This window comes from Oryx dammah, unplaced genomic scaffold (genome assembly GCF_014754425.2).
Source record: "Oryx dammah isolate SB20612 unplaced genomic scaffold, SCBI_Odam_1.1 HiC_scaffold_16, whole genome shotgun sequence".
In the NCBI taxonomy this organism is placed as follows: Eukaryota; Metazoa; Chordata; class Mammalia; order Artiodactyla; family Bovidae; genus Oryx; species Oryx dammah.
The window spans coordinates 47,697,215-47,802,888 of NW_024070200.1; the positions used below are offsets into that span (position 1 = coordinate 47,697,215).

At 44.4% G+C, this 105,674-nt stretch overlaps 2 protein-coding genes across 2 annotated transcripts; both read left to right on the forward strand.

Annotated features, from left to right (window-relative positions):
- Positions 1-24,381: 24,381 nt before the first annotated feature.
- On the forward strand, positions 24,382-32,770 carry LOC120875627 (arpin). The gene is made up of 6 exons (XM_040257553.1): positions 24,382-24,590; positions 25,828-25,903; positions 29,235-29,367; positions 30,358-30,564; positions 30,993-31,156; positions 31,984-32,770. The coding sequence occupies exons 1-6, from the start codon at positions 24,499-24,501 to the stop codon at positions 31,990-31,992; spliced, it is 681 nt and encodes a 226-aa protein (XP_040113487.1). The 5' UTR covers positions 24,382-24,498; the 3' UTR covers positions 31,993-32,770.
- A 3,770-nt stretch (positions 32,771-36,540) lies between these two features.
- Positions 36,541-78,818, forward strand: LOC120875626 (AP-3 complex subunit sigma-2). Its single transcript, XM_040257552.1, has 6 exons — positions 36,541-36,693; positions 41,235-41,326; positions 42,017-42,128; positions 48,074-48,145; positions 75,402-75,509; positions 77,104-78,818. The coding sequence occupies exons 1-6, from the start codon at positions 36,625-36,627 to the stop codon at positions 77,230-77,232; spliced, it is 582 nt and encodes a 193-aa protein (XP_040113486.1). The 5' UTR covers positions 36,541-36,624; the 3' UTR covers positions 77,233-78,818.
- The last annotated feature ends 26,856 nt before the right edge of the window (positions 78,819-105,674 follow it).

A 105,674-nucleotide genomic window follows, 5' to 3' on the forward strand; every position in this document is an offset into this window, starting at 1 on the left:
TAGGTCCTTTCTAATGCTTGATTGCATCAACATTTTTGCTTTTGCCAATCAAATGTTTGTAAAAGAGTATCTCCTTGTGGTCTTGATTTGCATTTATTGGATTATTTGTAAAACTCTGTTCATATTTTGTTGATGTATGTGGTTCCCACATCTTTTGCCTATTTTTCAATCAGACTTTGTGTCCTTTTCATATTAATTAATTAAAGTTTTTTATCCATTTTTGAGCTGAATTCTTTGTCAATGTGCGCCTTTTATTTTCTTAAGTTTTCCTTTAAAAAAAAATTCTAAAGCTTAATGTAGTCAAATTGTCAATTGTCAATGTTTTTCATAGCTTGTTTGGGAAAATTTTCCCTCCTCCGTGTTCTAAAGGATAGGTCTTTAAGCTCTTTGCTAAAATTTTCCCATTTTGCTTTGGAATCTAAATTCTTAATTTTTTCTTTTTTTATGTCCTTTTTTTTGGCCACAGCACAGGGCATGGGGGATCTTGTTTCCCCAGCCAGGAATCCAACCCATGCCCCCTGCATTGGAAGCTCAGAATCTTAACCATTGGATCACCAGGGAAGTCCCTGAAGTCTTGATTTTTTGTAATTGAGTTCTACATATCATATGAGCAGGGGTTCAATTTTTCCCTACATAGATAACCATTTTTTTTCAGCTCCTTTTCCACTTACCTACCACATAAAACTATTCACTCTGTCTTTAGAAATGTCCTGGCTATCTTTGGACTTTTACTTTTCCGTGTACTTTTTGGAATAATCTTAACAAGTTCTATGGAAAACCATACTGAGATATTGATTGAAACTGCATCAACTATAGATCAATTTGGGGAAGACTGACATTTTAGAATAATATGCCTTTCTATCCATAAATGGGATATATCTATCTACTTATTTAGGTCTTTTAAAGCATGTTCTAATAAAGATTTATTATTTTATCTTAGAAGTCTTTTAATATTTTCTCTTTAATTACATTTTCTAGATGTTTACTGCTGGGGTATAAAAATGCAACTAACCTTTTGTGTATTAATCTTATATATTTCCATTTTGTTAAACTCTCCTATTGTTTCTAATGATTTATCTGTAGATTCTTTGGGGGCTTCTATATTATTATTTACAAATAATAAAAGCTTTATTTCTTTTTTCCAATCATTATGCCTTTAATTTATTTTTCTCATGTTATTACATTGACTAAAACCTCATATACAATATTGATTAAAAATAATGATAGTGGGCATTCTTATCTTATTTCTGAGTTTAAAGGGAATACTTTTAAAGTATCCCCTTAGAATCATATTTGCTCTGTTATTATTTTTTTTAATATTTATTTATTTGGCTGTGCTGGGTCTTAGTTTTGGCATGTGGGATCTTTAATGGCAGTGTGTGAACTCTTAGTTGCAGTACATTGGATCTAGTTCCTGACCAGGAATTGAACCAGGGACCCGGCATTGGGTGTGCAGAGTTTTAGCCACTGGACCACCAGGAAAGTCCCATTTTTTAAAATAGACATACTTAAGCAGATTTAGAAAGTTTCTTTCTATTTCTAATTTACTATGAGTTAAAAAATAATGTATGAATATTGAATTTTATCAAATAATTTTTCTGTATCTATTAAGAATTTACATGGATTTCTGAATCTTTTAACTTAGTAAATTACATTTGTAGATTTTCTAGTCATTCTTTCATTCTTTGGATAAATGCACCTTGGTCATTGTGTATTATATTTTTTATACACTTTGGGTTTGGTTTGATAATATTTTATTTAGAATTTTTACATCTATATTTATTGCCCTTTCTCACAATCTCAGTTTGTCTTTAGCATCAAAATTATGTTGGCTCTGTAAAGTGAGTGTGAAAGAGTTTGTATTAACTTGGGTTGATCTGTTCTTTGAAAATTTGATAGACTTTTCCTTTTTTTTTTTTGATAGATCTTTCCTTAAAAACTTTGGGCCTAAAAAAAATGAGAAAACCAAAACTGTGTGCCTGGGATTTACTTAATGGAAAGATTTCAACCACTGATTAATTTTAAAACGTTATAATGATGTTAGAAAGATAGCAATGAGTGGTCCCAGAGAGAGATCTTAGTTCCCTGCCCAGGAATTGAACCTGGATCAGTTCAGTTCAGTCGCTCAGTCGTGTCTCTCTGTGACCCCATGAACCGCAGCACGCCAGGCCTCCTTGTCCATCAACTCCTGAGTCCACCCAAACCCATGTCCATTGAGTCGGTGATGCCATCCAACCATCTCATCCTCTGTCATTCCCTTCTCCTCCTGCCCTCAATCTTTCCCAGCATCAGGCTCTTTTCAAATGACTCAGCTCTTCACATCAGGTGGCCAAAGTATTGGAGTTTCAGCTTCAACATCAGTCCTACCAATGAACACCCAGAACTGATCTCCTTTAGGATGGACTGGTTGGGTCTCCTTGCAGTCCAAGGTACTCTCAAGAGTCTTCTCCAACACCATAGTTCAAAAGCATCAATTCTTCAGCGCTCAGCTTTCTTTATAGTCTAACTCTCACATCCATACATGACAATTGGAAAAACCATAGCCTTGACTAGACAGACCTTTGTTGACAAAGTAATGTCTCTGCTTTTTAATATGCTGTCTAAGTTGATCATAAGTTTCCTTCCAAGGAGTAAGCATCTTTTAATTTCATGGCTGCAATCACCATCTGCAGTGATTTTGGAGCCCAGAAAAACATTGTCAGCCACTGTTTCCACTGTTTCCCCATCTATTTCCCATGAAATGGTGGGACCAGGTGCCATGATCTTCATTTTCTGAATGTTGAGCTTTAAGTCAACTTTTTCACTCTCCTCTTTCACTTTCATCAAGAGGCTCTTTAGTTCCTCTTCACTTTCTGCCATCAGGGTGGTATCATCTGCATATCCGAGGTTATTGATATTTCTCCCAGCAGTCTTGATTCCAGCTTGTGAACCTGGATAGCCTGGGTGAATACTAAGAGTCCTTGTCACTAGACCACCAGGGGCTAGCCAGGGGACTTTATCTCTGGATAAAGAGCAAAGTTCCCCTGGCTCTTGCCCCCACTGGAAACAAGAATGTTTCAAGGAGGCAAGAAGTATAAAAACAGGTACAAAGTGTATCTTCAGAGACAAAGCACAACATACCGGAGAGCACACAGAGAACCAGTTTGTTTATTTAAGACAGAAGCAGGGCTGAGATAACACACCCAGAGATAAGGGCATCCTCTCTAATGAGCAGGAGAACAGTAAAGAGGTGATGTACATCACTTATACAGGACAGTCCTTCAGGGTCTTGTTTACCTTCGGCCAATTACCTTTTTTCTTTTTTCACACCTGAATGGTCCCTAGGATACTCCCCAACATGTGTGTGAATCTTTTTGCTAAGATAGATCCCACCACAGAATGCTGTGGGTGCACGTCCACTCTTATGGGGTGCTGCCCTATTCCTTTTTGACCCGCAAGGAGTCTTCCTGCACATGTGCAGACAGGGAAGTCTTCCTTGACCTCAGGAGCAGTCACTTTATCTCTGCTTTAACAGAGCCCAGCTTCTGCCACCAGCTTTGTCCTTGGAGTGTCTGGGTAAGAACTGAGCTTCAGTTTTACTCCATTTGACAAACACCAGATGTCCAGCCCAGGGGTCCCTCTATCTCCTACCTAGAGTACAAGACTACTCTAATTTTTCATTTCTTCTTGAGTCAGTTATGATTAAATATATTTTTTTGAAAATCTGAATATTTTGTGCAAGTTCTGAAAATTGTTGGTGAATAGTTGTTAACCACAGCCTCTTGCCCTTTAAACCTGTACTTTATCTGTGATTATGTCTCTATTTACATTCACAGTACTTGTTTGCATCTTATCTGTATCTTTTCTCATGATCAATATTGCTAGAAGCTTGTCAATTTTATTTATTTTTTAATTCTTTTATTTATTCATTTTGTCAAGTTGGTTCGACATTTGGGATCTTAGTTCCCTGCCAGGGAGCGAACCTGGACCCCTTGCATGGAAGTGTGGAGTCTTAACCCCTGGAGTGCCAGGAAGTTCAGTTCAGTTCAGTTCAGTCGCTCAGTAGTGTCCGACTCTTTGCGACCCCATGAATCGCAGCACGCCAGGCCTCCCTGTCCATCACCAACTCCCGGAGTTCACTCAGACTCACGTCCATCGAGTCAGTGATGCCATCCAGCCATCTCATCCTCTGTCGTCCCCTTTTCCTCCTGCCCCCAATCCCTCCCAGCATCAAAGTCTTTTCCAATGAGTCAACTCTTCGCATGAGGTGGCCAAAGTACTGGAGCTTCAGCTTCACCATCATTCCCTCCAAAGAAATCCCAGGGTTGATCTCCTTCAGAATGGACTGGTTGGATCTCCCCGCAGTCCAAGGGACTCTCAAGACTCTTCTCCAACACCACAGTTCAAAAGCATCGATTCTTCAGCGCTCAGCCTTCTTCACAGTCCAACTCTCACATCCATACATGACCACAGAGAAAACCATAGCCTTGACTAGACGGACTTTTGTTGGCAAAGTAATGTCTCTGCTTTTGAATATACTATCTAGGTTGGTCATAACTTTTCTTCCAAGGAGTAAGCATCTTTTTATTTCATGGCAGCAATCACCATCTGCAGTGATTTTGGAGCCCCCAAAAATAAAGTCTGACACTGTTTCTACTGTTTCCCCATCTATTTCCCATGAAGTGATGGGACCGGATGCCATGATCTTCATTTTCTGAATGTTGAGCTTTAAGCCAACTTTTTCGCTCTCCTCTTTCACTTTCATCAAGAGGCTTTTTAGTTCCTCTTCACTTTCTGCCATAAGGGTGGTGTCATCTGCATATCTGAGGTTTTTGATATTTCTCCCGGCAATCTTGATTCCAGCTTGTGTTTCTTCCAGTCCAGCGTTTCTCATGATGTACTCTGCATAGAAGTTAAATAAGCAGGGTGACAATATACAGCCTTGACGTCCTCCTTTTCCTATTTGGAACCAGTCTGTTGTTCCATGTCCAGTTCTAACTGTTGCTTCCTGATCTGCATATAGGTTTCTCAAGAGGCAGGTCAGGTGGTCTGGTATTCCCATCTCTCTCAGAATTTTCCACAGTTTATTGTGATCCACACAGTCAAAGGCTTTGGCATAGTCAATAAAGCAGAAATAGATGTTTTTCTGGAACTCTCTTGCTTTTTCTATGATCCAGAGGATGTTGGCAATTTGATCTCTGGTTCCTCTGCCTTTTCTAAAACCAGCTTGAACATCAAGGAGTTCATGGTTCACATATTGCTGAAGCCTGGCTTGGAGAATTTAGAGCATTACTTTACTAGCATGTGAGATGAGTGCAATTGTGCGGTAGTTTGAGCATTCTTTGGCATTGCCTTTCTTTGGCATTGGAATGAAAACTGACCTTTTCCAGTCCTGTGGCCACTGCTGAGTTTTCCAAATTTGCTGGCATATTGAGTGCAGCACTTTCACAGCATCATCTTTCAAGATTTGAAACAGCTCAACTGGAATTCCATCACCTCCATTAGCTTTGTTCATAGTGATGCTTTCTAAGGCCCACTTGACTTCACATTCCAAGATGTCTGGCTCTAGATGAGTGATCACACCATTGTGATTATCTGGGTCGTGAAGATCTTTTTTGTACAGTTCTTCTGTGTATTCTTGCCACCTCTTAATATCTTCTGCTTCCAGGAAAGTCCTGTCAATTTTCTTCTTCTTTTATTGCTGTTTATTTATTTTGCCTGTACTTGGTGTTTGTTGCTATGTGTGCTTTTCTCTACTTGTGGTGAACGGGTGCTACTCTCTATTTGCCGTGCATGGGCTTCTCTTACTGTGGAGCACAGACTCTAGGCTGCACAGGCTTCCCTAGTTGCTGCGAGAGCACAGACTCAACAGCTGTGGTACATGGGCTTAGTTATTCTGGGGCATGTGGGATCTTTCCAGACCATGGATAGAACCTGTGTCTCCTGCATTGACAGGTGGATTCTTTACCACTGAGCCACCAGGGAATTCTAATTTTATCCTTTTTCAAAAAACCAATATTCACTTTTTTATCAACTCTGTTGAATCCTTTTTTTAAAAAAAATCTTTTATTGGTTTCTGCTTTTGTTATCTTTTTCATTTTATTTTGTTGTTCTAGTTCTAGTTTCTTAATGAGACCACTTAGCTCAGTAATTTTAAACTTTTCCTCTACTTCAATATAAATATTTAAACAACTTGAAGCAAAGATTTGCTGTGCCCCATGCAATTCAGTACAATATTTTCTATCATTCTGTTTTGGTTATTTTAAATTTCCATGATGACTAATTGTGTGTGTGTGTGTGTGTGTGTGTGTGTGAGTCTCTCAGTTGTGTCCAACTCTGTGTGACTCCATGGACTGCAGTCCACCAGGCTCCTCTCTCCATGGAATTCTCCAGACAAGAACACTGGAGTGGGTAGCCATTCCCTTCTCCAGGGAATCTTCCTGACCCAGGTCTCCTGCATTGCAGGCATATTCTTTACCACTGAGCCAGCAGGGAAGCCCAGATGACTAACTTTACACTTGCTATTTAGTAGTATGTTTAAAGGTTTCCAAGTAAGTAGGGATTTTTAACTTACCTTTTTGTAATTAACTTCTAACTTAATGAAATTTTACACAGAGATTAGGATCTACATAACACCAATGCATTGAAAAATTTGTTGAGATTTATCAATTTTTGTTAAGTGTTTTGGGTGACTGAAAAAAAGAAATTGCTTTCTCTCACTGTTAGATACAGGACACTCTCCATATTTATTATTATATCAAATTTGTTCATCATGTTCACATTTTCTATATCTTTGATAAATATTCTTCTGCTTGACCCATCAATATTCAAGAGAGATATGTTGAAATCTCCCACTTTGATGATACATTTATGAATTTCAGGAGTTCCCTGGTGGGCTAGTGGTTAGAATTTGGTGCTTTCGCTTCTGTGACCAGGGTTCAATCCTTGGTCAGGGAACTGAGATCTTGCCAGCTATACAGCACGGCCAAATAAAGAAAAAGAATTCTCCCCTATATCTTTATCCATTTTGTCTTATATACTTTATTACTTGCATACAAGCTTAAAGTTGCTATAACTTCTTAGAGAATTATGTGTCATCATATGGTGAACGTCTCCCTCTTAATAGCATTCTTTATCTTAAAGACCATTTCATCTAATAATATGATTACACCCATCTTTCTTTTAGTTTATATTTGCCTGATACGTCTTTATCCAACCTTTTACCTTTAACATTTGTGTGTTTTTATGTTTTTAGGGGCATTTTATGTGAGATTTTTGTTTGTTTGTTTTCTTTCGGCTTCACTGAGTCTCAGCTGGGGCATGCAGGATCTTTAGTTGTGGCATGTGGGATCTAGTTCCCTGACCAGGGGTTGAACCCGGGCCCCCTGCAGTAGGAGCACAGAGTTTTAACCACTGGACTGCCAGGGAAGTCCCTGTCCTGATTTTTTTAGCTCAAGTGTCCATCTTACTACTTCTGACTACAGGCAGCTGCCTCTGCTGTCCTCTCTTTGCCACAACAAGGGAAGAAAGCCGAGAACTCGTCTCCTATTCCTACTGTGATGCTTCAACAAATCATCTTCAAGCACCCCCGAGCTTTCTCCTATTTCCCGTACCTAACATTTCAGCTTAGGCCCTCTACAGCAATCTTCTCTTTCATGTGGTTGGTGTTGTGGTTTCCTCCTTCAGTATAGCCTCGTTCTCCTCTGTCTTCCAAGTAGTTCCTCATCAAGGCCAAAACACTCCTTGTTTTCCAGTGTTGCATAGTGTTCATGTGTGTACCCATACACACACACGTGAGCACATGCACACGTGTGTGTGTCTGCCTACCTCTTGTCTGATCCAACAACTGTGATGTATATTCATGAAAAGAATGCAAGCGTGCTCAGTCACTTCAGTCATGTCCGATTCTTTGCAACCCCATGGACCGTAACCGCCAGGCTCCTCTGTTCACGGGATTCTCCAGGCAAGAATACTGGAGTGGGTTGCCATGCCCTCCTCCAGGGGATCTTCCCAACCCAGGGACTGAGTCTGTGTCTCCCACACTGTAGGTGGATTCTTTACCCACTGAGCCACCTGAGAAGCTCTCATGAAAAGAATAATCAGTCTTATTTTTAAGTATCTAAACCTATTCTAGGACTTTATCTGAAGAAACAACAGAATAGTAGTCAGTTTTATTTCAAAGATTTCCTTTGTATCAGTACTTACATAATAGAATTAATACCTGAGAAAGTAGCAAATCATCTTTCCAAGTACACGCCTTTCTTTCTATTTGGCTTGAAGCATTCACCTGCCTAGAGATGGAAGAGGAGGTGTGAAAAGGAGAAACAGTACTAGTAAATTTCATTGTAATTCATAATTTCTAAGACTGACATGTCGGGATTTCCCTGGCAGTTAGTGGTTAAGACTGTACTTCCACTGCAAGGGGCATGGGTTTGATAACTGGTGGGAACTAAGATCCATGTGCCTCACAGTGCAGCCAGGGGTGGACGAGGAAAGACTTAATTTCTTTCTTTGAAATTTGGGTGTGTTCTACAATCAGTGTTGTCTGACAACAGTTGTTGGCTAGGCAACAGCCATAATGTGATCGTCATTGTCTGCACATACCCAAACTTGGTCTGGAAACCTATTGATATCTTCTACAAGCCTTTTTAGGGGGAGCTTCCTTGGTGGCTTAGATGGTAAAGAATCTGCCTGCAACGCAGGAGACTGTGGTTTGATCCCTGGGTCAAGAAGATCCCCTGCAGAAAGAAATGGCAATCCACTCCAGTATTCTTGCCTGGGAAATCCAATGGACAGAGGAGCCTGGTGGGCTATAGTTCATGGGGGTGCAAAGAGTTGGACACAAACTGAGTGACTGACACTACAAATCTTTTTAAAGACTGGAGAGGAGCAGCATACAAACTTGTAGGATTGGTGTCATCAGTTTGTAAGAAAATCCCAGAAGCCGTAGCAGATCTCTTAGCTCTGGGCTGAGACCCTGTGTCAACAACTCTTTTGATGCACAGACAACAACTGTGGAAAGACATGATCATCACTAACTCCGAGTTGAAAGGGATTCAGAAACATTCTCTGCATCAGCTTCTTCTGTAAAGAAGTTACAGGAATACTTCCCAATTTACTTTGCTTATATTTTTCTTTTTACCTATGCACAAGAGTGATCCATGATAAAAATGTATGTCTAAATAAGTCTAAAAAGAGCTTTTCCGATAAGTATAAACCAACATTCTAAATGATAAGAAGGCATTGTTCATAACATAATTAGCAGCTTGTTTTTCTTCCTTAGAAGTAGCTAAAATAACAGTGCATTTTACAACTGATGTCATTCATTTCAGTGAAATGCAAAATCGTGGATAGACTGAAGAGAGGAGAAATTAATATCCAGCTTCTGACATTCAACATAAAATTATGCAGCAAGATATTAGCCTTGCAAAATGAGTGTTTGTCTTAAGAGAAGATCTTCTAAATTCTTTTATTTTGATACTAGGCACATGAGCATTTCAACAGCCAAGCCCAAAGGTTTCAGCCTGTGGGGTCCTCTATCTCTAAGAGGAGAAGATAATCTTTCTGGCTCTGGAAGGCAGGCCAGGAGTCTTGCTGCCCCACCCTGAAGGGAGGTGAGGAAGAGCAGGGTGGAATGTCACCTGTCTCAGGCCCTGGGGAAAGTAGGAGATGAAAGCCATGAAGGAGAGGAGGAGAGCAAGACAGGCAGAAAGGAGACCCAAGTTTGGTAAGTCAATAACACAGTGACACCCATGATGAAGGGGGCTATGCCTCTCTTCTTGCTTGGAGCTCCTGATGGCGGCTTGCTCAAAGAAAGCCCTATGGGACTTCCCTGGTGGTCCAATGGTTAAGACTTGCCCTTCCAATTCAGGAAGTATGGGTTTGATCTCTGGTGGGGGAGCTAAGATCCCACATGCTTCATGGCCAAAAAACCAAAACATAAAATGGAAACAAATTCAATAAAAACTTATAAAAAATGGTCCACATCAAAAAGAAAGAAAGAAAGTCCTATGTCAATGTGATGCACAGTCACATCAAATTAAGGTGTAGTTTGGCAGGTAAAGGGGCCCAGCCATTAAAGCTCTCTGGGGTACTGCAGCACGCACCTGGGAGGATGGGCTCCTGACCTAGCTGAGAGGGTCTTGTGGGTTCCAGCATCCTCTTGTCAATGGTTGTTCAGGAGCTAGTTGTGATTTCAGCACTCTCGCAGGAGGAGATAGGCACAGGTCCTTCTACTTTGCCATCTTGATTTGATTTGAGAGTGCCTGGTGAAGTTGCCGGAGAGGATGATTGTGACGTGACATCCTCTACATTCAGAAGGGACCTGAGCCAATGACAGCGAAGGCCCCCAAGTCTCCCTTCCATCCCTGTCCTGGGGTCCCAGAAGCCACACCCCGTCCCCTTCTGCTCCTCAGTCACCATCTTGGACAGGAGTGGAAAACAGACCATTTTTCTTAGAAAGCCTGACCTTGCATGTAAAGTTAACTTTTTTTTTTCCTTAGAGGCTGGGAGGACATCAGCCAGGAAATAGGACTTAGGAAGACAGGGGAAAATGAAAGAGCTATATTTTTTCTTCACATATCAGCTAAGTCAAGACCCTGATACATTTATAAAAATAAAAGCTTCGAAGTGAAATATACTGCAATAGGAGAATGGTTTAATAAATTATTTCATAACCATTTTACATGGCTATGAAAATTATCTTTGTGGATTATTTTAATTATATAATAAGTTGATGTCATGGAATCAATGTGTATGTACTGAAAGATCTCAGTTATATATAAAAAACAGACTTAAAAAAATAAATAAATAAAATAAAAAATAAAAAACAGACTTGAAAAAAGTCATAAAAATGTTAACAATAGTTATTTTACTTTAAAAAATATTTATTTGTGAAATCTGTTTAGTTGCAACATGTGAAGTCTTGATTGTGGCATGTGGGATCTAGTTCAGGGATAGAACTCACCCCCCTGTGTTGGGAGCACAGAGGATTAGCCACTGGACCATCAGGGAAGTCCCAACAATAGTTATTTTGAAAGAAGTTATTTTCTATAATGACTGTATAGATCTGAAAAAAAAAATAATAGATAAAAATTTAAAACAAAATCTTACAGAGCAGTGTTACAAATGGATTTCTAAAGCCCCTTGCTCTTCTCAAATCAACATACCCCAGCTGGAACAGGATGTGGGTGACGTAGCTGTGGGAAATGGTCACTCTTCCCTGTTTCCCAATATCTAGTCCAAGGAGGACAGTTTGCAAGGAAAAATCAACAGGATATCTCTATAACACCATCCCTCAGAGCAGAAATATAACGTTTCTCAAAGATCATTGTCACACATTGTTGCTTAATACCACCCATTTCTTTATGAACAAATTAGTGAGCAATTTTCCAGTCAGATTGGCATGCATTCTGGCAGGTCTAGGGAAACCCCTGACTCTGGCATTATGACCCTCAGAGATAATTTACTTCTGCCTGGGGTACCTGCTTCTCTGGTGGCTCAGTCGATAAAGAATCTGCCTGCAATCCAGGAGACCTGGGTTCGATCCCTGTGTCGGGAAGATCACCTGCAGAAGGAAATGGCAACCCACTCCAGTGTTCTTGCCTGGGAAATCCCACAGACAGAGGAAGCTGGTGGTCTACAGTCACGGGGTCACAAGAGTCAGGCATGTCCTAGTGATTAAACCACCACCATCACCATGGGGTATCTAAGACAAATATTTAAATACAATCAAAATGTGACCAGATCCCCAAGCAGATAGCCTGAGAAGAATTACAAAAAGGAACTTGCCCTACTTGTTTTTGGAATACTTCATAGAACTACAAAAATTAAAACAGTATTGGTACTACACAGATCAGTGGACCAGAATAAAAAAGGCAAGAAATATTTACACACAGTTTTCACATTATGAAAAGAAAACTGGTATGACAAAGATGGTATTTCAAATAACCTCTCAGGGATGTATTTAGTTCTGAATCAGGAGAAGCTATTATAGATTTATAAGAATTAGCTCATATTTAATCACTGTGAAGTCAGGTGGGCCTTAGGAAGCATCACTACGAACAAAGCTAGTGGAGGTGATGGAATTCCAGTTGAGCTATTTCAAATTCTAAAAGATTATGTTGTGAAAGTGCCGCACTCAATATGCCAGCAAATCTGGAAAACTCAGCAGTGGCCACAGGACTGGAAAATGTCAGTTTTCATTCCAATCCCAAAGAAAGGCAATGCCAAAGAATGCTCAAACTACCATAAAATTGCACTCATCTCACATGCTAGTAAAGTAATGCTCTAAATTCTCCAAGCCAGGCTTCAGCAATATGTGAACCATGAAATTCCTGATGTTCAAGCTGGTTTTAGAAAAGGCAGAGGAACCAGAGATCAAATTGCCAACATCCGCTGGATCATGGAAAAAGCAAGAGAGTTCCAGAAAAACATCTATTTCTGCTTTATTGACTATGCCAAAGCCAGCCTTTGACTGTGTGGATTACAATAAACTGTGGAAAATTCTGAAAGAGATGGGAATACCAGACCACCTGACCTGCCTCTTGAGAAACCTGTATACAGGTCAGGAAGCAACAGTTAGAACTGGACATGGAACAACAGACTGGTTCCAAATAGGAAAAGGAGTACGTCAAGGCTGTATATTGTCACTCTGCTTATTTAACTTATATGCAGAGTACATCATGAGAAACACTGGGCTGGATGAAGCACAAGGTAGAATCAAGATTGCCGGGAGAAATATCAATAACCTCAGATACGCAGATACCACTCTTATGGCAGAAAGTGAAGAGGAACTAAAAAGCCTCTTGATGAAAGTGAAAGAGGAGAGTGAAAAAGTTGGCTTAAAGCTCAACATTCAGAAAACGAAGATCATGGCATCCGGTCCCATCACTTCATGGCAAATAGATGGAGAAACAGTGGAAACAGTGGCTGACTTTATTTTTGGGGGCTCCAAAAATCACAGCAGATGGTGGTTGCAGCCATGAAATTAAAAGACGCTTACTCCTTGGAAGGAAAGTTATGACCAACCTAGATAGCATATTAAAAAGCAGAGACATTACTTTGCCAACAAAGGTCCGTCTAGACAAGGCTATGGTTTTTCCAGTAGTCCCTTTGCCAGCAAGGAGATCAAACCAGTCAATTCTAAAGAAAATCAACCCTGAATATTCACTGGAAGGACTGATGCTGAAGCTGAAGCTCCAGTATTTTGGCCACCTGATGCCAAGAGCCAACTCATTGGAAAAGACCCTGATGCTGGGGAAGATTGAGGGCAGGAGGAGAAGAGGATGACAGAGGATGAGATGGTTGGATCACTGACTCAATGGACATGAATGTGAGAAACTCTGGGAGATAGTGGAGGACAGAGGAGCCTGATGTGTTGCAGTCCGTGGGGTTGCAAAGTGTTGGACATGACTTAGCGACTGAATAACAACACATTCTGCCTCTGATGCTCTGATAAATGGAACTGGACAAATGAATTCTCTATATAGGTAATAAATTGCATCCCTCCCTAAAATCAATACCAAAAAATCAACTCAATTTATTATGGACCTGAATGCGTGGAGTAAAACTTAAAAACATTTTTTAAAAATATAGGGAATATCTTTCTAATTTTAGAACAGGGAAAGATTTCTTAGACAAGATGCCAAAAAATTCTAACTCTGAAAGAAAAGATTTGTATGTTGCATTTAAATTGAGAGCACTTATTCATCAACAGACACTGTAAAAAATGAGAGGAAAAAAGGGAGAAAATATTTACAACATAAGTATCCAAACAAAGAACTGCTGCCAAGGATGCATAAAGAATGTCTTCAAATCTATCAAGAAAAAAATAAACAACTTTATCAGAATATGGGCAAAAGACACAAACAGGCATTTTACAAAAAAGAAAATACATATGGTCAATAAGTACATTAATTTCCATATTAATCAGGGAAATGCAAATCAAGACCACAATGAGATAACTTTTAACAACCATCACAAAAATTAAGAAATCTGACTATACCCAGTGTTGAAAAAGATATGGATTAATGTGACCTCATAAATGTTGCTCGTGAATGTATAAATTGATTTAACTACTTTGAAATAATCTGGAATTATTGTGTACATTTGAGCATTCTTAAATCCTCTGGCCCAGTGACTCCTAGGTGGATAGCTGAGAGGACTCTTATACACATGCACCAAGAGACACATAGGAAGTGTTCACACATGTATTGCGCAGTGTATTAAAAAACTAGAATTGATGCAATGCCCGTTGGTAGAAGAATGAATGAATAAACTTTGGTATATTTACACCATGGAATATTATACAGCTCTGAAAACAAATGAACAAATGAACTAGGTGTTAGACAATAGGTATGAAGCTGGACAGCATAATGATGAGGGGAAAGTACTTATCAGATGACCATATAGAATGCAATAGACATTTTATAAGACTTTACAACAAAGAAAACAATACACTATTTGAAAGTGAAAGTGGCTCAGTCGTGTCCGACTATTTGCAACCCCATAGACTATACAGTCCATGGAATTCTCCAGGCCAGAATACTGGAGTAGGTAGCCTTTCCCTTCTCCAGGGGATCTTCCCAACCCAGGGATTAAAGCCAGGTCTCCTGCACTGCAGGTGGATTCTTTACCAGCTAAGCCACAAGTAGGCAGCCATATATATGATAAAACCATTTTTAAAAAGCCAGGACTGTATGTATATGAAACCAGAAGCACAGATAACAACAAAAACCTACCCAATAAAACATGGGCAAAAGGGAATTGCCTGGAGGTCCAGTAGTTAGGTTAGTGGTTAGGACTCCATGCTTTCACTGCTGGGGCCTGGATTCAATCCCTGGTCAGGGAACTAGATCCCACATGCTGCAACTAAGACCTTGGCACAGCCAAATAAATAGTAAAGAAATAAATATTTTTAAAATGGTTAAGACATTACATTTTATGTGATATGTATTTTACCACAATTTTTTTTTTTAATGAAAAAAAGCAAAGCAATTGTAAGCATGAAATTCAGGACTGTGTGTACTTTTGGTTGTGGAAGGATGGGGATGGGAAAGGTGAGGAGCCAACTAGTTATTTGTAATATTCTAGCTCCATGGTGGATTCATGGGGGTTCATTATAGAAATGCCTACATAAACAAATCAAAGTAAATAAAATGAAAATGATCATGCATGGAGTAAACAATGATAGTGTGTTCTTATCTAAGAATTAAAATCTAAATACATGCATTTGAGGTCCAAAATATAAAAATCATCTTTAAAATGCACTTCAAGCAAAAAGAAGAGACTGTAAATCACTCTCTATTTACTACTGGAATATTTTTGCAGTCCTTCTATAATGTGTGTGTAGATACATACATATATTTGTGCTAACACTAGAAAACGGAACACTCTCTTTTGTACTTTTATTTTTCACCTAATGATAAATTGATAACATGTTTGCATGTCATTAAATATTTTAAGAGTATTTTAAATATAGTCATAAAATTCCATTGTATGGATATACCATAGTTTATTTAAATAAATGAATATTGTTAGAATTTAAATTGCTCCTAAAATTTCCCTATTAGTAACATGCTAGATTTAATATTCTGTTGGTTAATCTTTGTACCTATTTTTTCATTTGTTTTTTTGGATTTTTTTTTTTTTTCTTTTTGGCCATGCAAACTGGCTTGGGGCATTTTAGTTCCTCAGCCAGGGATTGAACCCAGGACACTACAGTGAAAGTGCTGAGTCCTAACCACTGAACTGACAGGGAATTCTCTTTGTACCTGTTCTTAACTCTTTCTTCTGGGGAAATTCATAGACATTAAATAGCTGAGGCAAAGATACAGGAAAAAATTTAAGGAGTTTGATATCAAAAAAAGTTCCATGATCCTTCGGAAAGGTTTACCAAGACTCACTCCCACCAATAAAATAAACAAACAGTACACAAGTCCATTTTCCCATATCCTCATTGACTCTGAGCTTTCTGAGTCTTTAAATCCTTTCTAAAAAGTCTTATTTCCATGAAGTTTTAATTTGCAATTCCTTGATTACAACTGACATTGAATATTAAGATGTTTATATAGCTTAAAAAATTACCTAGTTTTTAATTGAAAAAGTAATTCATGTACATGGTAAAAATATAGACCAGCATAAAAAGATACACTGTGAAACATAAATCTCCTTCCTACCTTGGAATGCAGTCCCCTCCCTGAGCAGCCATCATGACCAGTTTCTTGTTTCTTCTTCCCAAAATATAATGTGCAGAAGCAAGCACACAAGTAAGAAGAAATGCATTTATGTACAACCATATTCTCCTTTTTAAAAGCCAATGAGAGGGACTTCCCTGGTGGTCCAGTGGCTAAGATTCTATTCTTTCAATGCAGGAGGCCTCTGTTTGATCCCTGGTTGGGGAACTAGATGTCACAACTGGAAAGAGGCCAAGAGGCCCTTTCATCTATGTTTCATCACAGTCTGAACAGGGAGAGAAAGGAGGAAGAATTTGTCTGCCAGCTGCTGTTCCCCATTGGTCAAAGATTCTCTTCACAGTGTTCACCCCTCTGCACTTAAGGGTTATGCAAGCCCTGGTGCCCAGAGGGCCCTGGTGCCTCTTGCTTCAGCCTCAACAAGGATGCCCCAGGATAAGAGTGGGGACAAGTGACGCAGGAGCATCTGAGGCACTGTTGGGCTGTACCCACATGAAGTGAGTTGAAGCACTCGTGGTTTGTTGCTATAGCAACAGCTGGAACTGAACAAGAGGCCAAAGCCCCCAGAGACAGGTGGGGCCGAAGGTCCAACTGTAGCACGGACACTCAGATCTGCTTGGGCTGCCCCCCACCCACCTTGACTGCCATACTGCAACATGGGGTCTCCATTTTTGTTTTTCTTTTAGCCAAACCACGTGACATGTGGGATCTTAGTTTCCCGACCAGGGATTGAACCCATACTCCCTGCAGTGGAACTGCCCAGGAAAGTCCCAGACATGAGAAGATTCCTTAGTCTCAGAATGCCTTCAAGGTGGTAGCCAGCCACACTTCCATGAAAAGGCTTTTACCTGGGAGTCTAGTTTCCTGGTGGTGGCCATGTATCTACTCCCATCAACCCCACGGGGCCAGAAAGATACCGACTGGTGGCCGTGTTCTTCCTCAGTGTCCTTGGGCCTTCCTGGGCCTAGTCAGAGAGTGGGTTCTCAGTCTTACATAGTAAATTCCTTCTTACATTCTCCTCTCCCTGAGCTTTGTAATCACCTTGTCAATACTGTGTCTAGGAGGTTCTGGCATCTCCACCTCACTGTCATGTACAAGTTTTGTAGCCATCTTCACATACAATTAAGACCAGCTCCAGGGCTTCCCTGGTGCCTCAGTGGTAAAGAATCCGTCTGCCAATGCAGGAGACGTGAGTTCAGTCTCTGGGTTGGGAAGATCCCACATGCCAGGGAGCAACCAAGCCTGTGCTGTGGAGCCCATGTGCCCAACTACTGAAGAACGAGCCCATGTTCCACAACAAGAGAAGCCACCACAATGAGCGGCCCGCACACTGCAACTAGAGAGGAGCCCCTGCTCGCCACAACTAGAGAGGAGCCCACGCAGCAGCCAAGTCCTGCTACAGTCAAAAACAAACAAATAAATTATATATATATATAAAAAGACCAGCTCCAGGCATCTTCACTATAATATTGAAGGCCATCTCGCAGGCAAATACCACACGGCAATACATTCTCTCAAGACTTCCCTGGTAGTCCAGTGGTTAGGACTCCGCACTTCCAATGCAAGGGGGCATGGATTTGGTTCCTGGGAACTAAGATCCTGCATGCTGCATGGCGCAGCCAAAAGTACATACGTTCTCTCCAACCCAGCTGCATGTTTTACTCCCCCTGGTCGATCACCTCGGATCCACTGCCACACGGCTTCTCTTTGTTCCAGATGGTGCGTGTGGACCAGGATGATTCCTCGGGTGAGTCAGCTGAGCCTCTAGGAGGAGGGACTGTGTAAACTCCTTCTCAGGTTGTGGTGAGTCCTGATTCTCGTTATGGGCCTGGAGACAGTGAGTGGTGATGGAGGCAGATCGTAAGAAAAGCAAATGACATCTTGCAAGGCATCTGCTTTCAGTGAGGTCTGCACACTGTCTCCAGATTCCGGTGACAGGGGGCTGCTTCTGCTGGTCACGAACACTCCTGGGAATCTGTGGGATCAAGGTTTCCGTTCTCATCCCTGCAACACCCCCATCCGAGTCCCATGCTTTTCCAAGCGAAGCCTGATTTTGACAGATTTGTCAAAGCTACCCATTCAGTCTCCTTTGGCAGCACAGGCACCCTTACAATCAGCTGCTGAGCCTGACTTTTAGCAGTTGGCCCTGAAGCTGCAGAAGATGAGTCTCCTTAAAAACTGCCATAAAGCTCTAGTGGCTTTTACACAGTCTTAAGTTGGCTGTGAGCTACTCGAAGCCTATCATTTTCTTTTTTTTGCAAGGTTTCTTATGCTCTTACTAAAAGCCAGCCTATTTTACATTTCTTATAATTATCATTGCCGACATACAATCAAATACTGTGTCCTGTTCTCCAGCTCAATCTCACCTTCCACTTGCACCTCAACCCCGATTAACCCCAGACGAAAACCTTAGTCATTCTGATACCACTTCATGCCAAGGGTTATTACCACCACCCACTTAACTGTGATCAATATTGTCCCTATTGCAGTCAGAACAATAGGAAATCCAGTGTCACGATCCTATCCTTTTGTGGGATCTTAGTTCCCTATCCAGGAACCGAACCCTCATTGGCAGCACGGAACCCTAACCACGGACAACCAGGGAAGGCCTCACAGTCCTATCCTGAAAGTCTTCTTTTCAGGATCACCCTTAGGACCAACTGTCTTTGGGGGCAAGTGTGCAGTGCGGCCTTGAGATGACGTATGGGGCCTTGTTTCTGCGTGAAGTCAGTTGGAGCCCAGGTGGAGCTGGGTCACTACGGAAGGGCTAGGACAGGACAGGTCAAAGACACTGGAGGCTGAGAGGCTCTGATATGGCATTGAGAGATGTCTGCTACAAAGGCTCAGCATAGATTTTCTTTCCAAACTAGGTTTACCCTATTTGCATGTATTGATTCGATGTGATGGATAGGTTTAGTTCTCATTCTGGCATCCTGTTTGACGTTGCGCTTTCCTCTCTTGAGTGCTCCCTTTGTTTTGCATCCTTTGCTCTGTGGTGGTGTATATGTGTGTTTTCTTCGGGCTATTTCACTGCATTGGTGGTAATTTAGCACACTGTTTCTTCTGGAACCCCCAGACTTTGTCAGGACAAGATGTGTCAGATATGCTAAAATGTGATCTGAGACATAAAAGCCAAGAATCCACACACACTCCTCCTCCTGGTTTGTTTTACTGTTACATATTTGTGCCCAATGGAAATCTTGATAAATTCCATTTTTGCTTTCCATCAAAGGATGAAAAGAAATTTGGTGTGTTTATGATTACATGCACAGCTTTAGTGAGAATACTCCTGAAAGTGCTTCCATTTTGAGTAGGGTTTTTATTGTTGTTACTGCCATTGTTGTTTTTTCCTTTTTTTTTTCCCCCCTGGCCACTCTGCACAGCTTGTGGGATCTTAGTTCCTCGACCAGGAACTGAATTAAACCCACCAGGCCCTCGACAGAGAGAGCATGGAATCCTAACCACTGGACCACCAGGGAATTCCCTTAATTAGCGTAAATGAGAACCAAATCCTTTGCTTACAGTTTTACCTGTCTGCCAAGCGGAAGAATTTTCTTCGCAGCCGTTTCTGGCTCCTTAGTTTCACACTTTGTTCATTCTCTTGACACTCCCCACAGTCAGAGCATGTTTTCCTGTAATGGGACCCCTTGACCTTCTCCCCTGTGTCACCCACTCTGTGCCCTACACCAGGTGCATCATCACAGAGGGTGGCAGGGCACTCCTACACCAGCACAGCTGTCGAAAACTGAATTATGGGTGGGAAGGACTACAGTCCACATAAATTTACTCTGCAAAACCCAAACTAGATGCATCTCATGTCAGCTTTCACTCCATTATCTGACATAAGGCAAATAAAAATTTGGGCCAAAGGAGGTAGTGTTCTTAACTGACTACGCCAAAACTGCCTTCTTACCTATGAAAATTTTACAAAAGCAGATACCCAGGTGAACACCTTGTTAGGGACCTTCAAATCCTCCTTAAAAGAGACCATGGATCTAAGGAAGCTTAAACGATCTCCATGTTGTACCTTATGTGTGCTCAATTGTGTCCGACTGCTTTCGACCCCATGGACTGTAGCCTGCCAGGTGCCTCTGTCCACAGAATTATCCCTGCAAGAATACTGCAGTGGGTTGCCATTTCCTCCTCCAGGGGATCTTTCCAACCCAGGGATTGAACACGAGTCTCCTGAATTGGCAGGTGCATTCTTTACCACTGAGCCATCTCGGAATCCTTATGCTGTACCTCATGGTTTATAATTTAATATAGAGTCATTAATAACTCACAAATAGTTGTAAGAAAGTCCAGCAAAGCTCTGCTGTTTTTTTTTTTTTCCCCATGATTATTGATGCTTTTTTAGGAGAAGAATATCAGAACTTAAAAAAAATTTTTTTTCTTGTTCTTTTTGGTTCCCTGTCTTGCTGGTGCCTGGTCAGCTGACTGTGCTGATGAAGTCACAGAGCTCAATAAGCAGATTACCCTTCCTAAGAAAGGATTTCCAGCAGTGCAGTCTAATAGGACTTTCTGCAATGATGGAAAGGTTCTTATCAGAACTGTCCTACATGGTAGTCACTGATCACATGTTGCTAGCTTTTAAGCCCTTGAAATGTGGCTAGTGAGACTGAAGAATTGAACTTTACATTTTAATTAACTAAAAAATCCAGATGTTCAAGCTGGATTTAGAAGAGGCAGAGGAACCAGAGATCAAATTACCAACATCCATTGGAACATAGAAAAACCAAGAGAATTCCAGAAAAACATCTACTTTTGCTTTATTGACTATGCCAAAGCCTTTGACTGTGTAGATCACAACAAACTGTGGAAAATTCTTAAAGAGATAGGAAAACAAGACCACCTTACCTGCCTCCTCAGAAATCTGTATGCAGATCAAGAAGCAACAGTTAGACCTGGACATGGAACAACAGACTTGTTCCAAATTGGGAAAGGAGTGTGTCAAGGCTGTATGTTGTCACCTTGCTTATTTAACTTATATCCAGAGTACATCATGCGAAATGCTGGACTGCATGAAGCACAAGCTGGAGTCCAGATTGCTAGGAGAAATATCAATAACCTCAGATATGCAGATGATACCAGTGTTATGGCAGAAAGTGAAGAGGAACTAAAGAGCCTCTTGATGAAAATGAAAGAGGAGAGTGAAAAAGCTGGTTTAAAACTCAGCATTCAAAAAACTAAGATCATGGCATCTGGTCCCATTACTTCCGGGCAATAAGATGGGGAAACAATGGAAACAGTGAGAGACTTTCTTTTCTTGGGCTCCAAAATCATTGCAGATGGTGACTGCAGCCATGAAATTAAAAGATGCTTACTCCTTGGAAGAAAAGCTATGACCAACCTTGACAGCATATTAAAAAGCAGAGACAGTACTTTGCCAACAAAGGTCCATCTAGTCAAAGTTATGTATGGGTTTTTCCAGTAGCCATGTATGGATGTGAGAGTTGGATTATAAAGAAAGCTGAGCGCAGAAGAATTGATGTTTTTGAACTGTGGTGTTGGAGAAAACTCTTGAGAGTCCCTTGGACTACAAGGAGAGCCAACCAGTCCATCCTAAAGGAAATCAGTCCTGAATATCCATTGGAAGGACGGATGTTGAAGCTGAAACACCAATACTTTGGCCACCTGATGTGAAGAGCTGACTCATTTGAAAAGACCCTGATGGTGGGAAAGATTGAGGACAAGAGGAGAAGGGGAAGAGGATGAGATGGTTGGATGGCATCACCGATTCGATGGACATGAGTTTGAGCAGGCTCTGGGAGCTGGTGATGGACGGGGAAGCCTGGTGTGCTGCAGTCAATGAGGTTGCAAAGAGTCAGACACGATTGAGTGACTGAACTGAACTAAAATTTAAATTTAAATAGCCACATATAGCTAATGGCTGCCATAAAAGGCAGTGAAGATTTGGAGCCATTTAAGGAAAAAGATGATACAGAAAGGGGAAGGAGGTGGTGGGGGCGGTATTCTGGCCATGGGGCTGTGACCAACCTGAGAGTATTTTGGTTGGTTTGTTTTTTAAATCATTTTATTCAGGTTTCTTTGTTTGTTGCCCCTTGGTGCAGCATGTGGTATCTTAATTCCCTGATCAGGGATCAAACCTGAGTCCCTTGCATTGGAAGCACAGGGTCCTAACCACTGGACCACCAGGAAGTCCCCGGGTATGAGTGACATACAAAAAGTGTACATATTTAAGGTATACACTTCATGAGTTTGGAGATAAGTACACACTCATGAAACCATCACTACAAGCTATGCTGTAAACATATTGTCATCTCCAAGTTTCCTCAAGTCTTATTATTATTTTGTAGTGTGTGTGTGTTTGTGTGTGTGTGGAAGAACACTCATTGTGAGATCTACCCTCAGTTAATGTTTAAGTATATAATTTTGTTAACTACAGGCACTCCGTAGTTATAGATCTCCAGGTATTTTTCATCTTGTACACCTAAAACACTGTGCCCTTTGACTACTACCTGCCTGTTTCTCCCTCCCCCTTTCAGCCCCTGACAGCCTCTCCATTCTCTGCTTCTATGAGTCTGATTATTTTAGATTCCTCATGTAAATGAGATCACACACTACTTGTCTTTTTGTGCCTGGCTTCTTTCATTTCCAGGTTCATCCATGTTGCTGCAAATGGCAGGCTTTCCTTCTTTTTTTCAACCCAAATAATATTCCATAGTACACATATACCACATTTTCCTTTTCCATTCATCCACTGATGGACATTTAGGTTGCTTCAACTTTTTGGCTGTTGTGAAAGAAACACGGGAGTGTGGACATTCCTTTGATGTCTTGATTTCAGTTTCCTTGTGCATATACCCAGAAGTGAGATTGCTGGATCATTTGGTGGTTTTCTTTTTAATTTCATGAGAAACTTCCATAACGTCTTCCATAGTGGCTGTACCAATTTACATTCCCATCAATGCCATACAAGGGTTCCCTTTTCTTCATATCCTTGCTAACACTTATCTTTTGTTTTTTGATAATAGCCATTCTAACAGGTGTGAGGTGATACCTCATTGTGGTTTTGGTTTGCATTTCTCTGATCATTAGCCACTTTTCATACATCTTTTGTCCATCTGTATGTCTTCCTTGGAGAAATATCTATTTAGTTCATTGGCTTATTTTAAAAAATCATTTACCCTGCCTTTTCTATTGAGTTATGAGAGTTCCTTACATCAGCTTGGGGAGGTGTTTTTTTTTTGTTGTTGTTAGAAAACTGATTTTATTTACCAGCAATGTGATTTTGGTTTAGTGACTTTTTAAATTTTTATTGGAGTATAGTTGATTTAAATGTTGTGTTTCAGGTGTACAGCAAAGTGAATCAGTTCACATACACATATACCCACTCTTCTTTAGATTCTTTCTCCATATAGGTCATTACAGAGTATTGTCTAGAGTTCCCTCTGCTATACAGTAGGTCCTTGGTAGTTATCTATTTTATATACAGTAGCGCACAGCGTGCATGCTTAGTTGCTCAGTAGTGTCCGACACTTTGCGACCCCGTGCACTGTAGGACCCGCCAGGCTCCTCAGTCCATGGAATTCTCCAGGCCAGAATACTGGAATGTGTTGCCATTTCCTTCTCCAGAGGAACTTCCCAACCCAGGGATCGAATCTGCGTGTCCCAGGTTCTTTACCGGCCAGGGTTCTTTACCACTGAGCCATCAGGGAAGCCGTTAAACCCTTACAACCCCTCTGATTCGGACCCCGTTTTACAGAGTAAGAAGCTCAGAGAGGTTGAGGCACTTGCCCAAGCTCACACAGCGCGGATTCCAGCCTTAGTAGGTCAGTTGATCTGACACCCAAGCCCAGGCTCCTTCGTGACAGATCCAAAGAACTCCTTCCTCGGCCACTGTGAGACCTCACCCGGGCAAAAAGAGCAGCTCGGCACTTACCACCCAGCCGCCTCAGGGGCCGTTCTCTTTTTCCTATTCTTGCTCTCTGGAAACGCATACTATCAGAGCTGATCCTATGGGCTCTCTGAGCCTCGATTTCCCCTTTGTGCGTATAAGGAGTAGGGGTCCCGCACTAGTAACAAGGACCGGGGAGAGAAAAGAGAAGAGAGTGGCTCTCTCCCTCATCCCACCCCCACCTCCCGGAAGCCCACTTCCCACCAACCAGGGTCCTGCGGGCAGGAATGGGGCTCGGCCCCTTTAAATCCCGCGCGGGAACGCCCGGGGCCGGGCCGCGCAGTCCCTGCCCGGCCGCCGGGAATTGCCGGCCTCGGGCGTCCTCCGGAAGCTTCCCCTCGCGCTGCCCCCAGCCCCGCGTGCCCGCTCGGCTTGCCAGCCCTCTAGGGCGCCGCGGCCGTGGGGAGGATGAGCCGCATCTACCTCGACAGCGCCCTCCGCAACAAGGCGGTGCGGAGCGCGCGGCTGCCGGGGGCCTGGGACCCTGCCTCTCACCAGCGGTAGGCTCCGCCCGCGTCTCTCCACCGCCTCCCCGCCCGGCCTCCGTCGGCTCGCGAGCATCTGCTTTGAATCCAGGCTCCCTGATTGCGCGCGGGGGTTGGGGTGGGGGTGGGAGGAAAGGCGGGGCTCGCCGAAGACCTCCGGGGCCTCGGGATCGTCTCTCACAGTGTTCCCCTCGGAGCGCACCCCAGGGAGACCGATCGGCGTGAAGCTCTCGGACGGTCGGTCTCGACTCCTAAACGGGTCTCAAAAGGCGGTGCTTCCTCACCTCCACCTTTGTCTCTCCCCCTCCCCGGTGACTCCACGCGCCGCCACTTGCCCTTGCCTTGTCTTCAGGCCTTTGCACAGCTCCAGGACAGTGTTCGGCGGGGACGGGGATAGCGGGTGGGAGGCGGCCTGGAAGGGCTGGGGGAGCGCAAGGCCTGCCCGGTGGCCTGTTGGATCGGGAGGGCCCAGCCCTGCCACTATGGACCCGGAGGTTATGAGAACGAATGGGCCATTCCACTTGCAATGACAAAAACCTAAAGAAAGGAGTCTGAGCAAACTCCGGGAGACGGTGAAGGACAGGAAAGCCTGGCGCGCTGCAGTCCATGGGGTCGCCAAAGGTCGGACACGACTTTAGCTATTGAACAACCAACAACCACCACCAAAGAATGAAGGGCTTAACGGGGGTGGGTAGGGACGGGTAAGGTCCAGGGAGGTTTCATTTCATTCCCATCCCTTCAGTTGCCCCCACCCCTCTTCCATTTCCATAGTTCCGAAGGCGGAAGTCCCTAGGTTCTGCTTTTATGAAAACTGGAATTGGGAAGGGAGGGTCCAGTTCCTCTCAATGAGGGACCCTGTGACCTTGGGCTTCTCAGGAAACTTGAGTCTGGGTTTCTCCATTCTAAAAATGGATAAGAATGAGAACAGAAATATGAAAGTGCTTTAAAACAGGTGAAAAGGGAAGATACTTTATAGCAGCTTAGACCTTAGAACCCCACCCCCAAATTTGGTTACGTAAAAAAGTAAAGTTCTGTGTATTTTGTAAACGCTTAATAGTTTACAAAGCACCTTCAGGTAGGTAGTCGTATGTCACCCTCATAGAAGCAAGTGAGGTGGTTGTTACTCTCATTGGGCGGATGTGAAGACTGAGGCTCTGGTCATAGTGACGCCCTGCAGGTGGGGCCATTGCACTTGTGGTTCTTTCCTGAGGACGACAGAACCAGTGACGCCCTCATTCTCTCTCTTCCTCAGGGGAGATGGCGTCCTGCTGGAGGGAGAACTGCTCGATGTATCCCGGCACAGCATCTCGGATGGCCACGGCAGGAAGGTGAGGATGTTTCCCAGGGGGGCCCCTCAGGGCACTGGCTTCAGGGTTCCCACCCACCAGGGTATCTCCCTCTGCTTGACCCTGCCAGTGCCAAGACTTAGGGTCCAGCTCTTTCCTTGTGAGGCTCACAGGGCAGGTAGAGGGTTGGCTGGGAGACTGGCAACCAAAAGGGGCCACGGATGGAAGGGATCAGTAGGGCTGTGTTGGGTGGCAGACAGACCAGGGTGGGGGGTGGGGACTGGGTTCCTGATGAGAAGACAGACCAGGCCCTAAACCCAGGGGTGTGTTTGGGGCCAGGACTGGGAGGGCTGAGAGCAGAATGGGGTGAGGTCAGTGGTTCAGGACTCAAGCTGTGGGTTCTGAGTGGGCTGGAAAGCCCTCTGAAGAGGTCCTGTCTCCCGATGGAACAGAACTAGAAAGCCAGGAACTTCTCTGGGTAGGCAGGATGAGTGGCTCTGGGCTGAGGGCCTGGCCCCGCTCTGCTGGTCTGGTGGTTCCCACTGCTTCCGGACCTGATGAACAAGGTCAGAGCAAAGGTACCTGCCTGTATGGGTGCGAGATCAACAGTGGCCTTCCCCTTTGGGGTACCAGCTGTGTGGCTGGGGAATCATGTGTACCTTGAGCTGTTTGGAGTTGAATTACTTTAAATGTACTGTCGGAGTCTGCTTTCAGAAGGAGCCCTGAAGCAACTCCATCTGTAGAGGAGTGAATATCTTAGCAGGGCTTTCGCATTCTTTTTTTTTTTTGGTCCATATATAGCTCATTTTGCGGGGATCTTAGTTCCCGACCAGGGATCAAACCCGGGTTCCCTGCAGTGGAAGTATTCCCTTGCTCATCTTTTAATATCCCTGTGTGGCTGAGTGTTTTGGAATGCTGGATTTTTATAAAGCAGGTCACCAGTGTGGACCTGGACATTCGCGTGTGCATGAGGGTGGAACCCTGAGGTGGGAGGGTTGCTGTGTGTTCTGGGCCTTTGTTTCCAGCTTGACTGTGAAGTCTACCTTGCTGATACCACCCGAGGCTTCAGCTCCCACGTCCACGCCCTTCTCTTCTTGTCCTCTCAGCCTCCTAGTGGCACACCCTTTATCGCCCCCCATCTCAGACGTCCATGGACACACCTGGCCGGCATTCACCATCCCCTACTAGCAAGGGTTTCTTTCCTGAGCACGAGTTCTGAAAAGCTTTTTGAAAGAAAAGCTATGACAAACGTAGACAGCATATTAAAAAGCAGAGACGTCACTATGCCAACAAAGGTCCGCATCGTCAAAGCTATGGTTTTTCCAGTAGTCGTGTATGGATGTGAGAGGTGGATCTTAAAGAAGGCTGAGTGCTGAAGAATTGATGTTTTCAAATTGTGGTGCTAGAGAAGACTCTTGAAGGGTCCCTTGGACTGCAAGGAGATCAAACCAGTCAATCCTAAAGGAAATCAACCCTGAATATTCACTGGAAGGACTGACGTTCAAGCTGAAGCTCCATTACTTTGGCTACCTGATGCGAAGAGCTAACTCACTGGAAAAGACCCTACTCACTGGAAAAGACCCTGATGCTGGGAAATACTGAGGGCAGGAGTAGAGGTGGGTGACAGGATGAGATGATTAGATAGTATCACCGACTCAATGGACATGAGTTTGAGCAAACTCTGGGAGATGGTGAATGACAGGGAAGCCTGGTGTGTTGCAGTCCATGGGGTTGCAAAGAGTCAGACATAACTTAACAACTGAACAACAAGTTCTGAATCTGTACCCCCCCGCCTTCCAAATAACCCCAGATGTACTGACCAACTTATCTCCTTGATCTCTAGAACTGAGCTCAGCAAGTTCCAGAGGCCTGTGGCTACTTGGAGCCAGTTTCTCACCCACAACCCTTGTGAACCTCAGCTTCCAGCTCAGCACTAGTTTCAGGCCAGGAGATGCTTTGCTTTGCCCTCCCTTCCTTAGCACACGGGTCAGCAGAGTGAGCATCCCAGTCCGTAACCCCAGCCAGCCTGCCCAGCAGAGCCCAGCAGGAGCTGATGTGGGGCTGGACTGCCCCGGCTATCCTCTGCAGGCAGGGTGTTCTCCAGCCCCTCTCCAAACCTCCTCGTTCCTCCTCCTCGTTCCTAATAACAATCACTATATGCCCCCAACCACCAGCCTGCAAGCCTCCAGTCTCCTCCAGCCCTCCCCCAAGTGGATAATGCTTGGTCCTACAGGTTTCCTACCTTGACCATGTCACACCTCCCCTTCCATGTCCCCACATGGGCCCTTAGGAACTCAGCCTGTCCTGATTAAACCTTGCGCCCCCTCTCCTGCCTTCTGGCTGCACCCAGCGCCCATCCCTGCCCTGCAGCCTGCTGGTCTCCTGAAAGATATCTGTCATAGTCTAGGTGCTGTTTAGAAACCTTTCAGGATTCCCTCTGGTCTGCCATGTAATACCCAAACTCCAGATGTCAACTCAAGGCCTGTCTTACATCATCCCCCACGTGCTTCTGCAGCTCAGACTCCCATGAGGCTTCCAAGGCCCCTCTGCTGTTCAGACATCCACATGGGACCTTGACTTTTGTCTTATGAGCCTGTCCAGGCCTTTAAAATCCTTCCTACACCCTTACTCGCACAGTTGCAGGTTTCTCCACACTATGAGAACTTGCCTTCCCTGTTTGTCCCAGGTGGTGGTTTCCTCTTCTTCAGTCTCTAGTTTTTGTTTTGGATCATAGTGTTTATTTAAAATTTTCTTGATGTATAGTTGGTTTACAACGTTGTCGTCTCCTGTTTTGATTAGGACAGCTGGCAGACAGCATGTATTGCACACTTCATGTTTACACGGTGCTTGCTCCTTTGTTATCTCTTGAATCCTTACAACATGCCTGAACATAGACCTCACGTTGTCTCCAGGCAACAGGGGAAACTGAGGCTAAGCGTCACATGCTGCAGGACCCACATTTGTTGGAAGGGGAACAGTGGCAGCCCTCACTCAGAACTCCATCTCAGTGCCCTTTTTGTGGCATCTTGGCAACTACTACTCCTGCTTCGTGGTATCTGGGGTCTTTGCATTATGGTTTCCTATTCTTTCTGGCTCTGACCGTGTGGAGGCTGTGGGGTTGGGCTCTGAGCCTGCCCTCTCGCGGGCGTGTGGCCATGGTTCATCACGTGTGGCACACGCTCTACTCAACATATGAATGAATGAATGATTATTGGGAGTGGTGGCCCTCTGGGCAGCTTGAATATCTTTTGGAGCCAAGGTGGGATTCTAGGGTAGAGAGTGAGGCTGGGGGGCTGCAGCCGGAGCACGTGGGGAGTGTGTGCATTGTGGGGTGAAGGGAGTGAACAGCCCCTCACTCTCTGCTTGGCCCCAGGAGCGCTACTACGTGCTGTATATCCGGCCGAGTCGCATCCATCGCCGAAAGTTTGACCCCAAGGGAAATGAAATTGAGCCCAACTTCAGCGCCACCAGGAAGGTGAACACAGGCTTCCTCATGTCCTCTTACAGTAGGTACCCTCTGCCCTTCCTGCCCCGGGGCTGTCCTACACTGTGGCCTTCCTTTGCTTCCAGAGGTCTCTTAGGCGCCACAAAGTGTCTTCTCAGCATGATTGAAGTCCGTGTCTGGTCTGAGGGACAAATGGCTGGACTCTTCTTGCCCTCCGTTCACTCAGAGGGTCCCCAGTGCCCCGCTTCAGTGCTGAGGGCCTGCTGCCTTCCCAGCGCCTCTTGTCTCCTGCAGTCTGGTGGAATCATTCTCCCCACCCCCAAGCTGAGATCAGCAGATTTGGGATTTCCAGGGTAGGCAGTGAGAGGCTGTTGGAACCCTGGCTGAGCCCCTGTGCTCTGCCCAGGCCAGGATAAGCAGGCCAGTAGAGAATCTGAGGACCATCCAAATTTGCTGCTGGTTCCAGCAGACCCCATCCCAGCCAGGGGAGACCTCTGCCTGGTCCCTGGGAAGGCAGAATTGTGTGAAGGGCTTGAATTCTGCCTCCTCCGCCGACTAGCTGTGTAACCTTGGGCAAATCACTTAACCTCTCTAAGCCCTTTCTCTTTTGTAAATAGAGACAGTAAAAATACTGACACCTGCTGAGGGTTTGCTGTGTGCTGGGCCTCACGCTAAGCACTTTATGTACACTAGCTCTTTTACACCTCATGTCAGTCCCATCGGGTAGGTATCACGTTTCACCCTATTTGTCAGGCACAGAGAGGTTAAGTAACTTGCCTGTGGTCACACAGCATGTAAAGCAGATGTACACCAGGCAGCCTGGCTCCAGAGCCCTTACCCATAATCCTCTGCATGCGCTCCTTGATGAGCAGGGGCAGGATGGGAGCGCGGGTGTTTGTGAGCAGGTACAACAGTCAGCTCTCAGCTGGCTTCTAAAGAGCCCTCCCAGAGTGCTTGCTGGTACTCTGGTAATGACCACCTTGTGCTGGTGGAAGCCCACGGGGACAGCTGGCAGAGGGCATTTATTGCACACTTCACGTTTACACTGCAGAGGTGGAAGCCAAGGGTGACTCGGACAGACTGACGCCTGAGGCGCTGAAGGGGCTGGTGAATAAGCCGGAGCTGCTTGCGCTGACAGAGAGCCTCACCCCCGCTGAGACAGTGGCCTTCTGGATGCCTGAGTCAGAGATGGAAGCCATGGAGCTCGAGCTCGGGGCTGGGGTACGGCTGAAAACTCGAGGCGACGGCCCCTTCCTGGGTGAGCAGTGCAGCCCTCGCTGTGGCCTGATGTCCCTGTATGGCCTCGGGCGGGGGGGGCTCCTGGCTTCCTGTCTGAGGGCCCCCTACCCCTCCTGCTTAGGGCTCACGGAGCAGGTCAGGTCCGGCCTCCCTGCAGACATGACCCCTTGAGATTGATTTCTCAGTTCCCTGGACAAGTGGCCTGGGGGCAACAGCCTGGACGTTCTGGATCCTGGGGTGCTGCTCAATCCTCTGGTTCCTGTGGGTGACCTCTGCTATCTGGGGTCCCCTCCAGGGGCTCCCTGAGCACACTCAGGCCTAGAGGACCCCAGCAGAAGGGCTGGGCCCCACTAGGTTTCCACCATGTGGAGAGAGAGGCCAGACAGTGTGAGGGAATTCTGAGGGAAAGGAAGGGAGTCTGAGGGAATTGTGAACTTCTCCTTTCAGATTCCTTAGCCAAACTTGAGGCTGGAACAGTGACCAAGTGTAATTTCGCTGGCAATGGGAAGACGGGAGCATCCTGGACAGACAACATCATGGCCCAGAAGTCTTCGGAGGGGGCTGCAAGTGAGACCCGAGAGCAGGGGGATGGCGCGGCGGATGAGGAGTGGGTAGGTCCAGAGAGACGGCTGTGGGCCTGGCGTTGGTGTGCTTTCTCTCTTGGCGGGAGTTTTGTATGGACTGGTTGCGGTTGGGTGGTAGCAGAAAGAGACAGCAACGTAACTTTACTCCCAGCTTTGGTGGACTTCCTGAGTGTGAGCCTGATAAAAAGTCCCTCAAGACATGAAGGGACCTTTCTTCCTGGTGGGCCTGAACTGTGCCAATCAACAAGAGAGCCCCACAGATTTATAAAAGTAAAGGACAGGAAAAAGAGAGCGCAGAGGGGAAGCAAGGAGACTTAATGCCAGGAAGGCTCCAAACATTTCCGCTTCAAGTGAATACATTAGCCGTGTTGAGCCGCTGTATGAACATTTCCCCCAACTCTGTTCTGGGCTTCCTGCCCAGAGTGGCTGGAAAATGGCTGACTTGGACCTTAATAGTTTTTTTGGCTCCAAGGTCAGCCCTCTAGTTGATCCTCAACCAATTCACAGTTGATTTGGTTTTTTGAGCTGTATTTCACCCGAAGATTTGAATTGGTGTCAAGACTCCCAAATTGAACGTTTAAAACCAAGTCTCAAAAAAACGGGCTATCTAGCTGATGAAGTGAAGACATTAGCCAGAGAAAACAGGGGCAGATAGAGGAAATGGATTCCCTTTTGTCTTAATAAAGCGAGTCTTGGACTATAAAACAATGGGAATTGCCAGGCTGGCTCCCTGGGCCAATGCTAATGAGATGAGGCCAAGGGAGGCAGCCGAGGGCCCCACTCGAGCAAACCCTTGTTTGATGACAACAGAAGACGTTTATGAAATACACTCTGTTATCTCTCTTTACCTCTAGGACGACTGAGGTCAGGGAGAGATGGGGTACCTCCCGGACCCACCGGCATCATTGAGCATTTCTTCCATCAGCTTTCACTCTGGAGCTCAGGGGAGCAGATCCACCAAGCCTTACCTGGTTTTTCCCTGCGGCCGCCATGGAATATACTCTTCAAACAAGCTCTGCTAAAATCAAACCTAAGACCCTGATGTTAGCCGTGGGGCACCAGGCTGTGGCTCATGGAGGGTCACTCCCTGGCTGTGAGTCTAGCCTTCCCCAGACATTTTCATGGGGGCCCTTGCCCTGAGCGGCAGCCTTGTTTGTGGAGGCAGGCAGGGGGCAGCCCCCCCGGGGCAGTCAGAAGATCTGGACTGGCAGCAGAACTGGGGGCAATCCTTCATCTGTACGCAGAGTGGCTCCGAGAAGTTGGCCTCCTTCTGTCCTATCTCCTGCTTTCCTCTGCAGCTGTCCTCCTCTCCAGTACTCTGTTTTGGGGGCCTCTGCCCTCCTGCTCAAGCCTCCTCTTCCCTCGTGCCCTTCTCGGCCCCCAGAACTGCCAGTTCTTTTTCTTCCTCTGGTTCTCTGCTACCTTGGGGGTTCCTGTCTCCTGACCTCCCTTGGCTGTTTTCCTGAGGATGCTCTTTTTACGGAGGCTGAGCTCGTTCATAGGCATGGCTAGCTTGTCTCCTTCTCTCTGACTCCCTCCGCCAGGCCACACGCCACATTTTGGATAACACCGTTCTTTCTTGTTTTGTACCTTGAGAATTTTTTATGAATGAGTAAAATTTCAGGAAAGGATTCCTCTACACTGACTATTTTATTATTAGGTATAAATTGAGCTGCTGCTGCTAAGTTGCTTCAGTCGTGTCCGACTCTGTGCGACCCCATAGACGGCAGCCCACCAGGCTCCCCCGTCCCTGGGATTCTCCAGGCAAGAACACTGGAGTGGGTTGCCATGTCCTTCTCCAATGCATGAAAGTGAAAAGTGAAAGTGAAGTCGCTCAGTCGTGTCCGACTCTGTGCGACCCCATGGACTGTAGCCCCCCAGGCTCCTCCATCCATGGGATTTTCCAGGCAAGAGTACTGGAGTGGGGTGCCATTGCCTTCTCCGATAAACTGAGCAACCTCCCTATAAGAAGACAGCTATATCTTTTTTTTTTTTTTTTGGCTACACCACACAGCATGTGGGATCTTAGTGCCCCCACCAGGGATCGAACCCACATTCTCTGCATTGGGAGCTCAGAGTTTTAACCACTGGACCATCAGGGAAGTCCCCAAGCCATATGCTTTTGATCATGAACATTATCTTGCGGGGCAATATGCCCACATCCACATCAATGAAGAGATCAGGTGTTGAAATCTGCATATCCTAAGAACAGGTAGGGACTTAGAATGTAGATCCTGCTTGCCTCCGGGAAAAGGGGGTGATGGTAAACTAACAAAGTCCCCTAATGGGTCAAACACAACACTAGATGCTTTCTGTAATGATAATTATAGTCACTGACTGAGGAGGGCCTCTTGGTTCTAATACTTGTGCCAAGCACTTGCAGTGTTTTACTTGTTACAACCATCCCAAGAGGCACAGGTGATTATTATTTCCTTTTTTTTTTCATATGGTTTTCATGGTTGAGGTCCCAGCATGTATTATCATGGTTCAAACTGTCATTTGCCTCCCTGTATATTTGAGCCTGGACTCAACAATATGGCTGTGAGGCTTGGGATTAACACTTCACTTTGACTGAAGTTACAGGTGGCTGGAGCGCTCCTGAGTCTCTTCTGATCTTGCTGCCCTTGTCTCAGTTCACATCTTGTTCTCTCATTCCAGCTACTATAGAAGCTGCTTCCCTAGTGTCCTGTGCCTGAATGGGGCTGGCTCACCTTGAGCATGCTGGGACCTCAAGCATGTGGTGGCCAGGGAGGGCTTAAACAGGAGGAGGACTGGGGACACTGACTTGGGGAGAGGCACCCACGGGGGGCATCCTGCTGCCCAAAGGGTAGGGCAAGCTCTTGTGGGCAGGCCACCATCCTAAATAAGCAGGCATGGTGTGTCAATCGGGGAAGCCCGGGGCAACAGCTAGGTTCCAGGGTCTCAGCAGGTTGGGGACGGGCTCCTGGGAGGAAAAGGCCATCATGGCTGGAGCTCAGAGAGTAATGGGAGTGGAACTGCATTGGAGGAGAGGCTGGAGGTCAGGCATGGCATCTTCAGCATGTTAAGTGTTGATGTTTTAGGACATATCCTTAATATCTTGGAAGCCAGTAATCCCAGGGAGAATAATATGATCTGATTTGTATATTTCAAAGATTGCTTGACTGCAGAGAAACTGAAGGCAATGAGCCCAGATAGGAGACTGCTGCTGTGGCGGGGGTGAGAGCCTAGAGTGATCTGGTCTATAGCAGCGGCAGAGGAGATGGAAAGATATTCAGGCAGGCTGGTGGAAAGGGACTTTTCAGCAAGAGAAAAGGACCTACAAAGCCATGGAGATAGGGGAGTGGCCCAACATTGGAATATACAATTTCTGTACATGGTTACTGCAATATTACACCAACACATAAAATTTGATAATCCTTTTTCAACTGATTATATAACGGTTGTCTATATTGCTACATAGTCTTCATTCTGTTGTTTTTAAGATTGATTGCCTTAATGAAGGTTCCCCTGGAGGAGGTCATGGTAACCCACTCCAGTATTCTTGCCTGGAGAATCTTAGGGACAGAGGAGCCTGGACAGGACTGAAGCAACTAAGCAGCAGCAGCAGCCTTAATAGTTCTGTCATTTTCCAAAATTTGGGTAGTTAATTGATCCCTATTTGGAGTTGTGTAAAGAGCTATTTTAAGTTATATAGTTCTCTCACCCGCCTGCCCCTCCCCTTTGACTATATTTGGGGGTCATTTCCTTAGGGATGGATTCCCAGGAGTCAGATTACTGGAAATCTAGGGATTCTTTGTAAAGATCTTGTCATATTGCCAGGTTGCTTTACTAAATTATCTCACCAGCAAGGCAGAAAAGGACTATTTTCATGCTACTCTTGCCAGATTTGGATGTGATAATATTTTAAAAATTGATAAGGTGAAAATAATACTTTAATTTTAAAGTTAACACTTTAATTAGCCTTCTCCCCCATTAATAGTGAGCTTAAATATTTTTTTCATCTCTGTTTCCTAGATGTATATCCTTGTTTGTTATTCAGTTCCTTTGCCCATTTATTACTGAGGGGGAGGGTCTTTTGGGTTGGTCAGTTACATTTTAAATATAACCATTTTCCATATTTTAAAAACTTTTCCATTAAAAAATTGATTTACAAACATAAAAAATTTATATATTAGTAGCTATGCTGCTGCTGCTGTTTAGTTGCTAAGTCATGTCCGACTCTTTTCAACCTCATGGACTATAGCCCGCCAGGCTCCTCTGTCCGTGGAATTTTCCAGGCAAGAATACTGGAATGGATTGCCATTTTTCCCCCAGGGCATCTTCCTCACCCAGGGATCAAACCTGCCTCTCCTGCTTGGCAGGTGGATTCTTAACCACTGAGCCACCAGGCAAGACCTTTGGTGTATATACTTTTACAAAGTACAGTGTCCCTGTATATACTTCGTGTAATCTTTCCACTCACAGCTATGCCATGAACATTTCCCTAGACCATAAACCTTTCACAACATGATTTTTTGTAACGTTAACATTTCTCGTATGCACGTGGATCAATGCATTTAACCAATTTCTCATTTTGGAATAATGAGTTGTTGCTTCCCACTTCCCCCGAAATAAGACCACTGAGATGCACGTTCCTGAGGGTAAATCTTGTCACACATCCACAGTCGTTTTATTATAAATTCTAAACTGCAAATGCTGGGTCTAATGCTCAATATATTTTAAAGGCTTTTTTATACATATTGTCAACAGTCCTTTGGGCAGCTAATTCCCATTTGCAGCTCTATCTGCAATATAAGGACGTGCTCCATTCACCCCCCACTAAGGTATTAAAAGAAAATACAAACCCTACCAATTTGGGGTCGCAGGTACCTTTTAAAAGGAACTGCATTAAAGATCCCTTAATTCCACCATTCGCTATCTACCATGGAGAGACAGCCCTTTTGCACGAGGAGGCACATATGTAATTCACTACAGCACTGTTTGTAATACCAAAAAGTAAAGATGTTCCCTAATGTTCGGAACGTTCTGCAGTGTCAAGCGAAAGGCATGACCGTGCGTGTTATCGCAGACCCCGACAAAGGGAGGCGCCCGCTTCGTCTTCACCTGGGAGCGCGGCTGCTTTCGCGGTTTCTGCTTTTCCATCCCATCCTTTTCCGACGGGCTCGGCTTTGCGCAGGAGATTCTGCGTCAAGCAGTCACTCTAGACAAAGGGCAGAGAGCCGCGTTCGCGTCCTGGCCAGGCCCTGAGTGGGCAACCCACGCCGGCCAAGGTGACGGCCCTCCCCAGCCTCGGTGTACGCAGCAGTCTTTCGCCGCCATCCAGCCGCCCATCCTAGAGAGCCTTCCTCCAAGGCTTGCCGGAAAGCCGGACTCTTCGTGGTCAGGCCCCTGGGCGCCGGGACATGTTTCCGGGGACCACTCTCAGCAGCGCACCAGCCGGAAGCGTCCTTGTTGTGGCGGAAGGAGAGGCTCTCTGGAAGCAGCCGGTGGTGAAAGGAGCGTGGCGGGCAAAGATGATTCAGGCGATTCTGGTTTTCAATAACCACGGGAAGCCGCGGCTGGTCCGCTTCTACCAGCGTTTCGTGAGTGCGCAGCTTCGTCACGTCCTTTCAGGGCGCCTGCGCCCCCTTCCCTTTTTGGGGGCCGTACGGCGCTCGCGGGCGCCGCCCGCTGACCTCGGGGTCCGGCGACATGAGTGACCCCAGACTCAGCCTTCCGCGGACGGCAAGTCCCGGAAGGACTCTTCCAGTCTCAGGCCTTGGGTCCCACGCCCCGCCTCACCGGCTCTTTCCTCCCTCTTCCTGGACCCCGACGTTTCTGTGCCATTCTGGGACACTTCTCCCAGAGTCTCGGGGCACTTTCAATGGTGATGGGGGTGTGCCTCCTTGACAGCTTGAACGAAGTCTTATTAATCTTGTTGGTCGCTAAACGCAGTTTCCCGAGGAGGAAGAAATATACAGCTTTTTAATGGTTTTGCTTTAGCCAGAGGATTTGAAAAATGCTTTTTTGGAATTATTTTACTTCAGTGTAGGCTAGAAGTGCCCAGGGACTAGACATCTTTCGTTCTGTAGAATTGAAGAAAGTTTCAAAGTGGGAAATATTGAGAAATTATAAATGCTGCCGCGTGAGGGCTCAGTGAGTGATAATGCAAGTTCGAATTTTCCAAAGACGTTCCTCTGAAAAAACAAGCAACATCATTTGCCTCCTGCACCCCGACGTTTTATTTCTTCGTGGCTAGGTTTCAAAATGTTACGTACATAATTGGTGGACTGAGAAAACCATAAAGGGGAAAGTGTCAGAAAACTTACGTTCAGGCCTCAGCAACACCTTTTTTTTTTTTTTTACCCTTGTGTCAAGTTAACAAACCTCTTTCAGACTTTATTTCCTCTTGTTAAATAGAATGAATAGAAATGAAAGAAATTTTTTTGGGTACCTTTTAAATAGAATTTAATAGCTTGGTGCTTATTAAGTCATATTGATTTACATTAACATTCAGTAACTGTTCAGTTTGCATTTGTAGGTCAGTTTTTCTCAGGTTTTTAAAAGTGTTATTGTGATATGTTACATACCTACAGTTCACCTTTTAAAAATATACATGGAATGGTTTTTACTACTTTAAAAGTTATGCAACCGTCACCACAATTTTAGAATATTTTCATTATCCCCAAAAGGAATCCCTACCCATTAGCAATTATCCTGTATTTCCTCCTCAATTCCCCTAGTCTTAAGCAACCAATGATGTGTTTTCTCTCTCTCTAAATTTGCCTGTTCTGGACATTGAAAAATGGAATCATACAATATGTGGGCTTTTATTACTGACTTCTTTCTTTTAGTATGTTTTCAAGGTTCATCCATGTTGTAGTGTTACCAGTTCTTTATTCCTTTTTATTGCCAAGTTACATTCCATAGATAGGTTTCCCAGGTGGTGCTAGTGATAAAGAACCTGCCTGCCTATGCAGGAGACATAAGAGACCTGGGTTCAGTGACTGGGTGGGGAAGATCCCCTGGAGGAGGAAATGGCAACCCACTCCAGTATTCTTGCCTGGGAAATCCCATGGATGGTGGAACCTGGTGGGCTACTGTCCACACGGTTGTATTGAGACGCTAGTAAAGTGACTTGGCACATATCGCATTGAATGGATCTATCACATTTTGATTATCCATTCATCAGATGCTGTTTCTACCTCTGGCTCTTGTGAATAATTCTGCTATAAACATTCATGTACAAGCTTTTTGTGTGAGTGTGTATTTTCATTTCTCTTGGGTATGTGTCTCGGAGTAGAATTACTGAGTCACATAGTGACTTTGTAGTTGTCATTTGGATGAACTGCCAAACTGCTTTCTAAAGTGGCTATGCCATTTTACGTTCCTATCAACAATATATAAGAAGTACAGCTTGGGACTTCCCTGATGGTCCAGAGGTTGAGAATCCGCCTTCCAGTGGAGGGGACTCAGGTTGAATCCTTGATTGGGGATCTAAGATCCCATGTGCCCTGGGGCAACTAAGCCCATGCCACAACTACTGAGCCTGTATGCTGCAACTAAGACTCAACGCAGCCAAAAATAAATATTTTTTTAAATTCTAATTTTTCTACCTCTCTGTCAACATTTTCTATTATCGTTTTGATCAAAGACATTTTAGTAGGTGTTAAGTAGATTCTCCTTGTGGTTTTGGTTTTTTTCTAATGACTGATTTTTTTCGTCCCCTTACTGACATTTGTATGTCTTCTTTGGAGAGCATAGGATTTTTAAGAACTAAATTAGCTCCTCAGTGAAAATAACCTTGGAAACTGCAAAGTACTAAAAGATATGAAGGATTATGAAAATCACTGACAGCTGTAAACATTTGGTAATTTACTATTTTGTTGAATTAGAAATTAGGTAGCCTCACCATTTCATACTGCTTACCCACTGACTACCATCACTTCCCGGTACAGTCAGATAAAAGACTTTAGTTTTCAAGATTTTTTTTTGGCTTAAAAATGCTGGTGCTTAGCGTGTTTTGTATTTCTGGGTACACAGAGTTAAACATTTACAGCATCCTGGCATCTGTGAACTTTGTGAGTTCTTTTAAATGGAAACCAAAAAATAGTGATTGATTTACTTAAACTTACAGTGACCAGTTATTAGCAAGTTTTTATTATTCATCCATTCATTAAATATGGAGAGCCACTGTGTACCTGTGTAAGTCAAAGTTATGAAAAGTAATTGCTCCACAATGATGTTTCCTCATTTTTCTTCTGTTTCTTTTAAATAACCAACCACTTCTAGCCTAAATTCAGTGCTGTAGAGGGAAAGGGGTTAATGTTACTTGAGTTTATTTTCTGACTCCAAGGGTAAGTCCAGTCTGATGGTTTTCTTAAGCTTTGCTACTCAAAATGGTTCTCAGATCAGCAGCCTTCTTCTTACCTGGAAACTTGTTAGAACTGAAGTCTCAGGACCTACCCCAGACCTACTAAATTAGCCTGCATTTTAACAGTATTTCCAGGTGATTCATTATTCAAACTCACTGAGTAGTTGTTGTTGCTTTTTTTTGGCTGAGACACCTCGCTTGAGATATCTTAGTTCCCCTGCCAGAGACTGAACCTGTGTCCTTGGCAGTGAAAGCGCAGAGTCCTAACCATTGGACTGCTGGGAAAATCCCATTATACATTGAGATTTGAGAGCACTGGTCTAGAGCTTTTAATTTTGTCTTTTTTTTTTTTGGCCGAGAGACATGTGGGCCATAGTTCCCCAACTAGGAATTTGAATCCACACCCCTAGCAGTGGAAGTTCAGAGTCTTAACCACAAGACTGCCAGGGAAGTCCCTGTTTTTGTTTTAATAACTGATTTCTCCATATCCTTTTTTTTTTAACATACTTAATATGAACCTCATATGTATAAATAGAAATCAAATGTGGGTCATCAAGAGATCCCATCACATTTGAGCTTTCTGGTGTGTAGTAAGTGAATAGTAAGTGAAAAAAGCTGTTTATAGTTCTGCAGTTGTTCAAGATTCAAATCTCTCAATAGAATATTTTCTGCTTTCTCAGTAGTACTTTGTTGGTCACACAGCATCTTATATATAATGTCTGTATTACCGGTATTCAGTTCAGTTTAGTCGCTCAGTTGTTTCCAACTCTGCATCCCCATGGACTGCAGCATGCCAGGCTTCCCTGTCCATCACCAGCTCCCAGAGCTTGCTCAAATTCATGTCCATCAAGTCGTTGATGCCATCCAACCATCTCATCCTCTGTTGTCCCCTTCTCCTCCTGCCTTCAGTCTTTCCCAGCATCAGGCTCTTTGCCAGTGAGTCCGTTCTTCGCATCAGGTGGCCAAAGTATTGGAGTTTCAGCTTCAGCATCAGTCCTTCTAATGAATATTCAGGATTGATTTCTTTTAGGATTGACTGATTTGATCTCCTTGCGGTCCAAGGGACTCTCATGCAGGTTTTTAAAACATGTGCATGATTACATCTTGACTTCCTTACAGTGGTAGATCTATTGACATTTGTTATTTGTCCTGGCATAGATGTTTTCTCGGAGAAGGCAATGGCATCCCACTCCAGTACTCTTGCCTGGAAAATCCCATGGGTAGAGGAGCCTGGTGGGCTGCAGTCAATGGGGTCTCGAAGAGTCGGACACGACTGAGCAACTTCACTTTCACTTTTCACTTTCATGCATTGGAGAAGGAAATGGCAACCCACTCCAGTGTTCTTGCCTGGAGAATCCCAGGAACGGGGGGAGCCTGGTGGGCTGCCATCTATGGGGTCACACACAGTCGGACACGACTGAAGCGACTCAGCAGCAGATGTTTTCTAGAGTAATACAAAATGTTTCAGGACTGTGCCTTCTAGGTATTCTTTAACCTTGTATGAGAATTCTTTGACCTTGTATGAGAAATATCAGCTCACCTAGCAGGACAGTAATGGTTAGGGACTAGATATCTAGGTAAATATACCCTATTCTATTTCCTGTAATAGAGCCTTTTCCATTTTCTATAGCTTCTCCTTTTATTTTTCCTTTACTCATCATTTCTGTCTTTTCAGGAAGCTGGTACCAAATGTTCAGATCATTCCTGTTTGGAAGGGATATAGTTTTTCAGGCTTTTCCACTGACTCGCTTTATTTCTTTTATTCCATAGCCAGAAGAAATTCAGCAGCAGATTGTTCGAGAGACCTTTCATCTAGTTCTCAAGCGGGATGACAACATCTGTAACTTCTTGGAGGGTGGAAGGTAAATCATCAGTTTTCTCCCCATATATCCAGTTTCGGGTGGCCTTTATCATGCCATTATTGCTTCTTCAGGCAGTGCTTAAGTGTCTGGTGAGTATCTGATGCAGTTGAGCTGAGCTGATCATAGTCTGCTCAGGGAGAGACTCAGCTCTGTTTGGGAAGCTATTAAATGATTATGCTTCAGATATTTATATGTTTGGTTTCTGGGAGGATGCTGCTGTTAAGTCACTTCAGTTGTGTCCAACTCTGTGCGACCCCATAGACGGCAGCCCACCAGGCTCCCCGTCCCTGGGATTCTCCAGGCAAGAACACTGGAGTGGGTTGCCATTTCCTTCTCCAGTGCATGAAAGTGAAAAGTGAAAGTGAAGTCGTTCAGTCATGTCCGACTCTTCGAGACCCCAGGGATTGCAGCCTACCAGACTCCTCCATCCATGGGATTTTCCAGGCAAGAGTACTGGAGTGGGGTGCCATTACCTTCTCCATCCTGGGAGGATGGTTAGAAGAAAAAATGAAGTAAAATGGCTTTAGGCACCTCTGCCAAATTTGGTTGTCCTTCACCTGGTGGAGATGGCCTATTGTTTGGCCTACCCTCCTGCTTTCTTTTGGGCCCGTTTTCATTCCTTGGCACAGAGCTTCTCTTTGATATGTTCAATTCAAATACAAGCTTTTAAATGTTTCCCATCTTCCACAGTTTGATTGGTGGCTCTGACTACAAACTGATTTATCGGCATTATGCTACCCTCTACTTTGTATTTTGTGTGGATTCCTCAGAGAGTGAACTTGGGATCTTGGACCTCATCCAGGTATGTGTAGCAGGTAATGATGGTAGCCACTTCAGAAAGTTTGGTCTGGATTTTTAGTAGCTAAAAATCTGTAGTAGCTAAAAATTTTTGATCTGTATGTAGATCCTTAAGTCAGTCTCTTTATCGATACTGGGAAACATTGCTTCATGTCCACCAGGTGGTGCTGTGAGAAAGCTCCTTAGCAGCCCTCAACCATTCTTAGCGCTTTCAGGTTCTCTGCTTCTCCAGCTCTCACTGCCCTTGGCTTTCTTTTGAGTCTGACACCAACTCCTATATGTATACTCCCCCCACCCTGCACCTGAAGCAAGTAACTCAGTTCTCCATGGACACTCACCAGGGGTCCCCCAAATTTACTCAGTTCTGACACTTACCTACCTGAAGATGGACACCGACGTCAGGTTTGGGTTGTCTGTCGCCTGTGCATTTGACTGACAGCCTGTAGATCGACTTTGCCCAAGATTGCCTCCTCACGTGATTTCCTCCTCAGGTTCAGTTAATTTGCTAGAGTGGCTCACAGAACTTTATAGAGAAACGTTTTACTCTCTGCTAGCTTAACGTGAAAAGATATAACTTAGGAACAGTCAGATGGAAGAGATGCATAGCACAAGGCAGGGGAAGAAGGGCGTGGAGCTTCTGTGCCCTCTCGAGGCGTGTCACTCTCCTCAAATCTCCACGTTTACTAACATAGAAACTGTGAAACCTATACCTTTTGGGTTTTATGGAGGCCTCTTTACATAGGCAGGATTGATTGTATTATTGCCCATTGGTGATTGATTGAGTCTGCATCCCCTCTCCCCTCCCAGAGATCAGTAAGTGGGACTCAAAAGTTCCCAGTCATACAGTTGGTTCCCATGGCAACCAGCCCCTATTCTTTGATGCTTTCCAAAAGTTAACCTTATTAGCAGAACAAGGCAACCCTATCACTTTGGAAATTCCAAGGTTTTTAGGAGCCAGCAACAAGGATGAATACCAAATACTTGTCATTATAAATTATACTATCATGTCATGTTTTGAAAATTTTTTTCAAGTATCAAACTAAATGATATTTTAAAATACATACTTTATATTTTCACTTGTAATTCTAGCCTGAAACAAAGGAACTTGATGTTTTGTCTAATACGTATAGTCTTGACATAGGTAAACATGATTTTTTAAGGCTTTTTGAAAATTAGAAATGGCTTACAGATTTGTTTTCATTACTTTCATGGAAATTGAGGTATGTGGGACCCTATACTGGGAACCATTAATTAGGACAATTCCATTATTTGGTACATGATATTCTGGATAGACTTTGTGTGACTTCAACAAGTCACTTTAAGTTGAAAGCACTCAAAAAGAGCATGTGTAAAACCTAATAACACCAATTATAGAAAACTCTAGCTATAAAATATAAACTTTACTTCTTTACAACTATATTTTGTTAAGATAAAATTAAAGAAGCTAAAGGATAAAGAAATGGAAATTTTGAATGTGTATTTTTATTTTACATATACTATACTCTTCCAAAAAGTTATATTCTTAGATATAGCAACTTTTCATTTTATTTATATATTTTACCCATTCACATTCAGAAAATGATTTAGTATTAGTTTAAAAAGTTCATGTATCATATTCACTTATCATATATAAAAGTATAAGTAAATACTGGAAATAGCCAAAAGGGACTCATCTCTGTGGTAATTTTAAATGCTTTCTTAACACCCGAGTCAAATTGGGTATTGAGAGTCAATGTGGCGTAACAGAAAGAGTTCAAGATGTAGAATCAGAAAACCTGGGTGTGAGTCATTGATCCCCCATCTGGTATAGAAATCTTAGGTTGTAAAGATGGAAACAACTTGCAGAGAACAAATGGATGTTTGTCAGGGATGGAGCATGGAGGTGGAGGGCAGCACAGGCAACGAGGACTGAGAGTGCAGACCTCTGGGTGTCAAACAGATGAGCTGGGGATATAGTATACAACTTAAGGAATGTGGCCCATAATATTGCAATAACTGTGTTTGGAAACAGATGGTTACTAGTCTTATTGTGTTGATTGTATCATAATATATGCAAATGTCAAATCACTATGTAGTATATCTGAAGCTAACATCATGTTGTATGTCAACTATATTTCAACTAAAAAAATCCAAAATACTGTGTCATAGAATTCAATTGTGACAATATGTTAAGTATTTTACACTATAGAATGCTATAGGAATGTGCATGTAACACATGTATTAGAAAATAAATGAAATATAGTGATAATATATTTTTTAAATTGACATGCAGTTTTTGGAGGAGATGCGCTTCAGATATCTATGTTAACAAGACAAAGAGAAATGTAACTTTATAATATTATGGACATTTATTAAATACTTAGGGTGTATTGGATTTGGGAAGATAGATAAAAAGTGAAAATAATAGGAAGTAAGAGGTTTGATCTTTTAAAAGAATAAAATCAATAGTTATCCTAATAAAAAGAGAATAAAAGTCAGAAAAAGAAACCATCAAAATGTTTTTAGAGGTTGAAATACATAGTTATAATGTCAATGTATTTGATATAACTGACTCCAAAAAATAAATATCCAAAGTAGGTCCACAGAAAGACCTTGAATCTAATATCCTGATGAAATAAGAAAGGTTAAATGAAAAACTGACTCCCTAATAGACTCAGTAGATTTTTTAAAAATGTTAAAGTAAAGTAAAGAAAACCTCTTATTATGTTAGTTATTTTTTAAACTCAGACTAAAAAAAGTCATCCTGCTTAAGTGTATTTTATGGAGTAGATTGGTTATGATCCAAAAGCCTCTCAAAAAGAAAATATTAGTCAGATATTACATATTACTATTGGACAGAATCATTAAATAAAATCTTAGCCAGTTATTTGTTGAAGCAAGGAGTCATGAGACCTGTCTCTTGTTTTGGATTCTCCCATCAACAAGCAGTATGATCTTAAATCATTCATATTTTGTTGGTGTAAGGGTTTTTGTTTCATGTTTTGGCTCTGTGTGTATGAGCATTTGTTTTGATTTATAAGTAAGATGTTCTTTTCTAACTAAATTTTTTTTCTCTCCGGAATACTGCATACTAAAATAATTATTCATTATGTTCTAATAGTCTTTATTCCAAGGATACAAGTCAGATTAACAATGAAATATTCTTGTGTGTGTGCTTAGTCGCTCAGTCATGTCCAACTCTTTGCAACCCCATGGAGTGTAGTCCATCAGGCTCCTCTGTCCATGGGGATTCTCCAGGCAAGAATACTGGAGTGGGTTGCCATTTCCTCCTCCAGGGGAATCTTCCCACCCCAGGAATCAAACCCAGGTCTCCTGCATTGCAGGTGAACTCTTTACCATCTGAGCCACATCTCTGTTATAGCAATAAGAAAGATAGTAGAAACTAATGTAATTTCATCCAGTAGATGCTCAGAGAAATAATTACCCAAATTATTTTTCTGAAGTACTCTTAAATTGGAATAGAAAGTATTTATATTTGGCTATTTAGTGCATGTTTATTCAGTGTTTATTGTTGAAGAAATAATACACTTATGTGGCTCAAAATTCAAAAGGTATACCAAGAGTATATAGTGAAAACTTATTTTCTTCTCCTCTACCCCAGTCACCCAGAAACAACCAATTTTAGTTCTAAAACCAAGAGCCAGAGTTTTCTGAGGGGAGAAATCTACAGACATTTTTCAAAAGGGTGTCTCTTACTGTTCACTCTAATTTGAGCAAACATTTGTAATGAGTGATTAAAAAAGAAATGAATAAGTAACATAGTTAAGGAGGAGAGCGGTAAGTTATCTCTGCAAGATGGCCTGATATTGTACCTAGAAAACCTTAAAAAAAGAAAAAAAGTGAGCAGAGATTGTAACAGGTAATGAATGATATGAGCAAAATGGCAGAATATGAGATCGGTTTATCAAAATTGAATTTCCTCTTTCTTGTGAAAGCAGCTAGAGAATTCGTAATTAAAGAAATTTCACTTACAGTAGTGACAAAGGATATTTAATGTTTGGAAATTAACTTAGTATGGAATACTTGACATTGAGTCCAATAAAACTGAAAAATCCTAAAGGAAGAACATAAAGGAATCCTTGAAATAAGTGGAACTACAAGCCCTCTCCTTACTGGGAAGAGAGCAAAGATGACAGTAGGGAGCAATAGATGAAATGGGAAACCGAATATAAATCCAGGAGCTCTTGTTGAACTTGGTGAAGAGAAAGTTTATCAGGAAAAATGAATGGCCAAGAAATGGAGAAATATGTTTTGAGAAGAAAAGGGCAGTAATGAGTGATTGGCTTTACTAGGCTTCAGAATATGTAATGGTTGCAGATGAAATTCTTATCCACCTGGAAAATCCAAACAAACTGGAAAACAAAACTAGCAGTAGAATTCAGGGACTGGATACAGGTTTAATGTATAAAACTTAGTAGCTTTCCCTTGCAATAATAAGTTAGAAAACATAAAATTTAAAAGGGGCCCGCTCATGATAGCAAAAAATTCCTTCAGGTACCCAGGGATAAATGTAAAAATGTAAGATCTATATGGAGAAAACTTTGAAATTCTGCTGAAAATATGATAAAAGAACAAAATAAATTAATAAAGCATACCCTTTGCCTTTGAGAAAATTATTAAATTATATATATACGTACATAAGTTACTTTTAAAATGTCAGTACAGTTGACCTTTGAATAACACAGGGGCCAGGGGTGCTGACCCTCCATGCTGTTAAAAATCTGCATATAACTTACAGTGAACCCTCCTGTATACCCAGTTCCTCTGTGTACACAGTTCTTCTGTGTACACATTTCCTCCATATCCATGGTTCCTCATCTTTGGATTCAACCAACTAGAGGTTGTATAGTACTATAGTGCTTACTATTGAAAAAAATCTGAGCATAAGTGGACCCACACTGTTCAAACCTGTGTTGTCCAAGGATCAACTATGCTTCCAGCTTATAAATTACTAAAAACCCAATCAGAATCCCAATAATATTACTGATGTTTTTAAGTAATTTTTATTGTGAAACATGTATACATAACAAATATGGAAAACATGCCTATATAGTTTGAAGAATACCAATTTAAAGAAGAAACTGTCACCCAAATTAAGAAACAGTACGTTGCTAGGGCCTTAAATCTCCTATATGTCCCTCCTCAATTCTAGCCTTCTCATTTACTTTTTCAGACTTTTAAGTTGATCATTGCTTTGCTTCTCTGTATAGTTTTATCATGTGATATGTATTCCTTAAATGATACTTTGCTAGTTGGGAAAAACTTGAGTGTAAGTAGCAATGTAAGGAAAGGATAATTTCCCACCTTTTATGTGGATTCAGAGGCTGGCAAAACTAAATTGATGGCAGGAGTTAGGATGGTGGTTACCTTTGGAGAGAGGGCTTCTAGGGAGCTCTAATGCTGCATTTCAGTATCAGGATGGTGTTTACATGGTATGTTCATTGTGAACTCATTCAGCTGTACCCTTATCATTTGTACACTTTTCTGTTTAAGTCTTATATTTAAAGGTAAATTAAAATTGTTAAGCATGTTAATTATGTTGATTCATGGAAAAGTATTTTGAAGTTAATGTTCATTGAAATTCGCCAGACAGAGCTGTTAACACCATCATAATGAAAAATTCTTTTGCATATATAAGTGGCGGCTTGGGGAAAGGACATATTATAAATAGTTATTTTGTTATTCTTTTTTATATTAATAAATTAGCATCTATAAAAGGGGAAAGAAAGCCACATGTGTCTGCTGGTTGTGTTGCTATACTGAAAACAAGGTGGTCCTGTCCTAAGTTGCCCCATTCAGATTGGGATAAGTGGTTTGGAGTGCATTGGGGTTTTTTGTTGGTTTTGAGATTTATCATGAGGCAAATAGTATCTTGACTGCCCCCTTTACTTTCTCATGTGACATTTTATGAAGATAGGAATTGTGTATCTATTTCTCCTTGTTTCCTAGGTTTTCGTGGAGACTCTGGACAAGTGTTTCGAGAATGTTTGTGAATTGGATTTGATCTTCCATATGGATAAGGTACTACTCTCCCAAGCCAGGGTTACTGGGAAGCTAAGAACTTTGACCATCTGTAGCCATCTGGTTTATAGTTTTGGGAGTACTTTGCTAAGATTTGTTGCCAGTTTTAACATATTATTACTGGGCCTGTATTATGGTTCATTTTTCATAGACAGACTTGTTGGTTTAGGGCAATGATGGCTACCAGGCCAATGGTGAGATAAGTAGGTTTATGTTGATTTTGAAATGAGTATACTCCAGTCACAGTGAAGCTTTGAAATAAACACTGCATGGAGTTGTTTTGGGGTTTTTTTTGGCTGCTCTGCAGGGCATCTTAGTTCCCTGACCAGGGGTCAAACCCATGCTCCCTACACTGGAAGCACAGAGTCTTAACCACTGGAACACCAGGGAAGCTCTGACACAAGGGTTTTTGACTTAGTGAAATTTACATTTTTCCTATAGTGACTGAGACATCAGTAACATATTTTGAGGTCAGGTGATTGATATTCTGTAGCCTGCCAGGCAGAATTGAAGTGGGCCAAAGTACATGTCCACAGTTATGAGTTGCTAGCATCTAACAGTGACATGGAGAGGGCAATGGCACCCCACTCCAGTACTCTTGCCTGGAAAATCCCAGGGACGGGGGAGCCTGGTGGGCTGCCGTCTGTGGGGTTGCACAGAGTTGGATATGACTGAAGCAGCTTAGCAGCAGCACCAACAGTGACATGGCTAACATCCTCATGTGCAAAATTACGTGTGGGAGATAGCCAGGAAGGGGATAGATAGGGGCTTCTTTTATCCAGCTCAGCACACGCTGTACCCAGTGCTGTTCACTGGTGGAGGTGGGTGCATCTTAGGTTTGCTTGGCTCTGGTCTTTCTCCCACCGATTATCATCTCTATGGTCCATGGCCCTTGGAGGGAGATAAAGATGTTTAGGAGACTATTGCTCATTGCTGAGCCATGATCCTTTATTAGTCTGTTCTCATCATGACAAGGCAGGTTATTTTTAGATCCATCACTATCATCGTGAGGACTTTGACATCTCAGTAGAATCTTCAGTCTTGGTTAACTTTCCCAGAGTTTTCCTGGGGCACTTTCTGCGCCAGTGCAGTGGGTGTTGGAATGGAGTAACGTTTTCTCTCTCAGCATCTGGCTTGGCTGTGTGGCTCCCTGAGCAGCCTGGTACAAGAGAATCACAGAACCTCATTCCTTTTGTATTAATAGGTACTTGACTTGGGGCTCCCTGATAGCCTCACAAGGCTTCCGGGGCTCACCAATGCTTTTGAAGTGGTCAGTCTCTATTTTCATATGAAAGAACCTTAGAAACTTCAGAGACCTCTTACCCCTCCTCTTTGCAGCTAATAAGAGTTGTTGTAGACCAGGGCTTCCCTGGTAGCTCAGCTGGTAAAGAATCCGCCTGCAATGCAGATGACCACAGTTCGATTCCTGGGTTGGGAAGATCCCCTGGAGAAGGGAATGGCTACCCACTCCAGTGTTCCTGCCTGGAGAATTCCATGGACAGAGGAGCCTGGCAGGCTACAGTCCATGGGGTTACAGAGTCAGACACGACTGAGTGACTTTCACTGTCAGTTGCTAAAGATGCTGCTCTCTGGTAATTTCTGTCAAGGAGAGGCATAGCTCAACTCCATTTTCCTTCTGTACCAGTGGGGAAAAAGGTTAAGATTAAAGAGACTTGAGAATATGGAAGGAATAGAGGAATGCCTTCCATAGGCCTTATTGTTACTATTATTTTAAAGCAATTAAAAAAAATTGTGAAATATAAGGTGTTACCTTGGGGTTACCACCTGGTTTCAAAGTGGATTCCTTTTCAGTTGTCACCTGTTGCTTACCAAGCCGGATCCACATCTCAGATCATGATTTTAGGGATAGATTTTATCAGGGAAGGGAAATTCCCAAGCAATAGAAGAGAAGGCACTGGTCTTCCATCCTCCCGTTGTCCCCATGGGGAGGGCCTGTCTCTGCTAGAGTGGTGCCCCCCCACCTCCCCCCATACCCTCCCCCTTCCCCACAATGCTCTCTCTTTTTATCAGGCAGCTAAGGGAGCAAACTTACTAGTGAGATACACAAACTGCCTGGATAGTAGACAATCTGTGTTTGGGTGCCAGCTTTCTGTAGAAGTTGTCTCAGAATGCCAGCTGCCTAACACCTGAAAACTGAGGGGCTATGGAATGATATACTTGGAGGAGGCAGTTGAGGGTCCTGTGGGAAGTTGAGCTTGGGTCCTTTGCATTTTAGTTTACAATTTAGGGTCAGTTTTTAAGTTACACATGTGCTCATGCACACACACACACATGCCTGTTGGAGTTTTGATTGGAATTGCATTGACTCTATAAAACATTGAGGAGAATTTACTTTTTATAATATCGTTTTATCCGTGTTATGGTATATCTGTTTCTTTAGGTCTTTGAGGTTTCTCTGAACTTTTACAGTTTTTCCAATAGAGATTTTACATATCTTCTATTAAATTTGTTCTTAGATACCTGTTTTTTTATGTACTGATGTTTCAAATATTCATTTTGCCCTTTATTGCTGCTATCGTCATATAGAAATCACTTTATTTCTGCTATCGTCATATAGAAATCACTTTATTTCTGCATGTTGATGTTCAATTCAGAATTATGTTAGACTCTTACTAATTCTGATATTTTATCTGTAAACATTTTGATCATTTCTTTTCAATCCTGTACATTCCATGTCTTTTTCTTGCTCAACCCTACTGACTAGGAACTCCAATGTAATGTTGAATAGAAGTGGTGATAGTGCTCATCTCATTTTGATCCTGATTTCAAAGGGAAGTCCTCTTCCTGTCAGTATTTGCTGTATATATAGTATTTGAAGTATAGTAAATTTGGAGGTAAATGTTCTTTATTAGGTTAAAGGGAGTGTCTTCTCTTTTTAGAGGCTAAGAATTTTTTTTGTCATGAAAAGTTGTTAAAATATATCAAGAGCTCTTTCTCCATCTCCTGAGGGAATCACTTTTTTTTTCTGTATTATTCTAATATTGTTTTTTAATTATTTGTGAGGAAACTTGCTAAAGCAGTAAAGTAATCTCAGTCCCATCTATTTTATTGCACATGACTTTTGCAGGAAATAAAAGGCCGTAAAAATATTGTTCTTTCTTGTATGTCTTATCTTCAGATGAGTTCTATACAGTGTTTTGCTGTGGCTGCACATTTCTTTTACAGGTTGTAAAACTGTTTTATTTTTAGTTGCTCTATGACATCAGGAAATTGCTATCCATATCTCCTAAGGTTTTTGAAAAGTGATGACCCAAGGAACCCGAATCTCACTCTACTCGCCATATAATGTCAGCAGGTATCTTCCAACAGGTGGCTTTCTTTCAGTGGGATTTCAAGCTCACCTTTGCCCTCAATGTAGAGCAGCTGCTAATCCAGGCATATCTTCTGTTGATAGAAGAAAATGGTCTTTTTACTTAGATAGGGAAAGGATCTATCATAAGACAATAAGAATGTCACCTTTAATGCCATTCTTCTTAATTGACGAGTCTCTCCACCTCAAGTCAGGATTCCCCTCAGATGGTTTTACACTGTGCATTGGGTCGTCACGGGTAGCTGCCCCATTCCTCTATGCAGTGGTGGCTGGGTCAGGAGGCCTGTGTAAGGACCAGAAATGACTGAATTCCTGCGGTCCTGGGAGTTTTTTTTTTTTTCTTCCTAAGCTTGAGATTTCTTTCTCACCTTCTAAGTTATTTTTGTCAATGTCCTGTTTTTATTACTGCAGCTCTCTTCACCTCTTCTCTCACCCTTTCTTCCTGTATTAAAGAAAGTTTAATTCATTCCATTTCTAGAACTAAGTGCTCTTCCTGTCCCTAATATGCATCATAAATCTCACTTCTTCAGCTCACCTCTGAGATGTCTTTATTTGCTCTTTCTTCTGTAACTGCAGATTTCCCCAGATTGCCCCAGTCTCTCGCAGAATACAGCTCTCCCATGCTTCTCCTGCTCCTTCTGTCATTTCATTTCCATCATTTCATTGAAGGTAAACTTCTTCAATGAGTGAGTGATTTATACCCAGTCTTGCATTTCTACTTTATCTGTTCTTTTTCTGGAGCCTATAGCCTGGTTTTCACTTCTACCCAAAATTCACTGATTATTTCCTAATTCCGCTTGCCAGTCATCACCTTCTTTAATGTTTCTGCAACATTTGATGCTGATGATCATTCCATGGAGCACTGCCTTAATCCTTTTCCTGCCTTAGTTTCTGTCACATAGAACTCTCCTGGTTTTTCTCTTATCTCTTCCCACCTTCTACCAGTAAATTATGATGTCAGTCCTATCTCGCTTTACTCGTTTCCTTCTCGTGCTTCCCTCTTAGGTCCCAGTTGCTCAAAGACATTTCTTTCTCATTTCATTCTAGTGTGGTGTTTCTTCTTGCCCCTTCTTATCTGTAGCCAGGTTCAACATGTGTCTCCTGAAAACTGTTTCTTCCCTTAGCTTCCCTTTTTTGGTGGCAGTACCAGTATTCTGTGTCAGGTACGTGCAAAGCCTTTCCTTCTTCTCTCGTGCCCCCAACAGCCAGTCAATCACTAAAACCTGTGCTTCTTTCCATAGAGTACTTCTTATATCTTGTTCTTAGATTCACCAATTATTCCCATTTGTCACACTTGCATTTGTATTAATATCTCTCTAGATATATTTGTTTTTTTCCTGAACCATTTGAGAGTTGCAGACATTATAACTTTTCAACCCAAAGTACTTCAGCAGACATCTCCTAAGGACAAGACAGCATGTTATATAATACGTTGTGCATAATTCTCTAACGTACTTAATTACAGCATAATTAATTATTAACCATAACATAATTAACTCTCAGGAAATTTAACATTAATAAATACTGTTATCCAATATATAGTTTATGTTTAATTTTCCACATTTGTCCCAGTAATGTCCTTTATATGTATGTATATTTTATGATCCTAGTTTTAGTTATGAGTCAAGCACTGTCTTTAGTTATGGTAGCTCTTGATTTCAGTTGTGGCTGTCAGATTTTCTAACTTTATTTTCTCTTATTGTTGGTCCTACACACTGGAATTAGATTCATTTTCTTTCTTTTTTTTTTCTTAGATGTTTTCAGTTCATTTATTTATTTATATTTATTTATTCATTTATTTTTTTGTGCCATGTGGGGTCTTAGTTCCCTAATGAGGGATTGAACCAGTGCCCCCTGCAGTGGAAAGCATGGAGTCATAACCACTGGACAAACAGAAAGTCCCCTAGATTCATTCTCCAAACCTTTTAAACGAGCTCCCTTGATCACAAACCTGTTTTGGTCCCCCATTATCAAGCTTTGACACCGTGGCTGGGCATGCAAGGTTCTCTACAATTTGTCCCTGTTCTATCTGGTCCTCACTTACCATTACTTCTAGCCAGATACCTTCTGCCCTAGCCAGACTGAATCAGTCTTCATCTCTTTGTAATTTCTGCTCCAGAGCCTCTGCCTAAATTGCCTTTCAACATCTTAAACAGCTGAAAACAGCTTGTCTTTTAAGCTCAGCTCAAGTCCTACCACCCTAAAGATTGTCCTGGTTACTCTGGCCTGTTGTCATCTCTGTGAACAATATGTAGTGCTATTTCTGATTTGTGTACCTTAGTTTATGTAACTTTGTATGTTTTTCCTTCTTCATTAGACTGTTCTTTTCTTTGTGTTTGCCCTTTTCTCCCTCACTGGATCTAGCATGGCCCCTTTCACTGTGGGAGGTGTCTCCAGGTGTGTGTCAATAAAGAGTTCTCATGCCTCTAGCCTCACAAATTTCTTCATGACTTAAAGTGCTGCAGGTTGGAGTCAAGTTTGTTTTCATAACCTCTGGCATAGTCCCCAGCTCTCTAGACTGTGCCATTTGGAGCTTATCTTGCCTGGGGCAGTTGGTTCCCTTCCGCTTTCAGAAATCCCACCGAGTACATCCTGGCTGAAGTGGGAATTGGCGTTGATCTTGGTGAATTGAGTTTTGTTCAAAGAAAGTCGTGTGAGTAGCCTCCTCTGTCTCAGCAGCAAAGCTGGAACTCAATTGTGCTTTCACAGTTTTGGTCATCAGAGCCATGATTTAGTGGCTGTGTCAAGGGAGTGCATCTGGTTTTTATAGATTTCAGTCTGCAGTGGGCTGTCTCAGGAGATTTGGAACATATGTTTTGGGGCAGGTCTGAACCCAAGAAACCTTGTAGTATAGAATTTAAAATCTCTGCTAAGTATAAGCTGCTGAAATGGGAAAATGCTGACAGCTCAAAATTGAAATGAACTGTTGAGCCTTAAGATGAAAGGATTGTAGATAGTAATAATGCATGGTGCTCCTTAAATGTCCCTTCTGAGAACAGAGGCTGTGATAAGAAAGCTCATTAACACCCTCTACACCAGTGATGTTTGAAGGAGATATCCTGATTTCTGTCTCAAAAACTAGAAGAAGAGTAAAGGACACACGTTTTGTGTGGTTTCAGTGAGGAAGGAGGGGCTGTTTTTGAGTTTCAGTTCTTATGAAGGGTGGTAGGTGGCATATCTGGCTACCTGTGTTTCTGTTTCTTAATGGTCCCAAGAGAGTGGAGGGGAGCTGAGGCCTGCCTTTTGTCCCATTGCATCCCGGGCTCTTCTCTACTGATGCTTGAGAGAGAATTTTGTGGCAGAATATTTTTCAGAGGCCAGTATCTCATTCCATCAGGACAGCTCAAAGATTAGCAATAATATTTTCTTAAATTTCTAACATTGCTATACTTGGTTTTGAAAAAAAAAGGAAAAGCTCAGTTCAGTTCAGTCGCTCAGTAGTGTCTGACTCTTTGCGACCCCATAAATCGCAGCACGCCAGGCCTCCCTGTTCATCACCAACTCCCGGAGTTCACTCAAACTCACATCCATCGAGTCGGTGATGCCATCCAGCCATCTCATCCTCTGTCGTCCCCTTCTCCTCCTACCCCCAATCCCTCCCAGCATCAGAGTCTTCTCCAGTGAGTCAACTCTTCACATGAGGTGGCCAAAGTACTGGAGTTTCAGCTTTAGCATTATTCCTTCCAAAGAACACCCAGGACTGATCTCCTTTAGAATGGGCTGGTTGGATCTCCTTGTAGTCCAAGGGACTCTCAAGAGAATTCTCCAACACCACAGTTCAAAAGCATCAATTTTTCAGTGCTCAGCTTTCTTCACAGTCCAACCCTCACATCCATACATGACTACTGGAAAAACCATAGCCTTGACTAGACGGACCTTAGTCAGCAAAGTAATGTCTCTGCTTTTGAATATGCTATCTAGGTTGGTCATAACTTTCCTTCCAAGGAGTAAGCGTCTTTTAATTTCATGGCTGCAGTCACCATCTGCAGTGATTTTGGAGCCCCAAAAATAAAGTCTGACACTGTTTCTACTGTTTCCCCATCTATTTGCCATGAAGTGATGGGACCAGATGCCATGATCTTATTTTTCTGAATGTTGAGCTTTAAGCCAACTTTTTCACTCTCCTTTTCACTTTCATCAAGAGGCTTTTTAGTTCCTCTTCACTTTCTGCCATAAGGGTGGTGTCATCTGCATATCTGAGGTTATTGATAGACTGCTCCAAACTACACTTAACGTTGGCTGCAGTACACACTATCACTTTCCTTACTTGAACTTTGCGCTGCCTCAGCGTGCAGTGTCATTGATTCCCACTTGAAATTGCAGAGAACCCTTTTGGTTTGTTTAATCATTCCTTATTGCCGGTTAAGGGCATTAGGATGACAGAGTACACAAAACAGCCAAATTTGACCTTTAGAGCTATCTGTTTGTATCCGGCCTTTTCAGTAAAACCAGTGTTTGACAAGATTGTAGTTAGAGCAGAGCATATTACTGATGATGTTACTTGGTTGTGTTGCTGCTGCTGCTAAGTCTCTTCAGTCGTGTCCGACTCTGTGCAACCCCATAGACGGCAGCCCACCAGGCTCCCCCGTCCCTGGGATTCTCCAGGCAAGAACACTAGAGTGGGTTGCCATTTCCTTCTCCAATGCATGAAAGTGAAAAGTGAAAGTGAAGTCGCTCAGTCATATCCAACTCTTAGCTACCCCATGGACTGTAGCCCCCCAGGCTCCTCCATCCATGGGATTTTCCAGGCAAGAGTACTGGAGTGGGGTGCCATCGCCTTCTCCAGGTTGTGTTGCAGATAAAACAAATTGTATATCCCTTTGATAGCTAATGTGTAGGTGCCCTAGAAGTTTGGAACAGAGATTTAGTTGTGTTGTTCTTGCTGTTATCCTTTAGGATACACAAGAGGATTGGCCTGCTCTGAGATAAAAACAGAATTTCTCGATCGCTAGTTGAGAACGCTTTTTGGACCTGACGTTCGTATCGGTCTCGGTAGACTCGGTCACGTGTGCTGTGTGTGCTAAGTTGCTTCAGTTGTGTTCCACTCTTTGTGACCCTGTGGACTGTAGCCTTCCAGGCTCCTCTGTCCATGGGATTCTTCAGGCGAGAATACTGGAGTGGGTTACCGTTTCCTCCTGCAGGGGATCTTCCCAACCAAGGAATCGAACCCATGTCTCCTGGGGCTCCTGCATTGCAGGTGAATCCTTTGCTGCTGAGCCACTGACTTTAATTTTCAATAGCTTATAGCAGAAAGGCTCACTTCTCACCCATGCTGTGTGGCCATTGCAGTGTCTCTGCCACTGTAGTCACTCGGGTCCAGGCTGATGGAAATCTTCATCAACATGTACTTCCACCTGGGCACTTGATGTGTTGGCTGTTAAAGTGGCATATCCATCACACTCACATTTCATTGGCTAAAGGCAAGTCACACGGCCACGCTTAAAGACCTGGGGAAGTGCAGTCCTACCCATGTGCCCAAGATAGGGGAGAACCTGAAATAGTTTTGAATATACTAATGACTACTACAGGGTTTTTTTTGTTGTTGTTTTCATTTATTTTCTTAGAGGGAAAATAAATCTGATATTTGCTTCGGTATCACTTTATAGGTGAAGACTTAGAAGTTTTTAGTATCAGAAAAATAGAGGAACACACTTGTAAGAAGGAAACATGATTGACTCTTAGTAAGGGCATCTAGTGTAGCCACTTTTCACTTTCTCTAAGGAAATACTTGGTATTTGTCTCTTCTGTAGTTCTCAAATGAATTTCAGGTGATTTACCAAATTAAAATTCCCTAATAGAATAAATTACTCCCGTATCTGCAACTACTATAAGATATGATATGTAAAAATTTACTGAATCTGTTGATTTCTGTTTCCAAAACCAGAATTTCAGGAGACCAAATGGTAGGAACAAAGGTTAAAGGTATGGCAGGGGATAAGGAAGCATGGGAACACTGGGGGTGAAGGCCACTGGGACTGGGACCTTTGCATCAACTCCGGCTAGTCAGAGGGTCTGCCAGCAGAGGCATTAGTGGCGTTTTGGTTTAGTGCAATTTCTCATTGAACTGCTGATATCCTTGACTCCCTCTGCTGAATGCCGGTGGGGCCTCTGCCTGATACATTTCCAGATTCCCTCTGGGATGGGAACATTGCTGCCCTAGATGGAGAGCAGTGAGTTAGAGTATGGAGTTTATGTATGGAGTTGGTCAGAGAGAAGTTTGAGGAAGTAGTTGATGGTCAGATTGTGGAGGGCTTGACCCTTGCATTTCTGAGTCCAGTGTACACTCCCCACTGCCCTTCTCGTCAAGCACTTTTGATATTTCCTCATGCTTAAAGTAGTCTTTGTTTTTAGTTTCCATGGTACCCATTCACCTGATGTTTTTCTACCTTTCTGGCTGTTTCATCTGGCACTTTGAGCTTCTTACCTCTTTAAATGATCTCTCTTTTCCTTTAGACATTCACTTCTTAGGACATCTCACACAGTCCCATGATTTTAGTTATCTTTCTGCTGGTGGTTCCTAAAGTACCGTCTGAACTCACTTCACACTCAGTTATGTCCATTTCCAGACTGACAGTTCTGAAGAGGTTTTTAGGGAAACCTTTCTCGGCATTCCCCTTCCTGCCCATAGACTGAAATAGGTGTGTGCACGTGTGTGTGCTCAGTCGCTTCAGTCGTGTCTGACTCTGTGACCCCGTGAATCGTAGCCCACAAGGCTCATCTCTCCATGGTATTCTCCAGGCAAAAATATCGGAGCGGGTTTGCCATGCTTTCCCCCAGGGGATTTCCCTACCCAGGGATCAAGCCTTGTCTCTTAAGTCTCCTGCATTGGCAAATGGGTTCTTTATACTAGCGCTGCCATTTCCCCAGCACCTTCAACTGCTTTTGCCATGACATTTAACACAGTATATTGTTTTTGCTTACTTGCCTGGTTGAGAGCACACACCGTGTGTGTTGGGACCTGATTCTTGGCTCTGCCACTTAAGAACTGTATGGCTTGTGCCTTTGGAACTTATATGTAGACAGGAACTCGTGATAGCACCTAGCTTTTATGGTGGATAGCAGCTAGCTTATATGGAGCATTAAATGTACAGCAAGTGCTTAGAACAAGGTCTGTACGTAGGAAGTATTTCATTCTTTAATTTGTTGCCCATCCCCACTTCAAGATACTATTAAGGTAAGGACCAGACTGTCTTGTTCACCCTTGTATTTCCAGATAATAGCACAATACTTGACACGTACTGCTTATTTATGGTTGACTTCATTTGTCCATCTGCTAATAGGGAAATAGTTAATCAAACTTTCATTTTCTCATGGACCTTTTATCTACTAGAGAGAGAGAGACAATAAATGTTAGGTGGTGATAAGTTCAGGGGAGAAAATAAGCATGCTAAGGCATGGGTTGGTAAGGCTTGATGTTTTATACAAGGTGCTTAGGGAAGGCATCACTGATACAATGGCATTTGAGCAAAAACCAGAAGAAAGTAAGAGAAGTCAGAGATAGGTTCTTCCCTGGAGAATCCAGGTCAGTGGATCCAGTCCAGAGACCTTGGGGCCAATATATCTGAGTGGAAGTGAGAAAGGGGGAAAGTAACAGGAGATGAGGGAGGGATGGGGAAAGAGGGGCAGGTAGGTCATCGTTACAGAAGAGATTGACACGACTCCCTGCCTCTGGAGAGGGCAGCTGGGTAAGTGTGGGGACTCACTTTTCCAAAATGTTGGGCCATGTGCATTTATTGCCGGTTTATCACCCTGGGGCTTTAGGCCCAGTACACTGAAGAGAACAGTCTTCTCTCGATTCAGGCTTTACTGCCTAGGAGAGCAAACAGTTCAGATTGCTCTCTGCTGCTCTGAGACAAAGTCTGAGCTTGAAGCCAGATGAGTTGGTAGGTTGTCTACAGATGACCCCTTTCCCCTAGCCTAGGAGCTGTGATTAACTCCAGGACGAGTGGGGAGGGCTAGTGAGTGTGCACAGAAGCTGTCATGGCCCGGAGTACGCCTGAGGTCACAGTTATGAGTCTGAAAGATTGCTCCCGATGGGGAAAACAGTACACTATGTCTTGGTCCTTGATAAATCTTGTGGCTTTATCTGCGTATGGCCCCAAAATTAAAGTCCACATTCTGTAGAGAGTCAGTTGCTCTATTTCTGAAGTTAGCCAAGTCTGTACCACGAGACATTTTAAGTAGCTTAGGGGCGGAGGGAAGCCCAGGCCCATCCGCCTGAGGTTTTAACTCCAGACAGCCCTGAAGGGAGGTTACCCTGTCATAGCCTGGAGCCGAGCACTTGCTGTTTTTTAGCCCAGTCGCTACACGAGTACATCCTTTTAGATTTTCGGGATCCATGTATCTGAATTTACCCTACAAGAATCATGTTCGTGTTGATTAGAGAAACCTCAGGAAAGGAGTGGACAGTTCCTTTTACTGCGCCCGACCCCTTGGGCTTTAAAGCTGCTGCTTCTTATCCTACTTACAGAGTGAGAGAAATGGGCACGTTCTGCACGGGTCTGTCCCTGGCACCCTGCTGGCTTTCTCATACCCTCACCCTTGGGCGCTCGTCTGCTTTGATGCAGACGGGACAGATCCACCTGTCATTCTGACCCAGGCTGAAGGCCTGTGTTTCCGTGGGTGTTCAGCACCTTTCCATCTTTATGAGCTGGCACCGCTTCCAGCTTTCTGTACGCCCACAAGTCCACTCACTTTCTCCTCCCTGCCTTCCTCCTTTCCTGCCCTCCTCCCCCAACTTACCCACTGAGCCATTGTCTTCCCTTCCTAACTTTCCTCATTCTGCCAGTGAACCAATACCGTCTTTCTTCTAAGTATGAAATCTCAGGGATGCCTGCTTTGCTTTCTGTTTCCAAGTGGTGACAAAATGATACTGGTTCTTTCTTCAGGTCTGCTTCAGGCCCACCTCTGCCTTTCCTTTCCCTTTCCTTTCCCTTTCCTTTCCCTTGCCAGATAACTAACAGATCAGCTCTAGGTAACTACAGCAGCTAAGCCAGTCTTTCTCCCACTGTTTTCACTCAGTCTAATCTTGCATAGAAACAGTTTCCCCATTTTCCCTTCAGTCTACATTCTTCCCCCCGGCCTCAAAGGATCTCTGGCTTGTGGATTCTCTCGCCCCTCGGGCTCCCTCTGCTTTAGAGCATGGACCCCGGGGGCCGATTGGGCACATCTTCCTGTTTTCCATATGTGCTGTGATTCACTCCCACCTTTCTGCCTTTGCCCATGCCTTGTCGCCACCCTGAAATACCCTCATCCTCCCCGCCAACAAGCTTTAGAGATTTCAGAACCCAGCTCAAGTTTTACATTTGATGGAGTCTTCTTTGAACTCCACTGTTGTAGGTTTCCAACCTATTTCTCTTCTTACTCGTGCTTTAAAGTTTATTCCTAATTCTTTCCAGTAGGTTTTAAAGTCTTGGAATAATCTCAGTATTTGATTCTTTGTTGGTCATCTGGACAGGACAGGGCACTCAAATATAATTGATGGGTTGATTATTACAGTTGATTGACTGTCCAAATTTGGTGTGGTTTTTAATTTTCAAAGCACTTTTCAGATATAATGTCTGATTCACACAGCTAAAGTTTTGTTTTTAAAAACTGGATTCTAATTAGACCTCCACTTTCAAGATTATGACTTATGTGACTGGTTTCAGGGCATATATCAGTGTATCACTTAGCTTTGCCTTTGCTCCCTTGGGAGGTAACATGTGGTAGACTCAGGAGGAGCCCTGTGTTCCTTGAGTGGGATTCTGCCTGAAATGGCTTCATGGGTTCTGGCTCTGACAGAGTCTGTGTGACTTAGGCAGCCCTCTTGAAACCTTCTTGTACCTCAGGTTTTTTGGTTGTAAAACAGGGGTGACACCATCTTTACTTGACTCTTAGACTCCCTTTTTTGGGTAATATTTATAGTTTTAGCATATCAAATCCAGATTTGCCTTACAGGCAATGACATTTAATAGTTCACTAGCGTTTCAACATTGTCCTTTTTAGTGATACATAAAATAATGGTATGATTTATAATCAAAGACTCTTTGCTTTGATTAAATACATTAATATTCACCATTCATGGTTATTTTGAGGACTAAAGTTGGTGAGTAATTGCTTAGCTTAATAAATGATTACTTCTGTCTTTATTTTTACAGTTTTCCTACTGTTCTCTCTGCTTTCAAAATTACCCCCTTAAATCCATCCTTTACACACCTGCCTGATGACATATTACAGGTGTGTTTGTGACTGACTGACTCCCCTGTTTGAATTATTCAGTGGCTCTCTACCCCCCACAGCAGTGATTCTTTACGGGAAGAAGTACGTGACTCATTCCTTCCCCCACTTTCCTCAGAACCCTTATGGACATTGAATGACGCTGGATGCTAGAGAGAAGTGTGTTCTACAGGTGAACTTCGGTGAATGTAGGAAAAGAGCTGGGGACCACTACCACAAGGATTGAGCTAAGGCCCTTTAACATCATCTGCAAAGACCTCCAAGACCACCTAATAACTTGCCTTTAGGGATGTTATAGCTTTGTAAATTTTTGACTCAGCATATAAAGGGCTACAGAAGATGGGCAAGGTCCAGGGCTGTTCCAGGAGCAGTGCTTTAGGAGAAACAGGAACTGCGGGGATGGGGATCATCTCCTCAGATTCAGGTTTATGGACCCAGGCATGGCATTTGGAACTTTTTCTTGATGGTCACAATAAATTGTGCTTCCCTTTCCGGACTGCCTGCCATTTGTTCAGATTAGAGAGAATGACAGTAGTTCTCTTCATTTTACAGTTGAAGAAACCGAGTTTTAGAGCTGAGATGACTCAGTAAGTGGCAGATGCAGAATTCAGACCCTGGACTCTGGTTGCAGAGCCTGTAGTCTCACAGCTATGCTACCTGTAGTGTCCTCTCCTGATTTAGCATCCTCAGCGTGGTAAAAAAAATATAGTAAGCACATGTATTGCTTATTATTATCATTATTTGGTTTCACTGCAGCTTAGCTGGAGCATGTGGGATATAGTTCCCTAACCAGGGATCGAATCCGGGCCCTGTGCATTGCGCATGTGGAGTCTTACCCACTGGACCAGGAAGTCCCTAAGCTCATGTTTTGTTAGTAGATAAGAGAGAGGATAAAATTGAGGAGAACGGGCCTGGACCATTTTTTTTACCCAGTGTTGTACTTAGTGCATTTGGGACCAATGTTACAAACAGGCAGGAAATGGCAGAGGATGAAACAGTAGACAATAAAGAAAAGGTCCTGCTAGAACATTTTTTAAAATTACTTTAGAGAGAACTCTGACTCATAATAGGAAGTTTTTTTTAAGGAAGGAATAATATGCAATGAATATAATTTACTAGTCAATGATACATATATAAGGGCACAAAACAAAACCTGCACAGGAGGGACTCCCTGGTGGTCTGATGTTTCACACTCCGTGTTTCCACCACAGGGGCCATGGGTTCCATCCCTGTTCGGGGAACTAGGATTGCACATGCTGCACAGCCTGGCCAAGGGAAAAAAAAAAAAAGCAGAAAGTGAGTAATCCTTTTTTCAAGAAGAAGAATTACTAGCAGAGCACACAGAATAGTTAATGAGTTACTGGGTAACTTTCTATTCCCCTGCCTGGATAGCTTCTCTTTCGTTTACCAGTAAAGGCCCACCCTCATCCAGACTTCCATAGCATTTTATACTTGGGTCATAGTACTTATCACAGTCTTTCCTTTTATTATAGTTAATTCTATACATGCTTTATCTCCCCTACTTGACTATAAGCCCTTTGAGGACAGGGTCCAAATATTATCTTTATTTCTTCCTTCTGGCTCTTAACATTCTGTGATGTTAAGCATATTTTAAAATAGACATTGTTACAGATCACATTCTTTTGATGAAAACCAGTGATTACTTGAATCTAATACATTATTTCGTGTGTGTGTGTGTGTGTATACAGTGGACTCACATACAAATAGTTTATACAAATTCATCTCTAAACCATTTGGCAAAAAGAAAGAGAATAAAAACTGTAAATACAGAATGATTCCGCCCGCAATTCTCCTCCGTTAGTCTGTGTCTGGAGTGAGTGTGAGATGGAAGGTTTGAATCTCTGCCTCTGCTCTCATGTGCCTGTCATGTGCCTCCCATGAGCAACGTATGGTCTCTGGAGTGATTTTAATGCTTAAAGATACAGTGCAGATTTTCAGTCTGTGTAGTCCTTTAAGGAACCAACCACTTCATCTAGCACTTAACTGGAGAAAAGAAAAGGAACAGTAATCAGGAGCAAAGACTGTCTGGGTTGGACCTTCGGTGATCTTAAGGGCTTTTGGCCATGTATGCTTTCCATCTTACTTCCTTAGAACTTGAACCTTATACAAGATGAGACTCCACTATTTTTTCATTTTTTTTTTTCATTGAAAATACGTGTCATCATGTGAGTAAAAGAGAATGAAAGACGGGAAGTCAGGGGCCAAGTATTGAGTCTTATCGAACTTCATGACAAGGCATCTGAAGAAAACTGTGGGAAAAGTCCATAGACCAAGGAAGTTCATAAGGAGTTTAGGAGACACTAATAGTAAGAAAAAGAGAAAAACAGAACTTTATTAAACAGGTTGCTTTGTTTGCCTGTTTTCTTTACTTTAGCAGAGGATGCCACATTTCTGGAAGGTGTTTTTACGCCCTCTTCCCCTTTTTCATTTCTTTTTAAAATGGAAAATACGGGAACTAGAGACTGGCTCTGGGCAGAATGATTCAGATGACTTTCCCTTCCCCTATCAGTGAGGGTCCTCCTACCCATTGACCTGTTAAGAGCCACCATACCTGCTAACACAGACGAGGAGATGATGTATGCATACCCCATCTTATCTAGAATCTCTTCCTTCCTTACTCTCTGGAGGCATTTCCTAGGAATTGAAACCAACCAGGCTTTGTGACTTGGGGTAGAAAAAATTATCAGCACTTAGCTTTTATATAGTAGACTAGATGTTTTATTAGGGATTAACAATTCTCTTTCAGAACTTGAGTGTTGCAGTATTGGCATCCTCCTGTTCCAGCGCAGGCTCTGTGACCATGCTTTCTTGTTTGATTAGTGTCTTATTGTCTTCTCTGTGGTGATTGTTGTTTTAAAAAAGATATGAGAGTATGGATAGCCAGTGGGCATGTGAGCCCTGTGTCTTTTGTGCACGGCAGGCTTCTGTCCTCCAGTGTGAAATACATGAAGAGGGTTAATCTAGTTGAGAGGTTTCTGTGGATATGAGTGAACTTGCAGCGTGGTATGTGTTAACGTGCCACTAGTGTCCTGGAAGCTCTTACCTCCCGCCTCTGCCTGTGGAGTTGCTCCAGAAGGCTTCCTGCTGTCCCCATAGAGAACTGCATTTCACTGTAGGAACAGTGTTATTCATGGTGCTTCATTTTCACTGCACGGCTGCTCTGTGGTACCATGTCCTGACTCAGCCTTTGTGTCCTATTGGCATGAGAGCCTTGTTTATTATATCTGTAAAAAATACATTGTTAAGGTTAATACTTAAACGTTTGGAATATAGTCCACAACCCCTGGAGACGGTATTTTTACTGGAGGAAAAAGAGTAATGTTTGTTACCAGGCTCCAGATCACTTTGCTTTTAGTGATTCCTGGAGGACCAAGGGAAGGAGAAGTGCTCACTGAACTGAGAGGGTATCTTGAGACTGAAAGACAAGGCAGGTGGCTCTATATAATCAGTGGATCAGTTCATTATTATAGGGTAACTTACTCACAGGGTAGGGTTGGGCAGACAGTGCTCCGGAAGCTTTTGTAGCTGCAGTCCACACAGCTGAGGGGCCATTGAGACAATTTCATAGCTTACCTCGTGCAGGAGGAGGTGTATGCTTGGAAACAGTCATGTGTTCCTAAATCAAGACTTATGAATGGGTTACTAGTCTCATGGGTGCTAAGTAAGCAAAGGTCTTCATCATTGTTTGGGGATTAACAGAACATAGAGGCCACCTGGTTCTAATGATTATTAAACACTATCTATTACATTCAATTCCCAACAACAGAGAAGTGATTACCACACAGTACAGTCCTGGGAAGGGTCAGCAGAAGGACAGGAGGAACTGTGTGGGCCCAAGATGGCATCAGTTATGCTAACGGCCATAGACAGTGGTGGCTTCTGTTCACCTGGGATTGGATTCAGGATGCTTTTGACTTCAGTGACAAACATAACCAAGGATGAACTTTTGAAGATCCTAGAATCCTCTTGTTCTTGCATAGGGTTGTTGAAAGTGACTTGCCTCCATTCCCTGCAATTCCAGAGCTGTGTCCCCAAGGAGCACATCTGTCCTTGAAATGACACTTTTATTTTCCCTCTTAGATTGCATCAATCCTGACATGAAACAAGTAAGCTCATTTGAACCCACTTTTACTTGTAGAGGTTAACTCCTATGTCCAGGCAGTAGAGGGTGCTTTTCAGTGCCAGGGTGGGAAGCCAGGCCAACTCAAAAGGCCTGTGTCTCCTCAAAATCAGGACTTGTGAACCATATAAGCCTCTTTCATCCATTCAGCCAGATTTGTGAAGTACCACTGTAACCACCACAGCGCTTGGCAGTGCGGACCCAGAGATGAATGTGACATAGACTCTGCCCTCAAGATCATGAACTCCTTATTGCAAAATTCAGATTTAAATTGAAGGAAGTAGGGAAAACCACTAGACCATTCAGGTATGATCTAAGTCAAATCCCTTACAATACAGTGAAAGTGACAAATAGATTCAAGGGATTATATCTGATAGACAGTGCCTGAAGAACTATGGACAAAGGTTTGTAACATTGTACAGGAAGCGGTGATCAAAACCATCCCCAAGAAGAAATGCCAAAAGGCAAAATGGTTGTCTGAGGAGGCCTTACAAATAGTTGAGAAAAGAAGTGAAAGGCAAAGGAGAAAAGGCTATATCCATCTGAATGCAGAGTTCCAAAGAATAGCAAGGCGAGACAAGAAAGCTTTCCTCAGTGATCAGTGCAGAGAAATAGAGGAAAGCAATAGAATGGGAAAGACTAGAGATCTCTTCAAGAAAATTAGAGATACCAAGGGAACATTTCATGCAAATATAGGCACAATAAAGGACAGAAATGGTATGAACCTAACAGAAGCAGAAGATATTAAGAAGAGGTGGCAAGAATACACAGAAGAACTATACAAAACAGATCTTAATGACCCAGATAACCAAGATGGTGTGATCACTGACCTAGAGCCAGACATCCTGGAGTGCAAAGTCAAGTGGGTTTTAGGAAGTATCACTATGAACAAAGCTAGTGGAGGTGATGGAATTCCAGTTGAGCTATTGCAAATCCTAAAAGATGATGCTGTGAAAGTGCTGCACTCAACATGCCAGCAAATTTGGAAAACTCAGCAGTGGCCACAGGACTGGAAAAGGTCAGTTTTCATTTCAGTCCCAAAGGCAATCCCAAAGAATGTTCAAACTACCTCACAATTGCTCACATCTCACGCACTAGCAAAGTAATGCTCAAAATTCTCCAAGCCATGCTTCAACAGTACATGAACCATGAACTTCCAGATGTTCAAGCTGGATTTAGAAAAGGCAGAGGAACCAGAGATCAAATTACCAACATCCATTGGATCATAGAAAAAGCAAAAGAGTTCCAGAAAAACATCTACTTCTGGTTCATTGATTTTGCTAAAGCCTTTGACTGTGTGGGTCACAACAAACTGGAAAATTCTTACAGATGGGAATACCAGACCCCCTGACCTGCCTCCTGAGAAATCTGTATGCAGGTCAAGAAGCAACAGTTAGAACTGGACATGGAACAACAGACTGGTTCCAGATTGGGAAAGGAATACGTCAAGGCTACTGTCACCTTTTTTATTTAACTTACATGCAGAGTACATCATGTGAAATACTGGACTGGATGAAACAGCTTGTGTTTCAGCTGGAATCAAGATTGCTGGGAGAAATATCAATAAACTCAGATATGCAGATGATATATCTGTGACCCTTATGGCAGAAAGTGAAGAGGAAGTAAAGAACCACTTGATGAAAGTAAAAGAGGAGAGTGAAAAAGCTGGCTTAAAACTCAACATTCAGAAAACTAAGATCATGGTGTCCAGTCCCATCACTTCATGGCAAATAGATGGAGAAACAATGGAAAGAAGAAACAGTGGCAGACTATTTTCTTGGGCTCCAGAATCACTGCAGATGGTGACTGCAGCCATGAAATTAAGACACTTACTCCTTGGAAGAAAAGCTATGACCAACCTAGACAGCACATTAAAAAGCAGAGACATCACTTTGCCAACAAAGGTCCACCTAGTCAAAGCTATGGTTTTTTTCAGTAGTCATGTATGGTTGTGAGAGTTGGACCATAAATAAAGCTGAGCACCAAAGAATTGATCCATTTGAACTGTGGTATTGGAGAAGACTCTTGAGAGTCCCGTGGACTGCAAGGAGATCAAATCAGTCAGTCCTAAAGGAAATCAACCCTGAATATTCATTGGAAAGACTGATGCTGAAGCTCCAATACTTCAGCCCCCTGATGTGAAGCACTGACTCATTGGAAAAGACCCTGATGTTGGAAAAATTGAAGGCAGGAGGAGAAGGGGATGACAGAGGATGAGATGGTTGGATGGCATCACCAACTCGATGGACATGAGTTTGAGTAAGCTCCGGGAGTTCGTGATGGACAGGGAGGCCTGGCGTGCTGCAGTCCATGGGGTTGCAAAAAATGGACACAACTGAGCGACTGAACTGAACTGAAGGTCTCCCTTCAAGGAGAAGAACAGACAAATGAAAAATATGACAGTGCACTGAGCTGAGTGCCTCGGGTGAGATGCATGCTGGACATAGGAGTATCACTGAGAAGAGGTGATTACCTCAGCCCGGAGAGGTCTTTAGTCTTTCTTGAATTTACTTCACCGAAGTCTTGGGTGTTCATCACCTCAAATCTTGGAAGGCTCCTTTTGCAATCTCTGATTTTTACAGAACTGCTTAAGAAGATCAGCATGAAGAATAGTGGAAGGTAGTGAGGGTTATGATTAGCAGTTCTCAGCAGAGTCGGAAGCACCATAAGCCCTTGTTCCAATTAAAGAAGTGCTTTCTTTCCATCAGGAAATCCCAGCAGGTTAGACAGTCATTTAACTCTCCTTCAATGCCTCCCAGGGCTGTTTTCCCCTTTCTGTGCATTTTCACAGTGCAGCTGCTTACCAAGCCTTTGTTGGCACAGAATTTCTGATTCAGGTCCTTCAGAACAGAAGAATCACACCTCCCAGGAGTCCCAAAGCTATACCTAAGCACAAGTGAATGCTCAGCGTGCACCAGACTTGTTCTTCTTATTTCCTATATCAGTAAACTGGGCCACAGGAAAACTTCTGAGAGAGCCCAGGGCACAAACTTACATTCTGGTCAGGACCTTCATCTTGCCTCTAGGGAACGAGATAGGGAAGGCCTCAAACAGTTAGCTTATACTGACAGAAAAGAATAGAGGGGCCCACACTGGATGCCCAGTGGGGCCAGTTACAGAAGCAGGTACCTTCTCTGGAGAGAGGGTGATGTGACAGCTTCCTGGAAAAGAAAGATGGGAGACAGATGTTCCCCTGTGGGGGGAGGGGGGAGGGACATGGTCTTAACAGGTTAGATTGCTTTTCAGAGCTGTACACCTCTTGACTTTTAGTCATTCCTGCTTTCTGACTGTTGGTGAGGGGACTCTTGAAGACCTTTGCGTCTGCTTTCCTCTCTTCTTGTGCCCCCTCCCTGATGCAGGCTTTGGGTTTCTTCTTCCTCCACCTCCCTTTGTTGGTTTGCTCCTTTAGCTCTCAGTGTTCTCTGAGGTTTTACCTACATTGCTGCTGGCATCCTCAAGTTCAGTCCATCAGTCAGCTCGTGTCGTTTGTCAGAACCATTCTTTGTGATTTGTTACCTCTAGTTTTTTAGGTGCATGAGTTTGGTGCTGATTCTCCCCGCACTCATGCTTGGCAACCTCCAACTTTCTCAAGGCTCCTTTGTCTCCACTCAGAGAAAGCTCACCCATCTTCCATGGTTCACTGCAGGTTCAGTAAAAGCAGGTCTTTGACTTTTCAGATTAACCTGGGCAGCTGGTGAGCTAATCCCCTGTGGCTCAACCTCTGTTCATTGACACCACATGAGTCACTGCGGTTACCAAAGGTCAGTTGTGATTGCTCCAGACCTGTTGATGTCAGTTACATTGGTATTGTGGTTAAGTCATTTATCATAATTAATAATATACAGATAAACCATATGTGAGAAAAGAGATTTGTTCTATAAAACTTATCTTGCTTTGGAAAGGCAAGTTACTTAAAAGAGCAATGAAGTTGAATTTGGTTTGGACAAGATAACAAAGGAGACCAGAGCAAGAGGACTCCTAAAGTCTAGAAAAATTCCATACTTCCTGTTTCACAGAAATCTGAGTCCTCCCTCTCCTTTAGAGGAACTGGAAATTGTAAATGATACATGAGTGAATTGTATACAAGAGAAATTGCATAGATGTTGTTTAGTTGCCAAGTCGTGTCAGACTCTTTGCAACCCCCATGGACTGTGGCCCACCAGGCTCTTCTGTCCATGGGATTTCCCAGGCAAGACTATTGGAGTGGGTTGCCATTTCCTTCTCCAGAGGGAGCTTCCCAACCCAGAGATTGAACCCGTGTTCCCTGCATTGGTAGATGGCTTCTTTACTGCTGAGCCGGCAGGGAAGCCCCCATTGATGTCTAACCGGTAGAAAAGATCCCGTGGGCTCTACACCAAAAGTTTTGTGGCTCTCGGAGTAGTGTCTGTAGTAGATGATTGTAGTAGAAGCTTGGACTTTGAGGGAAAAGTCACAGTCAAAGTCAAAATAACTATCTTTATTACATAAGTTGTTGGTTTAAAATGCTCTTCATTGGGGGTAGAGAAATCAGTGTTACTAATCTGCTGCCTCCCTCTCTCCGCCCCCCCATCTTCCTAATTCTGCTAGCTGTCGTTTTTCTGCATTGTCAAACCATATAGCATTGACATTCTTTTGTCACTCTAACCCCATTTGTCTTAGTCCTACCAGTAAGGATATCCAGTGCTTGCTGCCGGTCTTTCTGCCATGGTTTTTCCAGTCACCTCTTGATTGGCAGAAGTTTTTTCTTCAAAACAGAAATTTCCGGTTACCTAGGTGTAAAATTCTTGAGTTACCTTTTCTTTTCTTGGGAATTTTTGTAAATACTGCTTCTTTTTCTGCCAACATTGAATTTTACTGTGGGAATTTTCAAGCTTGTGTCCCTCTTTTAAGTGATTTGATCATTTCACCTGCTTGTGGAAATTGAGAAACCTTACCTTCAAGGTCTGTCTCAGCACTGACTGTTTCGGGTCAGTTTTTCCCTGGAATGCAATGTACGTTTTGGGGAACATCTTGAAAACATTTTTGCATCATCTTTATGAGCTGAGTCTTTACATCCCTCTTCTGTTCCATGTTACAGGTTTCTTTTACATTATGTTTTATCTCCTTTGCTGTCTTCTGTAACTCATTTTCTCCCTATTGCTGTTAACTCTTCTTTTTGTCTGGTTCCTTTTATTTGCTTTTTCAAAATTTCTCTTTTTGCTCCTTCCTGTGTTTTTAGCAGTGTCTTTTCTCTCTTTTCTTCCTTCCAGATTCTTCTTCATTTCTGTGTTTTTTTTTTTTCCTTTCATTTATGTCTTCTCTTCTTGTCTCCCTGTTTCTCCCATATAAGCTCTTACACTTCAGCTTTGGGCTCTTGCTTCATAGTTTCCTTTTTTCAATTCTGTAAAATATGTTGTTGCATTTTATCTGCTCTATGACAGCATTTTTCTGGCATGTAGTCTTAGTCTGCCCTATGATTTTCCTGTTTCTTTCCTAATTTGTTTCTTGTTGAATCTTTATATAGATCCCATGCAGATTTCATTTTTATAACTCATCTTTAAATAGGTGGTTTTTTCAGGGACCAGCTATTTGTAGGATGCTGTTTAGGGGAAGTACCAAGTCTGTGTTCCAGGCTGACTGCAGTTGTTCTCATGATTTCAGGTTCCAGGTGAGTTTCTTTACTTTAATTTCTACCCAGCCAAAAGAGGTAGACATCTGTGATTTTCCTGCCACGCAAAGACTGCCCTCTCTGCTCCACAGAGACCAGCCCTGGGAGGCAAAATAGAGCTCATTTGGATGACTTTTCACTTAGGCCCAACTTCAGGCCCAAGGAAGCGCTTATCTTCCAAAAATCAGGAAACTATTGGGTCACAGAGGGTGTGTCCTTCACCTACAAGAAGCATGTTTTGCAGGCCTTCTTGAGTTCTCCAGCTCCCATGCCCTCTCTCTATAGCATCCTTTCTTTTCAAAAGGAAAGGAGCCCTTGCTTGGGCTCCCTGCTTTTGACAGCTTTTACACCCATTTAGGGGCCTGTTGTTCAGTCACTCAGTTGTGTCCAACTCTTTGCAGTCCCATGGACTACAACATGCCAGGCTTCCCTGTCCTCCACTATCTCCCAGAGTTGGTTCAGACTCATGTCCATTGAGTCGGTGATGCCATCCAACCATCTCATCCTCTGTCATCCCCTTCTCCTTCAGCCTTTCCCAGCATCAGAGTCTTTTCCAGTGAGTTGGCTCTTCACATCAGGTGGCCAAAGTATTGGAGTTTTAACATCAGTCCTTCCAATGAATATTCAGGGTTGATTTCCTTTAGGATTGACTGGTTTGATCTTGCTGTCCAAGGTACTCTCTAGAGTCTTTCCCAGCACCACAATTCAAAAGCATCAATTCTTTGGCACTCAGCCTTCTTTATGGGCCAACTCTCACATCCATACATGACTACTGGAAAAACCATAGCTTTGACTAAACAGACCTTTGTGGGCAAAGTGATGTCTCTGCTTTTTAATTGGGAGCCTGGGATTATGGTTATCTTCAGTTTGTTGAAAATGGAGTTTGCATTTTTGTTTATTTCTCCTTGCACTTGAATACCTTTATGAATAACATTTAAAAAGTATGACTTCACAGTGCAGTGTTCAAATCAGACTAATGTTTTCTATTAACCAATCACTGGTCCCCTTATATCCTCTGTTAGGCCTTTTACTACACCTTCCCCATAAAGCCTCTCCACCACACTGTCATCCATCTTTTAAGCACTAAAGCCCAAGGAGGATTCTGTTCAGATTTATGAAAAGCCTGTTATTCATTCAGCACGCCTACTCCACACTGGGCATTGTTCTAGGCCTTGGGAAGAAAACATGGAAGAATTCCTGCTTTATCTTTGACACACCCAAGGCAAGTCCTGAAACGATTCCATGTAGAGTCTTCCTCTATGTTTAGAAGAAGAAAGTAAAAGTCAGTTTGGGATTTTGAGGATGTATGGTGGAAACATGAGCTCTGGAGTCAGACCTAGATTCAGTGATCAGGTCACTAACTATGACCTGCTAAATATGTGAGGTTGGGACAGTTTATTGACTTTTCCATGTATTAGTTTCCACATTATCAGTTTATCTCAGGTAGATGTTATAAAGCTAAAATAAGTTACGTATAAAGTGCTCAGCACATAGTAGATGCTCAACAAGTACCACTCCCCCCATGAAAAAGGTATTTATTACAAAGAATAAATACTAGGAGTACTGGTATAGAGACCCCTTTTTTTAAAATTGTGGTAGCATTTACATACCATAAAGCTTACTGTGTTCATTTTTAAATGTACTGTTCAGTAGTGTTAAATGAGTTCATATTTTTGTGCAGCCCATCTCTAGCGCTCTTTCTCTTGCAAAACTGACACTGTGTACCCACTGAAGAGCATCCGCATTGCCTCGTCCCCACAGCTCCTGGCAGTCACCATCCTACTGTCTGCCTCTATGATTTTGACCACTAGGTACCTTATATAAGTGGAATCATACTGAATTTGTCCTTTTATGTCTGGCTTATCTCACTTAGCATGGTGTCCTCAAGGCTCATCCATGTTGGAGCACGTTGCAAGATTTTCTTGTAATGCTGAGTAATATTCCATTGCTGTGTATATGGCACATTTTGTTTATCCGCTCACTCATTGATTGGGTTGCTTTCTGCTTTTGACTATTGTGAGTAATGCTGCTGTGAAGATAGGTGTACACGTCTCTCTTTGAATCTTTTGAGGATAATCCCAGAAGTAATAAGGTAATTCTGTGTTTAATTTTTTAAGGAAACATCATACTGTTTTCTGAAGCCTGTTTCTTGATGGGGAAGTATAAACAGTGTAGTTCCCCAGAGACTAATTTTAAAACCAATCTTGTTTAATGTTTTATAAACTATCTATATATGAGAGTTTCACTATTAAATCTCCTTTGCATATAGATAATGAAATAGTTCATATTCTGTAAAATATAAGAACACCTCATGTGAGTGTAGACAGAAAATAAGGCTTAATTAGTATAGGGAAACATATTTTTATTTGAATGTAGGCTTTAGTATACTCCCTCAAGGTCAGAAGTACTTTAGTTGCAGCTGTTAGTGTATTTCCCCACTTACTATGAACAAAACATGGAGAACTGATGGGCCAGTAAACTTCATATGTCAGTAGTACACAGACACACGGACATGTCTTTTTTCAAGACTCTCCATACAGTGGAGTATATTGGCCCTCAAATCTTCCGTAGTCTAGTCTAGTCTAGACCAGTGTGGTCTCAACTGAAGACAGTTGTTGCCCCTGCAGACATTTGACCATACCTGGAGACATTTGTGTTGTCTCAGCTGAAGGGGTGCTCTGGAATCTAGTGGTCGGAGACCAGGAGTGCTGCTACACCTGCCACAGTGCACGGAGCAGCTCCCCCGCCACAGAGAGCTTTCTAGCCCCAGGTGGCAGCTTGAGAGACCTGCCTTAGACCCAAACCAGCTCCTCAGCATTGTTCCCAGCCTCTCTCGCATGTAAACCTGACATTCCAGCCAGGCCCAGGTGTGCCTCAGACCATACACCAGCTGAAATCTTCCTGCTTCTCTGGTGTCAGGCCCAGCTGCAGGTCTGTCACTGTCTCAGTGAAGCTAGCTGGCCTCTCTGACCACTCTCTCCCTTCTTGGACTTCCTGTAGGACTGTCCCACTAATTTGGCACTTGGTTGACCATACAAGGTGGTCTCTTTCCAAAGTTGACTAAAGTGCCTTGAAGGCCATGTTGATATGACTTGATGTGAAATGTGACATACCAGCCCTTACATAGCCCAGTGGGCACCTCTGACCTGACCCACCTGGGGCTGCGTGAACGCTTTCCTGCATGTGTAGTGTAGAGTTGCTGAACCAGCACAATACTCGGCCATCACCGCAGCCTGAGAATGGTGAGCTGAGTGGAAGGCCCACGTGGGAGCCCCGTGACCAGAGAGGTGTTCATGCTGAACCTGGTTTCCTCGCTAAGCCAGAACATATAAGGAGGGCGCCAGAGGGTGGGCCTGTTACGACCTAGCTTATGGAGCCTGGAGGATAACGTATCTCACATGGAAATGTATGTAGACAGGAACTGTTCTGCCGTAGCTGGGCTGGTTGAATGCCAGTCGGTATTTATAATGATCAGACTTGTAATGAAAGCCATCATTATTTATTTAGAGCCCAGTGTGTGCCAGGCACCACGTAGGTGCTTTATACAGCTTATTGCATTCAGCCCTTACCATAGTCCTGGAAGGAAGCTGAAGCACTGAAAGGGTCATTTGCCCAAGCTCATTCGGCTCACAAATAGCAGAGCTGAAATTTGCACACGGTCTGACTTCATGCAGCACCACCCTGCCTTGAGTGTAGCCAGGTCCTCCTGCCACTGGTCCTGGGGGAGATCTGTGTCTTGACACGCTGAAATGTGGGGGAGTCCCCTGTGGCCTCACCGGAGAGGTGGGTGACCCATGGGGCTGAGGCGTTCGTTGCTCATCAGTGCCAGTGTCGTGCCTGGCCTCTCTGCTTCTGCAGGAGAGCCCACAGGGTTTCCTCTGGGGCCACAGCCTCACGACCACAAGGGGCTCTGACCTTCTCACTTCTGCTTCCCCTGCAGGTACACTACATCCTTCAGGAGGTGGTGATGGGTGGGATGGTCCTGGAAACAAACATGAATGAGATCGTGGCTCAGATTGAAGCCCAGAACAGGCTGGAGAAGTCCGAGGTGAGACACTGCTGGATTCTGCCCCGGCTGGCCAGAGAAGGCCTGGGAAGAGGGAGGAATGGCTGCTGTGTGAAGTTGGCTTGCTGTGGAGCCTTAGGACTGTTTCCTGCTCCTTCCTCTTTTTTTCCCTGAGTCCATTGACACTCATTGGTTTGAAGATTAAACAGGTGAGAATGAGGCTAAAAGTGTGAATGGAAAGCCAGGTGGCACAGGAAGGCAGACAGTTTCTGGCTTGGGGGATTATGTGGGTTGTAATTCCTCCTTTCATAACCACATGTTCCCTGGGGTACCCAGAATCACCTTCTCAGATTCTAGTGTGGTTTCCTAGCTTGTGTGCCTGAGAGTCTGTCTCCCAGCAGCCTCTTCTCGTGGTGTCTATCAAACCTCAGAATGGCCAGTTTCCAGTTAGCCTGATAAAAAGCTATGGTAGAATTAGGGCTGAGTTTGAAAATAGCTTCCTCCCAGTCCACCCCCTCATGGTGCTGAGTCTGATTCAGATGCTCCCAGTACGTTCTACCCTGTTCCCCTGAGGTCTCTCCATCACCTTCGTCAGCCGTACCAGGGAGCAGAGGTTACCAGCACACACCTTCACAAATGGGAGAGCAAGCACAACAAATTACCTCTGTAGTTATCTGAGTGTCTTTAAGAGCTTCACTGCTTTGTGTATCAGAGCTTGATCTTGCGAAACCAGGGATTGTTTGTGTGAGGACTGGCAGTCCTGCTGAAGAAGCTTTTCCAAACCGCAGCTATTGTGGCAACTAGAGTTCTCTTAGAAATGCAGCCTGGGAAGCTTCCAGGAATAGTGAGTGAGTCAGAGGCCAGAGGTTTGGAAACTAGAGGAAACAGAGACTTGCCGGGCAAGGGTGGGATTGGAGTCAGGATCCGGAAAGTGGTCGAGAAGGAGGAAACGGTTTTGAGAGTGTCCTTGTCAACTTCTCCCCTTCTCTGCACGCCTGGGCCACTGGAGGGCTGGGGCTCGCCACGGGCACCTTTCCTCCCCGCACTGTCTCCAGCCCTTCCGTGTCTGTGTGTGCTCCACTTCCTCTGTGGCCTCCCCCCATCTTGTGGCCACATGTCATTTCCAAAGCCAGCTCTTCTCCATCTCACATTATTAGTTGGCAAGCAGTTGTCCTAAGCTGTGACATTCCTTTTTCCATTAAGAATGTCCCTGTGACTGCACTCGTCTGTTAAGAGTCTTCAGTCTGTTGAGGAAAGTCTTGTATTTTTGTTTCGTAACCTGAAAAGTGACCCTGATACTGAAGACAACTTGGTTAAACCATGCTGGTTATTTCAGTGGGCGTCTGTTGAGCAGCCCCTGTGTGCCAGGCACTGTGGGCGCTGGGGCCAGGAAACTGCACGAGACACAGCACGTGTTCCGGGGTGCAGAGTGTGGGCCCCTTTACTGCAGAACCCACTGACCTAAGAGCTGTGTTGGCCACCTTTGAGGCATAAGGATGGAAAAATCAAAGCTTGTGTTACATGTACTCAGTTTGGACATTTTCTCTCCCTCTTTCACTTGTTTTTTTGTTGTTGTGAAAACATTAAGCAGATGACAGTGAGAGTTTATCACACAGCCACCTTTATATCTCTGCAGGGTGGCCTTTCAGCTGCACCTGCCCGGGCAGTGTCCGCTGTGAAGAACATCAACCTGCCAGAGATGCCCCGGAACATCAACATTGGCGATCTCAACATCAAGGTCCCCAACCTGTCCCAGTTTGTCTGAGACTGGAGGACAGCTGAACTGAGTCCTTGGAGCCAGCAGAGCCAAGCCAGCCCTGCAGCATAACCTGCTCTACACCCTCAAGGAGTCCAGCCTTGGGCCCTGGCCCCCACTGTCCTGGAGCAGGAAAGAGCCCTGTGTCCACTGCCAGCCTTCTCACACGTGTGGCCTTGCCCATCTCTCGGACACACGGCAACGGCAACTGTGAGGGGCCCTGGCTACCTCAGTGGGGGTCAGGTGCCCAAGTCACACGCCCCCTTTCCCTCCCGTGTGCAGCCACTCCCAGGGATTGGGGACTGTAGTGAGAGCCCTCTCCCCACCTCGATCCCAGAACCCCACCCTGAGGATATGTGCTGACTCGAGGCTTCAACCTTGAGTTGAAGGCTCCCTGAGATCCTGCAGCATTGACTGTGATGGCGAGGTGCCGTAGCTGGGAACAGGTTGACCCCCTAGATCTGGAAACGTGGTGCATGGCAAACAAGGACGGGAGTTGAAGGTGATCCAAAGTGGCCTGCTGGCTCTCCTGGGCTTGGCAAACCCAGAATCCTTCGGCACAGCCCAGCCTTCTCACCCCCACCTGCGTTCCCCACAGCCACAGTCCCAGCTCTGCTCGCCCAGCTGTGTGTGTGTATAGGACACAGTCCACTTTGTAAGCCTGTTGCTTGCCTGCCTGCACATCTCTGCCCTTAGGGAGGGTACTCCCACAGCCAGAGTGGTCCCCGTCAAAGGGGCAGCACCCCATGTCTGTAGAAGGCAAAGCTGACATGTGGAACATCTCAGAATTGTGACTGTGCTAGGTTTAAAATACATTCTCCTCCCGAGGAGCAGATGGGTCAGTTGCTGTGTTCTGAATGATGGGTGTTCTCTGGGTGGAAAGCCACTGCAGTCTGCACCAGCTTGTGGAGCATGAGAGCCTGAACCGGGGCCCCCTGTTCTGGACCTGGGACACGGGCAGCGTGCTGGCTGAGACCTGTGGCAGCGCAGCATCTTTTCCTCACATTCAGAGGGTCCCTCCCTGAGCTCGCTCTGGGCTTGCCCTGCGCCCTAAGGTGACAGTTCACTAGAGCTCGCTGTGGAAACCTGTAAATATTTCCCATGTGGTGAGGGTCTTTGTGCCTGTGGTTGGTCATCTTAGAGATGGAGCTGCTCCTTGGAGCAGTGCCTCTTACCCCTGCACTGCCTCAGGGCCAGGCTCAGGTGCCTTGATGAGCTGCCTCGAGGTTAGGGAGCTCTCTGTGCCATGCTACTAAGTCTCCCAGCCTGGGGACTTCTTGTGCCTGCCGGCTGGTGGCCCAGACTGTTTCCTCAGGCCTCCTGATGTTGTCGCAGAGCCTGTCTGAGATGTGCCCAACAAGACCATGTGTCGAATCATGTCTTCTCCCGCTTTGAACAGTGCTTCCTGTGGTGGGTGTCCTTTATTCCCTGTAGCCTCTTGACTCAGTCTTTCGGAACCTCAATAACCTCAGAGATGGGCAGTGTTGCTCAGAAGATATACACTTATGTGGGAAGAGGGAAATGTAGGTAAATATATCTATCCAATGTCAAAGCCTCTGATGTTCTTTTTAAAAGTTTTTTTTTTTAAACAGACATTTCAGCCTATTCACATTCCTCTTTCATAATTTGCTTAAAGTGAAATAGGAACAAAGAAGGAAAATGTTATTTATTTTATACTTTCTGTAAGATGGCATGAGCAAGATCCTTCCACAATCCTTACAACGGACATTATTATCTCTCATTCTGCAGGTCAAGAAAGTAAGACTTGGCGAGCTCAAGTAACTTGCTTTAGGTCACACAGGGCTAAGAGTTGAGACTGACTGCCTAAATCTGCGGTTCATTTTTTTTTTTTTTCTGCTGCTCAAGATGGCTTCTCCCAATTTTATTTTCTTTCTTATGGATAAGGAAACCTCACAATTTGTAGATAGCTTCTCAGAAGCTGTGATTAAAACAGGTTCAGTTTTCTAAAGCAGCCAGTGAAAGCATGAAAGAGTGTAAGAACTGGAAGGTCTTCCACGTGCCTGCAGTGAACCGATGAGAAAACCAAAGCCCAGGGTTTCATGTTGAGGGTCACAAAGCTAGAACCGAGTCTCCTCTCCTCTTTAAAATTTTTATTGGAGTTGATTTACCATGTTGTGTTAGTTTCAGGTGTACAGTAAAGTGAATCGGCTATGTGTACATCCACCAAGTTGTTTTTCTTGGTTGCTTTATGGCCCGTTGCATTGCTACAGCACAGCCACATGTCCTGGATTTCCTGGGGTACTCTGAATGTCTCTCCTGCCAGAAACCAGTGATTTCCCCCAAACCATTGACTGGTCTGGAGACTCCCAGCAGTGGAAATTACAGCCTCATCCCCTGCACTGCCTCTAAAAAATGACATAGAACTTGAGCCTAGTCTGTGATTTGGAACACTTGATCCCTTTGGATGAGCCACAGTAATTGTTCATTAACTACTTGAAGTTGCCTGTGAATCAACCTTTCTGGCCTGGTATCAGCAAAGCCATAAACTTTAATAATAAGGAAATCTTCATTGGCCTTTTTTCAGAGAGGGACACAGATATTGCTGCTGAGAGACGTCAGTTGTGAAGAAGGGCTAGGTTTGAATGTGGGGGTCCTTGGCCCTGCGTGGCTCACACTGAGGATCTTCTAAAGTGTTACAGAACACTGGGTTTTCAGTGCTCACTGCCACTAATACAACTCATATTCTTCCATCATTCAACTTGGAGTGCCTGGTGAGTGCCAGGCCCAGTTCTAGGCCCCCAAAGATGGAGAGAAAAGAGGCTCTGCCCTCTGCAGCTGTCTGCTGAGTGTCTAATGCTCAGGTTGTATCTGACGGGCAGCCTGAATGTGGAGACTGCAGTCAGTGACGGTGTTACGTGGAGTATTTAACAGTAACTCGTCTCCCAGCCCCAGCTGACCCCACTGTGCCCTGCTGCCCATGCTCCAAACAGCCTGTCTTCAAGCTGCTATCTCAAAAATACCATAGGCCAGGTAGCTTAAAAAACGATGTCTCACAGTTCCACAGGCTGGTCACGGTCAAGGTGCTGGCAGATTTGGCGCCTAGTGTGGACCAACTTCTTGTTTCACAGAAGGCCATATCCTTGCTCTGTCCTCACATGTTGAAGAGAGAGCCCTGGGTTCCATCCCCGTATAAGGGCACCATACCCACTGTCAGGGCGCCCCCTCATGATGTCACCCAAACCTAATCACCTCTCAAAGGCCCCGTCTCCAGATACATTCATGTAGGGAACTGAATGTCAGCATACGAATCTGGAGGAGGACGGTGAGATAGATGGCATCACCAACTCGATGGACGTGAATTTGAGCAAACTCCAGGAGGTGAAGGACAGGGAAGCCTGGCGTGCTGCAGTCCATGGAGTCACAAAGAGTCAGACGTGACTCAGCGGCTGAACACCACCACCAAGCATTCAGTCCGTGCAGTGTACCTAAGGTCTGCTAGGAAATCTGGTCATGGCCCTATGCTTGTCAAAACTGAGGACTCTTAGGATATCTTGAATCTTCTCAAGTCCTTGTTACTCAGGCTTCTGCCACTTACAGAGCCAGCCTTTCGTCCCCACTACCTCCACCTCCATGGAGCCAGCCCAGGGAAGCCCTCTTGGGTCCCAGCTTCACCAGAGAAGAAAGCAGAGAGTTAGGCTGAAACCAGGCTGCTGGCTAAATCCTGTCTTGGGGACCAGTATTTTGTAGGGGATGTCAGTGTGGTCTGTGGGTTTCCAGATAGAATGCAGCAGAGGTTGGTGACTTAAAGATCAGGAGAGAGTGATAGCCAGGAGAGAGCCTCTTAGGGATGGGCAAGGCCTGGGAGGAGGATGTTGGCTCCTAGCAAACATCCTGGCCTTCAGCTTCCCAAGTCTCCTGCCCTGCCACCAGAAGGGTGTCCATCTCACTGTGGTCATTGTGAGCCTGGTGCCACAGGCTAACAAACAGCTGACCTCGCGGTTAAGTTGATGCCGGCTGGGAGCACTGGGGATCCTACATCTGCAGTGCTGGCAGCAGTTAGCAGATGGACAGGCCTCCTTTAAGAAACAGTCCCATAGAAGTGATTACTCTTTCCGAAAAGATTCTTTTCCTGTTTCAGTACATTCATGTGGACAAAAAATAAGGAAAGGCTGTTGAGCCAAACTCCCACTCAGTTCCCCCAAACCACCGAGCACCTCCCACCCCTATCCCTGGTAGCGACAAGTGTTTCCAATTTAAAAGATTAGGAAACAAAAGCCCCTGGAGTTTTATTACCAAAACAGAGTATACTTTCCTGAGTTCTGTTCCCTTTGACCTTGGTGGTTGACCCCAGCCCTCTACACCCAGCCATCCTCTGTAGGGAGGCAGGGCCTCTCAGACCACCCCATTTTCCATGGGACTCTGATGTCCTGTGTGTTAGAGTTGTTCGTTTTCACCTCCCCTACTAAAAAGTACACCCCTCAAGAGTGGGGTACGTCTCTCCTGCTGAGTTCTGTGTCCCAGCTGCTATGAGCAGTGTACATGGTATGTGTCAGTAAATAACTGTGGAATGAGTGAGCGGTTGAGGCCAGTGGTAAATCATTCTAGCAGTCATTCGTAGCTTCTGCTCCCGAGGGCCCTGCTCGGTCAGCGTTTTGGGTAATGGCATTGGGAACCGCCGGTAGAGAGGGACCAGGTGATGGCCTGTGCGGCGAGGGGAGAGGAGAAAGGGAGAGCCGATGACTGGGGCCCAGGTGGCCGTGACGCAAGGGGAGGACGTGGTTTGGGAGGGAGGAAGACCAGAGTCTGGAAGTGGGTGTGTGAAGCCGGACTTGCCTGACAGTGTCTGGGGCAGATGTCTGCCAGCCAGCTGGGAACCCGGGAGAGGGCAGAGAGGAAACAAACATCCATCCCAGAGAGAGAGTGCTTGGAGCCTTGGGAGCAAGTCATGTGGCCGAGGGAGGAGAGGAAAGGGTTGAGGGCTCAGCCTAGAGGAAGGGAGAGGAGAGTTGAGATAGGAGCTGCTTCAAGTCAAGGGAGGCCTCTCAGTGGGAAGGGCCCTTGCGAGACGCCAAGGAGTGGAGACTGAGAAGAGATGGCCTGTCTCGGTCCTGCCGTTGCCCCCACCAGGTTCCCTCAGGGAGGAAGCGAATGAGGGAACTGGGAAAGGGTGGTTAGCCTGGTGGGGCGGGTCTAGACCACAAGGTGGTCATGAAAGGGTGGGTCACAATCCAGCTCTGTGACGTACAGAGCCTTCTTTGGAAGGTCAGCATCCACATCCATAAAGGGGTGCCAGTAACTCCTGCCTCGGGAGGTGTTTGAGGGTTAACTGAGGATTGATGAAGACCATGGAAGAGTCCATAAACAGGCTGCTGTCACCACTGGGGCTTTTGCAGAGGGAATGGGAACCTAAGTAGATGCAGTTAGCTAGGAGAGGTTTGGTGGTGCTGGGATGCGAGACCAAAGTCCGTGGTGCTCGAGTCCTGGCATCAAAGGTGGGGCCGCAGATGGCTGCTGGGGACAGAACCTGCTGGCCTGTCCCCCCCACCCTCACAATGCACCCCATGGACTGTACCCACCAGGCTCCTCTGTCCATGAGATTCTCACAGCAAGAATACAGGAGTGGGTTGCCTTTCCCTTCATCAGGGGATCATCCCAACCCAGGGATTGAACCCAGGTCTCCTGCACTGCAGGCAGATTCTTTACCGTCTGTGCCACCAGGAAACCCCACATCTAGAGGCCACCACTGGATAAAGTAGGGGTAGGGGAAGCAGTGGAATCTGGAAAGTGAAGCTTCCCTTACAACGAGGGGTTTGAAGGCACCAGAGAACAAATGTGTGATTGGTGGGACCAGAAGTGCAGGGGACACAGCCTAGAATTCATGCCCCCCAGAGTCAGGGCCATGGAGAGACCCTGAAGGCACAGTGGCAGGAGTTGGCACTTGACCAGGACTGGGATGAGGAACTCTGGCCATGTGGGTCTGGCCAAGAGTTGGGGTCCTAGAGGGACGTCATGCTTCCCGTGAGACATGGGAGCTTTGGCCTTTCTCAGGAGCTAACCTGAGAAGGCAATGGCACCCTACTCCAGTACTCTTGCCTGGAAAAGCCCATGGATGGAGAAGCCTGGTGGGCTGCAGTCCATGGGGTTGCTAAGAGTCAGACACGACTGAGTGACTTCACTTTCACTTTTCACTTTCATGCATTGGAGAAGGAAATGGCAACCCACTCCAGTGTTCTTGCCTGGAGAATCCCAGGACAGGGGAGCCTGGTGAGCTGCCGTCTATGGAGTGGCACACAGTTGGACATGACTGAAGTGATTTAGCAGTAGCAGCAACCTAACTTTTTTTCTCAACACTGATATCAGCCTGGCCTCCTGAGAGCACCTAGAACAGAGCCACACCTATGAGAGGGCAGGTTGAAGGTTATCTCCTGTATTGGTGATAACAAATGCCTTTGACAGACCAAGGGAATAAAGGCACAGCTGACATAATCTGGGGAAGGAAATGGCAACCCACTCCAGTATTCTTGCCTGGAAAATCCCATGGATGGAGGAGCCTGGTAGGCTACAGTCCAGGGGGTCACGGAGTCAGACACGACTGAGCGACTTCACTGACATAAGAGGAGGAGGTACTGACCAATTTGTACTTCATTCATTTTTTGGTAAGAGTTCAGCTTTTTATATCGAACGTGTTACAGAAGAGGTTTAGTCAAAAGCCCAAAGCCCATGTCATGATCAGACTCTTCAGGCCCCTCTTTCTCAGCTGTCTTCTCAGATGGTGGGGGTGGCAGGAACTCCTGCAGCTGCAGCCCAGGCGCTCGGCAAGCCCATCAGCCCCTGCCCTGCACATGAGGTTCACAGTGTCAACACTGGCCAGAGCCTTGGCAAACTGCCCTGGCCAGAAAGGGTCAACGTTTATACCAGCCGCTTACTGAGGGCATTGCTCCTCCGTGACCATCACCTCTTTGTGGAGGGTGAGGGCCGAGTTAGATGCAGGCAAGCTTCAAGATGGAGGCCACGATACAAGCAAACGTGAAGCAGGCACTGTGCTGGGCAAGGTGCTGGGCACTGGATGAAGTGAGGGCCTCCCCGCAGCGTGACCCGAGCTTCCTCTGCGGGACTCAGCACCTTAGTGGCAGCTGAGAAAGCGAGCCAGGTAAATATCTCAAAGACTGGATCCACGGACTCCCCAGGCTCAGATGATATTCAAAATATCTACCAATAGGCTTGGCTCAGGCACTGATGAGTGGAGCTACCAGACCAGGGCTTGGCGGTGCTACTGGTGGTCCATGGTGCTCCTGCCTCTCCTGTGGCAACAGAGAGGAGAACCCAGGAGGCTGTCACACCTGGAGCTACTGCAGCTCCTCTGCTGGCCTGCATGGGGCCTGGTTGGTTGCAGTTGTGGCTTGGTGACTCAGCGTGCCTCTTCCTGCTTAGGTCCTGAGGTGGGAGGGACAAGGAACCTTCTCATACCCCATCCCTCGACCCTTATGAACTGGCAGTGAAACTGGAGGTCAAGAGATAGCCGCAAGCTAGAGCACCCATTGCAGAAGGTCACTGCCTTGGCCCTGGGCAACCAGGGAGTGAAGTTTTCCTCTAGCCATGCAGACCTGAGCTCTTGACATTGAGCCCCCTGTCCAAGCCTCCAAGTGGCTCCTCAGCTGGCTATAGACCTCACGAATCTCACTCTGGCTGGCAGGCAGAGGGTAGCTGCATGCCATAGATGGCAACATGCATGGCCTGGGAGGTAAGCCTTTCTTGCTAGGAAAGAGCTTATCTAAACTGAGGCAAGGTAGGATTTGATATGCTGAGTGCTGAGCCAGCTTTTCTGGAACTTTTGTGTGTCCAGCAGGTACAGCTGCTCCACCGGGAAGTGGCTCCCACTCAGATGCTGGCCTGGGCACTTCTGGGTGTTTTCTACTGAAATTCCCTCTTTTTTTCTTTTCTTTTCTTTCCTTTTTTTTTTGCCGAGTTCCTCCAGCCTCTACCTGCCTCTTTTCCACCAGCTGGCCCCTTGCCTGGACCCTAGGAAGTGTCAACCAACCCATCATTGTTTAAAGTGCATGATGATATTACAAGATTAGAAGGAATCCCTGGGTCCAAGGTCTGTGCCAAACTGGCAAGTGATATGGTAATACCACCTGGCATTGCAAGTTACTTGGCACAGGTTGGCAGCCCATGGCAGTGGACTCTCCCTGTCAGGCCCCTCCCTGAGCCACAGTGCTCAGGGTGACAATCCTTTCCTGTCAAGTCACCCACTGTAGCCCAGCCCCACCCTGCTGAGCTGCTCTTGGTTCCTGTGGTCCCAGAAAGGCCTCAGAGGCCAGGCCAGGCCAGGCTTTGGCCCTGGCCATCCCCTCTGCCTGTCTTCAGGCCTTCCTCACTCCCTCACTTCAGGAGAGTCTTTGCACAAATGTTGCTCTCAGACCTTCCCTGCCCTCCCCTGTTTCTCACGGTGCTTGTCAAACTGACATCATCATGTTTGTAACGTCAAACTCTTTTTTTTGAACTATTTTTTGCTGCTGTTTTTGCTGTGCCTACCACAGCACCTGACCCACTTTTGCTGCCAGTTAAATGATTGTTTGTGAGTGAATGAATGAACACCTCTGTTTCTCTCTCAACGTGCATGGAGCTCCACACCCACTCCAGGCTTGGGGGCTCTGTGGGAGGGAGTCTGGGGCCTGGCTTCTTGATTCCCCATGTGAACCTGAGTGTGTCATTTAGTGCCTGCTTCTTCCCTGACAGTTGGTAAAGAATCTGCCTGCAATGCAGGAGACCCCGGTTCGATTCCTAGGTCGGAAGATCCACTGGAGAAGGAATAGGCTACCCACTCCAGTATTCTTGGACTTCCTTTGTGGCTTAACTGGTAAAGAATCTGCTTGCAATGCAGGAGGTCTGGGTTCAGTCCCTGAGTTGGGAAGATCCCCTGGAGAAGGGAAAGGCTACCCGCTCCAGTATTCTGGCTTGGAGAATTCAGGGTCACAAAGAGTCGGACGTGGCTTGAGCGACTTTCACTTTCTTCCTAGTTATAAGAATAGTGTATGAGAACACACTTATCATAAAGATGTAAAGAAAGCCCTGAATGGAAGGTAAACCAAGTCTGAATCCTAGATTCACTGCTTGCCAGCTCTGTGGCCTTGGGCAACATACCTAACCTCTCTCTGCTTCAGTTTCCTCATCTGTGAAATAGGATTAAAACAGCTTCCTTGAATCAGTCAAAGTTCTTGATTGCAAACAATAGAACTGACCCAGAAGCTTACTAAAGGGTTATTGGGGAGGTTCAGCAGGAGGATGGAAAGCCTAAAACAGCTGACCAGGTCACAAGGAAGACTATTCTCGGGAGTATGCCACCAGCATCGCCAGCACTGGACCTGGGGCCGCAGACCCTGCTGGCCTTCCATGAAGAGACAGACTCCTAGCAGTGCCTCTGATTGGTGGAGCTCAGGTCCAGAGACTAGGACAGCAAGTAGAGGGGTTGGCCCAGCATCACACAGTGGGGAGCTCGCTGAGCTAGCGGGGAAGAGATGCCACAGCCCACCACATTGCATGCAGAGGGTTGTCCTAGCGATTAGCAGTTAATCCAAAACCCTGTACACAGCTGGTGGGAAACTGGTGGAGTCCACTGGAGTTAGTGCATGCTTATCCTGTGACTCACTGATGCCAAGCGAGTGTGCATGTCCTCTGGAAGACGGGGACAAAAAATGTTAACAGCAGCACTATGTGTAATCACCAAAAACTGGGTATAGCCAGATGCCCATGAAAAGGGGAATATATGGGCCCTTCCTGGCAGTCCAGTGGTTAAGACTCCACACTTCCAACGCAGGGAGTGCAAGTTCCATCCCTGATCGAGGAACTAAGATCCCACATGCCTCATGGCCAAAAAGCCAAAACATAAAAAAACAGAAGCAATAGTGCAACAAATTCAATAGAGATTTTAAAAGTGGTCCACATTAAAAAAAAAAAAAAAACTTTACAAAAGGGAATACATGAATAAATAAGTACCCTGGAATACTACAAAGCCACAAGAAAGAACTACAACTACATATAACAATGTGGAAAGTGAAAGTGAAGTCGCTCAGTCGTGTCTGACTCTTTGCGACCCTGTGGACTGTAGCTTACCAGGCTCCTCTGTCCATGGGATTCTCCAGGTAAGAATACTGGAGTGGGCTGCCATTTCCTTCTCCAGAGGATCTTCCGGACCCAGGGATCGAACCCGGGCCTCCTGCATTGCAGGCAGACACTTTAACCTCTGAGCCACTAAGAAACACAACGCCAGGCATAAAAAGCCAGGCCGAAAACCAAGTAGGTTGTATGGGTTCATTTATTGCCACTTCAAACACAGGCAAAATGGACATATGGTTTTAGAAGCTGGGACAGTGGGTGTTGGCCTAGGAAGACAGAGAAGGGGCTGGGGTGGGGTTCCTGATGCTGCGAATGCTCATTTTCTTCAAGTGAGTGCTGGTTTCACAGTGTGTTCTTTGTGAAGTTTCACTGAGTTCCTCCTTTATGATTTTTTTTTTTTTTGCATTTTTCTCTAGGCTTGATATGCTTCTATTTAAAAAATAACTTACAGGGCTTCCCTGGTGGCTTACTGGTAGAGTCCATGTGCCAATGCAGGAGACATGGGTTAGATCCCCAGTGCAGGAGGATTCCACATGCTGAAGAGCCACTAAACCCATGTGCAATTACTGAGGCTGTGCTCTAGAGCCTGGGATCTGTAACTACTGAACTCACATGCCCTAGAGCCCATGGTATGAAGAGAAGCCACGGCAATGAGAAATCAGTGCACTGCAATTAGAGTAGACCCCAATCCCTGAAACAAGAGGGGGAAAAAAATCCACACTGCAACAAAGACCCAACACAACCAAAAAATGAAATGATTAAAAATGGTGTTAGAAAGTGTTCTGGTTTCATTCTTTTACAAGTGGTTGACCAGTTTTCCCAGCACCACTTGTTAAAGAGATCGTCTTTTTTCCATTGTATATTCTTGCTTCCTTTGTCAAAGATAAGGCGTGGATTTGTGGATTTATCTCTGGGCTTTCTGTTTCGTTCCATTGATCTATATTTCTTTCTTTGTGCCGGTGCCATACTGTCTTGATGACTGCAGCTTTGTAGTATAGCCTGAAGTCAGGCAGGTTGATTCCTCCAGGTCCATTCTTCTTTCTCAAGATTGCTTTGGCTATTCGAGTTTTTTTGTATTTTCATACAAATTGTTTGTTCTAGTTCTGTGAAAAATACTGTTGGTAGCTTGATATGGATTGCATTGAATCTATAGATTGCTTTATGTAATATACTCATTTTCACTATATTGATTCTTCCAACCCATGAACATGGTATATTTCTCCATCTGTTTGTGTCTACTGTGATTTCTTTCATCAGTGTTTTATAGTTTTTTATATATAGGTTTTTTGTTTCTTTAGGTAGATTTATTCCTAAGTATTTTATTTTTTTTGTTGCAGTGGTAAATGGGATTGTTTCCTTAATTTCTCTTTCTGTTTTCTCATTGCTAGTGTATAGGAATGCAAAGGATTTCTGAGTGTTACTTTTGTATCCTGCAACTTTACTATATTCATTGATTAGCGCTAGTAGTTTTCTGGTGGAGTCTTTAGGGTTTTCTATGTAGAGGATCATGTCATCTGCAAACAGTGAGAGTTTTACTTCTTCTTTTCCAATCTCTAACACCATACACAAAAATAAACTCAAAATGGTTTAAAGATCTAAATGTAAGACCAGAAACTATAAAACTCCTAGAGGAGAATACAGGCAAAACACTCTCTGGCATAAATCACAGCAGGATCCTCTATGACCCACCTCCCAGAGTAATGGAAATAAAAGCAAAAATAAATAAATGGGACCTAATTAAACTTAAAAGCTTTTGCACAATGAAGGAAACTATAAGTAAGGTGAAAAGACAACCTTCAGAATGGGAGAGAAAATAGCAAATGAAGCAACCGACAAAGATTTAATCTAAAAAATATACAAGCAACTCCTGCAGCTCAATTCCAGAAAAATAAATGACTCAATCAAAAAATGGGCCAAAGAACTAAACAGACATTTCTCCAAAGAAGACATACAGATGGTTAACAAACACATGAAAAGATGCTCAATATCACTCATTATCAGAGAAATGCAAATCAAAACCACAATGAGGTACCATTTCATGCCAGTCAGATGGCTGCTATCCAAAAGTCTACAAACAATAAATGCTGAAGAGGGTGTGGAGAAAAGGGAACCCTCTTACACTGTTGGTGGGAATGCAAACTAGTATAGTCACTATGGAGAACAGTGTGGAGATTCCTTAAAAAATTGGAAAGAGAACTGCCAGATGACCCAGCAATCCCACTGCTGGGCATACACACTGAGGAAACTAGAATTGAAAGAGACACGTGTACCCCAATGTTCATCACAACACTGTTTATAATAGCCAGGACATGGAAGCAACCTAGATGTCCATCAGCAGATGAATGGATAAGAAAGCTGTGGTACATATACACAATGGAGTATTACTCAGCCATTAAAAAGAATACATTTGAATCAGTGCTAATGAGGTGGATGAAACTGGAGCCTATTATACAGATTGAAGTAAGCCAGAAAGAAAAACACCAATACAGTATACTAATGCATATATATGGAATTTAGAAAGATGGTGTAACAATGACCCTATGTGCGAGATAGCAAAAGAGACACATATGTAAAGAACAGTCTTTTGGACTCTGTGGGAGAAGGCAAGGGTGGAATGATTTGAGAGAATAGCATTGAAACATGTATAATATCATATATGAAACAGATCACCAGTCCAGGTTCGATGCATGAGACAAGGTGCTCAGGGCTGGTGAGCTGGGATGACCCAGAGGGATGGAATGGGGAGGCAAATGGGAGGGGGGTTCAGGATGAGGAACACATGTACACCCATGGCTGATTCATGTGAATGTATGGCAAAACCCACTACAATATTGTAATAAGCCTCCAATTAAATAAATTTTAAAAAATGGTAACATACAGGTTTAAAAGAAAAAAAAAGAATTTGTTTCCAGGAAGCACTGAGGATAGTGCCCATGGTGTGAGCTGAATAAATGTTAGGTCATTGTTGTTAGCATCATCCTAGTCACCAGTTGGTCTTTCTCTCACCTACCACACCATCCTCTTAGACTAGAAGAGACCCCTGTGTTTTCAACTCTCAAATCCATCTGTAGACAGAGCTGGTGCCACAAGTTTAGGGGTTTTAAGCTTGTTTGTAGGTCGTGGGAAAAGACCTCCTGGATCAGTGCCACTCAGTCACTCATCAGGGAAACAGCCACTTCATGCAGAGGCTGGGAGGCCAGAGAGAGTGAGAATTGGGCACACCAAGAGGCTGCAGGTAGCTGAGGACAGGACTGGAGGCTGAGATCTGGAAGGTGATGGAGAGCTGGGGCCGCGGAGGCAGGGAATAGGTTGGAGGCCATCCTGAGGACAGCAGGAAGCCTGGGAAGGAGTGGTTGTGTGTGTGTGTGTGTGTGTGTGTGTTTCTCACAGGGGAGGTGTATGTGTCCCGTTTTGCTCCGGCTTCAGTGAGGAGAATGAATGAATGAAAAAGGAGACCTGATCGCAAGGCGTAGGGCAAGAGGGAGGGGTTATGAAAGAGCATGAGAAAACTTTTGAGGTGACAGATATGTTTATTATATTAATTGTGGAGATGGTTACATGAACATACATGTGTCGGAACTTATGGACTTCTGTTATTATTATTGACTGGGCCATGTGGCATGTGGGATCTTAGGTCCCTGTTCAGTTCAGTTTAGTCGCTCAGTCATGTCCGACTCTTTGTGACCCCATGAATCGCAGCACGTCAGGCCTTGCTGTCCATCACCAACTCCCAGAGTTCACCCAAACTCATGTGCATCAAGTTGGTGATGCCATCCAGCCATCTCATCCTCTGTAGTCCCCTTCTCCTCCTGCCCCCAATCCCTCCCAGCATCAGAGTCTTTTCCAGTGAGTCAACTCTTCGCATGAGGTGGCCAAAGTACTGGAGTTTCAGCTTTAGCATCATTCCTTCCAAAGAACACCCAGGACTGATCTTTAGAATGGGCTGGTTGGATCTCCTTGCAGTCCAAGGGACTCTCAAGAGAATTCTCCAACACCACAGTTCAAAAGCCTCAATTCTTCAGTGCTCAGCTTTCTTCACAGTCCAATCCTCATATCCATACACGACCACTGGAAAAATCATAGCCTTGACTAGATGGACCTTTGTTGGCAAAGTAATGTCTCTGCTTTTGAATATGCTGCTAGGTTGGTCATAACGGTTCACGTATTGCTGAAGCCTGGCTTGGAGAATTTTGAGCATTACTTTACTAGATTACTTAGCTCAGAGGTTAAAGCATCTGCCTACAATGTGAGAGACCTGGGTTCGATGCCTGGGTCGGGAAGATCCCCTGGAGAAAGAAATGGCAACCCACTTCAGTATTCTTGCCTGGAGAATCCTCTGCAGTCCATGGGGTCTCAAAGAGTTGGACACGACTGAGCGACTTCACTTTCACTTTTACTAGCATGTGAGATGAGTGCAATTGTGTGGTAGCTTGAGCATTCTTTGGCATTGCCTTTCTTTGGGCTTGGAATGAAAACTGACCTTTTCCAGCCCTGTGGCCACTGCTGTTTTCCAAATTTGCTGGCAGATAGAGTGCAGCACTTTCACAGCATCATCTTTTAGGGTTTGAAATAGCTCAACTAGAATTCCATCACCTCCACTAACTTTGTTCATAGTGATGCTTTCTAAGGCCCACTTGACTTCACATTCCAGGATGTCTGGCTTTAGATGAGTGATCACACCATAGTGATTATCCGAGTCATGAAGATCTTTTTTGTACAGTTCTTCTGTGTATTCTTGACACCTCTTCTTAATATGTTCTGCTTCTATTAGGTCCATACCATTTCTGTCTTTTATCGAGCCCATCTTTGCATGACATGTTCCCTTGGTATCTATAATTTTCTTGAAGAGATCTCTAGTCTTTCCCATTCTGTTGTTTTCCTCTATTTCTTTGCATTAATCACTGAGGAAGGCTTTCTTATCTCTCCTTGCTATTCTTTGGAACTCTGCATTCAGATGCTTATATCTTTCTTTTTTCCTTTGCTTTTTGCTTCTCTTCTTTTCACAGCTATTTGTAAGGCCTCCTCAGACAGCCATTTTGCTTTTTTGCATTTCTTTTCCATGGGGATGGTCTTGATCCCTGTCTGCTGTACAATGTCACGAACCTCCGTCCATAGTTCATCAGGCACTCTATCTATCAGATCTAGGCCCTTAAATCTATTTCTCACTTCCACTGTATAATCATAAGGGATTTGATTTAGGTCATACCTGAATGGTCTAGTGGTTTCCCCTACTTTCTTCAATTTAAGTCTGAATTTGGCAATAAGGAGTTCATGATCTGAGCCACAGTCAACTCCCGGTCTTGTTTTTGCTGACTGTATAGAGCTTCTTCATCTTTGGCTGCAAAGAATATAATCAATATGATTTTGGTGTTGACCATCTAGTGATGTCCATGTGTAGAGTCTTCTCTTGTGTTGTTGGAAGAGGGTGTTTGCTACGACCAGGTGTTTTCTTGGCAAAACTCTATTAGCCTTTGCCCTGCTTTATTCTGTATTCCAAGGCCAAATTTGCCTGTTACCCCAGGTGTTTCTTGACTTCCTACTTTTGCATTCCAGTCCCCTATAATGAAAAGGACATCTGTTTTGGGTGTTATTTCTAAAAGGTCTTCTAGGTCTTCATAGAACTGTTCAACTTCAGCTTCTTCAGCATTACTGGTTGGGGCATAGACTTGGATTACTATGATATTGAATGGTTTTAGTTCCCTGATCAGGGATCAAATCCACACTCTACACTGGAAGAGCAGACTCTTAATCACTGGACCATCAGGGAAGTCCAGAACTTACAGACTTTATATATAGCTTGTTGTATGTCAGGTATACCTCAATAAATGGTTTTTAAGGAAAATCCAACTCTGCTAGACTAGAATTCTAATAAAATTCTTATCCTTATTTTACAGATGAGGAAAATGAGCCTCTTTGGGATTTAGCTCTTAAAGGCTGGATCCAGAGTCTGAATGAACCAGGTGTGCCCAAATTCAAAACCTGAGCCTTTTAATCCCAAAGGAGTCTGGGTGGCAGGCCAAGGGGCCAGGAGTGAGAGCCCCCAGATCTGAATACAGCCCACCTATGGAACCCCAGAGACAGCCCCTGCTTAAACACAGTGTTCCCCAAGAGGCCCCCCGTTGGGGAGGTAGGCACTGCCGGGCCCCACAGTTTTCAGAGCAGCCCCACGTCTCCTGGGAGAGTGGGCACAACATGGCAGCGGCAGGTCCTGAAGCCGACTGGTACCCACCTGGGAGGGCTGACTTAAAATTTTAGGAATTTCACAAATCAGTTGCTAAGCATAGCCATTATTTTTTCCCCATAGATCAGAATATAAACCAGACATACAGAACAATCCGCATAACCCCAAACAAGTTTTTAATTTTCCCCTGCTAAAATTATTACCCAGGAGGTATTCAATAAGCATTTGTTGAATTGAAAAATAGGGAAAATTTAAAACTCTGAATTTTAGTAATTTTTGACTTACTCACTTACTGGAGCAAAAAAAGAAGAAGAAAAAAGGCTAGTAGAGAAGAATATCTTCAGATAGGCCTGTATCATTTCCACGTTGATGCCCTCTGGTTATCATCAGGCTGCTTCAGCAGAAATGTCAGCTCCCAGTGACTACTTGATACTTTGGTGACCTAATGGTCCTCAGCCCATTTAACACGAGAATTCTGCCATAGAATTCCCACAGTCTGAAGAGAGACAGAAGATTAGAAATTTGCTACAGAGTTAAAGTAAATTAAAGGAAAGCAAAGAAGTGTTTGTGCAACCAAACAGCCAAAGGAATCCTTTAGAGTCAGTATTTCCAGATAGCAGGAAAACATAGCCATGATCAAAAATTAAATTATATATGTTTATGATTATTAACTCAAATATGTAAAATACAAAGGCCATAATACTCAAGACTCATGACCTCCTAATTATGTTCCCACTTCTTCTTTTCCCCCCCCCGAGTTTGGAAACCTGTAGTAAAGATGGAAGGGTCTGGGTTTATAACAAATGATAAATATGACTGTAGACAGAGTGACTGGATGAAATAGTTGCCCAGGTTGGAGTCCCTAGACCTGACGGCTGCAGTGATGGGAAGCCAGCATTAGCTGCCCCCGCCGCCTGTGTTCCCACTTCTGTGTGTGATTGGCTACGCAGCGGCTCTCCCTGCCTGTGCCCACCGGTTCACAGCCCCCAGCACGTCTTGGATAAGCTGAACATCATCAATGGCATCCTCTTCACTCCTCTCCAGTGAGGCCCCACTTGGACATTAGCCTGTACTTTCTTGGACTTTTTAAACTATATTCGTTGGCATGGCTCGAATTGAGAAGTGTATCCCGTGGGAAGGAGTTCCTCGTGAATCCTTCCAGAATACTCTGCATAATTGGGCAAACACAGATCTGTAAACTTTTTTCCCTTAAGGCACAAAATTGTAGCAAACCATGCATGTAGATATTCTTCTCCTGCACTGAATCTGCCTTGGCGATCATTTCATGTCAGTATGTAAAGAGCTAGTGGTGAAGAACTCGCCTGCCAATGCAGGAGATGTAAGAGATGTGGGTTCGATCCCTGCGTGAGGAAGATCCCCGGGAGAAGGGAATGGAAACCCACTCCAACATTCTTGCCTGGAGAATTCCATGGCAGAGGAGGCTGGCAGGCTACAGTCCATGGGGTTGCAAAGAGTTAGACACAACTGAAGCGACTTTGCACACAGGTGTGTGACTTGCTACATTTTATTTAGCACTTCTCTGCTATGGTCCCACTTCTGACCAGTATTCATGCTCTTTCAGTTCTGTGCACCATCATGTCTATTAGGCAGAGACCGTCTCTTCCCAACTCCTCTCGCTGTGGTAGCTCGAATTTGGACAGGAGGGATTATTTACACCCTAGAGATGGGAAGGGGCTTCCCTTGTGGCTCAGCTGGTAAAGAATCTGCCTGCAATGCGAGAGACCTGGGTTCAGTCCCTGGGTTGGCAAGATCCCCTGGAGAAGGAAAAGGCTACCCACTCCAGTATTCTGGCCTGGAGAATTCCATGGACTGTGTAGAGATGGGAAGAAGCTAAATCAACACAAACCCCTCAAGCTCCCCACATCCCCCTCACCTGTGGAATGTTAAACATTTAATCGTCACATCACTGAGCCCTAGGCTCTCGGGCAGGAGGCTCAGATCTGGGGTTGAAGGCAGAGGCAAGCCCAGACAGAGGCTGGAAGCCCCGGGCTGCCTGTAAAGACAGTGATAAAATGATTATCGTGCCTAGAGCCCAGCCACCTGACCTTTCATGTATTTCCTCATTTAATCTCACCACAACCCCAAGAGGTAAAGTCCTATTACTACCTGCAGAGAAGTTTCTTGCCCAACTAATAAGTGTCATGTCTAGCCAAAACTATGGTTTTACCAGTAGTCATGTACGGATGTGAGAGTTGCACCATAAAAAGAATTGAACACTGAAGAATTGATGCTTTCGAACTATGGTGCTGGAGGAGACTCTTGAGAATCCCTTGGACTGCAAGGAGATCAAACCAGTCAATCCTAAAGGAAAGTAGTCCTGAATATTTTTTGGTTTCATGCTGAAGCTGAAGCTCCAATACTTTGGCCACCTGATGTGAAGAGCAGAGTCATTGGAAAAGACCCTGATTCTGGGAAAGATTGAGAGCAGGAGGAGAAGGGGACAACAGAGGATGAGATGGTTGGATGGCATCATAAAGTCAATGGACATGAGTTTAAGCAAACTCTGGGAGATAGAAAAGGACAGGGAAGCCTGGCGTGCTGCAGTCCGTGGGGTCGCAAAGATTCAGAAATGATTGAGTGACTGAACAACAGTAAGTGTCACAGCCCAGCTACAAAGCCTAATCCTCTGCTGCTGCTGTCCACACAGCCCATCCCCTGCAAGCATCAGTGTTGGACACAGAGTCTGGGATGACCCTTTCTTGAAACCTCCAGCCGGGTGCAGGCAGGAGCCTGGTGTAGGCTCGAGCCTGGTGTAGGCTCCAGTGACCTCTAGGCCCATGGCCCCACTTCTCCTGTGGATAGCCTGTCTGGGGGGCCATGTTTTGTGCAGATCTAAGCACCAGGGAGAGGACAGACCCATTTCCCATGACTAAGGCCAAAGTCAGTTTGCCTTCTTTCCAAAACAGCTTGGGCCTTGAGGTGGGGGTGGGTGGGGGTGGGTGGGGGTGGGTGGGGTGGGGCCTTGTGGTGGAGGCCCCACAGCCTCCTGAGGGCTCTGAAGAGGAGAAATTCCAGAACGCTGAAGCCTGAGGGGCCTCTCAGATCCTCCTCTTCACCTGTGAGGAAAGTGAAGGCTTGGGACTGGAAAGGTCCCTGGGGCTGAGAAGGGGCCGACTGTCCAGTGTCTGGGGCTTCAGAGAAGGAAGTTCAAGAGAAGGTCTCAGGCTGCCAGGGCAAGAGGAGGAAGCCCTGGGTGGCCATACAGGTTGGAGCAGGTCTCCCAGGGGCCATGAAGGTTATGGGTGGGGAGGATGCCTGCGACTTTCCCTCTGGTGCTGGGTGTGTGTGGGAGCCGGGAGGGGAGGCTGTGGTGCAGGGCTGGGGGTGAGCGGTGGGTGAGCTTCAGGTGAACCGCGTGGGGAGTGGACGGGGGCTGGCCTGGAAGAGACTGGGGGGCGGGGCTGAGGGAGGCCTCAGGACACTGCTGAGTGTACTGGGTTCAATGATGTTCCCCCAGAGATATGTCCAAGCTCCAATCTCTGGAACCTGTTAATGTGACCTTATTTGGAAAAAGGCGAATGTGATGTAATTATATGGGCTTCCCTCATGGCTCAGATGGTAAAGAATCTATCTGCAGTACAGGAGAAGCCGGTTCGATCCCTGGGTCGGGAAGATCCCCTGGAGTAGGAAACGGCAACCCACTCTAGTATTCCTGCCTGGAGAATTCCGTGGACAGAGGAGCCTGGCCGGCTACGTTCCATAGTGTCGAAAAGAGGTGGACTTGACTGAAGCGACTTAGTACACACGATGTAATTAAGTTAGTTATTTAAATGAGATTATTTTGGATTATTCAGATGAGCCCTAAATCCAATGACAAGTGTCCTTATAGGAGACACACAGAGTCGAGGGCCTTGTGAGCCCAGGCAGAGGCTGGAGTGAGGCAACCACAGGCCACAGACCGCCTGGGAGGCAGCAGAGGCTGGACAAGCCACTGAAGCACCCCTCCCGAGCCTTCAGAGGGGGCACTGCTGCCGCTGCGATTTCAGGCTGGTCGCTCTCCAGATCTGTGGGTAATACATTACTGTTGTTTCCAGTTACTCAGTTTGTGGAGATTTGTTACAGAAGCCCTAGGAAACCATCAGTGCGGGGTGAAAACGGGCAGTTCCAGAGGTTCACCCACTGCACAGGGAAAGGAGACTCACAGATCGGCAGGTAGAAGGCGGTGGGTGCAGGATAGGGGCACAGAAGGGAGGCCTGCAGAAGGAGACGGATGGAAAAGACTGCAGGTGGGACGTGGCAGAAGCGTGGTGCTCTCAGAGCAGACGGGAGAGCTGGGGTCCAGGAGGGAACTCAGGAAAAGGGCACTTTCAGGAGATGGAAGGGCCTGGGAAGAGATGTGGGTGGGCTGGCCCGAGAGGGCAGAAGGGGAAATCCCCCTGGAGCTGAGCGTGTCTAGAGGAGGAGGCTGATGTGTCCAAAGGAGAGGCACGGCCAGAGGAGGCATGGGCCACACCAAGTGGGCCAAAGGCGAGCCCTGCACAGACATCACCACGGGGGGAGTCATTACTGAGGCCTCCCGTGGGCCGGACGTCAGTAAACACCACGCACAGCTTTTCTTGAGTAACTCTCACAGAAGCTCTATGAGAGGTTTTCCCATTTTACAGACGAGGAAGGTAAAGGTCAGGGTTAAGTAAACACCCAAGATAGTTGCCAAGCTTATGTCAGACCCTGACTGGAAGCCATGTTAGTTAGTTAGTTAGTTGAGTCACTCAGTTGTGTCTGACTCTGCGACCCCGTGGACTGTAGCCCATCAGGCTCCTCCATCCATGGTATTCTCCAGGCAAGAATACTGGAGTGGGTTGCCATTTCCTTCTCCAGGGGATCTTCCCGACCCAGGGATCAAATCCAGGTTTCCCACATTGCAGGCAGAAGCTCTAACCTCTGCGCCATCAGGGAAGCCTTGTATCTGCCTGTAAAGCTGACCTCCTTGTGAGCACTCTGCCCTGCCCTGGGGGGGGCGGGTTCTGGGGGCAGCCTGTGGCCAGGGCGTGGAGGGTGGGGATGCAGAGGGAGCCCTAAGCTGGGAGCCTACCTCCCTGCCCTCCCTGGCCGTCCCTCCCTCTCACCCCCTCCTCAGGGGCCTCTGTGCCTCCCCCTAGGTTCCCAGTCCATCCTGTCCCTTCCACGCCTGGGACCCCGCTGGGATCCACAACAACAACAGGCCCTTTCCCACTTCCCGTCTTGCCCAGACAGTCTGCTCTAAAAGCTGCTCTTTGTCCTCCCCGCCCCCCCCCACCAAAAAATGTGTTTTTGATCAATTTTATAATAAAACCCAAACTGAATTCTTGCAAACAACAGCAACAAGAAATAATAAAAGAAAAAAAAAATTCTCAGCTCCAGGAAGTGCTGACTCCAGCACCATTCTCCCCAGCCCAAGCTACACTCTGGTTCCCTCCCCTCTCACCCCCAAAACCCAACCTCCCCCAACTCCAGCCTCCAACCTATCCATAGTTGGAAAAACCCAAAGGAACTTTTTTTTGGCCAACCCAATACTTTGTTTAAATGGCACTCTATGGACACTCTGGCCTTTTTTTCTTTCTGTAACAACGAATTCTGCAATAAACTTTCCCCTCCACATCTTTTGAGTTCTGGTTGTGTTTCCCCTGGGCTTGAGATAAATTCTGCCAAAGCAGAGTCACTGGGTCAAAGGGGATATGCATGTGAATTTTTAATTTGATTCTTTGCCACCCCCATGGACTGAAGCACACCAGGCTCCTCTGTCCTTCTCTATCTCCCAGAGGTTGCTCAAATTCATGTCTGTTGAGTCAGTGATGCTATCTAACCATCTCATCTTTTACCACTCATCTCTCCTTTTGCTGTCAATCTTCCCCAGCATCAGGGTCTTTTCCGATGAGTTGACTCTTTGCATTAGGTGGCCAAATTGTGAATAGGTCTTGCCATTTTGCTTTCTCACATGGTCAGAGCATTTCCCAAGAGCTCCAGAAGCGTATGAAAATGTGAGTTCCCCACACCCTGGCCAACTCTAGATGATATCGATAATCTAAACCTTTGCCAGTATCATGGGCAAAAAATGACATCTCATTGTTTTGAAATTGTTTTTCCTGGATACAACTAAGGTAGATCATCTTTTCATGTGACAGCTGGCCTTTTTTATTTCCTCTTCTGTGAGTTTTGCCAGTTTTCAATTGTGGTGTCTTTGTTTTTAAAGATCAACTTGTAGGAAGTTTTTTGAACATTATTGACATGAATTCTTTGTTGTATATGTTGCAAATATTATAGTCCAGTGTAATAATTGTCTTTTGCCCTACAAGTTTGTATATACTTGAATGATTTTTAACTCTATTACAAGATATAATGAACTCTCAATGTAGCTACTGTTATGCCCAGTGTCCGAGTCCCCAAAACTGAGAGAATAAGACATCCACAGCAATGCAAAAGCATAAAGGGGTTTGTTGCTAGCTCGAGCTAGGGCTCAAGTCTCATCCAGCGCAGGGGAGTCTTGACGAGCTGAGCTCGGACTCACAGCTGCTTTTATACAGGCGGTTCTTAGTGCAGCTGGCGGGTAATGATTGGCTGAGCCGTAGGAGGGCGCGATTTCCAAATCCCGCATCCCTATCCAGACTGGCTCAGGTTTAAGGGTGTGGTTCCCCGGAATCATGACTCAGGTTTTAAGGCGGTTTGGTGCCAGCGGGAACTCTGCTAGGATGGGGCTTCCTAGAATCATGGTTAGGAGAACCTGAGGCTTAGGCCTGGTGTGGCCTGTTGAGCCCGTCATGGCTCAGGTTAGGTCCCAACGCTACTTTTAAGCTCCAATAGTGATTAAGATAAGGGTAATAGATTTTCCTCCAGTATGCAGTTTTCCTGTTGACATTGCTTGTGGTGGTTTTTGCATTGCAGAGATGTTTTGCTTCTGTGGAGTCAAATTTCTGTCTTTCCTTTTGTGGCTTCTAAGCTTTATATAATATATACTTAGAAAAGTCTTCCTACTCCACAATTATTAATAAAACAGATTCTTCTAGTCCTTCTAAAACATGATTTATTATTTTGTAAAAGATGGCATAGTATTTTTTTTTTCACATGGAGAACCATAATTTATTTAATCAATCCTCAGCTACTGAACATTAATTTATTTCTGTTTTCCCTCTCTTTTTTCCTGGCCGTACCTCTCCTGGGTCAGTGGGGTGGGGATCTTCCCCAAACCGGAATTAAACCTGTGCCCCCTGTCATGGAAGTGTGGAGTTTAAACCACTGGACCGCCAGGGAAGTCCTCCCCTCTTTAAAAAAAATATATATATTTTTTTACTTACTTATTTTTGGCTGCCTCAGGTCTTAAGTTGCTGCGCACAGGCTCTCAAGTTGTGGCACGAAGGCTTAGCTGCCCCAAGGTATGTGGGATCTAGTTCCCGGACCAGGGATGGAACCAGAGTCATCCCCTGCATTGGAAGGTGGATTCTTAATCACTAGACCACTAGGGAAGTCCCATCCTTATTTTAAATCATGTTGTATTGAGCCACCAGCCCTGACTTTCCTCGCCTCACTTGGATTATTTCAAAGCAAACCCCAAACATCAAATCATTTCATTCATAAACATTAAAGTTGAAACATTTTTATATCATAAAATCTATTAATCTTCTGCTCTTCCTGTCTTATACTTCTAATTTTCTTTATATTTTGAATAGCCAGCTTATTCATGTGGTTCAACACTGAAAAGGACCAAAGGACATATTGAAACCTTTGTTCCCACCCTGTCCTCTGGGGGCTCAGTGTCCACCTGCAAGACAAGCTAAAGAGCCACCGTATACATTATGTAAAAGTGAATTATGTGCTGTTCCCCTTTTAGGATACAACTGATAAACTACTTGAACAATAGTGTGCACCCAGCTTTTATTAGTTAACAACATGTCTTTTTGTTTTCTTTTTAGAGATGGCATGTCATATTTAATTAGTAGCATTGTTATTTTCATAAAGGAGAGACAATATTACATAAAATAATTGTGTGTCTTACAATCTAGACTATCTTAGAATCAATTAAATAGCATATTTCTTCCCTCTTTCCCTTTTATTTATTTTTCTTTATATATGTGTGTGTGTGTATATATATATATATTTTTTTTAATTGAGTTGCTTCCCTGATGGCTCAGACAGTAAAGAAGCTGCCTGTCTCGCAGGAGACCCAGGTTCAATCCCTGGGTCAGGAAAATCCCCTGGAGAAAGGAAAGGCAACACCCTCTAGTATTCTTGCCTAGAGAATTCCATGGACATAGGAGCCTAGCAGGCTACAGTTAATGGGGTCACAGAGTTGGACATGACTGAGCAACTAATACTCACACACTCATAGTTGACTTACAATGCTTCAGGTGCACAGCAAGGTAATTCAGTTATATGTACACACATATACTATTTTTGAGGTTATTTTCCATTATAGGTGATTGCAAGATATTGACTACAGTTCCCTGTGCTATATAGTAAACCTCTGTTGCTCTTAACCACATGCCTTGAATTTGGTTCTGTAGATAGCATCCTAGTTCTTTCTTATAGATAGGTATTACATTCTGTTTCTTATAGGTAGGTATTACAACCCCAAGCAATGTATGAGAGTTCCAGTTTCTCCATATCCTTGCCAACACTTGTTATTTTTTCATAATAACTATCCTGGTTACTGTGAAGTATCTCAATGTGGTTTTGATTAGCATTTTCCTATTGACTAATAAGGTTTAGAACCTTTTCAAATCCTTGCTGGAGAAATTTGTATTCAAATGCTTTGCCTGTTTTCTAAATTGGGTTATTTGTCTTTTTGTTGTTAAGTTTTAAGAGTTCTTTATGTATTCTGGTTACTAGGCCCTTATCGGAGAAGAAAATGGCAGCCCACTCCAGTTTTCTTGCCTGGAGAATCCCGTGGACAGAGGAGCCTGGTGGGCTGCTGTCCATAGGGTCACACAGAGTTGGACACGGCTGAAGCAACTTAGCATGCATGCATGCATTACATTCTGTTAAATACAGCTACCTATTACATTTCATTACATATAGCTATATAGTACATTTCATTGCATGGACGTACAAGAAGAATTCAATTAGCCCATCTCTACTGGTGGAGTTGAGGTCCTTCCCAGCTATAGTCACTGCTGCAGTGAAAAGCCTTATACAGCCCCATGTTGCTTGTGTGTGAGCATATCCGTGGGATTCGTTTCCAGGAGTGGGAGTGCTGAGTCAAAGGGGACCTGTGTTCAGATGTTGAATAAATATTACCCAGTTGCCTCTGTCAAGTTGAGTCGGTTTACACACCAGCCAGCAGTGCAGAGGCGTGGCTGCGGACGTGTGTGGGTGCTTGTTCTCTTCCCACTCTTGCCAATATATGGTGTTTCAAGCTTTATTGTTGCTGTTCTGATAAGTGAAGAATAGTATCTTTGGAGATAATCTTTACTTTTTATTTAGTTATTTATTTTTTTAACCATGCCACAAGATATGTGGGATCTTAGTTCCCTGACCAGGGATCAAACCCTTGCTCCCTGCACTGGAAGCCCTGGAGCCCTAACCACTGGACCACCAGGAAATTCCCCTGGAGATACTCTTTTAATGAGTTATTGAGCATCTCTTTACACCTTTAAGGGCCCATTGGAGTTTCCTCCTTTCCATTACCGTTAACTGTTTCTTCATATTCTTTGCCTATTTTCCTCCATTTAAGTCATTGGTGGTTCATTTAAAAAAGATTTGTGGGGGACTTCTCTGGTGTTCCAGTGGCTAAGACTCCTTGTTCCAAATGCAGGGGGCTGGGGCTCCATTCCTGGTCAGGGAATTAGATCTTGTATGCAACAACTAAGAGATCCCATGTGTCACATAAGATCCAGCACAGCCAGATAAATTCATTAAATAATTTTTTTTAACCACTAAAAAAATTATTTGTGGAGGCATTTCACATATTAGAGAAATCTACCCTTTGCCTGTGTTATGAGTTGCAGTTTTCCCCTCAGGTTTAAAGTTTTCCTTGGACTTTGCTTGTGGTGGTTTTTTGCAGAAAAAAATTTTTTTTGGTAGTCAAATTTATCAGTCTTTTCTTTTGAGGCTTCAGGTTTTGTATAATATTACAAAGGACTTCCCTACTCTGGGATTAAAAAAAAATTCTCCCATGGTTTCATTCAGTAGTTATAAAATATGATTTGTTTTTCATGATGGGATAGTATTTCATCATATGGGAAGACCATAATTTACTCAACCAATCACTGATAGCTGAATATTTGGGCTATTTCTGATTTTTTCTGAACTATAAATAAAACTGCAGTAAAATACTTTCCCCTAAATATTCTATCACACTAGGCTAAATTCCTGAAAGTGACCTTCATTTCCATCCCCAAACTGCCCTCCAGAAAGTCAGGCTGCCCTTCTGCCACAGTGGCCTGTGTACTACTCTCAAAATGCTCTCAGAGCCTTCGGTCAGAGAGGCAAGGACCCAGGATGGAAGATGCTCTCCATATGGCCTCACTGAGTCTTTCTTTGGCTTTCAGCCATAGAGAAGATCATGTCAAATATGCTAGAGGAGGAGCTCAGGCAGCATGAGACTGGAGGGAAAGGAGGAAACCCCAGAGTAGCGGCAAGAGGGACTCCCCTGGTGATCCAGGCGCTGACTCCATGCTTCTAATGTAGTGGGCCCACAGTTCAATCCCTGGTCAGGTGAGATCCCACATGCTGCCACTATAAAGATCTGATCTCTTTGGCTTCCCTCGTGGCTCAGTGGTAAAGAATCTGCCTGCCAGTGCAGGAGACCTGGGTTCAATCCCTGGTCCAAGAGGATCCCACAAGCCTTGGAGCAACTAAGTCCGTGTAACCACAACTACTGAGCCTGTGCTCTAGAGCCTGGGAGCCACAGCTACTGAGCCCATGCATTGCAACTACTGAAGCGTGCATGCCCTAGAGCTTTTGCTCTGCAACGAAGAGAAGCCACAGCAATGAGAAGCCCGAGCACCACAACTATAGAGAAGCCCCAGCTTGCTGCAACAGGAGAAAACTCCAGGCAGCAACAAAGACCCAGCACAGCCAAAACTAAAGATAAATAAAATAAATTAAATATATAAAAATATATATTTATATATAAATATGTATATAATTGTGTGTGTGTATATATATATATACACACAAAAGATCTGATCCCACATGCTGCAACTAAGATGTTGTACAGCCAAAAAAAAAAAAAAATAGCTGCTAGAGTCTTACTCAGAGCAGACTTACTCTTATTTTACATAAAATTCTATTCTCCAATAAACCTGTGATTCTGTTTTAAGACCACAGAAACAAATTAGAAAGGGGAAGCAAGGCTGCTACTTACAGCATCCTAGCCCACTGTGCCATTTCTAAAGGAAGAGCAAGTGCAAGTGAGTAAAAAAGCAACCACTTTGGGCCATGTGGTGCAGGGCTAAACTGTCCCACAGATTCCAGTAATGGATGAGGAAGTCGATTAGATTAGGTGGTCTCTAAATTTGCTTGTAAACCTGAGATTCTGGAAGGTGTCTTGAACGTTGTGGTTGGCAGAATGTTGTGGTTGCCCCCTCCGCAGAGATGCCCTCGTCCTAATTCCTGTATTCTCTGAATATGCTTTGCTATGTGGCAAAGAGGAATTAAAACCGCAGATGAAATTAAAATGGGGTAATCAGCTAACCTTAAAATAGGGAGAAACCTTGGATTATTGGGGTGGACAAAATGTAATCAGAAGGAGCCTCTAAAGTAGATGCAGGAGGGGAAAAAAGAATTGATGTCAGAGTGATACAATGACAGAAAGACTGGATGGGCCACTGTTGACTTTGAAAATGGTAGGGGGCCACAAGCCAAGGAATGCGGGTACCCAGAAGAGGTTCTGTAGAACATCCAGAAGGAAACCCTGTGGACACCCTTGAATATACATAGCCTGATGAGATCCATTTTGAACTTCACTTACAAAACTAAAATAATAAGCACGTTGTTTTGAATTTTTGTTAATTTGTTACAACAGCCATAAGGAAAAAGTACAAATATCATCTGATCTTGCCCAGTAAAAAGATGCTCAGGGAAGAGGAGTGCCTTGCCCCTGGACGCTCAGCCTCTAAGGAAGCAGCATACCGACTCTGGTCTGGCTTTTTTCTTTTCTGCTAGATCCTGCAGCTTCTCTTCCTTCCTAATGATGAGCCCCAGGTATCAGGAAAGTTAAATTGTGTGCTGCAGAGATTCAGTTATCTGGAACGGGCAT

What these genes read in the sequence shown, in the direction of transcription:
- LOC120875627 (XM_040257553.1), top strand. Translation starts at nt 24,499, where the DNA reads ATGAGCCGCATCTACCTCGACAGCGCCCTCCGCAACAAGGCGGTGCGG. An exon ending in CGGATGGCCACGGCAGGAAG is followed by an intron (nt 25,904 to 29,234) that starts GTGAGGATGTTT and finishes GCTTGGCCCCAG; the next exon opens with GAGCGCTACTACGTGCTGTA. An exon ending in AGGCGACGGCCCCTTCCTGG is followed by an intron (nt 30,565 to 30,992) that starts GTGAGCAGTGCA and finishes TTCTCCTTTCAG; the next exon opens with ATTCCTTAGCCAAACTTGAG.
- LOC120875626 (XM_040257552.1), top strand. Translation starts at nt 36,625, where the DNA reads ATGATTCAGGCGATTCTGGTTTTCAATAACCACGGGAAGCCGCGGCTG. An exon ending in TGATCTTCCATATGGATAAG is followed by an intron (nt 48,146 to 75,401) that starts GTACTACTCTCC and finishes CTTCCCCTGCAG; the next exon opens with GTACACTACATCCTTCAGGA. An exon ending in ACAGGCTGGAGAAGTCCGAG is followed by an intron (nt 75,510 to 77,103) that starts GTGAGACACTGC and finishes ATATCTCTGCAG; the next exon opens with GGTGGCCTTTCAGCTGCACC.